The sequence below is a fragment of the Gavia stellata genome, chromosome 36 (genome assembly GCF_030936135.1).
Source record: "Gavia stellata isolate bGavSte3 chromosome 36, bGavSte3.hap2, whole genome shotgun sequence".
NCBI classification, from domain to species: domain Eukaryota; kingdom Metazoa; phylum Chordata; class Aves; order Gaviiformes; family Gaviidae; genus Gavia; species Gavia stellata.
This window is the reverse complement of record NC_082629.1, coordinates 1154888-1293934: the sequence shown is the minus strand read 5'-3', so window position 1 is coordinate 1293934 and position 139047 is coordinate 1154888. Positions and strand designations below refer to the sequence as shown.

At 52.2% G+C, this 139047-nt stretch overlaps 8 protein-coding genes across 12 annotated transcripts in view; 5 read left to right on the top strand and 3 right to left on the bottom strand.

Moving 5' to 3' along the window:
- ACVRL1 (activin A receptor like type 1) overlaps window positions 1-916 on the bottom strand; it is a 9211-nt gene extending 8295 nt beyond the window's left edge. The window contains exon 1 of the mRNA XM_059832884.1: window positions 883-916. The gene's annotated coding sequence lies outside the window, so the exon portion shown is untranslated. The remainder of the gene's footprint in view (window positions 1-882) is intronic.
- A 3954-nt stretch (window positions 917-4870) lies between these two features.
- Window positions 4871-7388, bottom strand: ANKRD33 (ankyrin repeat domain 33). Its single transcript, XM_059832752.1, has 4 exons — window positions 7083-7388; window positions 6675-6804; window positions 5786-5926; window positions 4871-5646 (listed from the first exon to the last, which is right to left on the bottom strand). Exons 1-4 carry the CDS (start codon window positions 7386-7388, stop codon window positions 4871-4873), a joined length of 1353 nt encoding a protein of 450 aa, XP_059688735.1.
- A 41234-nt stretch (window positions 7389-48622) lies between these two features.
- FIGNL2 (fidgetin like 2) lies at window positions 48623-50830 on the top strand. Its single transcript, XM_059832879.1, has one exon. It carries the CDS (start codon window positions 48629-48631, stop codon window positions 50828-50830), a length of 2202 nt encoding a protein of 733 aa, XP_059688862.1. The 5' UTR covers window positions 48623-48628.
- A 7008-nt stretch (window positions 50831-57838) lies between these two features.
- TMDD1 (transmembrane and death domain 1) lies at window positions 57839-58522 on the top strand. The gene has a single exon (XM_059832751.1). It carries the CDS (start codon window positions 57839-57841, stop codon window positions 58520-58522), a length of 684 nt encoding a protein of 227 aa, XP_059688734.1.
- A 7185-nt stretch (window positions 58523-65707) lies between these two features.
- Window positions 65708-110965, bottom strand: SCN8A (sodium voltage-gated channel alpha subunit 8). 5 transcript variants are annotated; one of them, XM_059832855.1, is made up of 26 exons: window positions 110690-110965; window positions 102869-102987; window positions 101301-101390; window positions 100956-101084; window positions 98847-98938; window positions 94435-94656; window positions 93614-93677; window positions 92833-92974; window positions 91929-92135; window positions 91068-91355; window positions 90312-90671; window positions 88371-88506; window positions 86179-86417; window positions 85574-85747; window positions 84273-84629; window positions 82647-83117; window positions 82148-82265; window positions 81310-81464; window positions 80214-80387; window positions 76019-76141; window positions 72434-72718; window positions 71146-71199; window positions 69994-70131; window positions 69186-69290; window positions 68111-68381; window positions 65708-67174 (listed from the first exon to the last, which is right to left on the bottom strand). In XM_059832855.1, exons 1-26 carry the CDS (start codon window positions 110963-110965, stop codon window positions 66027-66029), a joined length of 5937 nt encoding a protein of 1978 aa, XP_059688838.1. In that variant the 3' UTR covers window positions 65708-66026. The 5 variants fall into 5 exon arrangements, with proteins under 5 accessions (XP_059688838.1, XP_059688836.1, XP_059688837.1 ...); XM_059832853.1 differs by lacking the exon at window positions 98847-98938 and adding an exon at window positions 98618-98709 and having other exon boundaries at window positions 90279-90671; XM_059832854.1 differs by lacking the exon at window positions 98847-98938 and adding an exon at window positions 98618-98709.
- A 14232-nt stretch (window positions 110966-125197) lies between these two features.
- On the top strand, window positions 125198-128370 carry LOC104250453 (N6-adenosine-methyltransferase TMT1A). The gene is made up of 2 exons (XM_009812369.2): window positions 125198-125967; window positions 127622-128370. The coding sequence occupies exons 1-2, from the start codon at window positions 125416-125418 to the stop codon at window positions 127856-127858; spliced, it is 789 nt and encodes a 262-aa protein (XP_009810671.2). The 5' UTR covers window positions 125198-125415; the 3' UTR covers window positions 127859-128370.
- Window positions 128371-130086: 1716 nt separating this feature from the next.
- On the top strand, window positions 130087-132036 carry LOC104250576 (N6-adenosine-methyltransferase TMT1A). Its single transcript, XM_009812368.2, has 2 exons — window positions 130087-130667; window positions 131606-132036. Exons 1-2 carry the CDS (start codon window positions 130164-130166, stop codon window positions 131840-131842), a joined length of 741 nt encoding a protein of 246 aa, XP_009810670.1. The 5' UTR covers window positions 130087-130163; the 3' UTR covers window positions 131843-132036.
- Window positions 132037-132664: 628 nt separating this feature from the next.
- TMPRSS12 (transmembrane serine protease 12) lies at window positions 132665-138671 on the top strand. The gene is made up of 5 exons (XM_059832750.1): window positions 132665-132764; window positions 134144-134342; window positions 135853-136124; window positions 136921-137063; window positions 138435-138671. Exons 1-5 carry the CDS (start codon window positions 132665-132667, stop codon window positions 138669-138671), a joined length of 951 nt encoding a protein of 316 aa, XP_059688733.1.
- The last annotated feature ends 376 nt before the right edge of the window (window positions 138672-139047 follow it).

Genomic DNA, 139047 nt, shown 5'->3' with positions numbered 1-139047 from the left:
ATAGCCGCGGGGTGGTCACGCACACAGCAACGGTGTTGCATCCTCCGGACCCTCCGGTGCAGCCAGTGTGGGAGGGTTGGATGCAATACTCAGCTCAGGGACCCGCAACGGGTGGGCTGCGGCGCCCCAGCCCCGTCTCGCACCGACGGGCATCGCTGTGCCATAAACGAGAGATGCAAAGAGAGCAGCAAACCCGGCTCACGTTCACCTCTTCGCGGGGCCGGCGTCGCACGCGGCTCCTCGCGCAGAGCGGGGAGGAAGGGAGCGTTCCTGCCCCAACCTTGCGGCAGGGTTCAAACACCGGCGGCGGGGCAGAGCTCCCACGGCACGGCTCACACCAGCTTCGCTTTAGGCACTTCGCTCTGCAAACGGAGCCTCTGTAGTGGCCGTTTGGCTCTTCCTCGCCCACCCCTCCTCAGAGGGACCCGGGGCTTGGCTTTGCAGACGGGGTGCTTCAAGGCGGTGCGTCCTGCGGCGTTGCTGCCGTCGGGGCTCCGCCGCCCTCGCTCTGGCCCCTGGTTAGTGGAGCTGCCAACTTTCCCTCATTTTTCCCCGTGCCTTTTCAAAATACACCCAAATTCCCCATTTCCCCTGTCAGCTCCAAGCTTTCGGTAGCAGCTGTGTATTATTTCAGCTCTTTAGCAAGGACCTGGGGACTGATCCTGCTACTACTGCACTGGTGTAAATCCAGATTTATGCTCCCGGCTCTGCCAGAGCCCCGATTCCAGCCTCTGCTATACCGACAACAACCCCGGCGTCCCACTGAACGCAAAGGAAATGGGGCCAAATCCTGATTTCAGCTGCACTGGGGTAAATCACGAGGGAAGCGCTGAGATCGATGCAGCCCCCGACCCCGCGAGCATGTGGCGCTTCCCCACTCACCTACAGCATCCACGTCCCGTGGGTGCCCACGGCACTGCCCGGCCCCGGTGAGACTCTCCCGGCCACGGTCCCGAGCTCGGAGGCGGCGCGCAGGGCTCAGCCGGGGCAGCTCTGCTCCGTGCCGTGCGCCCCGGCTTGGAGGAGCTTCATGGGTCTGCTCCCCTCCCGCCGCCCGTCCCGGCACCGCAGGGGCTCCCGCGGCCACAGCGTCACCCGTCCCGCCGGGGAAATGTCTCCGTCCCCGTCCCGGCCCCGGGGGCTCGGCTCGGCGGCCCCGTTGTCCGAACGCAGCCGCTTGGCAAGCGCTCTGTGGTCTGGATGTGGGAGAAGTCAAAAAAATGTTTCTTATTACTGCCTCTTCCTGCCTGGCTTCTCTCCACCACTCCCAGCTAATAAAGCATTTCCTATTGCTGAGCACACATCCACGGCCAGCCTCCCTTCCTCCCGCACACCGGGCCCCAGCTCCATCCTGGTTGCTCTCCCTCGGCCCGTTCCTCCCGCCCCGTCCTTCGCCAGGCGCTTTCCCTCCCCGCTTTCCCGGCTTTCAAGTCAATCCCAAGCCCTTGGGCTGCAGCCGGCGGGGGAACATCCATCACGTCTCCTTCCCTGAGCATCTAAAGGCCTTTGGCAGAACCGCAGCCGGCTGCTCTGATGGTGCCGGGGGTGGGAACGGTCCAGAGAGATGCTGCAGGAATGACCTTGACGTGCTTGGCCATCCTTCCCGCTCCAGCATCCAACCCTCACGGGGATGGGAGCATCATGGCGGAGCCAAGGGGCTCCCCGGTTATTGGGTGCTGGCCACAACACTTCTGGGGTGCTGCGCTGGAGCGCAGGGGAGGTTTCTCCCCCAGGGCGCAAGGCGGCATTGGGGGGTGCTGCCGAATGGTCGCCCCATCAGGGATGCTCTTCCCCGGCTGTGGGCATGGAGCAGGGCTGGGGTGTGCCGAGGGGGTTTGCTCGGTGCCTCCTGCCCCACCGTGGCCCTCGGGACGCCGTGGCAGCAGGCGCTGGGACACGGGCGGCGGGGCCGTTCCCACGGGGGGAGGCTGGGCGCTTCCCGCTCCCCCGGGACACGTGGGGCTGCCGGGGCTGCGGGCAGAGGAAGCGCCGCTTCCCCTTTTGCTGCTTTGGGGTCATTTTTTTTTGAGCCACCCCGCTCTCAAGCAGCTCCGTGCTCCTCCCGTCCCCCTCCTCTCCCTCCAGCACCTTTCCAAGCCCCATCCCTGCCTTTTTCCCAGCTGCTCCCCCCGGCACGGTGACCGTCTCCTGCGGGCAGTCGGAGGCAGCCGGCAACGCACGGGCTGGCGTCGCAGCCTCTTTGCTAACGAAGTTACGGGGCCTGATTTACCTCTCAGTTCCCCTTTGCATCACCAACCCCAATTGCACCATGAGCCTGACCGGCACCCGGAGCCTCCCCGTGCCGGGGGAGTGGAGCGCGGCTGCGAAGCTTTGAGGTCTTGCCGGCCGCCTCTCCCCTGCTATCGCCCATGATCTAGGAAGTTTAAACAAACAAAAGCACAAAACCAGGATAAAACACGAGGGACCTTCACGCGTGACCTTGCCCGCGTCGGGGCCAGGAGCTTTGCGGAGCCGGCGCAGGGGAAACGGGCAGTTTCCATCAGATAGAGCCGCCCGGGAGGAAGCCAGTGCCTGCAGACGCCTTATCGCCGTGACCATCTTTGCTCTGGCGCAGGTCTCGGTGATCTGACCGGCGATCGGCCGCTCCCAGGGTTATTCCTGGATGGCTCCTGTGTCCCCGCCGCCTTCCACGGGTGCAGGCACACGGTGGGTGCTGGCACCCCACTTTCATGGCTGCAGGCAGGAGTTTGGCCCGGGCAGCCAAGCGTGCCGACTCTCCGGCGAGGGCTGGTGCCGGCTGTTTTGGTTCCTGAACTTTCATCTTCCAAATGAGGCAGCTCCATATTTTTAACAATAATCATCACTGGGGGGGATAAATACTTGCTTAAAAACTTCTAAAAGTTACCAAGTCCTAATCCCGGGCAACTCCAAGGGCAGGGATGGGTGGGAGCCCCAGGCTGGGCTGCGGCTCCGGCACTGCCACCGTGGGAAAGCAAATTCACCCGGAGCTGGGGCTGATGGTGGAGGTACGTTAACGAACATACCAAACCCACCCCAGGCTCCCTCAGCCGCAGGCAGGGCGATCCCTGTCCCGCTCCGGTGCCAGCCCCCGGCTGGGGCAGCCTGGGTGAATCAGTGGGGATGGGCGCCCGCCTCGGCGCTAGGCTGAGCACTGGCACGCCGGCAGCACCGCGACTCGCCGGACCTGCCCGCCATGGCGCAACCTCCCGCCGCCCCCTCGAAGCCAAAGCGAGACTTTCCGTCATCATTTGGGTGCTCATCGCCGTGCGCTGTGACTTCATCCTGCAGAAGGGTGCGGGCGTCCCTGGACCGTGGTTGAGCCCCACCGTGGGCGCATCCAGCCGTCCCTCGGGGTTTCACTGAGCCGTCCCCGCAGCGGTGGAAGGGGACGAGGGGCCGGCGGGAGCCCGGCTCTCCCTTCCCCCTGCGCGGTGGGAGCCAGGCTGGCGCGGCGCGTGCGATGGCTGCTCCATGTGCCGTCCGCCCCCGGCTCATCTGCGAGCCGCCGCCGGGAGCTGGCGAAGGAGGGCAGCCACGTGCCGGGGAGCTCGACGCGAGCCAAAGGCTGGAGGGGAACAGACGGGGAGGTTGCAGCTCCTTCCCGCCTGCCCGTGACTGAGCCCAAATCTCCCGGTGCCCCCCGAAAGGCAGAGCCTCAGCCTAAAAGTGGGGGGCAGGAGGGGAGCGGGGGCTTTTGTCCCCCTAAACAAGGGTGTGGCAAAGGGAGGGGGCTCCGTCCTGGGCTGTGTGCCTTGCCCTGGGGAAGGGTGATTTATTACCTGGGTAACTCGTGCTTCGAGCAGCCCTCGCTGCCAGTCGCTCTCCCTGCAGGTCAAACCCGGGGTGCTCAGGGTGCCCAGCACCCCAGTTTCACCTTCCCATGGCCCAGGATGGAGCCAGGTTTAAGAGGAGCTTGAAATACGGGGAGCATGGGCTCGCTGCCGCTGCAGGACATCACATACCTGCGTGCGTGGGCATCTGACAAAAAAGCAGCTGCACGGCTCCCCTGGGGGAGCGGGTTCCGGGGGCTGCGTGGGTGCAGGTGAGGGGTCCCAGGGCTCCGCATGGGTGCGGGCTGGAGCTCCTGGAGGGTAGTTTTCTTGGGAACAGGGATCACTGGGTCCTGTCCGGGGTAACATTGGAGCACAAGCTGCCTCCTCTCTGACCGTCCCCGCTCCGGAGGGCAGCCGGGATGGAGCCCATGAGCACCCCAGGTTTGGTTTCCAGCCTGCGCCTGGCACCCAGAGCTCCTGTTAACCCTCCTGCAGCATGGAGATGCTTCCCCGTGCTAAACCTCAGTTTGTCCATCTGCAAACTGGGAATATGCAGGAGTGGGGAAGTTAATGTCACCGAGGGGGTGACGGCATGGACAGGGGACACTGGCAGCAAGGGGAAGCATTCCTGCCAGCCCAACAAGCAGCCCTGAGCTTTATTCATTAAATCAATCCTGTTAACATGGCAACCACTTCCTTTTTAATTTGCAGGGCCGCGTTCCACCACGTGCTGCAAGATCAAGATCTCAGGAAGATCAAAGAGGCAAAAAAAAAAAAAAAAAAGAAAAACAAGAAAAGAGCCGCTTCTGCCACAGCCCTGCTCCCTGGCAGACCCAGAGCCCGCCCCAGGACAGGGTCTCAGCACATCGGAGCCCAGCACGGCCAGAGCCGGGCCAGGGTGGCCACCCTTGAGATGGGAGAGGACGAGGGGCCGGGCAGGGGACGGGGGACCTGGGACCACAGGGGCTGGGGGCATCTCAGCTGGGAACGTCCACAGCATCCTCCTCCCTCGGGCATCGCCATCCCGCCGGGGAAGGAAATCACCCCTGCGCCAAAAACGCGAGCAGGTCCAAGGGGACCGCTGGGACCTCGTGCACACCCCAACACCTCCTGCCTTAGCATCTCTTCTTCCCTTTCTTTTTCTCCTTGGTCTTCTCCTCCTTGGCCGCTCTTTTCTCCTCCTTCAGCTCCTTGTACCTCCACTTGGGCGGCTGCAGCAGGTCCTTGTTCCCCCCACGCTGCCTCCGCTCCCTGGAGCCGGCAGGCGAGCCGGAGGCTTTGCTCACTTTGATTTTTGGGATGGGCTCTCCGGGGAAGATGCTGTTCCGGCGCCGCAGCCACAGGGGCAGGAAGCTCAGGAGGCCGCCGGCCAGCCAGCGCGGCGGCAGGAGCCGGATCTCCGACACGGCTTGGCCATTGCAAGAGGATGCACCGGTGCCGGGGCACAAGGTGGGTTCTGGCTCGGCGTCCGGATCTGGCACGTGCTGCCCGAGGATCTCCGGCACAGACAGCCTGCGCTTGCCCACCTCAGGGGGGCTGTTGGGGCAGATGGTTTGGCAAGCGGTGGCCACGAAGGGGCTGGCGAGGGAGGTGGTCATCCTCACCATGTGGTCCATCACTCCGTCCTCCTCAGGGTCATGGGGGAAGCTGAAGGTGAACATGGATCGGATCTTCTCCGACAGCCTCTTGCCCCTGGATTTGGGGCTCAGGGCCTTGGCCACCAGCTCGGCCAGGGCTGGCCACTCGGGCCGGTACTGGCTGCCGAACTGCTCCGCCTGCGGACGCCGCAGGAGGCTCCGGATCCGCACGGTCGTCTCGAAGCGGCCGGTGAAGGCTGCCCACTCCCTGGCCGTCTTCCCTTTGATGGGATCCACCGCTTGCAGGTCTGCTCCTGGAGACACCAGGATGCAAATAGCATCAGCACAGCGTCCCACCCTGTCCCGCCCCAGAGCGCAGGGCGCAAGCGCAGGGTGAGCAGCAATGCCACCCCTCCCCGAAAAATCCTGGAAAGCCCCTGGGGAGACGCTCACCGGCCAGGAGCAGGGCGGCCACGCAGTCCTGCCGCCCCTGCACCGCAGCCTTCATCAGCGCCGTCAGGCCCCGGGGGTCTCGCTTGTCCATCTCGAGCGCGGGGTAGTAGTTGAGGAGGTAGTTGACGATGGTGATGTGTCCTTAACAGCCAGAGAGAAGCTGCCTTAGAGTTTCAATGGTTAACGAGCAAAAACTGCTGATGCCCATTGGAGAAAGAGTATTTAGCAACTGCATCTCGTGAGGACAAAGATGCAGAAACTTGGAGGGATCAGGACTGGAAGGGTTTGGATTTATTTTGTTTTGGGGTTGGCTGTGCAGGGAACAGCGCTGGCGCACCAGCTGCTTCAGCAGAGAATGCAGGAAGGCGTCCAAAACCACAACAAAATCATCAATTCCAGGAAGGATAAAGTGGGAATAAAGGGTGATCCCCACTTCGAGACCCTCCTCCTGTCCCCTGTGGTTAATCAGGGTGGAGGGAGCCGCACTCTTCTGCCGCAATGAGGAAAACCATTGCGACCAGAGATTTGGTCCCTCACGTGGCATTTGCCAGCTCGGTCCTTGTGTGCAGGTAAATCACTGCGGCTCATGGGGCTTTTCCGGAGAGCGTGGGATGGCTCCGGCTCAGCTCTGCTGCTCGACACGACTGCTCGGGCGGGACGTGTTGTAAGACAACGTTGCTGTAGGAATCTCCATTTTTGCATCATCTACCCAGTTTTAAAACAGTGCTAAGATGAACCATAAACTTAGATGGGGAGGGTCGCATCCCTCGGGACCCTCGGCTTTCCCAATGGCTCATTTTAGGGTTTTTGAGGGGAAGCACAGGGGGTCACCTCACTTGGAGGGGTCTCACAGGGGCTGCGCCGTGCCGAGGCCGAGCGCGGTGCCTACCTGCCTGGGCTGCCATCATGAGGGCCGTGTTCCCGTCCTTGTCCTGCTGGTTGACGTTTATGTAGGGGCACTTATGCAGCAGGGCCACGATGTCCACGAAGCCCTTGTAGCAGGCGACCATCAGCCCGTTCTGGGGAGGGGGCACGCTCAGCGCCGGGGCCAGCGCCGCACCTCCCCACGCCCCCCCCTGCTTCCCCCCACCCCAAACCAGATGGGCTCAGGATGGGAGGATGGAGGAGATTCCGCTCCAAGGATTGGATCAATCCCAGGAGACCCATCCCTTGTCAAAGCCATCCCACCCAGGACTCCCTCCTCCTCCGCCTGCTTTAGCAACCACCATCCTTCAGGATTTGCTTGTTCGCAGGAAATCCTCTTTCTGCTCCCCAGGGCGCCCACGCAGCCACTCACCCTCCCGTTGACGTCTAGCTCCGTGGCCTCGCTCCGGGTCACCCCATGCTCCAGCCTCTCCTGCACCAGCTTGGCATCGTTCCTGGCACAGCACTGGTAGAGGCTGAGGTCCCCGGCACCACCGGTTCCCAGGGAGAGCTCGTAGCAAGGGTAGACAGAGTCGTCAGAGAAGATGCTGCTGGTGTCCGAGGGTTCCGACTCCTCCTCCTCCTCCTCCTCCTCCTCGTAGTGCAGCTCTGGGTCGGAGGCATCCAGGCTGGAAGCGGGGGCTGCAGCATGTTCTCCTCCACCGCAGGCATCTGTCATCCGGCCCGGCCAGGGGGAGCGAGCCCAGCGTGGCCCTGAGCCCTGCCTGGAGCCAGGAGCCTCTCCCGGGGGACGAGGGGACACTCCGGACTGTTCACTCCCCCCTGCGCGGACACAGAGTGGGCGTGAGAACCGTGTGGGCTCCGGCATCCCTCGTTCCACCGGGAAGCCTCGGCTGGCTCCCAGCCGCCGGCACAGCCCGTGGGTCCAGTTTCCATCCTCTCGCAGCGGGGGCTTGGGTGCTGCGAAACCCCAGGTGGGGAGCAGCTCCCCACAGCCCCGTCTGCAGCGCGGAGAGGGGAAAACGGGGGGGACATCTTGGGAGTTTGAAGGGTGGATAGATGTCCCATGGTCTCGGCGTTGCAACCAGGGGGTGGGGAGATTGGGAATGTCTCTGGTGTGGTAGGGATGCTGATCAGGGCACCGAACGCAGCCGGGCTGTCGTGCCAAGTGCCAGCAGGAAGGGCACATCTCCATCCCTCCCCATGCCGCACGGCCGGGGTCTGAGCCCTCCCCACGGCGCCCTCCCCGCTTAACTGCTGCACATCAAAGCAGCTGCGAAGACCTTTCCCAGCAGCAGAACCAGAGCAGCATACAGAGAGGAGGGTTAAATCCGGCTCCCTACGGCCAAGCAGCAGGAGAGCAGAGGCCGGAGCAGCTGCCGGCTTCCCAAGGAGCCCCTTAAACCGCGCGGCACAGGGCAACCCGCAGCCCTGGTACAGGAGCTCTGGGGCAGGGACAGACCGGCTGCAGCCTGGCAGCAGGAATGAAACTGTTTTGCTTTTAAGTAGAAGCCAACCATTAATTGATTGGTGCTGTGAAAGGAAGAAAGCCTTTGCAATTCCATTAAAGTCTCCCACCCCTCTTAGAAATCCCAAAGCAGGCTCTGGGGATGAGGGATGCTCTTCTCACCGTACCCTGATCTTACCTGGGGCTGCTCAGACCTTCGCCACGGGTCCCTCTTGGGCTGGGCAGCATCACGGCTCCATCCAGGAAAAAAAAGCTTTGCAAGAGGCAGTGGAAAATCCCCCCACCCTTCGCAGTGAGAAAGAGGTTTCTGCTCCAGGTCTGAGGTGGCCTTTGGGCACCAAAGCTGTGACAACCTGCACGTTGACGTGGGCTCAGCCAGCCAAGATATCTTAATTTAAACTGTTGCTTAAAATGGCTCCATCCATCCTGAGCAGGATCAGGGCTGCTAGGACAGGATTTAGCATCTTTAGCCGAGGAGCTGCTGGGAGTCCGGGGCTGTATTTTTATACCTGTCTCACCTCGGTAAGATGCTGCTGCCTGAGCAACCCCCAGCAGCTCAGCTGAAAGCCCCTAAGCCCCCTTCCAGCGCCCTTTATGTGCAGGTGAATTTGCTGAGCAGATAAACCTGGGGAACTGCTGCTTCGGCCAAGGGCATGGACACCTGTAACCATGCAGGTGCATTAAGGAGACTCTGCAGTCCCCCTTGAGAGGTGCCTTGGAGCCTCCAGCCCACCTCCTCCTCCTCCTCCTCCTCCTCTTCCTCCTCCTCTGGGCATCGCAGTGCCAAAGCCTCAGGGCACCGGCCAGCTCAGGGCAGCGTTAGCTGAGGAGCTGCAAAAACTGGTTTCCTAAATTCCATGTGAAATCTGACTGTTCCCTTATCTTCATCTTTAAGGGTTTTTTTGTGGTTGGTTGGTTTTTATATGTTTTCCGAGACACAGGGGCCAGCTGGCCTGTGGGATCTGGGAAAGGGCACTTTCAGTCCCCGGATCAGCTATTTTCATGGCGAAAAGAGATGAGTTTCGTCCCAAAGCAGATCGTGGGAGGCCATGTCCTCCATTTAAAGCAACCATTAAGGCAGAGTCCCAAAGGTCACTTTGCTTGCATCCTTAAACATGAAAATACGGAGCAGATGAAGGATCCCAGCTGTTTCCTCTGTGCTGGGCGCATCCTGCCGGGAAGCGCGAGCTGAGGATCCCGATGCTGAACGTCACGATCCCAGTGCCGAACATGAGGATCCCCATGCTGAACGCTGCGGAGCTGGAGCTGGGCTCTGCGCCTGCGGTGTCCTCCCAACCCCGGTGCCACCCCGGCCACGTCCATCCCTGCCAGGGGTCAGGACCCACTCCGAGCCCCTCGGCACCGCGTGTAGCCGGGCTGCCAGCCCCCTCCGGGCCGCCCTGCCTGGCAAAGCCCCCAAAGCCGGCCAACGCCACGGGGGAGCCTCCGCAGTGCCGGATCCCCTATGGCAGCACCGAAAACCAACCCTCGCCCTTTGCTTCGGGGCTGAGCCCTCTGCTCCCGCCGCGTCGGCGGGGTGGCGTGGCCAGCACGGTGTCACCCCGGTGTGACGCCTCCCGCCCCATAGCCACCCTCCCGCGCTGCCTTATCTCGGGAGAGGAGCGGGAGCAGATTTAGGGTTCAGGGAGTCATCCGAGGAGCTCCGTGCCCTCATCTGCCGCCCGCCACAAGCAGGAGGCCCTGAGCCGGTCGTTAAGGACGAGGTCTGGGGTGCCCCGGTCTCGGGGGGGGTCCCCCGGCGCGGTGCGCTCCCGCACGCTGTCCCGCAGCCCTGGGGCGGCCGGGCCGCCGAGGGGACAGGCGGGCGGCCCCGGGGCCGCTCCTGGCAGAGCCGGTGGTGCCGGCGGGGCTTTGCAAAGCCCCCGGCTGCCACAAGGGGATGCCGGAGGCCGCGGGAGGCGGCTGCGCCCGCCCGGCCCCGCCCGCTCCACCGGGCACGGCCCCGCCGCCAGCCCCGGCCCGGGCGGGAGCCTCCGGGCACCTCTCCGGGGGCCGCGGGCGGGCCGGGCTTAGGCCGGGCTTTCTTTTTATTGCTAGTACTTATTTTTTTAAGAACTTTGTATGCAGACGTCACGGCATCCTCTCAGATGTCCTAGAGTCCTTCCAGATGTGACGGCATCCTCCCAGATCTCATAGCGTCTTCCCAGACGTGATGCCATCCTCCCAGACGTCATAGCGTCCTCCCAGATCTCATAGCGTCTTCCCAGACGTGATGCCATCCTCCCAGACGTCATAGCGTCCTCCCAGATCTCATAGCGTCTTCCCAGACGTGATGCCATCCTCCCAGACGTCACAGCATCCTCCCAGATCTCATAGCGTCTTCCCAGATGTGATGCCATCCTCCCAGACGTCACAGCATCCTCCCAGATCTCATAGCGTCTTCCCAGATGTGATGCCATCCTCCCAGACGTCACAGCATCCTCCCAGATCTCATAGCGTCTTCCCAGACATGATGCCATCCTCCCAGACGTCATAGCGTCCTCCCAGATCTCATAGCATCTTCCTAGATGTGATGCCATCCTCCCAGATGTCACAGCATCCTCCCAGATCTCATAGCATCTTCCCAGATGTGATGCCATCCTCCCAGACGTCATAGCGTCCTCCCAGATGTCCTAGCATCCTTCCAGTTGTGACGGCACCCTCCCAGATGTGACAGCACTCTCCCAGATGTGACAGCGTCCTCACAGATCTCATAGCATCTTCCCAGATGTGATGGCATCCTCCCAGACGTCATAGCATCCTCCCAGATGTCCTAGCATCCTTCCAGTTGTGACGGCATCCTCCCAGATGTCACAGCATCCTCCCAGATGTGATGATATCCTCCCAGATGTGATGGCATCCTCCCAGACATCACAGTGTCCTCCCAGATCTCATAGCGTCTTCCCAGATGTGACGGCGTCCTCCCAGACATTGTAGCATCCTGCCACATGTCATGGCATCCCCCCAGATGTCATAGCATCCCCCCCAGACATCATAGCATCCTCCCAGATGTCCTAGCATCCTCCCAGGTAGGATGGCATCCTCCCAGATGTCACAGCGTCCTCCCAGATCTCATAGCATTTTCACAGATGTGACGGCATCCTCCCAGATGTCACAGCGTCCTGCCATATGTCATGGCATCCCCCCAGATGTGATGGCACCCTCTCAGGCTTCATCGTACATGCCTGAGCCTCACTGCCTGGGAACCTGTTCCTTAAGGACATCCTGGACGGAGGGAGGGAGGGAAGGAAGTGCAGCTCAGAGATGAATAACCCAGCTGGCATGTGGAAATGGTGGTGGGGAGAAGGACCCTCTGCCCAGAACGCCAGAGCCGGCTGCTTCGCTGTGGGGATGCGCTGCTGAGAGCGGCTCCTCCGGCGGCAGAGCATCACCCGCTCTCCCGGTGAACCCGCACGCACTAAATCACAGCTGACGCTCAGGAGCATCCACGCAGGTGGGGGGGCCAGGAAGGGGCTGGAGGGCAGCCCTGATCTTTCACCCCTTGCCCAGGGTCCGGCTTGGAGCGCCGAGCCTGGTGGTCTGGCCCAGGTCACTCATCGCTCACTGCCTGGTCATCTCCATCACAAAACCAGGGTGCAATAACTCAGCATGGAAGGGAAGTGGAGGGCGTTGATTTAAACCCGCGGCTGGGCTCTCCTAACCCTGGCTCTCCTCGCCGCGGTCAGGGCTGGGTCACGTCCGAGTGCAGCTCCTGCCCCGTGCGCAGGAGAGGGCTGCGACACGGTGACGAGCTTCACTGCACGGCCGCATTCAGCCCCACAGCCTCCGTACTTGGGTGATGCCTGGAGAAGGAGCGGAGTGGCAGGGAAAGGGCCGGGTGCTGCCGCGGCCGTCTGCTGGAGGGTGAGGAGGTGTCTGGTGTGTCACAGCCCTGCTCCCAACCCGGTCGTAAATCGGTTGCGGGTGTCACCGTACGAGATGACAAGGCCAACCCTTCGCAGAGGGCCGGCAGCCGGTGCAAACCTGGGGTCAAGCCATGATTTACATCACCGCGGCTGCATGAGCGCGGCGGTGGTGCTGGCAGGCGGCTGTTACCGCTGCGGTGCCCGCAGAGGCAGCAAAACCTGGTGCAAGCAGGAGTTTGCTGGGGCTTGGCGGGGACAGCAGCAGGGTTTGCACGTGAAGCGTGACCTGAGGGTTTCTATACCATGGTGCAAAATCCCATCCTCTGCCTTTCCCACCGGCCGCGTGGCCGGAGACCAAACCATCCGCCTTCACTGCTGCCTGCATCCCTTTTCCTTACCCAAAGCCCTGTGGAGGGGGGATTCCCTCCCGCAGCGGTTCCTGCCGTGCCGAGGAATGTCACCCCCTGCCACAGACGAGGACAAAGCAGTCCCTGCGTCCGTCACGCTCGGCCGACCACCTTGGGGAGCTGCCGCCCGCGGGGCTCGGGGCGGTGGGACAATAACCCCTTGTCTTGTGCCTGCCTGGTAGCGTGCCAGGACATCCCCGGAGGTGACACACGTTGAGCGCGGAAGCAGCACGCCTGCCCGCTCCAGCACGTGCTCGAAACCGGGGGATTTCACCGGGATTTACCTCGAATGCACGGTAAAGCCATAAACCGCCTTATCCGAGGCTGTGGGCAGGCGCTCTGGCAGGGATGTTATCTCTCCTGGTCCAAAGCGAGCAGGCAGCACTAGAGCATGCAGGCTAACAGGGGCTGCAAGGAAAAGTTGACTTTGGCAGTAAAAAAAATACAAAATACAATAGAAATCTGGATTTTGTTCCCGTATTTAACACAGAGTTTCACAAAGCCCGTGCAGGCAGAGGGGGATCCAGCCCTGGCACAGCCCGGCTTTGCTGCCTGAAAAGGCAATTAAGCATTTGGGTGCGTTTGTAATAAGCGATTTCTTTCTCATTTCTGCTCCCGTAACAGCAGCATCGGGTCAGGGTGTTTTTATGAGGCTTTTGTATTACAGTTCTGCAATTTGCCTTTGTTTTTGGAAGTCTGACTTGAGGCCAGCACGAGTAACAGCCCCGAGCCCAAACCAGAGAAGAGCCGCTGGATCGAGGGTGTCTGCGGGGAGCGGTGTGCAGGATCGGGCCCTGGGGACCAGGTTATCAAACCAGCCCCGCGTGCGCCCGGGCATGGCTCCTCGGTGCTGCCGGTCACCGGTTGGCAAAGCCCGAGTGAGTGTCCAGGCGCAGGGGCTGGCGAGATGCTTCGGCAACCGCCGCGGCTCCCCGAAACCGCAGCCGAGGCTCTGGCCGCTCCCATTCCCACCCCGCCACTGTCCTTTTTAATTTAGGACCTTGGGGTTAAAAAAAATAAATAAATGCCAAGAGTGAGGCTTTTCTGATTAAATTACAGCTGGCCAGCACCGGAGCCGGAGATCAATTTCAATTTTTTTTTTGTGGAGGGGGGAAGCGCCGGGGACGGCACAGAAGAGGGGGGAGAAAATCAGACTTGCTAATTCCCTGGCTGTAATTATACCTAAAGAGAAACGATGCCGCATGAGGTCCCTGGTGTGCGAGGGGTAATTTAGGGTTGCTTTGCGAGGCCTCTATGAAATTTGGAAGGAGAGGGGCTCCCCCCGCCCCCGGTAATTGTATTTCTGGTGCCGCAGATGGTGCTGGCTCCGGATACTTGCTATAAAGAAGATGGATCGCGGCACACGGAGGGAGGCGAGGTGACAGCATCGCTCTCTCGCCTTCATGATGAGCATTATCCATCAGGCCCTTTACAAGGCAGCGGGAGCCGGGACAATAAGGAATTGTCCAGCAGGTAAAGGCCACCACACCCAGCGTCCGGTGTCCCTGTCCCCAGCCAGTGTCCCTGCCTCTGCCCGGGTTTATTTCCAGCTCATCTTCTTGGTTGTCGCTGTATCCCTCAGCCTTCCCAAATCTCCATAAAAACGGCTCGTACCCTGGAGCCCAGGTCCGGGTAAGGGCGATGCAGCACCGCGGTGGCCGCACGGTCAGACGTGTCTCTGTGCAGGAGCGGAGATGCCCAGTATTGGCCTGATATTCAGGCGATCTCTTGAACCCGTGATCTTGGAAGAGCCGTTAGGTCACGGGCGCCTGGAAGGGGGCTGAGGAAGAGCCTGGCCATCAGGGCTGCTCAGAAAAGCTGGAAATGAGCCCGAGCGCAGCAGCGAAGGTCCCATGGGCTGGTGGTGACCACGAAGGAAGTAATTGATTTTTTTTAATGCGTGTGGCAGGGAAAATGGCTGTGTCATTTGCAGGTATTTCCCCATATTTATAAAACATTGTGTCTTGAGCAGCTGTCTGGATATCACCTAGCAGCCCCTGCATGCACAGCCGTGCACGCACACCCATCCTCTACCTCGCGCCGGGTCCCTCCCCGCCAAACGCAGCTGCTGCGGCTCACGAAGGGTTTTTCAGCAGCTCCGCGTGATCCTCGAGGAAAAGCAGATTCTGGGGCTGAGAAAAAGCCTCAAAACCTCCCCCACCTCCAAGGTGCGTAACCCAGCCGTGCCGAGGTCTCCTGCCTTTGGAGCCCGGGGAGAAACAGGGGCCAGAGGAAACCTAATAACTGCCCCGGGGCGGCCGAGCGCAGAGAGCTAAAAGAGGAGCCGGGTCCCTGGCTGTGTAAATAAATGTCAAGTTATCTGATCACGCAGGCAATAAATAGAAACAGGAGAGCAGCGATGGGAGCCGCATCCGCCCGGAGCGTCACTGTGTGGACGGGAAGGGTGGGATGCCCCGAGCCCAGGGAAGGGACGCGCAGGAGGGACCGGGGATGGAGTGGGGTTTGGTGATTTACAAGATGTGACAAGGCCAGCGGAAAATGATGGATAGGAGGTGGGTAATGCCGCTCCCCAGCTGGGCTCCCTTGGTGTTAGCGGAGGGGAGAGGACGTCCCCAGCTATTTATCATCTCTCCCCAGGCCCCTCCAGGACTGTGAACACCCAGTGTCCAGCGCACGCTGGGTGGGTTAACCCTTTCCAAGGATGCCTGGGGGTAAGTCTCTGCCGCCCGTATCCTGGCTACAGCACGAGGAGGCGGTTTTTGCTCTTGGTCTCTGTTTCTGCCCCAAAGCACCCGCAGATGGGTGGGATGCTGCTGCTCCGGAGGAAGCAGGCACGGGCTGGGCGGGCTGGTTCCCGGATGGAAAACAGAGTCTTTCCCTTTTTCCAGTTTTTTTTTGAGCTTGGGGTGATGCGGGGGGAGCGCCTGCCGGCAGGGAGGGCTGTGCGGGGTGGGCAGCAGCGGGCGGGCTGAGGTCGGCAGCTCATCACAGGAGTGAAGATGATGAGCCCCAGCATTGCCCGTGCGAGGAGGGGAGGTAATGGGGGGCAGCAGAAAGCTGCAAACGGCAGCTGGAGCCAGAGGGAACCCCCCGGACCCCAGGCGTTGCCGCTCCCTCCCGCAGCTCCTCGGCCAGCGCTGCCTTATTAGATTTGGCAAAATATTATGGGGGTGTTTGGAAGGTTAATTAACACAAGGCACTGCGGCATGGGAACCCGGCGTCGCCGGTGGGTTAGCCCTCGGCCAGCCGAGTTCAGGCTGTCGAGCTGAAATAAAACCTGCCCCAGCACGATGCGCCCAGGACCACCCGGTGCCTTTTTACAGCCGCGCGGTCTCCTCCGGGCAGGATTAGACCTGGCACCGTCCAGTCCTTCCCGCTGCTGACCGTGCAGCGTCGGAGCACGCAGCCCTCAGAGCATCCCCTGTGCAATGCTTCCCGGTTATCCCGGCCCTATAGGTACCAGGCGTATAGGGGACCTGCTTCATCAGTGGGGAAACTGAGGAATGAAGCTGCGAGGGGAGCTGGCTGCGTTGCGCAGGAGAGCTGGGCTGGGGCTCTGCCCATGCTGCTGCTCACCAGCAAGAAGCCACCTCGTCCCCCTGCCCGGGCGCTGCTTCTCAACCCATGTGAGCCCCAGGGATTAAATAAACCCAGGAACATCTCCTTATGGTGCACTTTGGGCAGGGCAAAGGCTTTTCCTTCACCATAAACTGCATTTAGAGGAAAACCCAGCGCCCGGCAGCTCGGCGGTGGCAGGGTCTCCTTCAGCATCACCGTGCAGGAGCAGTGGTGGTGGGAGATTCTGGGTGCCGTCCCCAGCCCGGGATGGAGGAAGCGAGGGGCAAACGAAGCTGAACTGGGGCCGTTTGGGGCTGCGATACCGAAAAGCCACGGCTATTTATCCCCTCCTGCTGCCTCTGCAAGCCGTGTGTGTGTCGGGGTGCAGCCGCTCAGCCGGTAACCCGACGCTCCCATTCCTGTCATGTTTTACATGGCCGGGCATGTGGTTATATTTTGTTTTGCCAACCTTTGCTTTCCCCAAAGGAGGGAATGAAAGGGCCAGTGTGCCGCCAATTTATTGTGCCTCCCGAGAGCCCCATGGCGGCCGAAAAAGCAGATGCCTTCTGCTTAATCTGGCCTGTTGCTATGTAAACCTCCTTCCTGCTTTGATGTCCCCTATAAATACTCCATGTGTTTCCAATAAACCGGCATTTTTATCACTGGAGCTGTTAAAGGCAGATCTGTGTCAGATTTGTCCCTGGGCTCGGCCGGGGGTTCGCTGGGGATAACCTCCCTGCCCTCGTAAAGGGGCTCATTGTATCTGGGAACGGGGGTCCGGGGCTGGGAGGGGACACGGCTGCCACAGCGACGGCACCTCTCCCGGCTCGGGCACGATGCTCCCAGCGCGAAGGGATGCTGCCTGGGTGCGGATCCTGCATCAGCCGGGGCTGAACCCTGCACTGGGACCACCGCGGCCCCAGGGCCCCTCAGGGCTTTGCCTGCCCGGGGCTCCTCCTCGCAGCCCGGCCTCTCCAGAAGTGCCACTCGCCCATGGTTCCTCCAAGTGCCTCTCGCAGGGAGCCCGGGCTCCTTGGGGGTGATCGCAGGCATCTCTTTTTTGTTTGTTTTTTTTCCCCCAGCCCCTAATTTTGTAGCTTGAATGACACGAGGGCCAAAGGGTGCGCAGGGGATGCAATCCAGCATCCTTCCCTGAGGAGCAGCGTGGAAGCACGGACCTCCCTTCTTTTTGTTAATGTTATTTCCCTGAGATGTTAGGATGACACCCACCTCACCTGCTCACAAACACCTTCTTAATAATCTCCCTGGAGTTCCCCCCTGCCCTTTCACAGAGATAAATCTCTGATTATCATTGTCGCCCAAGGACAGAGCACAAACCCCCCCGGTCCAGGGCACCTCCTCCGTCATGTTCACGGGTCAGTCCCTGTGCCCGGCAGCGGGTGCTGCTGCTGGCGGTGATGCTGGCAGCACGCGAGGCTTTGGGGTGCTCAGCCCTGACAAGGGCTCAGCCCCTGTGACAAGGACGCTCGTGCGACAGAGCTGAGATGGACGTGTGTGATATTTCAGAAGGGTGTTGGATACCGGCAAGGTTACTGCGGGTCTGGGTCTTCCCAAAAGCTCTGCGTGTCGGGTGGGAGTGTCACCGTACATTGTCACTGTGCAAAATTCGCCCTAAGAGACCCCGGTGGGGTGGGGGGCTCCGTTTTAAACCTTCCCAGCCTCGGACGCTACTGCAGGGATGGGAACCCCCACGGCAGCTGCCTGCGGGACGGCACCTCCGTCTCGTCCCCTCCGGGGCTGCAGCATCCTCCTCCTGCCACTGCATCCTCCCCGGGGGCTTCTGCCCCTTCCGCTGCCCGGCGGCGAAGGTCTGGTTGTGCTCCAGCAGCTCCAGCATCTCCAGCCCACCGCAGCCGGCGGGCGCCTGGGTGGCCCACGCTCCGGGCACGACCGGCACGCAGCTGAGCTCCCCAGCAAAGCCCAGCGGCAACTGGGTTACCAGCTGTGGGGCCGGGCAACCCACGGCTCTGCCCCGATGGACAACAGGGGGAGGGGTTGTGGTGGGGGGTTTTTTAATCCCCGTTTTGGCCTGAAATGTGGTGTCAGAAGCCTGGCTGATATATGCTGCAAAAAAAGGGGTCGGCAGCGCCGGTATTCTTTATTTTGACAGGGCAATGAAAGTGTTATGTAGTCGTGACGCCTCCCCGCTGCTCCACCCCCCTCGGCCTTTATCAACCTGAAAGAGCCCAGGATCCTATTTATAACCTAACCTGAATTGGGCAATGCATGGGGAAGGGGCCACAAAGAGCAGTGATTTATGAAGGTGGAAAAAACAATGCAGACCCTCCACGCTCTCCCCCGGTCCGGAGGGGAGACCCCTTCACCCAGCCCCAGCGCCGCAGGGACAAACCCGGGGGGGTTCGAGATGCCCCTGCTTGGTTTGCAGAAGGTGAAAGCAGCCCCTGTGCTTCCTTTGGGCTCTGAGATGGGAAGCCAGAGCTTCCCGGGCACCTGATCGCCCCTCCCAGGCACTATAGCTGCTATATGGACCGAGCCATCTGCCCTGCCCTGTTAGGGCTTGCAGCCTTCGCGGCAGGTTGTGTTGAACATCCCGAGGGTCTTTGTACCCCAGGTTAGCTCCTGGTGCTCGTCTGCAATGCTGCTCACCTCGAGATGTCCACAAGCGTCTTTCTAAAATTATTTAATAGGTTTTAAATGAATTACTTTGACAAAAAGTGCTTTCTGCTCGCACGTCAGGAGCGCTGACAGATTGCAAAGCCCCTCGTTACAGCGCAGGGGGAAGGGGAGGGATGACAGCGAAGCTTGTCTCTCCAAGGTCAAACCACTTCCATTCCTCACCCGCGCCTTTCTAATAACGTTGTCAATGAGCGCTGGCATCAGCGGCTTCAGGGGGAAAGGAAACCGGCCGTCAGGCTTGGCTCCGGGCAGAGGCATGCGTGGACATCCACGGCAGTGTCTCCGGGATGGGTCTGGGGTGGCTGTGTGCTTCCCTGGCCCTGGTTAAATGCCCAATACCTGCCATCTTCATGGCAATTAAGTTTTTCAATCTCTTTTTCTGGCTGAGAGTAGTTGGGAGGAGAGCATCTGGGCTGTCCCTTGCTGGGCTGGGTCTGCGGGGGTTCCCTGTGCCGCCTGCCCTCCCGTACCCCAGCACTCTGCTCGCATTTCCCCTTTTTCCCCTTTTTCAGAGAGAAACCGGGGAGCAGCCAGGGCAGGGGAGGTGACGCCGGTGCCATCGGTGGGCCTCTTGCCCCCGGTATGTATATCAGGTTATTGCTGATGACATCTGAATTTGGCATTTGGAATACCTCCCTTCTGAGTTGTGACACATTGATGGTTGAAGCAACCCAGCAGGGTTTTGACTTTCCCTGCCTAATTACTGCCAGATTGCTCGGCCCCGTCCCCACGCTCCCCAGGGACATGGCTGCACGCGTGGGGAACAGGACAGGGGCAGGCTGGGCTGCCGGGGCTCTCCTGGGCTTGGGAAAACTCACCCTCGTCCCAGCTTCACCGTGACCAGGCTCTGCTGAGAAAGATGCAGCACCAGAATTAGCTTATTAGCAATTTCCAGCGCAAAAGTGTGTGGAAGTCGAGCTGAGCGGCGCTGAGTGTTGCATTTAGGATGCTCTACCTGCTGGTGGAGATCTCCTCCATCTCCCCATCTCTGGACCATCAGCCGGGGGTTGATGTACTGGGTACCACCATCCGCCGGTGTCGGTCCACGAGCTCTCCGCTCCTGGCACAGCCCCCGGGCTGCAGTTTCACGCTGAAGAGCTTAACGAGGGTGTTTCTTCTATCTTAACTAATTTATTCTCGTATACATTGAGGTCAGCCAGGGTGCAGGGCACTGCAACCAGAGTGAGAAAAGCTCTTGACAAAGGAGATCTTGCTCTGCTTTCTGTCAAGCGTCAGCCCCGCTGCCATCAGCGTTTCCCTTTGGTATCAGAGCCGAGCTGCCGGCTGGGGACGTGGCACCTCCCCTCCGCTGGCGTGGATTCACCGGGGAAAGATGCTGGGGACCGGCTGCCTGCATGTGCCGCGGCCACGTTACGGTGAAGTTTGGTCTTGCCTGTCTGAGCAGAGCCACGGGAGCGGGCAGGACACGGCTCTGCATGCCCGTCCGGTGCCGTGGCTGCTCGAGGTGCCGGCTCCTGGGCTGCGGTGAGCCACGGCACCGGCAGGACTGCCCAGAGCTGTGGGGGGAAATAATAGTAAAGAGATTTTTACGAGGCAGCTGCTTGCAGGGGCTTGTTGTGGGAAAAGCAGATCCAGGTGCTGCACTCAACCAAGCATGAAAACTAGCAGAGGGGAAGGGCTGCGGGGAAGGGAGAGAGCTGCTGCGGTCGCCCGGCTTTTGCTGCATAGGGGAGACCGAGAAGCTCATCTCGTGTCCCCCAGATACTGGGGACAGGAGGAGTCGAACTGGCAGGAGAGGCGGGATGTGGCTGGATGGACGGGAGACCCTGGGGATGCGAGGAAGCGATGGAGCTGCTGGGGCGCGTCTGCTCCACACCAGCCGAGCTGCCCCGGCACATTCCTCCCTCCCCCTTCGCACGTTCGTATGAACGGGCTTTTGACCCCACTCGCCCTCGTTGCCCTGCGGAGGGAAGAGAGGCTTGAGGTCCTGCATCTGCCTTCTGAAATATACCCACTGGTGTTCCCGCTGTGTGGGGCGGGCGTGCGGCTTCTCCTCCCTCTGACCCCTTTGGTTTGAGGAGCTGGTATCGAACTGCATTGGATGGTAAATGCCGCTGTGCCACGTGTTGAACCAGCAGTCGCCTCCTCAGCCCTCTTCTGCCTCCGCCATAGCCTCAATTCAGAAGAAAAGCTTCATCTCGGTGGGTTCCTGAGGAAGAAGGACCAAATCTGGACTTGCATAAGCCTTGAAATATCCATACAATTGGTGCTTTGTCCTAAACTGAAGCGACGTCGGCAGTGGTACAAATCCACCCTAGACCCATGGTTTTCTTCTTCCAAAACTGAACCAATTTTGAGGCCCAGAGCTGTAGAATCTTCAGATTTAGGACTTTCTTCATCAAAATACTGTTCCTCTTTCCTGGTTTCTGGAGGTCAGTAGGCACATCCACAATGTGTTTGAAGTCCTGCTACCTCACCAAAAGTCTTGCAGAAAGTCAAGATGTTCCTCGATGGAGACGTTCAAAATGTCTGTACCAATGCCCGCCCAGAGTTCATGTTTCATTGCGTGTTGATTTATCATCCCTTGAGTTAATTATTGACCTTAGCTTTGCCTTGGTCAATATTTACCTCCCCAGGTCAATAAATCTTGATGTTCACCTCAACAGAAGTCAATATCTCCTTAGTGTTTATCTATTCCTTCTGTTGCTAATTTTGCTGAAAGCTTTTATTTATTCTTATAAAGTGTGCTCGCTTGGCGCAAGGCCCTCTTGGAGAGGAGCAACCTTTGTTTACCCACTATGGACAAAGCCTTTGCTTCTCTACAATGGCTCGCGTGGGACATCATGGACACAAAGGGTGGGTGGCATCACTCCAGCCGAGGCAGGACACTGCTTTCTTTCATCCGGCTGATGAGATCCAGCCAATTTTCAATCATCAGCAACGCTGGATTTTATGATGGGGCTGACTGCGCTGCTGGGACCACAGCCTGGCTGCTGAGGAGACCATGTGTTCCTGCCAGGCAGGCTTGGAGCTGGTCAAATATTGGGGCAGGAGGAAGAAGAATCACCCCTTATCCTCAAATATTTATGGAAAGAGAGACCAGCGCTTGAGGATGTCATCCCTGCTTTGCTGCTTGGTCCTTGAGCTTCGCAGGCAGCTCGTGGGTGCCGTTCTCATGACCCCATTCCTAACGGAGGAGACCTGTCTGTGATAGGAATGGACAAGGGAGTCAGGTTTTAAAGATGCTGCTTCCGTGGTCTGAATAAACCTCTCCCCCGAGTCCAGCAGCAGTGGGGTCTAAATCATTCCCCACTCCTGTCCGCAGAGGCAGGAGCACGCCGTCGTGCCCTCAGCCTTGGCCACCGCGGGGGTCCGGGGGTCCTCCCAGGCAATGCCTCTGCCCCCAGAGCCTGCCCTTCCCTTCTTTCCATTAAACGGAATTAGATTAATTGCTGACGCGTCTATATGCCCCTGTCCCCTCTCCTTTTGATTACCCCCATGACAAAGATTAATTGGAGTTGCTGTAGGAGGCTGTGGGCGTGGGGAGGGGGCGAGAAGCACTTTCGATGCGGGTGTGAGTGGGTTACGCACAGCACCGGGAGCCTGAACGCCTCCTGTGTGCTCCGGCATTGCTGTGGCCGAGCGTCCTGGCCACCATCGGCAGACAGGCCCCGAAACCCATGGAGGCACAAAACACGACCCGTAGTTCCTGAGAATCCTCCCGCCGGACACCGGCGGAGGTGGGTACAGCCGCTCTCCAGCCGATGCTGATCCACGGCGGTGCCGTGTGGGCAGCGCTGGCCCTTCGGTTCGGAAGCAGAACCGCATCCCCATCACCTTCTGCAGCGATTTTCTGCCAGCCCAGCCCAAGTCCCAGCCCTCTTTTAGCTGGAGCGGGTACCGAGGAGGACCCTGGCCGGGATGAGATTTCTGTTTCTTCAACAGCGCTGAGCAGCGGTAGGGATGGGAGTGGGGTCTTCCCATCCCGGGGGCTGGTGGTGGGACACGTCGGCTGGAGGTGGCCGCTGCCTCCCAGCAGCACAAGGCTGAGGGCACACGGTTTCCTGGATTCCCCTCTCTTATCCCTAATGCTGCCTACAGAGTCTGGGCTCCTGGGTCCGGGGCAAGCTCTGATAAACGCTGGATTCTGTACCCTTGGTTATGGCCAGAGATTTTGTCTTACAATCATCCAATTTGGGAATAAATCTCTGCTCCTTGTCTCTCGTGGCATGTCCCCTTGCCCACCAGGACCCCCCGACGTAATCCCTAATCTCTCTCCCCCTGTGAGGAGGAGAGGGGAATAACCTCCATCTCTGTGCTCCTGCCTCGAACTTTTAATATTTTAATTGAGTGAATTGACCTGGAGTAGTCTATTGAACTCTTCCTGACCTTTTAAATAACAGGTCAAGGATTTAGCTTTGCAGCGCTGACCTCTTCCCTTATCTGCTAATACTGCTCCTCTCTCAATTAGCTGCCGTCCCCCCGACCCCGTGAAGTTGGGACCACTTTGCAGGCGTCAGCGTGGCTTCCTCCACGCACGAGTGGGTAACGCTGCGCGGCGCCCGCCTCCGTGGCTCTGAAACGGAGATCATTGATGCTCCCTTAGGGTTTGCTGTCACTGTCCTACAGCAGCCTTCTGCAGGGACGGGCCTCCAGGCAGGGACGTCCACCAGCGCACCAGCACCCAGAGAAAGCTTCATCCTCGTCTTCCGCTGATGGGGAGACCTGAGGCATGGCAGAGGGAAAAGCAAAGCTGAAGCTGCTGTGAGGGTCCTGTAGCAGCTCCAGCCTCGTCAACCACACTGAGGGGACTGCAAGGGCACTTTCCTCATTTCCCGGGACGTTATAGGTCATCGAGAGGAAGAGCTTGAGATCCCACCTGCCCTGGTGAACCAAAGGGAGGTGAGCCCTTGGGACCAGCTCGAGCTGCGACTGTGGCCCAGCTGGAAGGTCCTTCCAAAGGACGACAGTGGAAAACGCTTGCTAGGAGAGTCGTGTCATGCTGGGGGTTGGAAAAGAGATTTTTTTGGTGTTGCAGAGGACCTGGGGCATGGGACCCTCCACCATCACATCAGCTCCAGCAAGAGGTCCTGTGTCATGAGCTAAAACAGCCTCTGCAGGTCCCTCGTGCCCTGCACGCCTGGGCAGCGCTCTCCTGCGTCCAGAGGATGGACGCACGTCCAGATGAACCATTGGGGGTTTTGCACCGCTCTATACGGCCCCTCATTAGAGGTAGGAGCCTGTCCCTCGGGCTGTGGCCATGCCACCCTCTCCCATCCAACGCAGCTGGCTTGTCCATCTGCTCAGCGAGGTGGCCGGTGCCTTCACAGGGAGCATCGTTTAACTTTTACGGGGATCCGAGGGGGCTTGGCGAACAAATGCAAAGATTTGTAAACCCATAAAACTCTGCCTGGTCCAATTTTATCTCTGCGCGAGCCCGGTTTGGAGAGCAGCCCTGGGTTACCCAGCCCTGTTAAATTAGCACTGGGCTCTGCATTCCAGAGTATAAATATCTGCCATTGTAGTGCTGAGGAATGCAAGCGCGTTGGAGTCTAAAATTAAAGAGCTGGGACGAAGGCATCTCGGGTTACCAGAAACAAGACTCCATTGTGCTCCCGTTGGGGCTTCGCCTTGGTGCGGGGAAGTGGACTGTGAGTGTTTAGAAACCGCCTGGGTTAAATGCGAGGGGCAAACTAGCCTTTAATTACAAAATTTTGATACATATCTTAAGTTGAACCCCCCCCTTGACTGCTGCTCCGGAGGGTGGGGTGCCCCACCAGGCGCTGGGTGCAGAGGATGCTCCGGGGTTTTGCAGCATTTTCCAGGGGCTTTTCTATCACCCGTGTGGGATGCTCTGGTGTCCCGTCTCCTCCTGCCTCGGCTCTCCACATCTTTAAGCACATGCTTAAATTATGCCCCTCGGAGACTCAGTGTTAACTCACACCCCGTGCCCGTGTCGCAGGGAGGAACGTGCTGCGAGCCCCCATCCCTGTGCTTGGCCCCGTCTGCGCCCACCCCTAAACGCAGCCGTTGCTCACGTCGCTCCGCTCTGTTTAACACGCGGAGCCGGAGATGCTCGGCTGGTGTTTACTGGCAATGAGGCCACTCGTGCAGAGGAATTTCTGGCCCCTGGAAAGAACTGGTGCAGGGGAAATGAGCGTCTTTTTTTTTTTTTAACGATTCTCTATCTTCTGCAAAGGAGTGGAAAATGGGTCAGGGTGGGATTGTGCTGACATTGCACCGGGGATGCACGGCTGTCGTTTGACCTGCCGGGGTTCCCTGGGCTATGGCAGTCCGGAGGGAAGCCCTGTCCTGGCACGGCTGCCTCCAGTCCTGCCCGGCAGCTGCAGGGAACCAAATCCTTCAGGAGAAACTCTCCCTGTTTCTCACTTCAGATGCAAATGCCTCGTTGGCTGAAAATAAGGAACAGCGTTAGAAAGAAGACAGGAGTCCGATGGATGAAAGGAGCAGAAAAAGTCAGATTTTCTTGCTATTTGCTGTTTTGCTCCACTATTTTTGGTGAGGATGCCGATCTTCACAAGGGGGGTGACTCCGAGTGCTACGTCCCCGCGCCTGGTGCAGCTTTGCTGCATCTCGGTTCTGCACTCCCGGTTCCCACTTCCAAGCACCCAGTGCCGGTGCAGTAGCGGCCGTGGGACACGCAGCTCGCCGGCATGCTGGAAGGGGTCCTGGGGCGCAGCAAGCTGCAGGGAGAGCCGCGATCTTCCCCGCCTTTGAAGAGGGTTTCATTTCACGTCTTGCCCCGAAACTCTGGCGGTTGTTGGCAGCGTGGATGGGGGCTGCCGCGGCCACGGGGATGTTGGATCCCCCTTTGCACAGGGTCCAGCTGCCTCCTTTTAATCCCACCCCGCGAACATGGGCTTCGATTGCGGTTTCAGACCCGTACGCCTGCTTGGCGAGCGCGCAGTTTGTGATGCAGAAAAAACACAGAAACCTCAGTAAATATGGAGCTGTTTCCTGTTGCCGTCGCGGTGTCCCCTGAGCAATCAATTTATGGCCCCTAAAGCTCCTCTAAGTGGATTTAGCCTCTCAAGATAAATCTTTTCCCTTTGTGCGTGCAGAGCGCGGCCCCGGTTCTGCAGCCACTGTTGCTAAATCGGGCGTTCGGGGGGATTAAACCCCGCGGCTGGACCCCCGGCCGAAGCCGGCATCGGTGGCAACGCCGAGCCCGGTGGCAGCGGCTGCTCCGCTGGGTCTGTGCCGGCGGCTCATCCCCAAATCGTTCTCGTAGTCATGGGACTTTTTTTTTTTTTTTTAATTAAGGGGACCTGTTTGCCCTGGGGTGAGATCTTAGGGCTGAATTACGATTTTCCTTACACAAATGGACTAAACAAAGAGCTCCTGGAAGGCCTGTCCCTGCTCCCCTCCGCTGCCTCGCAGCAGAGATAAGCCCACGAGGACCCTCCTCGGGATGGACTGGGATCCTTGAGCCATCGTGTTTATCCCCGGGGGCCGCTTTAAGTAAATAAAGCTGCTAATGGACCCTCTGCCTTCTCCGTCTTTGCACGGTTTGGTGTGGAGGGGGTCCCCGGGCTGGGGGTGATGCTCCGGGGCTCGTGGCTCGCCCGTCGTGCTGCTCCCCTTCTGCAAAGTGGGGACCGGAGATCTTGAACCTCTGCGGGAGCAAAGCAGCCGGCCCGTGGTTGTTTCTTCCCCTCCGTGGAGAAAGAGAAGGGAACTGAGGCAGCTTCAGCTCTCGCCGGAGAGGAGGAGCTGGTTTAATTGCAAACGGGAGCGGGGATGCTCGGGACGGGGGACGCTCCCCAGCGCCAGCAGCGCAGCCCCCGGCTCCAGCCTTCTGCTTGCGCTGGGCTGGAAAAAGCCCTATTAGCTACACGAATTTTAAGCACAACCAGATGTGGGAGATCAAGCTGTTAAACTCCTTTTGTGCTCTCGGCGGAGGCCAGGGGGGGTCCTGGGCCCCTGCACCGCCCTGCGCCCCCTCCACTGCGGTTACTGAAACCAGAGGCTTCGCTCGGGCCGGGGAGGGGACGGTGCAGCTCAGATATTTCACATGTGACAATTCGGGGAGTCTCTCATTGCTAAAACCAAGACTAAGGCGTGTGCCACCAGCTCCTTCCCCAATTTCTGCTTATTTACAAGCGTCATCTCCTCCAGAAATTCAGTGCAAGCTCTTTGTAGACAGGAGACCCATTCCCAAGAGGCAAACTGCAATTTCTGGCGGTTGAAGGACTTTGCTTTCCAAAAGCACGTGAGGGCTCAGCAGAGATTGTCCCTCTCAGGAGTTGGCGCACTTTTGGTCTTGTCACCAGGAGCAGGTATCCCCGAATCCCGGGAGAGAGCATGAGCAGCGACGATCCAGCAGCCCCGCTGCTAATAAATCAGCAGCTCTCTGTAATTTTATGTAACGTTAATAAATCAGACAAATGAAAATAGCTCGAGCCTTGTAAGGCATAAATCAACCTTCCGCTCTGGCATGGTGCTTTAAAATAATTTGTAGATTGATGGTTGTCTGGCTGAATGAGGGAGTTGGGGGCCTGGGAAGATTTTTAATGACCGCTGCGCTGCAACGTCTCCCCAGGCAGAGTCCCAGCTCCTCCCCCCTTCCCAGTTTGCCAGAAGCAGCTCGGAGGGAACTGGGGCATGGCTGCAGCACGGGGAGCAGGGGGAGATGTCCAAGCCGGCCGCCCCGGCACCGTCGGACACGCAGCCCGTGGGTCCTGGGTGCCCCTCACCCTAGGTGCCCTTCGCTGGGATCGGCGGCTTTTCTGGTGCCATGAAGCTGAGGTGCCCGGGATATGAACTTGGTGAGACCCGGTCACCTTCCTCCTGCCCATCTGGGGATGGCATCGCCACCGGCACAGGATCCGTGCCCACATCCCGGCGGGCTTCGAGGGTTTTGGAAGAGGAAAAAGCAGCAGGAGATGCGCAGCTTGGCAGAGTGTCTCATGCATCCTCCAAAAGCGTCGCTGGCCGGAATGCCAGGGACCCACCAGCCCTGCTTCCAAAAAACCCACCCCCTCGCCCTTCCCTGCCCTCCCCTGCAGCTCCCGCAGGCTCACCGCGCCGTGGACGCACCGGCACTGCCATGCTGCTGGCTGCTGCCACCGCGGGCTTGGTGCCAGCTCTGGCAAACGGTCTCTGCATGGTGTGAAGCACCGTGATGTCTCTGGGGACATTTTCAGAGCAGGTTGGGCACAAAGCGTCCCAGGAGTGAGGACCTTGCTCTTGCTTAGTGGCAATCCCAGGACGATGTTGGCATCAATCCCAGGGGAAAAGATTCCTTTTGCTGGTTTGTTTCTGTTATTCATTTCTATCCTGGTTGCAATTTCTGGGCTCTGCATTGCTGCGCTCCCCGCCCCGGCAGGTCCCCCGGGGTTTCGGGGTCGGTGCCATGGGTGTTAGCGTGGGGACAGGGCTCCCAGGTCTGTCCCCGTCCTTACCACTTGCTGGTGGGCAACCGTTTAACACTTCTTGGCCTCATTCTCCTCATCTGCGCACCGAAAATAATATTCCTTCCGAAGGGCACCGACTCTATTAACTGCATTTGCAATAGACCTGACCTATACCCAGATTCCGTAACTGGTTATACTGGCACAACTGGTATCCTTCACCTGCATTTGCAGTCTTGATGCTCACCACCGGACCAAGCTGGATGTCACGGGTGAACGTCTCAAACCTGCCTGAACCCGTGCCGGTACCCAACCGTGCTCAGGCCCCTTGGCAGCTGGTTTTTGCCGGCACCAGGTCGGTGCCGCGCAGAAAGCCGCTCTCCCCACCACGGAGCCCTCGGCTCTTGCCCATCCAGCCGCCTCTGCCCCCAGAGAGATCGAGTGCGGGGTTTGTGCGAGTTTTTTTGCGGTGCTGCGTGTTTTACTGCTTTTGGAGGTGTGAAGAGTTAAGCGCTCGGCCGGAGGGCAGCGGATCAGGGTAATTGCTCCCTGACACGAAGGCAGCGTGTTCCAGCAGGATAATCCTCTCCGCCTGCGGGTTTTATTCTTGTGCGTGGGGCTTCCAGCGGGATCCCCCGAAAGCAGCGGTGCATTTCCCAGCCGTCCCGGCGAGGGGTCCTCTTTGCTGAAGAGCGGCCGGTTTCTCGGGGTCCCCACGCTTTTGACCAGACCCCAGCCCCGAGCACAACGCAGAGTCTCCGGCACCGCAGGGCGATGCTCTGCCTGCGAACAGGGCTGGGATTGCAGCCTCTACCACACTCTTCGTCCCGATGTGATGATTCACAGGGATGCGGCCGCCTGCCACGTTGCTGCCAGCGCCGCGAGGCTGTAAGCTGTCGGTCTGCTCGTTTTTAAGAGCTGAAATGAGCTGCTCCCCGAAACGGAGCACTGAGGCAGGTCCTGGTCTGGCATCCCATCTCCGGCATCTCCCTTCCAGCCAAAGCGGATCTAAACCCTGTCCCACCATCCGGGATGAGCCATGAGCATTTCAGCTCCCCCTCTCACGGATTCGTGGCCAGATTTTAAACCCTTTGTAGTGGGAATTCATAGCTCTTCCCAATCCCTCGGGAACGAGGACATTAAATAATTAGAGGCCTCTTCAATTAATGCCTCTGGCTCGGCGTTGGGCACTTTGAGTGCCTCAGCCCCGCTCTCGGCACAGCTGCTCCCGCCGAGGGAAGTGCGAGCCGAGGCAGGGAGATGTCACCCCTCCGTGAACCGGCAGAAAATATCAGGCATCACATGTCCAAAACCCGCGGCCCTCGGATTATCATATTTTGTCGTTAAACCCTAATGTGAGCTGTGGAATGCCAGCTTCCCTGTGGGAGAAGAGAAACCCCAGTGTTTTTAAGAAGAAGGTGTCAGCACGGATTTTTGCTGATGGTTTCTATTGCTGATCAAACAGAGAAATAATTAACGAATTTGGACTTTTGATTAGGAGTTTATTTTTTAAAGGAATCATGGGGAGTGATTAGTGAAAATAAATTGCGTGACCCCGCAGTTCCCATCCAGCGTTTCCTTGGCTAATGAGGTGAGTTTGAACTCTGCAAGCAGGGCTAGAAATCCGGCTTCCCAGTTTAATAAAAGGCAGCTTATACCTAGTGAAACCGGAACCACAGTAAATGTCAGGCTCATTTTATAGCTTGCTAGGATTAGTATCATTAGATACTGTTCTCAGGACAGCAGCACCCAGATGCACACAGCCAAAGTCAGGGTGCTGCGGTGCTGGAAGGTCCCGGCCCCGGAGGACCCGCTGTTGGCGCCTCATGGGTGACCACGGGCAAATTAACCGTCGTGGTCGAGAGAGGTAGATGGTTGGCATCACCTCGACAAGCTGCTTCCCAGCAGCACCCTCGTGGGATCCTGGCTACTCTGAGGTCGTACCGGAATGAGCCAAGCTTGATCCCGTCGGCAAATATCCAGCCCTGCTTTGCATCTCCCTACCTCTATCCAGTAACGGCTCTGACCGTCCAACCGCGCATCGCACCAGCCCATGCTGGCTCCGAGCCGCGTGCCTTTACCCGAGCACTCATCTCCCGGAGGGTTTCAGGGCTACGATAACGTGGCGGTGAAATGATGTGCGTGGTCTCCGCTCCCCGGGGCCCCAAGCTTGCGGTGAGCACCGCAGCATCCCGCTGTGTCGCAGGGAGGGGTGCGGGTGAGATCTGGGCAGGGAGTGGGGAAGGCGGTGATTTCGTTCCAGCAGCCACTCCCCAGACCCGCGCTGAGCTTCATCAGGTGCCAAACTGGGATGGTAAAGCCCCGCAAGCGCTGGGACGGGGAGGCTCAGCTGGAGCCAGAGCTGCCCTCGGGTGAGCTGGCCCGGGGCATCGGGTGCGTGCTGCGGGTCCCGCTGCGTCCGGCAGCCCCACGGCCGCGGCTGAGCTCACGCATTTGCAGGTTTTAGGTCTCTTACCGCAATCACACACAAAAAATTCATTCCTGGTGCAGCCATTTGGGCTGCTCCCTCCGCTGGTGGGTGAAGATAAGGGACTCATCCCGGCACCCCCCCGGGACGCAGCAAGAAGCCGAGTTCGTTCCTTTTCCTGCTGACTGCAGAAGAGCCCTGGGTGTCCCTCCCGGAGCACCGGGTTTCCAGGAAAAACCAGCGGTGGGTGCAGGGGTGGGCGGTGGTCCGGGGCGGGAGGGGGGCAGGTTTTAGGCATTTTCCCCTGATAAAAAATTTAGTGGTGGAGATAAAATGGGAACCTCCAGCGCCCGGCGGTCTTCTGCCAACATGGGAAGAGTGGGAAGCCCCTGCCGGGTCGCTGAGCGGCTTCTGCGGGAAGCCGCGACACATAATCCCTCTCCCAAAGCTAAGCTGGAGAAGAACTGAGCCTCCAGTGTTTAAATGCCACGTCCACGCGTGCTCCCAGCACTGAGCGGGGCTCTGCGCCTGTTAAATAACGGCTTCTTCTTTGTCGCCAAATTAAAAAGCACAATGGTGCATTGTCGCAGCTGCGGGGAGAAAAAAACAGGAATTTTTTTTTTTTTTTTGCACATAAATAAGCCGCACTAAAAGAATTCAAGGTGGGAGCAAAACGTGCTCGCAGATGGGGCGATGCTTGGAAGCGGCAGCCGGGAAAGGACTGACAAACTGCCCAAGTTCGTCTCCCCAGTTAGGGAAAGTGCATCAAATCGCTCAGGCCAAGACAACGCCCTTTCTGGAACTGTCCCTGCAAATGTCCCGCTTTGTGCGCCGAGCCAGCGGTGCCTGGAAATGCTCCCGTCACAGGACTGGGGCGAGGACGGCTGCCACGGGACACCGGGGCAGGGACCCCTGCCCGCCCCGTCCCCTCGCCGTGCTCTGCCCGAGGAGGGCTGCCCGGCTCTCAGCTTAAAATCGGGTTAATTTGTCCTTTCCAGGCTTCTCGCAGGCCAGCCGGAGGAGCGGTATTCCCGTGCCTGGGTTGCAGCCGGGTTAAAACAAACAGCGCACCAGCTCCGCACCGGCGTTTGGGTTTCGGTGCTGAGCTGCATCGGCCATGGATCCGGGCGGCTGCCGGCAAAGGCTGCCGGCAGCTCCAATATCTGCCCAAGAACAGGCAACGCTCGCCTGCTCCTGAAAAGAAAAATGTGTCATAATCCCTGAGGGATATGACACAACATTCGTGTGAGGGAAATAACGCCGTAATGTGATTACATCAGGGAAGAGCCTGCGCTGGTTAAATAAAATGAAGCGGGGGTTCGGAGAGCAAAGGCGAGGTGGCTGCGGGGCGCTCCTGGTGCAAACCGACCCGAAGAAGGGGAATTTTTGGGCCCGGAGAAGGGAGCGCGTCGCTCACCGCCCCAGCCCAGCTGACCGGGCTGAGCGAAGACTCTGCGGGTCCGGAGAGTTTTCGGTGGGGTGGATAACACCTTAATAAATGGGTTGTCCTGTGGACACCTCCCATTGACACAATATCCTTGGGGCAACTGTTTTATTTTTGCACGGTAAACTAATAGTAGGAAAGTATTCCAGGTATTTGGGATTCCTCTGAGCGTGGTTCAGCAGCTGAGGACCCAGCCCACGGCTCCCCAGCTGGGTCCTCGGGGGTACGGGCAGGGCCGGAGCCGGGGTGCAGGGGTCAGGGTGCTGGGGAGCCGGAGGCCAGGGTGCAGGGGTATTGGAGGCTGGTGTAGAGGTGGGCAGGGGTACAGGGTGCAAGGATGCTGGGGTGGCAGGGTGCCAGGTGCTGGAGTGCACAGGTGCTAAGATGTAGGAGGCTGGAGCGCATGGGTGCTGGGGTGCAGGAAGGCAGGGTGCATGGGTGCTGGGACGCTGGGGTGCAGGAGGTTGGGGTGCATGGGTGCTGGGATGCAGGAGGATGAAATGCATGGGGTCAGGGTGCATGGGGGCTAGGATGCTGTGGTGCATGGAGGCTGGGAAGCTAGGATGCATGGGTGCATGGGCACTGGGATGCTGGGGTGCAGGAAGGCAGGGTGCATGGGTGCTGGGATGCTGGGGTGCAGAAGGATGAAATGTGTGAGGGCTGGGGGTATATGTGTGCATGGGCGCTGGGATGCTGCGGTGCAGGGGGTCGGGGTGCATGGGCGCTGGGGTGCAGGGGGTCAGGGTGCATGGGTGCTGGGGCGCTGGGGTGCAGGGGGTCAGGGTGCATGGGCGCTGGGGTGCTGAAGGTGCAGGGGGTTGGGGTGCATGGGCACTGTGATGCTGGGGTGCAGGGGGTCGGGGTGCATGGGCGCTGGGGTGCTGGGGTGCAGGGGGTCGGGGTGCATGGGCACTGTGATGCTGGGGTGCAGGGGGTCGGGGTGCATGGGCGCTGGGGTGCAGCGGATCATGGTGCATGGGTGCTGGGATGCTGAAGGTGCAGGGGGTTGGGGTGCATGGGCACTGTGATGCTGGGGTGCAGGGGGTCGGGGTGCATGGGCGCTGGGGTGCCGGGGTGCAGGGGGTGGGGGTGCATGGGCGCTGGGGTGCCGGGGTGCAGGGGACAGGGTGCATGGGCGCTGGGGTGCCGGGGTGCAGGGGGTCGGGGTGCATGGGCGCTGGGGTGCCGGGGTGCAGGGGACAGGGTGCATGGGCGCTGGGGTGCCGGGGTGCAGGGGGTCGGGGTGCATGGGCGCTGGGGTGCCGGGGTGCAGGGGGTCGGGGTGCATGGGTGCCGGGATGCCGGGGTGCAGGGGACAGGGTGCATGGGCGCTGGGGTGCCGCGGTGCCGGGCTCTCGGCTCCCCGCCCCTCCGCTCTGCCTTTGTGCCGGGCCGGCCCCGGCCGGGCAGCGGGGCCGCAGCGCAGCCCTCGCCGGCCCCGGCCCCGCGCTCGCAGCGGCGCCGCCCCCGCCTCCTCCCGCCCCCGCTGCGGCCGAGGGGCCGCTCCGCTCCGCCGCGCTCCGCTCCGCTCCGCCCCGCCGCGCCGCGGGGGCGGGCCGTGGGCGGCGGGCGGGGGCCGGCCCCGGCCCCGGCCCCGGCCCCGGCCCCAGCCCCAGCGCCGGCCCCAGCCCCCGCCGCCCGCGGGCCGCCGCGCCGCCCCGCATTGTCCGGGCGGCAGCGGCAGGATGCGGCGCCCCGCACGGCCGCCCGCCGCCGGGCTGCGCTAGGGCCCGCCGGCATGAGGAGGTGAGTGCGCCCGCGGCGGCGCGGCGGGGCCGCGGGGCGGGCGGGGGGGGCCGCGCTGCCGGCGGAGCATCCCCCGCGCTGCCGGGAGGACCCCGCTCCGGGCGGGGGCGGCTCCCGCCGCCGGCCCGCGCCGAGCCCGGGTCTTGGGGCGCGAACGGCCGCGTTGGGGGCCGCGGGGCGGGGGGGGTGGTGCTGCCGGTACCCCAACCCCTCCCGGGGACGGGGCATCCCCCGCCGCCTGGGCCTGCGCCCGTCCCCGCCCTCCTTTCCCCAGAAAGGGTGCAGGGAGCCCCGGGCGAACGCGCTCATGACATGAGCCGGCTCGGCCGGGAGACACCCCCCCGGCGGGGGGAGCCCCGGGGGTGCCCGGCCCCGGCCGGAGGGCTCCCACCCCCGGAGGGGTGCGCACGGCGGGGGGGAGCGTCCAGCCGTCCGTCCACCCACCCACCCGTCGGTCCATCCACCCGTCCGTCCATCCATCCATCCACCCGTCTGTCCGTCCATCCACCCGTCCATCCATCCACCCGTCCATCCACCCGTCGGTCCATCCACCCGTCCATCCACCCGTCTGTCCATCCATCCATCCACCCATCTGTCCATCCACCCACCCGTCCATCCATCCACCCACCCACCCGTCCGTCCACTCACCCGTCCGTCCACCCACCTGTCCCTCCATCCGTCCACCCATCCTTCCGTCCAACCACCCACCCACTCACACATCCAACCACCCGTCCGTCCATCCATCCATCCATCCGCCCATCCGCCGCCCAGGAACAATGCGCGTTCCCCTCGGCCGCTGTCGCACGTCAAGCGCACGCTGGAGCGCTCGCCTTCAAAACAGTCGTGGCGTTGAGGAGCCGATGGCGATTTCTAATTAGAGCCTTTGCCTCAAAGGTCCTTTTCTTTTTTTGGTTTTTTTTTTTTTTCAAGTGGCCTTTTTCCACTTGGGGGACAAAAGGCGCTTGGGAAAAAAAAACAGAACGCTTTTAAAATTGCTTTATACTGTGTCTTCCCGTGTAAATTCTCCTGGCTTTGGAGGCACCGTGTGCTGGTTTACATCGTCCCCAGTTTCACTCTGGGATCACCAAAATGGACGTTGGCATTAATTGGATCCCGGTTTTGTGACAAACAGATTTCAGGGGTGCGAATGCGCTGAGTCGAATTCCTGGGAGAAGCTGGGTGCGCATGGTGGCGAATTTGGGTGCCTGGCCTCTGCGGAGGGTGCGTGAATACAGAGATAACGGCTCAGAAGTGATTTACTGATTCCGTGCGTGGGAATTGCCGAGTTTTTTCCCTGGTTTCCTTCCAACGCGCTCCCCCCCGGCGCTGACGGCCGGGAGCTGGCTGGGCCGCTGCTCCGGCGTGTGGCCGGTGGTGACAGGGCGCCGGGTTTGCCGTTCCTGGATGCCAGCGTGCGGCTCCAGCGCCTGTTTGCTCTTGGAGGTGGTTCTGAATTAAACATTTCGGCGGGGGCTGAGGTTTATCACATTAAACATTTGTTTTAGCTCTCTTCAGCAGAAGTGTGTTGACATTTTCTCTTGGGGGACTGCCGGGGATAATGAATGGCACGTACTGTATTGTGTTCCTCGGAAAGCCGCGGGATCCTGCAATAACATAAACACCCGGGGCTGAATTCATCCCAGATCTGAGAGGAATGGGCTCGGTGTTTACATCAGTGCTGGTCCTGAGCCGCAGCTCACGTTTAAAGTTTGTTATTGATTATGAAAACGTCCCTGTTAATACTTGTCAGATACTTTTTTTTTTTCCCTTTTATTGCTGACAGCTGCCGTTTCGCTCCGTGCTCCCCGTGTAAAGCTTTCCCGGAGGAGAGGGAACGAGCCGGTGGGTGTCGGGGCGGCTGGCTGGGGAGGAGCGGCCGCCGGCTCTCCCCGCTCACAATCCGTTTTCTCTGGAGCGGGGACGGGTTTCGCAGCCGCCTTTGTTCTCCCGCGGAGCCCCCGCCGCATTCTTCCCTTTTGCCATTATCGTTTTGGTTAAACAGAAAGGCAAGTTGTGTACCATATGGATCATGTTAACAATTGCTTATCTGGAGCCGGTGTTTTCTCCTCCCTCCCTTTCCCCGGCCCTTTTCTCCCTCCCGAGGTCCCGGTTGGGGCTTGAACAGCATCTTGGGTTTGGGGCTGGCTCGACGCGGTCCCGGAACCCCAACCTCTCCTCTTGCGTCCCATCAGAGTTAATTCCCCAAGGTAAAAAGGGGGATAAACGCTGAGAAATCGCCAAAGCGGGTTTCCCCGGATGCTCTGAAAGACAGAAGACGGTTGTTGAAGAAGCCAGCGCGTCTGCCTTCATGGCCTCACGCCTCTGGGCGGCCATGGGCTTCTCCCCCGGTGCAGCCGAGGCTCCCCTTGCCTTTATTTGGGGGGAGGTCGGCAGCCGGGGGATGATCCCGACGCTGCTTTGCGTCCGTGTACACAAGCAGGGCCATGGGTTCCCCAAATCCCTCCTTCAGGCTGCTCCCGGACCGGTATCGAGGGCTGAAAGTTTTGAGCCCGCAGCCGTCCTCCGCTCCCGGCCGTTCCGGTAGCTGCTGGGAAAAAAAAAAAGGAGGTGGTTATTTTGGGTGCCCACATACAGATGCGGGGGCCTAACCTTAGGCCAAGGGAGTGGCCATCGGGTCACTTCATTCACCTCCTCCTTCCCCCGCGGAATAAAGTAAACACAAAAGCCTCCGGGAGCATTCGCCTCCAAAGCCGGCGTCGCATCCCGCAGCAGCGCCGGCGGATTAGAAGGAATCAAACGATTCTGCACGGCACGTCGTCACCTCCGTAACGACGGCGTCTCCAGCGTCATTCAAAAAATTCCTGGAAGGAGTCTGGAAGCGCGTGCCGTATGCAGATGCTGCAGAGCTCGTTGGCATTCATTATTTTTGCATCCTGTGGGTAGAAATGCCACCTCCAGGTTTTCCTGCGAGTGGCCAGATAGTCTCGGTCCTCCCCTCCGTCCCTGAGGGTCTGGGGCTTCTGCACCTCCCCGCTGTCCTCCCTGCAGCTGGGTCGCGCGGAGGGAAGGAGAAATCCCTCAAGCCGCTTTACGGCAGCAGACGCGGGAGCGCCGGATTTGAGCGAGGATTCCTAAAGGGAATTTCCCCGCAGATGACATTAATGCATCTAGAGAAGCGATAGTGACCCTTGCGCCACGCTGACCCTTGCGTTTATGCCATTGTAAACACTTTTCAGCTGTATTTTTTGAGCCTCAGCGGTTATACGGCTGGAAGCGGAGCTTTGCCGTTTGACAGGGCCGTCAGGGAGGCTCCTTTTGTCGTCCCGTGGCAGATCCCGTCGCATCTGGCCAAATGTCAGCTGGAATTCTGCAGCGTGCAGGAAAGCTCGAGGCCGGCGGCTCCCAGCATCTCATTTGCTCGGCGCGCTGCCTTCCTCCGCTCCAGCAGTCAGCCCCAGCGCGGGGGCCGGCGAGGCGGCTCCTTCTCTGGCAGCTTTTGGGCGAAATAAAGATGTTTTTCTTCCTTTCGGGGCGTGGAGGGGCGTGCTGGTTAATGCACGGGTTTAGCAGCTCTGTGGTGCTCTGGCTCCGGAGAGCTCGTCCCCGCTGCTGCCGGTGCTCGGTCACTCGCATGTGTCACCGGGCGTCCGGCACTCTCGTCCCAGGGGACACACGTGCCGGCGGTGGCACCCAGCTCCCGATCGAGGGGAGCCCTTTGGGCTCAACCAGACTTCTTCAGCATTAAGCAGGAAAATTCCCATTGCTGGCTCAGCAGCCGGGCAGGGAATAAACCAGTTCTTCCCAGTGCCAGCCCTGGCAGTTCCCAGTCCTGAGAAATGGTTTATCCCCACACGAGGTCCTGCCGCCGTGAGTTCGTTGCCGTGATTGCTTCTGGAATATTTTCCTGCTGGTTTTTCCTTTGGACTCGGCTTGTTTGCGTGCTCCGGGACGGCGGGAAGGGCTCTCCCCCCACGTGCTCCCTCGCGCCACTGAGCCCTGAGCGGGACCGCGGTGCTTTTTCCGCTCCCCGAACCCCAGTCCCGATTTGCAGAGGACGCTGCTGCACGCGCGGGCGCTGCCCGGGGACGGGGGTGCCTCTGGGCTCGGGTCTGCTCTTGATGGGAGCAAGAGTTGAAAGTCAGCACCGGCTCTCCGCAGCAGAGTTTATTTTGCTGTGTAACGAGGGTGTTGTAAAATCTCTCTCCTGGCCTTGTGGCCTGTCGTCAGCTGAAGCTGATGTTGGTTAAATTGTACAGATCGCCAGCACCATTTTTCCCTCAGCGGTGCATGCCTCGGGTCGCTTATCAGCAACCCCTGATCTTTATGGGGGCCCTAATAAAGCCAGCCAAGGCCTCGCAGATGCTGCTGGCTTAGAGCGGAGAGCAGGGAGGGCGCAAATGAAAGGTTTTCTTCCCGGCTCCTTTCTCCCGAGGACGGACAACTCAATCGTGGAAAAATCGGGCATGTTTGTTTGATTACGGTGGTGCCATCACGGCCCGCGTTGTGGTGGTGCCCGGGGCCCCTCGCCCCGGGGCGGGGTGCTGGGGTGTGCTCCCCCAGGGTGGGATGCTGGGCTGTGCTCCCCCAGGGTGGGATGCTGGGGTGCACTCCCCCAAGGAGGGATGCTGGGGTGCACTCCCCCAGAGCAGGGTGCTGGGATGTGCTCCCTGGGGCAGGATGCTGGGGTGCGGTCCCAGGTGGGATGCTGGGATGTGCTCCCTGGGGCAGGGTGCTGGGGTGCGGTCCCAGGGTGGGATGCTGGGGTGCGGTCCCAGGTGGGATGCTGGGATGTGCTCCCTGGGACAGGGTGCTGGGGTGCACTCCTGGGGCGGGATGCTGGGGTGCGGTCCCAGGGCGGGATGCTGGGGTGCGGTCCCAGGTGGGGTGCTGGGGTGCTCTCCCCCCCGGCGGGGTGCTGGGGAGCGGTCCCAGGTAGGATGCTGGGGTGCGCTCCCCCAAAGCGGGGTACTAGGGTGTGCTCCCCCAAAGCGGGATGCTGGGCTGCCTCCCCAGGGCAGGGTGCTGGGGTGCTCTCCCCCACGGCGGGGTGCTGGGGAGCGGTCCCAGATAGGATGCTGGGGTGCGCTCCCCCAAAGCGGGGTACTGGGGTGCGCTCCCCCAAAGCGGGATGCTGGGCTGCCTCCCCAGGGCAGGGTGCTGGGGTGCACTCCCCTGGGGCGGGGTGCTGGGGTGCGCTCCCAGGTGGGATGCTGGGCTGGCGGAGGTGTGGTACCCAGGCGAGTGTTTTCCCTCAAAAGAGACAAGAGCCACTTTTTTTTTTCTTTTTTCCCCCAAGAAAGTGAAAACTAATGTCAAGACAAATTGCACTTTAACCCGCACTTGTCTTCCCTACAAAAAAAAAGCTGAATAATAGCTGAATAAGTACCCCTGTCCTGCCCCGGCCGCACTCAGAAGAGGAGCCCGCTCCTCACAAAGACTTTGCTGTGTAAATAGATGAGAGGTGCGGCGGCGGCACCGAGCTGGAGAGGACTCGTGGCATCGGGGGACGCTGGAGCCCGGGTCCTCTCCCTGTGATTAATCTTCCTCGGCGTTGCTTTAGGCCTCGGAAGAGCAGCGGGACCGGCTGCCGGGCTGCTTTGTCTGCCGCGGCGAAGGGACCTTCCCGTCGGAGGCTGTTTCCTTCCTTTGGGAAGAGTCCGCGAAGCACTTGACTCTGCTCCCCGCATCCCACTGCCTCCCGGAGCGGAGTAATGTGGGTGTAATTGATGGCGAGAGGACTAATGGCTGCAGAAATGTGTAATTAAAGGCCAGGGGTGACGTGCGGCGCGGCTGGGCTGTGCGCGGGAGGTTAGGGAGGTTGAGTGTGTTTTGAAGGGCTTGTCCTGCACGTCCCGCCTTGGGAGGGCAGGTCGCCCTGCGCGGGGTGTCCCACGTGCCTGGCACCCTGCGTCATCGGTGGGGGACACCGGGCTCCCCGCACCGTGAGGCAGCAGAGCGCTTTGCGTGCGGCAGCACTCCCGCTGTGGATGTAACCGGGAAGGGTTTAGGTGTGGGGGGTTTCTTACCCGTTCTGGCATCGCTGTAGCTGTCTTCCCATAGTTTGGCTGGATCTGGAATTGCCAAATCCCCGGGACCGGCCCCGTCCCGCCTCCCGTCCCCCCTGCTACGTCCCCGTCCCAGCCCTCCGCTCCGGCCCGTTCCCAGAGCATCGCCGCCTCCTCCCTCCAAACGCTGAATCAGGCCACGCGTTGCAAACATAAATCTGCTAAAACGCCGACGTGCCGCGAGCAGGTTGGACTTCGCTAGACCTGGCAGCCCTCGGCTGTGCCGCCGGGCCGGGGCGGTCGCTCTGAGCCCTCCTGGGTACCCCCTGGGGCTGCACCCCGATCCCCCGGGTGAATCAGTAACGGCGATGGGCAGGACCTTGTGCCCAGGATGGGTTTATGGCAACCTGAGAGCACGCCGCGGTGCCGCGGTCCCGGCTCTGCGTGTGCCGCTGGTGGGGACACGGTGACACTTCTTTATGTTACGCTTTGCGGCTTCAACACTCTTAGAAAAACAGGTTTTAGCAGCTGCAGTGAAGTCCCAGCGACGTAAAAATAAATGGGGAGCTGGAGATTTGGAGATTTATTGTGGATGCCACCAAATAATGAGATTTAAAAGACACCTCCTGAGGCGTTGTTCCTCTTTTCCACCTTAGGTGTTGCGGGTGCTTGGGGTCAATGAGAGCAACAGCCGTACAGCCCCATCTGGGTGCTTGGCCACGGACGCTGGCGGGCAGCGCTCGCAGGAGTGAATAGCTGCTAGTATAAAGATATTTCCACTTCCATCTTAATGGCCACCAAGCCGAGCAGCGAGGCAGGGCCCCGCCGTGGGGCCGAAGCTGCCGGCTCCGTGCGGGCAGGGCTGGGCTCGCAGCGTGGCCGCGGCTCAGCACGAGCCAGGTACGTGCTCCAGAAATAACGTCATTACGGATCTGACCTTGGGCTGTTCATATCCTCCTCCTACAAGGTGATTACTTTTTAATGAGTGGCTGCTGAAAAGGGAGGAAAATGAATTATTTCTGCCGTAGGATTAGCTCTAGGAGACAGGAGCAGCGCTGCCCAGATCGATAGGCTCTCGCACGGAGCCAGCCCGGCACCGAACTTCTCCCCGATTTCCCGGCGATGCCTTTGCCCGGACGCTGCTGCCACCTTATTATTCCTTAACCTTTTTTTTTTTGAGCAGCAACCCTGCAGTGGCGGTTTGGACATTTGCACCCTGTGCTATATGATGATACGTAATTATAATTGGCTCGTAATAGCCACGTAGCTGTGCAAACTCCCAGGGCGCAGAAGGTGGGAGCCGTAGGGGCGGCTGCTCCAAGTGTGGCACACGGCTCCCCGAAGTCAGAGTCTGTCCGTCCATGCAAGCGCAGGCAGATGGACGGCAGAGGGGATCCACAGCCTCGGGCGTGGGTGAGGGCGGCAGTGTCAGCGAAGAAAGAAGCCAAAAAAAGGGAACTTCTGGAAAATCCATTAGTGAATGGAGTGCAGGAGGGAGCTCGGCTTTTCAGGCTGCTGAGGCGGTGTTTAAAAAAGAATCCGTGAGTCAAAAGGCTTGTGAAAACAAAAGCCACGGAGAGAGGCCTCCCCCAGCCCAGCTCCGGCGGGGCTGGCCGGGAGACGGAGAAGCTGCGGGTGCCGAGCACGGGGAAGGTGGTCCGCAGGGGGTGGGGACGGGCTCCGTCATCCTGCAGGGTGTGCGACGGGGACACGCGGGGACCGCGAGAAAGGAGACGCAGAAATGATGGAAAAGAGGGGGTTTCGCTCAATTCCCTGTGGAGCACGCTGCCCGGCAGGGCGCCGAGGCGGAAAATACAGCCGCGTTGTGCGGCGCTGGCTAGGGCTGGGAGGCTCCCCAGAATTAGAGTTAATTAAGATTGATTCGTTCCGTGGAGGAGATGAGCTGGAGCGTTGCTGCTACTGCTGCGGACAGGCTCCAGTGCACGGGGGACATTATCTCCCTGCTGCAGCCCGGTTCCCGCGTCCACCGCAGCCCCCGGCACTGACCCCGACCCAAGGCCAGATGTTGGAGAAGATAGTCCAGGGGCTGGTGGCTCCTGCCTTGGCTTTTGCCTCCGGGGGAGTTCGTTATTGGAGCTTTGTTGGGAAAAACAGCCGGGGAGGAGAGGGTTTGGGCAGGGGTGGGGGGTGCCCGGTCCCTGGGCCCCTTCCTGAGCTGCAGAGCATCTCCTGCGTCTAATGACCTTCATCCAAGTGCTTGTGGGAAGATGAAATGTAACGGCAATGCTTTCTTCTTGGAAAAATAAGTAATTTAAAATTGTTTTCAGCCTTCTGGGGTTTATGTACGTATCAGGGTTCGTAGACCCCCCCACCCTCAGGGTCTGGCCCAGGCGTGCACAGCGCTGGGTGCGCATCAGACCGTGTTTTCCCCGGGGTGCAGCAGCGGTCCGGCAGCTGGGCTCGGCGTCCGGCCCTGTAACGCGTTAGTTTTGCTTCTTCTCACGCTGTTGTAGTGGAGATTCCAGGGGCCGTGTCCTGCAGGCGTCCCGCCACCACCGGCATCGCATTTAAACTGCACATCACGGGTCGTCCGGCCGCCGGCGGGGCCATCAGGAGAGCATGGCCCCCCAGATTCCCCTTCTGCGGGTGCAGGTGGGGTCAGACAGTCCCTCTCGGGGGGATGTGGTGAGTCCTGGTGGGTTTCAACAAGTGGTTTTGAAGGGAGCGAGGTCAGGACAAGAAGTTTTTCAGAGCAGCTTCCGTCTGTTTGCTGACAGCCACGGCTAAGTGGCTTCTGTGGGAGCAGAGATGGAGACGGTATGAAGATGCCTTCGAACGATTTCTCTCCATCCTCCTGTAGACCACGTGAATACGCATATGCACAACCGAAATCTCCGCAGGTGGTTTCATGTGGCACGTTTCTAGACGGGCTTGAGGAGGAGATGGCCGTGGTCACGTCTGTGCCAAGCCCAAATGGGAGAAGCTCCGTCCTCACCTTGCCGCGTCCTCCAGCCTCCCCACGGAAGCAGGAGGCAAAGTCCCGTGTGAGACCGGGTGGTGGGACCGGGAGCTTTGGGTACGCTCACCACCCTCGCTGGCTCGGGCGTTGTTATGCAGATTGCATGCAAATTGGGTCCGTTTGACCTCCTGACCTTTTTATGGGGCCGCGTCTGTTTGGGGAAATGGTTCTGCTGATTAGAAATGGATTTTCCTCTCTCATGTAATCCTCCGAAAATGGGCTGGGTCCAAGCCCAGGCCCCGGGGAGCTCGTCCGGCGTCAAGGAATGAAATTCTGGTGAAGGGCTTCAGTCCCGACAGGGATCTGAGCAGCACCCGTGGGCCGCAACACCCTTTTCCAGGGCAAGCTGAGGTTTCTCCTGCACCTTGAGCATCTGCCCTGAGTTGACCTTGAGGGGCGATGGGCTTCAATGACCTGAACGCTCAGTAACGCTTTTGCTAAAAGCCTCCTTCCTACCCGAGAACCATCCTTCAAGCCGCGGTCTGGTGGAGATCACAGCTGAAGTGTCGCCCCAGGGAACGTCCTACAGCGGACGAGGTGGGTCAGGGCAGGAGAGCGTCTGCTGGAGGAGAAGCGATGGCGTGGCCGGGAGTGGGAGCGCTGTTGGAAGGAGCCACATCTTGCACATGCTGAGGCGCACCCATGGCAGGGAATGGGCAAGACAGTGATGGATTAATGCGATAATTAATCTTTCAGGATTGATGTTGGTCTTCGAAGCGCTGGAGGGAGTGTGCCGGTGGTGCGGCAGGAGCAGGGAGGCTTGGGGCAGTCCCACCTTTTGGTGGTTTCTAGACCCAAACAAATAGTACAGCAGGTTTGTCCCGTGTTCCTGGGGGTGGGCGCAAGGCCGGAGCTCAGATCTCAGCAGGTCTGAGCGCTCCGTGAGACCTGGGGACGAGCGACGTTAAGAAAAATATAAATAGCAAGAAAGATGCTGATTTTTTTTCCACTTTTTTTTTAGGTCCCTTTTATTGCTTCTTTTTCTCCCATCCATCTTACATGGAAAGGTGGAGCAAGATTCCTCAAATCTAGTAATTGCGTCAGCTCGTCATTCATAATAATCTGGATTTTACTGCCATATCCCCTCGATCTGGGGATTCCCGGGCCACGTGCTGTGTACAGTTCCCTCCCGGTGCCGTTTAGCTGCGGGTTTCTCCTCTCGCCGTGACAGATGGGTGATGCTCAGCTGCTGCCAGGCTGAGCGGATCCGTATTAATTTTTCATTTGCTGGCCGGGTGCTGGAGCAGCACAGATGGGCGACGGCCCGTTGGTCACTCCCGGTTCGTGCTGGTGTCCAGCTGCTCTGCACTTGATATATGAGTGGACAGAGCGGAGCTGGAGCCTTCGGCTCGCGCCGGCCGGGGCTGAGGCCGTTTCTCCTGGGGGTGGGGAGAGGCCGTGGGGGGAGTTAGCCTAAATCCTTTTACCATATGTACATTGACCCTGCTCTGATTGCAATACCATCCTTCGCTTTGCCGGCACCGGTTAGGAGGGGACGGGGAATGTGGAGGACAAAGAAATGCAGCTCCCCGGCGGATTTGCCGAACAACCCAAATTTGCCTTGGAAAACTTGAGGTTTGCGCCCCGGCAGCGTGCCAAGAAGTCGGCTGCCTGGCCTCCGTCTGCCGGGGAGGGCTGGGGGATTTAAACGTCTCAGCCTTTGCAAATGCTGCCGGGCATTGCGCTTGCCTTATAGCACGCCTGAGTGCGGCTTTATGCTCTCCTGGCCCCGGTCCTGGCTTTGGGACCAGCTCTGCCACCAGTGTAGATCGCTGCCGGGCTGTTTTGCCTATTCTGGACCCGCCGTGGAGGGATTCGCTAGAGATGACCGGCATCTAGCTTAAATGTGTGTATCAACACACAGAAACATTGCCATCCTCTACAGCACTAATGCTAAAGCATTTCAGAAACATTGCCACAAGCCTCAGGTCCACAGTGGGTGTAAATGGAGTATCTGCACGGGTTATAATTCTGATTTATAGCTGTGATTTGACTCGTGGTAATGCCACTGCACTTTGCTTACGCTGCTCTTAGGACACAGGGATGAACCCCAGCCCAGGACAAGCTCCTGGCAGCAGAAGCTGAGAAGATCATCAGGAAATGCCTCATTTAAAAAAAAGAAAAAGTCATTCCCCTGTCTCCCGTTTGCTGGGCAGTCTTGGGCAAGTCTGTTCTCTCCTCCTGCATTTTTTTCCCAGCTTGTCTTTAGCCCTGAAGACATCGCTGCGGCTGCTGCAAGACCTGCAGCATCTCTGCATGGGTGCAAAAACCTCTTGATGCCATGAATCCCGCTGCAGCGGCAAAGCTGTCGGTGCGCAAGTTGCATTGATGTGAGGCTGCATTCCTGCTGTGGGTGCTTGGTCCAGGGTCTCGCCTGGACCCACCTTCAGGTGCTGGTAGCAAAATCCAGCACGGAAGATCCATCGTGCACAACATCCCTGATGTGAGAAGTCTCGGTGACGGCCGGGCTGTGAAACGGGACTCCCGGCATCCAGGTTTGCTCCTTCTGCGCCCAAAGTTTGCACGTCAGAGAATCAAAAAGCTGGGAGTCCGGGCAAACCCTGGAACCAGGACGGGCTCTCCCTGCCCGGGAAGCCGATCGCATCGGGCCACGCTGCTGCGGGTAATTGCCGGGATAATGAAACTGCTCAACGTCTTTTGAAAAAGGCATAAATCATCCAAGCGGGCAGCTCTGCAGAAAAAGGAGCTGTCAGCGTTTAAACCAGCAAGACAGCGGCAGGACGAGCAAAGCGTCGCGGCGGCGGCTCACCGGCTCGTTGCTGCACCGGGAGCCGAAGGGCGGCAGCGCCTGCTCCCTCCCAAGGGCTGCGATGCTTCTGCAGAGCTGCCCAAGGGGACGTCGGGACACATCCAGCGCTGGCACTGCGGGGCTGCAGATCGCTCCCTCCGGGGTGACCTCCTGCGGGGCCGGGCCCTCTTCCCGGGGCGCGGGTGCTCGGGGGGTTTGGCCGGATTTAAACCCTGGCTTTAGTGCATCCTCACCTCGAGCGTGTTTGCTCTTGTGCGCTCCCTCTCCTTCTTCGCCCTCCAAATCCATTCCCACCCTCTCCCGATCGCCCGAGGGATGCTGGATTGCCGCAGCCATCAGCATATGCTGCCTGTGGGTCATCTCTCTATTCGCCGGCGTAGGTTTTGCCGTGAGTTTTTATGCACCGGCATTAGCCATGGGCGCGTGTACGTGGGACCTGAGCACAGAAAATACGTGTCCGTGCGTGCGTACGTGGCGTGCTCTGCTTACGAGGGCCGTGGATGAGAAACCTGCGCTCCAACAAAGGCGGCCCGCGGCGGGATGCTGCTCGGGGCAGCCCTGCGTCCCCGCAGCCTCGTGGCTGCGCCTGAAATCCCCCCGGCCAGAGCTTTTCCCGGGGGGGCGGCGGCGGCGGCGGGAGGGAGCGCACCCCATCCCCACGGCCGAGCCGTTGGACACCCTCGGCGGTGCGCCCCGCTAAAGAGCCCCCGAACAAAAGCCCAGTTCAGAGTCGCTGCTGAATAGATTAACAAGATTTCCATAATTAGGGCGGGCGGGAACAATAGGATTCTCCCCTGCCCAGCCCCCCCTGGCCGCCTTTGTCTTGCGCTGGGGATAATGGGCAGCAGCGAGGGTGGGAACCGGCCCGGCCATTTGGTCACTGGACAGTAATTTTCTCACACTGCCAAGGGGAGCATTGAAACATCTGTCCCGCTCCGCCGCCTCATTCACCTCCCATTTCAACCCCTGACAACTTCTCCCTGCCCGCCCGCCCTCCCCCTCCGCCCGGTTTTCCAGGGTGCGACCGGCCTTTCCGGGGCTTTCGGCTTTTCTTCTCCCGAACGCAGCTCGGCTTTAAAGGGGGCGGATGGAGGCGGGTTCGCTTCTCCGTGCCTTCGCGCTCGGGTTTGCTTTGGTGGCGGCCGTGCTCGTGCAAACCCGTGCCCGTGCGTCCCCCTCCCTGCCCCTTTGCTCGCCGCGGCGTCGATGGTTTTACACAGGGACAGGGCTGGAGGAGCACCCCCGGCCCGCGCCGCGATGGCGGGTGTCCAGCCGCACGCCGTGGCGTTGGCCACACTCTTGCAGGCTCCTAGAAAAGCAGTTCCCATCACCGTGCTGCTTTGTAGACGCCAGTTTCTAGCTGGCGTCGGAGCAGCGGGCTTCGGGCGCTGCTGTGGGGAATTGCTGGGCGCTCCTCGGCGAAACGACCGCTGTCGTCGGGGTTTGTGCCCGTCCTCGGGCTGTGTTGCCCTCGGAAATCAAGCTGCCGTATCGCAGGAGACAACGGACGCAGAGTTGCCTGGGCTGTGGGCTGCCAGGTCCTCCCTTCTCCAGGAGCGGTGGGTGAGGGTGAGGGTGTCCGTGCTGCCGTCGAGCGCGGCTGCTCCCCGCCTTCAGAAGAAACAGCCTGGAAATGCTGCCGGGATTTGCCGGTCGTGGTGGCAGCACTTTGTTCTTGCCGTGCTGCTCCACACCGAGCCCCGTGCCACGGCGGCCACCTCCCGGGCGCCTCCCAAACCCTTTTCCTCCTCCCTGAGCCCCAGGCATTTGCGGTCTGTATTTTTGGGGGGGCAGAAGCAGCTGTGGTCAGCACCCGCAGCACACCGTGCACCACCGCACAGCGGTCTGAGCAAGGATGGAAACTCCTGGTGCTCTAGTTCCGTCAAAAAAAAAAAAGGAAAATTGAAGTCTTATTCCTCAGGGGGTCACCCAAACCCTCACTTCTCCCTTCAGCAGCGCCTTCTGCTCGCAGGCAGAGGGAAGGGCCCCCTCCGTCCCCCTGCGCCCAGCCGGGCCCTGCGTACGGCTCGGGGACAAGCTGCTGCGGAGCGCAGGCTGGCCGGGCAGCGGTCTCCTTTGTGTCATTAAAAAGGGCCCTTTCCCGCAGGCTGTCGTGGCTGGCTCTGCCTGAATGTTTATCTATCGGGAGCACTTTAATAATGGCCAGTAAATGCAGGGAGGATGCCGGATAAAGCCATGCAAAGCCGCCATTTAAATCCTCTTGTGTAAGTTTGATATCCAAAGTGGAAGTACAAATGCCATATAAGTCAATTAAAGCATTAAGTAATCTAATTGTGCTGTGGTCACAAAGTGGCTTAAAGGCTGAGAGAGGCGAGTGAATGGTGCACGAGGTCCCCCCCCGGCCCCTACTTTAGCCGTCCCCCGGGGCTTGGGGCATAAGGGCAGGGGGGACGGGGGGGACGCGCACCGGGGGTGGGGACGGGGGCACTGCCACCGCCCTCTGCGGGCGCTCGGGGGCCACCCGGTATTCGGGGGCTGGAGCAAGAAAGGGTGACGCCGACATCGGCATCCCCATGATGCGGAGCCGTGGGGTGACAGGGACGTGGGGGGCACGGTGATGCCGGGTCAGTGGGGGGAGCGGGGACCCCCGGCAGGGTCCTGCGGAGCCCCCCGGGATGCGTCTCCCACCCGCTGCCATTGCAGCCCCGGTGCAGGGGTGGGTCCGGACACGGCCGTGGTGTTTCTGTCTTCCCCTTTGCCGGAGAAATTGTTTTGGTGGGGCCATGCGCAGCCCGTCGGTACTGGCACCGATGCCGGCGGTGAGCAGAGGGATGCCGGCAAAGGCTGGCGCTCGGCCCGGGGTGAGCCACGTGCAGGCGTGCGTGTGTGTGTGCAATGCAGCCCCTATTTCCCAGCCACCTGGCTACACGCTATTAATATGCTGTTAATATTATACGCACTGTAATTATAATACTATAATTATACTCTGCTCCAGGTGGAGCATCTCAGGGCAGGGTCATCCTCTGGCTATGTGTGCCGATGCTCGGTACCGCGGTGCTGCCGACAGCGCTGCGGGCTACACCATTTGTATCGCCTTGGCTTGCCGTGGTTTGATAACCTGAGTATTTTATTCTGTTGGACGCTGTGACCGTCCAACCTTGAGTGGGCTGGCTTCTCTGAACTGCTCGTGGTTGCTGTTCCTGCGGGATATTTGCACCGGTGGTGGTCAAGGGGATTTCCGCGTGGAGAAATGTAGAGCGTGAGCGTAGTTTGCAGTCAGGAGGTGCAGTGTGGGCCAGAAGGACGGGGCGGTACGGCGGTTTTTGGAGATACTCAATGCAGAGAGGTGCTCGTCCCTGTTTCGCTGCCCTCACCCTGCACTGTCCTGTGCCCCCCCAGGTCTGTCGAAGATGCACTGGTCACCAGAGCATGCCCAGTCCCTGAACCAGTGGCCGGAGCAGCACCTCGATGTCTCCTCCACCACCTCCTCTCCAGCCCACAAGTCCGACCTCTACCCCAGCACCCGCCAGCGCTTCAACTACGCCTGGGCCAACGACGACATCTCCGCGCTCACCGCCTCCAACCTCCTCAAGAGGTACGCCGAGAAGTACTCGGGGGTGCTGGATGCGCCCTACGAGCGCCCGGCGCTGAGCGGCTACGGGGATGGAGCCTTCGGGCCGGTTAACGGGCAGAAGGGGGACGGGGAGCCCTGGCCGGTGGCGCACGGCTCTGACGGCGCCTACCCCCTGACCCCCATCCACGATGGCCTCCCCGGCGCCAAGGGGGTGGTGCCGCCCGCCGTCCCCCCCAGCGGCGGGGCCATCGGGCTGGGCGGCTCGCCCGTGGTCTCTGCCAACCTCACCGATCCCATGTACCCCGGTAACTCCTGCGGAGGAGCCGCCGCCGGCTCCGGTGGGCTCGGGTCATCTCAAGAATACCCCTCAGGCTACGGTGGCACCTACTTGCCCTCTGGCTACTGCACCCAGCCGGCGGCAGCGCTTCCCCCCCCCCACCCCCCAGCCCTCCATGGCTCGGGGCTCCTGCAGCCCCCGCACCCCTCGCCCGCCCTGGTGCCAGGCTACGGCTCCTCCGGCCCCATGTACAACTATGCCGCCGGCAGCTACCCGCCGCAGCCGGGCTACGGGACCATCCACCCGCCCCATCCGTCCGCCTCCTACCTGCCCTCCGGCATCGCGGCACCCACCCCCATCCCGGCCCCGCCACCCGCCGCCCGCCCGCCCGGGGTCCCCGGCTACGGCTACCAGGGTGCCGGCTTGGCCCCCCTGGCCGTGCCGCCTCTCGGCACCGAGGCGGCGGGCGCCCTGAAGAGGAAGGCTTTCGACATCTCCGGCGGGGAGGATGAGGGGGAGGGCAGGTATAGGAAATACAGCTACGAGCAGCCAAAGTCCCCGTATCCCATGTCGGACAACGGCGAGTGCCGGGGCAATGGGTTCAGCGGCAGCGCCGAGTCCCCCCAGGTGGCCTTCAAGCCCGGGAAGCGGCCGGCGGGAGCCGGGAACGCAGAGGAGCATGCCAACAAGTATGGCGGGCAGCCGATGAAGAGTATGGTCTCACCGCCCTACGGCGCCGGGGATGCTCCGCTGCGGCCGGCAGAGCCCTTCGAGAAGTTCAGCCCCCCCCTCGCCAATGGGGAGCGGGCGGCCGAGCCGGGACCCCCCTTCCCGCTGCGACTGCCCCCCAAAGCGCCGGTCTTCGGCAGCCCGCCGGTGGAGGAGCAGCCCAAGAACGTTGACCCCCTGGTCTTGGAGCTGGTGAACACCAAGATCGTGGAGCGGGGGCCGCCCGTGCAGTGGACGGACATCGCCGGGCAGGTCTCCGTGAAGGCCACCATCGAGGAGGAGCTGGTGTGGCCCATCCTGCGTCCCGGCGCCTACACCGGGGCGAGCCGGCCGCCCCGAACCATCCTGCTGTTCGGTCCCCGCGGCACGGGGAAGACCCTGCTGAGCCGGTGCATCTCCACCCAGCTGGGTTCCACCTTGCTGAAGCTCAGCGGGACAACCCTGCTCTCCACCTGGAAAGCCGAAGCCGAGAAGATCCTGCAGACCGTCTTCTTCGTGGCCAGCTGCCGGCAGCCCGCGGTGGTGCTCATCACCGAGGCCGAGTCCTTGCTGGTGGCCCGGGCTGGCGAGGATGGCAGCCAGCTGAGCAACCTCAAGTCCCAGCTCCTCTCCTACCTGGACAACGTGGCTACCTCATCCGAGCAGAACGTGGTCATCATCGGGACCACCTCCCGGCCTGGCAGCATGGACGAAGCTTCCCACCGGCGCTTCGCCAAGCGGTTCTACATCTCCCCGCCGGACAGCATCGCCCGGCGGCAGATCCTCCATCACGCCCTGGCTCAGCAGAGCTCCTGCCTGAGCGAGCGGGAGATGGCCTCCCTGGTGCAGCACACGGAGAGCTTCTCGGGCAGCGAGCTGGTCCAGCTCTGCCAGCACGCCGGGGCCACCACGCTGCACGGTTTGCCGGGCCAGATCCAGCCCACCTCCTACCAGGACTTCGAGAAGGCGTTCTGCAAGGTCCGCCCCGCCGCCTCCCAGAAGGAGCTGGACTTGTTCCTGGAGTGGGATAAAATGTACGGCACCAGGCACTGACGGCGCGGCGTTGGGGTGACGGGGGCACGGGGATGGACCCTTCGCCCCAGCCCGAGGCTCCGGTTTTGGGACTTGGCCGATGAACGTGGGGTTGGAGGGGCCGGGTTGGGGTCTGCGGGGGCTCCGGTTCTCCCCCAGAGCCGCGCCGGGGCCGGACCCCCTCCTCCCGAAGTGCAAGAGACCCCGGCAGCCCCGACGGCAGCACGACGTACCTCTTCTTTACCATTTCGGACTCGGTCGGGCTTTTCCTCTCCTCGGTTTTTCGGAAGCCGTCGCCCACTGAACTCAGGACAACCTATTTATTATTTTCCCGTTCATCCGTCCCTGGACCAGCGACGCAGCGAGCGGGGCCGGAGGCGCCTCGGGATCCGGCTTTCCGGCGTCGGATGCACGAGCTCCCCCGTCTAGCCAGAGGCTCGGTTATTATTTTTTGGTTTTGATTGCTTTTATTGTTCCTAACAGAAATACCTCGGGCGTCTTTCCAGCAAAGCGGCCCCCTCGCACGTGGCACGAGCAGCCCGGCAGCGATGTCCTGATGGGGGTTTGGGGGGGTGGGGGGGGCACACGAAACCAGGGGGGGTTGGAGTAAAATGCTGTAGATGGTTTAATATACTAGACTTGGGTTTTTATTTTTGTAAGGTATGTAGTATTTTTTTGTTTTTTTTTCTTTTTAACTACTCAGGAAAAGAATTACCTCAGAAAAAAAAAGAAAGAATGTGTTTTTAAAAACTCTTTTTATCTTCTCAGAAAAGGAAAAAGAGATTTTTAAGAGTTTTCAGACCTGGGACAAAGCTGCCTCGCGCGTTTGCTTCCAAAAAGGGTGTCAGAAAGAAGGAAGAAAGAAAAGAAAAAAAACTTGAAGCTGTTACAAAGATGAAAGTTGAATGTATTTTGGGTGCTTTTCACGTATATTATGCCATAATTTTATTTTAATTTTTTTTTTTAACATTGTTATTGTAGCGTTTGGTGGAGTAACGTGTCTTCAACGGAAAGAGTGTTAGTGCCGTAGGTCGGAAGCCGTCGCTAGCACCACTTTTTGGATCAGGCTGGGTCCGTCATCCCCCAGCATCTCCCGCCGCACCGCGGGGCTCGCGGCTGGGGACCGGGGGCGCGGGGGCATCCTCCGTGTCAGGTTTGCACTGGGGATGGGGCCGCGGGGGCCGTCCAGGCTTTGCCGGGGAGGACGCCGGTGACGATGCGGCTGCGAGGGCGTGGCGCTCCCTTTTCCCCCGAAAGAGGGGAATTTTGGCTTCCCACCGCCGTCGCCACCTCCGAGCGCTGAGAAGCCCCAGCAGAGGCTGGCGGTGGCTGCAAAGTTTGGAAAAATCACTTTTCCCCCCCAAAAAGAAGTCTAGCGGGGCTGAGCGGGGGCCGCGGGTTCTGCCCTGGGTGCTCTTTGCCCCCGCGCCGTCCCGGGGGGCCCGGGCTGCGGCGGGTGCTGGGGTCAGGGTAGAGCCCAGCTCCCCCCCCTTGCTGAGCCCCCTCGGACGCACAGCTGCCTACGGCACGTCCGCCTGCCCCCCCGCCTCGCACCGCCAGCGGGGTTGGGGGGGTTTCCCCCCAATTAAAAAACATAATTAATTTTTTTTTTTTTTTTAGAGCTTTCTGTTGTACTGGGGGAGGCAGTTGCTGCGGGGTCACCCACCGGCACCGGCCGCAGCTCAGAGCAGCCCCCCCATAACCTCAGGGCCTGCGTGCGCCGAGGCACACCCCTCCTGGGGCCCCCCCTCGCAGGGGCGAGGTGTCTGCCAGCTTTGGGGTGTTTTCCCAGGTTTTTTGTGCTTTCCCGGCTCCGGGTGCGCGGGAGCGTGCAGGCAGCTGCCTGCAAAGGGCATTACCGGGGCAGACGCCTCCCCCCGTCCTCCAAAAAGTGGTACTGGGTTCCTGAAGACTTTTAATTATTATTATTATCATATTTGACTTTGTACACTCTCTGTAACCATTTCTACCTCATTTTGCAACATATTGTACATGAAAGTATTTAATTCATGTCTTATTAATGTCGGAAAAAGAAATGCTTTTGCGCTGTAATGGTCTACCTCAAGAAATGCTGTATTTTAAAAAGAAAAGTATTACACAGTATTAAAGAGATTACCTGAACGCCCGGCTGCGCGCCTCCAGCGCCGCCCCCCGCCCCGTCAGCCCTGGGGGGTGCTGCTACATGGGGGGGCTCGGGGAGGGGGGGTGCAGGGGCAGGAGGGACATAGGGGGGATTGGGGGGGGCATTTCGGGGAGGGAGGGGTGCATTGCAGCCAGGGGAAGGGCAGCACCTCAGCACCCCCCCTTAGGGATAGTTGGGGGTCCAGGAGTGCCCCGTCGCGCCATTAGGGGTATTGGGGAGTCCGGGTGTGCCCCGTCGCCCCATTAGGGGTGTTGGGGGGTCCAGGTGTGCCCCGTTGACCCATTATGGTGTTGGGGGGTCCGGGTGTGCCCCATCGCCCCATTATGGTGTGGGGGGGTCCGGGTGTGCCCCATCGCCCCATTATGGTGTTGGGGGGTCCAGGTGTGCCCCATCGCCCCATTAGGGTGTTGGGAGGGTCCAGGTGTGCCCCATCGCCCCACTATGGTGTTGGGGGGTCCAGGTGTGCCCCATCGCCCCATTAGGGTGTTGAGGGGGTCCAGGTGTGCCCCATCGCCCCAATAGGGTGTTGGGAGGGTCCAGGTGTGCCCCATTGCCCCATTAGGGCGGAGGTGCGGAGGTGCTGCCTGGGGGCAGCCGGCACCGAGGTCTGGCTGAGGAGGGGTCCCTGCCCAGGCCCGGGGGGCTCAGGGGGGGCTCAGGCAGGTTCAGCTGCTGCCGGCGAGGGCCCGTCCAGCGCCTGCAGGTACGTGGGGCGCCCGGGGGGCTGCAGGGGGGACCGGGGGATGCGGCGGGGGGGTGTCTGGGCTGGCTCGGTTTGGTGCTGGGTTAATTTTCTCTTTGTCAGTCGGGGTGAATTTTTAGCTTTTTTAAGCTGAATTAGTTGCATTGAGCACTGCCGCTCCCCCGCCGTTTATTTCTCAACATTTCATATAATTAATGAATTACGGAGCATTCATTTATCTGGAGGCTTGTGACATCCTCGTCCTGGTTTCTTTTTTTTGTGTGTTAAGTGATATGCTTGGACAATTTTGTACCCTGAAATCAGTTAATTCAGTTAATCAGTTCCCCCGTCTCCGGGGCAGCTTCCGAGTCGTAGGAGCGATGCCGAGTGAGCGGGGCGGCACTTCGCTCCGGTCGGGAGCAGCGTGGCTGTGGTGGGAGCTGCGGCGAAGGCTGCGATGTCGGCGTCACTGTGAGCGTGCAATGGGGGATCCGTGCAGATGCCCCCCGATGCCGGCACTGCCCCGCCGGTCTCCACGGGGAGGGTTTCCCCCACCCGTGGTCCCGTGCGTTCTCAGCAATCCGAGCGCGCTCGCGTCCCCTCCAGCTCTGCGTGGATCCGAGCGCCCGCTCGATGGCCGGAATCTGCGTGTCGATAACCGGAGACACTTCGCCACGAGCTCCGGCCGGCGGCACGGCTCCATGAATGCCAGCCGTGGAAAGCCAGCAGCCCTGACTGGAGCCCAGTGCTCCATCCCCGTCCCCCAGCGTCACTGTGACCCCAAAGGAGGGGACGCTCATCCCTGGTGACCGCGTGGGACCGGACCCGGCTCCCTCCATCCTCACGGGACCCCGGCCATGCCACAGGGATGGGTTTTCGCCCTTTGCTGCTCTTATTAATGAAAGAAAGGGGAAAAGCGGCTCCCAGCCCACGGCTGCTTGTGTGTTTGATTTGTCAAGCGCCTCGGCCAGGGTGATAAACGTACCCCCCCCGTCCCCCCGCGTTCTGTCCCTGCACCCCGCCCGGGAGCGAAGCTCATTAGCAATAGCGGGCGAGCAGCCTGCTGGAGAGCAGCCCCGCAGCCCAGAGCGGAAATAACTGTGGCCATTGGTGCGGCGGCTTCAGGGTGTTCTGGGGGTGGGAGGGCGAGGAACTGGGTGCCGCACCCCCCGGTCCGGGAGGGGACACGGTGGCATCTCTGGCCGGTGGCTGGGAGGTGCCCGGAGCCTTTGTGCTGGCGCTGGTGCCTCCCGAACAATGCGGCAGCTCCGGCCTTTTATCGGGACCCCTGAGGTTACTGTGCTATGAATAAATTACTTGGTGGATGGGCTGCGGAGTCACGAGCCGGGAAAATGGGAGGAAGGCTTCCTCCTCCTCCTCCTCCTCCTCCTCCAGCAAAGGGGTTCTCGGCTCCTCTCCACCTGCTGCGAGCGACGCTGTGCCCGTCCCCGCTCCCAAACCTCACAGATGCTGTTCGCACTTTGCGCCTTTGCTTTGCCCGGCCCCGTGGTGCCGGAGCGAGGTTTGGGGTTCGCCTCGGCCGGTGATCGCGGGCAGCACCGGGCCAGTCTTGGCTTCGAGGGGCGTCCCGGCTCGGCCGCGGCCGGTGGTGTTTGCTTTTGTTGCCGATCGCGGCGGTAGCCGGCACAGGGTCTCCCTCCGTGAGCAAAGGCCCATGGCAGTGCGACGGGGAGGTGGGGATGGGGAGCCCCTCGCTGGGGCTGCGCTGCAGCGTCCAAGCCAGTTATCCCGCCTGGGATAACGGTGTCCAGCCACGCTCTGCCCACGCCAGCCAGGGAAAACGCCAGGCTTGGCCACGGGCTGGTCCTAGCTGGGATGTGCCGGCACAGGGAGGCGAGGCGGACGCTTCCCGGCATCTCTGGTTATTAAAATGAATTTGCAGCTGGACTCTGACTTTTTGGAGACTTGATTCCACAAAACTCGTGAAACCTGCCTGCTCTTCCCAAACCCAGGCCAAGTCCCGTGCGGGACATGCCGGGCTCAGGGCGCCGGCATTCCTGGCATTCCTCCCCGGCCCGGCCACGTGTGCTGCTCGCCCGCTGTCCTCTTCGCCGGGACGGTGGCTCACGCACAAGCGTTTTCCCCTGCCCCGTGGGCCTGGTGCATCTGCCCCGGCTGCGTTTTCCTCCCAGGGAGACCCGGGGAATGGTCCCGGCTCCTCCACGGACCCTCCCGGCACAGCGGGGCGATGCCGCCCGGCCGTCCCCAAGGGATGCTCCCAAATCCTTTGCCAGAAGGGGCGGTGAGGACTGGGAGGAGCCTTTCCAGGAGCGGCAGTGGCAAGATGATGGTGGCAATGGTGTTTGTTAATCCTGAAATCTGGCATCCTTAGAGAAAAATCTTCCTGTCATCAGGGCAAAATTGAACATTACAGGGTTGGGGTTGGCAAAGACCACCCGGCACCGCGTGCTCGTCGCTGCGTCTCCCATCAGGGTGCCGGAGGAGGAACCCACCTTGGCGTGGCGGCAGGAGCGGAGCAGCGAGCAGGGTTTGCTTGTTGGAGAGTTACCTTCTGTAGCACGAGTCAGTAAGGGCATGGAGGAAAAAGCGGTCGCGTCGGAGACGCCCGTGTGACGGCCACTGTCCCCGGCTGGGTTTGGTGTTTTCATGCAGAATTAGTTCATTTTTAGGTTTGGTGCTGGACTTGTAGCCAGGGGATTTACGTGGGAACCTGGGGGGCTCTGAGCCCATTTGATGCCATGGTTCAGCTCTCCTCAAGGCAGAAACTCCTGGAAAACCTTCCTGCGAGTCCCCATGGAGTGGGGTCAGAGCTGAGGCTGAGACCCTGGTGTTGGGGAGAAGGACCCGTCCTCACCCCAAACCCACGCCGGCAAGGGGCGGCTGCAGCGGGAGCTGTTTGCTCGGCGGGTTCGGGGCTCCGCAGCTGCGGTTTCCCATCTTCTCCTTATTTATGCTCCCAAAGGAGCTGCACGGGCCCCTTCCCTCCATCCCCATTAGCCATGCCGGGGAGATGGGACGCGTTTTGGGGCTGCGGTGCCGTGGCTCCCCGGCCCTGGAGCAGGGCTGGCTATTGCTGGTGTCCTAAAAATCCTTGTAGCAGGATGAGGCCCTCGGCACCAGCACGCCCAGCAGCTTTGCTGCTTGGAGGAAGCAAATGTCCCATGGAGCTGGAAGAGGCAACGTGGGAGGATGGAGCCCCATAGCGTGAGCCCGTGCCGACCTCCCGGCCGGGGAATTGCTCCTTCTCCTGCTCTTTGGTCCTGGCTGCTCCCTCCAGCCCGGGTACGGCCCCAGGTACCGACCACAGCCCCGGCACAGCCCCGCGGCCCGAGCCTCCGTGCTGGGGCTTTTTGGGGAGATCTGGGGAAGTCGCAGCTTTATTGCCACCCTGATTAAAAAGCGGGTGCGCTGGTGGCGCGTGGCCGGGGCTGCATTGCCACCTCGTGGTTACGGGGTCCTCGCCCGGTCCCCGAGCAAAACCGCTTTGGTTAACTCGACTCTGCTCCATCGATTTGGGGTGGGAGAGGGAGACGCAGGTTCCCAGCCCAGCGGGGTGTGTGGGGGCTCCGTACCCCCTCCTTGGGGAGGGAAAGAGGAGCTGCTGCTGTTGCCTCGGGGCCTTCAGGCAATGGAAGAGGGTGGTGGAGGTGTCCCAGCGGAGCAGCGGCCATTCCCCATCCCTGTTCTTGCAAATGTGCCGGCAGGGACGGGGGGATGGCGGCTGCAGAGCCCCAACAGACCCACCCGAGCTGCGTCCCGTACAGGCAGGATGCCCCGGGGCGAGGAGGGCATGGGAAGCAAAGGCTATTGTGCCTGGACGGATGGACAGACAGACAGACATCATTGCCAACAGTGAAGGTGCCCTGAAGCCCCTCACAGCCAGCATTAAATTTCCAGCCCTTTGGTTTGGCTCTGCTGGGAATCGAGGACCCATTTGGTGTGTCCCCGTGCTGCGAGCGTGTGGTACCCAAACGGACGGCTCAGAGGGGCTGAACTGGGGAGGGGAGGGATGCTGGGGGGATGCTGGACTTGGGGGGAGGGCCTGAGCTGGGCCACAGCGGTGCGGACAGGAGATGCTCAGCCCTGCGGGGGGACATGGGACGATGCGCAGAACATGCTGGGGACAGCAGAACACGTCCCTGGAACACACGGGCTTGTGAGGTCAGATGGGGGGGGGTGTCTGTGTTCCTGGGCCACCTCGATGCCGAGAGGCACCCGAGCGATGCTGGCGCTGGTGGGACTCATCCTGCTCTTGCTGGCGGTGGGCGGCCAGTGCGAGGACACGGTGGCGGCTAACGTGGGCCGTCACACCATGAGCCGCATCGCCGAGCTGCTGTCGCCCTCCGAGTGCCGCCAGCTCCAGGGGCGGCTGGCGGGGCCCGACGGGGACCTGGGGGAGCGGGAGCTGGAGCGGCTTTCTGAGGAGAACAACCCCATCCGTCCCCGCCGCCGGCGGGACCTCCGCGGCCCCACAGGATGCTCGGAGGCCCTGCGGGACTGGCTGGGGACGGCAGGAGAGGTGACAACCTGGGACCGGCTGGCCCGTGGCCTCCGCCAGATTGGGCGCCTCGACATCGCCCGGGAGCTGGGGAAAAACCTGAACCAGGACAGGAGCCTGGAGCTGCGGAGGAACGTGGAGGAGTACAGCCGCACCGTGCGGCACCTCACCTCCTCCCTGCTGCTGGAGGGCGAGCGGCACGGTGGGGTGCGAGGCAGGAGGGCCCCGGCCGGGGACCTGGGGGACCTGCGCTTCGAGAGGCGGCTGCCCCCCCCGTACACCCGCAGCCTCCTGGGCTGGGTCGGCCCCGTGGTCTCGGGCGTCCTCGGGGGCTTCCTCGCCTCCACCCTCTTCGCCGCGGCCGCCGTGTTCTCCTGCCGCTGGACGCTGGGCTTGGACGCCACCTGAAATTGGGATGTCACCCAAACTGGAGCATCTCCCAGCAGCTGCTGGAGGGAAAAAGAGACCCAGTAAAGCCTTGTGGAGGGGCTGAGGTCCAGCGACCGACCCTGTGTGTTCTCCTGGGCAGGGAGGGTCCCATCCTTGGCTCGGGTCCTGCTGGGGCATCCAGGGCGGGATGTCCACCAGCCATCCCCATCATCCCCGGTTGCGCTGGAGAGGTCCTCGGTCGTCACTGGGTGCCAGAGTGCCCTACGGCAGGGACGGAGCCGGGCAGAGCCCCCTTGGCCACATCCTCGCTGCAGCCCCACGCGCCCCAGGGTGGGGGTCCCCCAGCCTCCTGGTCTCCCCCCAAGCTGGGGGGAGAAAAACTCTGCTGTGTTATGATGCTAAGCCACAACCTGGGGTTAATTATTCATGGGAGAGAGGTTAATTATAATGCCAGTGACCTGATCTGGTGTTGCAGCAGAGATGTTTCGTGCTGCTCGGAGTCGTCCTGGATGACAGCCTTGGCTTTCCTGAAGCCGGGAGCTGGGTGCGAGGAGGATGATCCGCGGGCTTCGCTCCCTTCTTGGTCTGTCTCTTACTTCGGGCTGTTTTTTCTCGCCATTTCTTAGCTGAGGAACTCCCATGCAGTAACTAAAACCCACGGGCTGCGTGTGACAGCGAGGCTCGATGGGGTTCGTGTTGCGGAGGGGGCCGGGGAGGGCAGGATGTGACCTGCTGGGAAAAGTGGCCACGCAGGGGGAAACTGCAAATATCCGAACACTTGCACGTGGAGCTGAGACACCTCGCTGGCTTTTTGTGTGTGATAGTCCTAAAACCGGGAAAGCTGGAGGTCTCCAGGTGATGCTGCCAGGTCTGGCTGCGCCCGTCGGGGGTCCCCGGGCCCCCGCCGCAGCATCTCTGCTGTCCTGGGGTGTCCCCGGCCTCTCCCCGCCGCTGAAACCAAACCAGCACAATGAAAAGGGGTGTGTGGGGGGACCCAAAGTGCTTTGGATCCCATTATAGCCACCTGCATTGCTGTAATTAGAATTAATACCTGTATTTTGTATCAAGAAACAGCTTGCATCAATCTGACCAGCTGGCAGTGGCATGCAAGTAGTGGAGAAGAAAGAGAAGGACAAATAACCCCGAGGGCGGCTTTAAAAGATGAGCGAAACAGTTAACTATTTATGTAATACCCTTTTTTTTCCTAAATGAAATGGTACACTGCCCTGGCAGAGTGCTGGTTCCTGAAGCACCAGCGCAGCCAGTTCCTGGCACAGAGATGCTCCTCTCGGGGCGGCTCCTGACCGTCAGTGAAGGTCGGGGCTCAGCGGCCGCCCCACTTGTGCCGCTGCCGGCCCCGGCATGGGAATCGCAGCTCGGGGGGGTGAAAGGCTGTTTTGCCATCTACCGTGCCGTCCTTCTGCGCTGCGGTGCGTCTGCCTCGGTAGCAGGGAGCCCGATGAGTGGCTCAGCCCAGTGCTGGTGGGATGGTGGGGACCGGAGCTTGGAGGATGCTGTGTGTCTGATGGCATTAGAGCTGAGAGGCATGAGGGCGTTTACTCTGGAGCGGAAGGAGGGGTGGCCCCCTGATAGCCAAAGCTGCTGCTCAGGGGTTGCAGATCTCCCTGGAGCGGCATTTGCAGGGATAGGGGCTACCGCAAGGGAGCACGCGCAGGGTGGTTGTGGCAGAATACGTCCCCTAACGCAATCTAGCACTCAGCCTCCCTAAAGCATGAAAAGCCTGACTGTGTCCTGCTCGGGCTGGCACAAGCTTTGCGTCGAGACTGTGGGGCTTTCGAAGCCGTGACCTGTCCCCCAGGTGAGGAGCCCGGGTGCTTCTGCAGGGCAGGGGCTGGATCTGGACGGCCACGCTTCAGATCGGCCCGACTTGGTAAAGCCACGGCAGGCGTCCTGCCTCCGCCGCTGCTTCCTACTCCTCCAGAAGCGAGGACCTGGCTGAGCCGAGGGCGGTGGACTTTCGGGGACGCAGAGCGGGTGGCTGCCGCTGCGCGAAGGTAACAGAACGACAGGGCAGCCAGGAGGAGTCGTTAAAACAAGACGGATGTACCTCTTTATTGCAAATTCCAAAGTAAAAAGATGTACAGTACAAAGGAACTCCAAGTTCAGGCACTGACCTCCCACCCCCTGTTCTACCACGTTCCTCCCTCCCCCGGCCAGCTTCATCCTCCTCCTCCTCTCTTCGTGTAAACCCCAACAGAGGATAAAACCTGGGAGCGAAAGGGGGGAGCAAGTACAGCACGGGGAAAAAAACAGTGTCATCAACAGGCGATGTGAGCAAAGTGGGAAGACAGCTCTGGCCCCGATGGGAAGGTGGGCGGCAGGAGCCGTGCGGCTTCGGGACGTTTGTGGCAGCGTTTTTGTCACCCCCCCGGTGCCCACTCCGGCTGCGCACCCCCAGTGCCTGTGACTCTCGAGGCGTTACACTCGGTCGCTGAAGACGCCTCACAACACCCCTGTGAGGTAGGGAATGAGCCGCCCGACTTACAGGCGGGCAGAAGCGGGACAGTCCTCCCTCCCCGCGCCCTGCGCCGAGCACGCGCTGCGCTTGTACTGTAGGAGACACCCTCATGCACACACACGTCGCTATAAAATTACAACATGCAGCAAAATGGCAAAGGGGAAATGATTTTTGTTTAACTTTAGTCGTTTTGTAAAAGATCAAACCAGTGTTGTTGTCTGTGTGTGACGCATTGACCCGGCGCGCGCGGGACAGCGCAGCCCGCTGCCCGGGTTTGCTAAGCCAGCCGGCCTTAACCGAGCAGCAAAATTCACGTTTGGGGAATGAATTGGACCAAAACTCTAATAGGAAAAGTAACTTCAAGGTGCTCCCTCGGCCATTTGACTTGCAACAACTTCAGGTCAAGTCCTGCCCTCCGGCGAGGCCGAGGCGATGGCGGGAGCCGGGGCCCTGCTCAGCCCTTTGGGTCACAAAAGGGAGAAGGCGGCTGAGCCGAGGGGCTGACGGGGGGTGCGGGTGTACGGGTCACCAGCCGCTGGCTGCGGACCCCATTTGGGACCCTTCAGCACCACTGAGCAGCAGGACCCCGCACTTGCGCCCCAGGCACGGGTGGGGTCCCCCCGGACCAGTCCTTGTCACTGCATCCGCACCGGTTCTGGAGAACGCGAGCCGAGAACAGGGATGCCGAGTCGTGGTCCTGCAGCGACGTGGCCGAGCCGGGGGCCCCCAGCACTGGCCACGCACGGGAGCTGTTGGCTCCCGACCTGCTGCCATTGCATGGCCAAGGGCCAGCGGCTGCCAGAGAAGGGCTCGCCGGCGACTCCAGATCTGCTCTGGCTCATCGTAAGTGACTTTCAGTGCAAGCGAGAGGGGCTGCAGGGTTAAGCGCTGCGGCGTGAGGTTCCCCCCTCGCCAGAGCAGGTCCGACGTGGACGGCGGCAGCAGAGCTGTCCCCTGTGCGTGGAGCAAGGGACATCTCCGAGTCCAGCTCGACCTGCCGAAGGGCACCTGCCTGTCCCAGAGACAGGAGCCCTGCGCAGACGCTGACCCCCAACAGCATCAGTCCCCACGGACCCAGCGCGGGCAGTTCTGGCCGGAGAGCAAAGCTGAGCCGTGTCTGCCAGGCACCTGTGAGAGCCGACACCGAGCAACGCACCAAACTCCCTTCCAACAGCTCCTACGGCAACTTGCTCTGCTCTCTTCTGCGTGCTCCGGCTAAAACCACACTAAAAAAGCCCTCGAAGGAAGCATGGAGGAGGTGGAGGGGAAGGAGAATGCAACCAGTCAAATAATTGGGACACCAAGACAACCTTACCTTGTACAGTGAAAAGGGTAACATTTATTTTATTTTCTTTTGGCTTATAGTAACGTAATTGTTAGTCATGTTGGGTAAGATCATTATGAGCCACCATGCAGTTTCTAATACACTAATCTTCACTATTGATCTTTTACAGCTTTAACAGTTTTAAATTTTTTTTTTGCGGCGGAAAATTAAATAATTCAAACTCGGGTGTGGCCTCTATGTAACATCATGGTTTTATTTTAATTTGTTTTGTTCAACATTGGCTTCTATATTTTAAAAAAAGGTGAACAGGAAAAGTGAATAAAGCAGCTTGAATCGGTTTTTTCTTTATCGCCCTTCCCCTCTGCTCTTTGAAGAACACAGTCACAAATTAACCCAAAAGGGAGGACTTTGGAAGTGGGGCAGGGAAGAGAGCTACTTGTTGTAGTCTTGGTTTTTGGCTACGTCTTTTCAGTCGACACCACCACCACCCTCGCTTTGTTCCCACAACCCTGAACCGGGCTATAAATTCCGTGCACGCGTTTGAATTTGGAGATTTGCGTGTGCCACGAGCATCCCTACTGCTCTTTGACCACCGTTTCCTCTCTGTCCTTGGCTTCACCCCGTGAAGAGATGCAGAAACGCAGGCCCGTTGCTTCCAGCGCCCGTCACCCGCGGCAGCTGGAGACATCTGCCCTGGGAAGGAAACGGAGAGAGAAAACCGAAGCCGAAACCCCCCCGGAAGTTTTCGTTGAGCAGAAGGACCGACTCCAGCCAACAAACAGCTGAAGAAACTACCCATTCCTGTTCCTCCTCGGCAATGCGGACTGACGGTACCACTGGCCTCTTGCACCTCATACAGATCTAATGTTAAAAAAATAAATATATATACACAGTTTGAAGGGACTTTTTATTTAAAGTAACTGAGTAGCTTAATGAAACTGCCAGCACGAACGCTAAACGTACCAAGCTTCGCCTACGAGTCCATAGCCCAGCTTAAGAACAATTATGAAGTTTAGCCAAATCTTGCATAGAAGTGGTCAACTTATTGCACATTGGAACCCAAAAAATATATACTTTTGCTGTTGCAAAGATCATTTGCAATAAAGCTTTTTTTAAAATCTATTTTGAGGGGGGGGTAGGGTTTTGTTTGTCTTTTTTCTTTAGGGGATGTTTACTGGCTATCTAAAGTCTAAGGAAAACAGAAAAATATTAAAAAAATAAAAATAAACATGGACAATGGCATAAGCCAGAAGCCATTCTATTATTTTTGTAGTTCTCTGTATTTACAAAAAGGCATGCCGATAAAATAAAATGATATATTACAGTATTTATAATATTCTCTTAAAAAGTTCAACCACACTTCTCAGCTATTTTTTCTTTTTTTTTTTTGTGCTGTTTACAATGTAGCCTGTACATATGTATGTAGTTTTTCTTTGCTATCATACATCGTATCCTAGGAGCAACTGGGGCAAGAGCTGACGGGATAGAAAAGGTTCCTTGCTGCGCTCCCGGGCGCAGCAGAACTGCTCCACTGACCCGGCCCGGGCCGGGCTGCGCGCCGAGGCCGCCGGGCTCGGCACGGACGGCTGCTGGATGGCTTCCGGCTTGGTTTTGTTTTCTAAGTGACTCCTGTGATTTTCGGGGTTGTGAGATTACGCAAACCGAGATTCACCCTGCCATCAAGTTCTGTTGTCTTGGGTTTTGGTTTTTATTTTCCCCGCTGTTCTGGGCAGCCTTAATTTGGTCCGCGTTCCAACGCCCGCGCTCAACCTCAGCACCGCCCCGTTGAGGTGGGGGGCAGCGCTGACCCCTCGCTTCTCCTTCCAGCTGCCGGTGGAAAAGTGCCCGGGCTGCGGCGCTGCTGACCTACCCTGGCAAGGAGACCCACGCTGGCCCTGAAGAAAAACATCTCAACCGGAGCAGCGGCTGAGAGCTGGCTTAGTCATGAGGACACCACGAAACGGGATCTGGGGACGTCTGAGTCTGGTCATCGAGAAAAAGAAATGTTTGGACTTGGCTCGTGATGTTTGTGTGGCATTATTTACTGCTGCAGCGAGACTAGGCAAGAGGTAGCTCTGATTCCTACCCAACCTGCGCGGCCGTTTGAGTCTGAAAGCGTAAGAAATGGGAAGAAGGTGAAGGCGCCCGCCAGCCGCTCTCCACCCCGGGACGTGGCCGTCCCCGTGCTGCGTCTCGTTAAAAACCCTCCTGGCTACAGAAGTGAGAAAACCCACGCAGCAGCAAAGTGCAGAGCTGCAAGAACTGGTACCAAGGGAGGAAGGGTTCAGGGTTTCAGAAAGCCGCCTCAGCGTCCCACCCGGAGCAGGAATCCCGACGGCCGTGGGACAACTGGACACTGCGAGTCACGTCCCCGTCCCCCCGCCCCGCCAGCGGGAATGCTTTGGGGAAGCTCCCCAGATTTCTACCCGTAGAGGTAACATGCTACTTTTTTTAGCACTTATCTCTACCAAAAAAAAAAGTGTCTACGCTGCAGGATGGAGGCTGAATAATAATTAATATTAATGATAAATATTGCAGGATACAAATGAACTTACTGACTGGTATTTAAGCCCTAGATTTTGGTTTTACAGTGACATAGTATAACAAGCCGTTCTCAGTTTTTATCATCTCCCCTTGAATGAGGTCCAGAGCAGCATTTAGTTTTGTAATGTCTCAGTGTGCAAAAAGATGGCTGTATGGAAAAAAAAGACAAGTTGTTAAACAGACACACACAATTGTTTCATCTGCTTGTTTCTTTTTGTTGTTGGCTTTTTTTTTTAACTCCTACTGGCAGGTCTATGAAAGATCGCTAAGAACTGGGAGGTACCGGTGAAGGGCAGGATTATCGTTACAGTTTATCTCCAAATACAGTGTACGGTAGTCAGTGGAGTGCCTCAAATTTATGGCTTAACACACTGCTGTGGACAGATTATTGAGTGTCTTGTGGTTTAATGGTTCCTCATGCATGGTTCCTGGTCACGGCATGCCATCATGCAAATCGTTTCTATGCATTGAACGAGCACTTTTTGGGGGGAAATCAGCCTGAGCTGTCTCCAGGCTGAAGGTACCCGATTACCCCATCTCCCAAACCAAGTAAAGCCCATGTAGAAAGTAGAATGCAGATAATAAATATCAAATAAACTATGACAATTAAATGGCATGGGCTAAATGGGTGGTTTGTTTCTTTTTTCCTTTTTTTTGTTTTACTTGTTTTAACTTTTTTCTTTTTTTCTTTTTTTTTCCCCTTTTTTTTTGCTGCTTAACTAAATGCAAACCTAGTTTTGCATGAACAAACCCTTCAACATCGTGACTTCTGGGTTTTCTTTCAATAATAATCAACACAATGGGAAAATAAAATCCATTTTTGGCTGCTTTGGAAAATATATGAATCCCAGCAGCAGGGGGTGTGTGTGTGTGTGTGTGTGTATATGTGTGTGTGTGTGTGTGTGTTTTATTTTGCTTGTTTGTCCTAAGTTGCATTGACTGATGTGGAACATGCAGTATCCACCTGCCCAAACAATAGAAAATCCGTTTTTTTTCCTCTTTTGTGTTTAAATGTTTGTTTACAAGGGTCCTTTAAACAGGTGGTAGGTCACTGCTTTAGATGCAACGCTGTCACACAGTAAGCAGACTATGTTTGGTATAAGATCTTCAGGTAAGTGTCTCCACAGCTGTTCTGTATTGATATATTTCATGAAGTCTGTAAACAATCTTTTCACTTGCAAATATTTTAATTTGTACAATTCTATTATTTTGTCTCAACACTTGGATTCCCTGACGTCTTTTTGTCTTTTCGCTCTTTCTCGCCTTCCTTCCTCTGCCCGTTGCTGTTTCTCCTTCTCCGGTTTGGTAACGCTGTCATATGATGGGAGAGATGCAGTAGATGGGGTGCCTTCTTTTTTCTCCCTGTTTGCTCCTCCGTTTTCGAGTTTTGTGGAGACAGCCCTTCGGCTAATAAAGCCCCGCCTTGCTAAGCGAGCCCTGTAAGCCCTCTGGATAACCACTGCTGAAACTTCTTCCTGCTTACGCCGGAGCGTAGTTGTGATAGGCTCATAAGACACTTTGGAAGGGTTGGACGCCACAAATCGTTCCTCCATCTGTTGTCTCAGTATATCCAGCTCTCCACTGTCCCCCAGGACACGTTTGGTGAAGGCAAACAGGATGTCTAAACAGTGGATCCTGTCTCCACTTACCATAGGCAGGTCCATGGCAATGAGTTCAATGGTGTTGGGTTTTGGGACGCGGAGAGGATGTTCCAAAGCATCAGCAAAGTCTGCGAGCTTGCTGTACTCTATGAACTGCGTGGCATCGGGGTCGAACTTTTCCCAGATCTCGTAGAAGGTCTCAAAGTCGTCCTCACTCAGTGGGTCTGCACTCTCCTCTGTCGCCACACTGAAGTTCTCCAGGATGATGGCAATGTACATGTTGACCACGATCAGGAAGGAGATGATGATGTAACTCACAAAGAAAAATATCCCCACCGAAGGGTTCCCACAATCCCCCTTAAAACCACTCCCGGGGTGCTCCTTGTCTAGGTCGCAGTCTGGAGGCCGGTTTAGGATTGGCAGCAGCAGGCCATCCCAACCAGCTGACGTGGTGATCTGGAACAAGCAGATCATGCTGTTGCCAAAGGTCTCAAAGTTGAACATATCATCTATGCCAGCCTCATGCTTGACGTAGGCAAAGTTCGACATGCCAAAAATGGAGAAGATGAACATGACCAAGAACAGCAAGAGGCCAATGTTGAACAAGGCAGGCAAGGACATCATTAAGGCAAAAAGCAAGGTGCGGATTCCTTTGGCTCCTTTGATCAAACGCAGGATACGTCCAATGCGAGCCAGTCGGATGACTCGGAAGAGAGTGGGCGAAACAAAATACTTCTCAATGATTTCAGCCAGGAACATTCCTAAAGAAGAAGAGAAGGGACAAGTGTGACAATGGGGACGTGCAGTCTGCTGCTTCTTCTGCACCTAGTCAAGGGATTGGGCACACAGAACACCTTGGTCAGATTTTCAAAGGGGGTCTGGGATTAAGAGGCCTCACCGTCAGGCAGCTAAGTCTTAGCTAGCTGCTCCGGCTCCCTAAATAGTTCTCCTAAATGGAGAGGGAGAGAGGCGCAGCTTCAGAGTGATTCGTTCCACCTGGATAAGGATGGATGAGTTGTTTCTTGGAGGTGTCTCGCTCTTGGTGTCTAACTCTGCCATGGGAGTCAGGCTATGGACTCTATTTTGAAGGTGTTAAAAGTATGTAAGATAAACCTTATTTCTAGCAGCAGACAAACCTGGATCTGAGTTTTGTACTGCAGGACTGTCTCTAAATGTTCTTTTGTCAGTATGCCTGGGCAGAGCTGCATCCAGCCAAGCTTCCTCAGCGACCCTGTTGTATTTGTGAGGTTATGCATATTTTACAGATTAAAAACAAAAACTAAAAGCCAAAAACCTGTTGGAGGAAACTGGTTGATTCAACATTCAACCAAACTGAAAACAAGAGTGCAAATCACATGCTGATGTAGGAAGCACTGCAATGCTATTTTCAGTGATTAGTAAGCATTATAACATTCTGATGAGGTGAGTAAAATTTCTGTTTTTAAAGACAGGGAGAGTAATTGTCAAGTGTTTTACTCCATACAACTGGAAATGAATGCCAGAACAGAGGGAGGAGAGCGCATTAGTCAGGACTTCAAGCTGCCAAATTCTGCCACAGTCTCTTCACAAGGCTAAAAAGAGAACCTAGAAGTCCTGATACCTATATATCCCCCTCAAAACCAAGAACATGCTCTGCTCTGCAAACACCAAGACAGCCTAGCACTCACAGACCTCTATCTAATTGGTGTTGCACTTACCCACGATGGACAGAATCACAACCACGAAGTCAAAAATGTTCCACCCGATGGTGAAATAATAGTGCCGCAAGGCGAACATCTTCAGCACACACTCACAGGTGAAGAAGATGACAAACACCAGGTTGATCCAGTAAAGGATGTCCTCCATCTGCTTGCTTTGTGTGTCCGTCTCCACCATCATGGTCACCATGTTGAGGCAAATGAGCATCATGATGACTATATCAAATGCTTGCTGAGTGACAAAGTCAAAGACAGCTCCTTGAATGCGGTTCTGTGCAAAGGAGAGAGACAATGAACCAAACACGTCTGAATAAAAATCTATCATTAGTCAACAAATTATTTTATTGTTGGTGGACACATGGGTGAGGACATCGTTTTTCAGTATCTTATGAAGCTTTCAAGGCAAACTCTAGCCACAATTCAATGTTTGTGGGAAAGGTAGGAAAATGCTATTATTTATATGCCAAACATGCTACCACAACCCTATTACCAGCCTATGTTCCTCTCCGTTGAGACCAAAGGCAGGGTGATGTCCTTCCAATCACAACTGGAGAATGCAGCCAGGTCTACCTTGCAGTGGTGACTGGCTGCAGAGTACCTGAACTAGATTTCAACCGCCTCCCTTGCATCATGGTAGCAGCCTAGTTCCAGCAGCAGGCAGAGCAGTGGGATGCCTTATCCACAGCAGCATCTGAAGGACTCACCCAGTATCACACCCGAAGCCTTTCAGAAAGCAGGGAAGTGTGCTTAGGGCTCGATCAATGCAACCCACAAGGCTGCCTAATTGTCCAAGATCCCACTCGCTAATGCCAGGAGGCCTCCTACTCTCCATCTACAGCCTCTCAGCCAGAGAGGGTTTTCAGTTGTTTTGTCGACTCAAATGAGCCAACGCATTAACATCAACCACAGCTGCAGCATTTTAACCTTTCTCAGATCATACCTGAATTACAATGACAAGAACGTGCCGATGTTGAGTCCAGCATCAGTTAGGACAAAGGATGCTTTTGGAGCCAAAGCTCCTTTGAAAGTCTACTCTGCAGGTTTTTTCCTTCAGTTCCCTTTATAACATACTCACCAGAGGTCGGGGAATAGGTTTTTGAGGCTTCTTCGAGCCCAGTTTTTTCATGGCATTATAGTACTTCTTTTGTTCTTCTGTCATGAAAATATCTTGACCTCCAAAGTAAAGGGGCAAAAGGAAAACTGGTTACAATCAGCTCATACACCAGAAGGGAAAGGAATAACATCCTAGCTAAGTCATGAGGATACCTGCCATATGGGAAGTTGGTGGCAGCTATTTTAGACAGAAATAACTTATACTAATACCCAAGGCGTACTGATTTTCCTTTAAAGAAAATTGAGTTTTTTTCCTATGAATAACCTGTTTTACTGCACTATGTCCTTCCCCATCTCCTCTATCTCATTTGTGATAAACAGGTAGCAGAGGTGTCAGGCCATTTAGCAGGTACTGCATACGGGCAAATCCTCAGCTTGATTTACAGAGAAGAAAAGCAGTGTATGAGAGAGGGAGGGAGGGGCAACGAAGACATCTTACTTCCAGCCTGTATAGTTTAGTCAAGGTGAAAAAAAACAGAAACGCATGAAAGCGTAGTCTAGGGAAAATGTCTAATCTGGCTAGAGTTTCACAGGAAGGTTTGGGCTGCCTCTTGTACTCCCCAAGCCTGTTCTGCCAGTCTCAGTGGGGCTGGCTGAGGCACTAAGGGTCACAGCGGTTCTGCAGCCCACAGCTCTACGTGGGGAGGTTTGTGCCCCAGCCTGAAGGTCCTCGGCCTTCATTTTGCAGAAAAACCCCATCAGCCTGAAGACTCAACGTTCCTCTAACAGGTCTCAGCTCCCCTACTCATCAGCAAACACAGATCACTTATCTTTTTCTTTTGTTGATTGAAGTTGTCAATGATGACACCAATGAACAAGTTCAGGGTGAAAAAGGAGCCGAAGATAATGAAGATAACAAAGTATATGTACATGTAAATGTTGTCCTCATACTTGGGTTGCTCTTCTTGCTGAATGGGAGATGAGAAGAGAAATAAATGACATTTCAAAGACCTCATACAAATACAGTCAAAATGAGACTGGTCATGTTTCCAAGTATTCCCATGTAAGGCTGTCATGCTTTATAAAGCTGCAGTTAGGTATGGAAAACTATGTTCTCACACTGTTTAAAGTAAAGCAGAAGTATATGCATGTATATTGTATGTATATAGCAGGAGGATGGTGATCTAATTTTCAGAAATATGCTACAGTTGTTTAAACTGACTTTCACTGTAAATGAGTGAAATGCCCAGTGTCAGTGCCTATAAAATATATAGTAATTTGCAGCTCACAAAGGAAATAATCATTTTACTGACAAGCACAGTCAAAGTGAAGACATTAATCTTTCTTTTGAAACGGGACGTGTGAGACCATCAGCTGATCAAAAAGAGAAGAACATTTTTTACACTGTCCTGACATAGTCATGCTAGTTGTTTCCAGCCCTGCATTCAGCGTAGGACAAGAAAATCCATTTAAAAATCTTTTCATATAAAACCAAGAGAAGAGAAGAGAAGGAAAGAAAATTAGAAAGCAAAAAGGAAGTAATGGTATTTGCATGATTCCAGCATGCAAGAACAAGAAAAGTGCCTGAAGAAAGAGCTCCAACCCAGACATAATTTCAAAATTGGATTCAAAACGACACTTGGGCTCCCATGCAGATGCAAGGCTCACGGAGGACCTTCTGGCTAATTCCTCCCCATAATTTATTCTGATGATGACATATATAACTTCACTGTATTCCTTTCTTCACTGTATTTCTACTCCAGCAGGAGTTTCCCTGCCCCTAAAGCAACCAGAAGAACCCTGCCCTTTTCGGGATTTTCTTAAGCACCTTTTAACTTACCACACTAACAGAGCAAATGAAACAATCACAGCATTAAATACATAACCTAAGCATAGTTCTACAATTTTTACCAAACTGATTTTGCCAAAGCAAAATAGCAGAGTGAAATACTGGGGGGTGAGTTTGTAGTCATGCACTTTACCTTTCTGGAATCTACTGCTGCATACATGATGTCCATCCAGCCCTTGAAAGTAGCCTAGCAAAGAAAAAACAGGTTCTCTTAGACAGAATTCACCCAAAGTAAAAGAACAAGTCTGATTTGTGGCAGCTATGTCAAGGATTCCCTGGCACTCCTGATCGCGCTGCATACTGAAGTTTAACATTACTTAAATATTTCTCTTTGCATTTAATCTTAATGAAATGAATCAAGCTCGAGAAGCGGGCCCGTGTGAACCTCACGAAGTTCAACAAGGGCGAGTGCCAGGTCCTGCACCCAGGTCGGGGCAACCCCCGGTATCCATGCAGGCTGGGGGATGAAGGGGTTGCGAGCAGCCCTGCCGAGAAGGACTTGGGGGTACTGGTGGATGAAAAGCTGGACACGAGCCGACAATGTGCGCTCACAGCCCAGAAAGCCAACCGTATCCTGGGCTGCAGCCGACCCAGCGTGGCCAGCAGGTCAAGGGAGGGGATTCCGCCCCTCTGCTCCGCTCCGGTGAGACCCCCCTGGAGCACTGCATCCAGCTCTGGGGTCCCTAGCACAGGAAAGACATGGACCTGTTGGAGCGGGGCCAGAGGAGGCCACAGAAATGGTCAGAGGGCTGGAACAGCTCTGCTGTGAGGACAGGCTGGGAGAGTTGGGGGTGTTCAGCCTGGAGAAGAGAAGGCTCCGGGAGACCTTATTGCTTTCAGTATTTAAAGGGGGCTTATAAGAAAGACGGGGACAAACTTTTTAGCAGGGCCTTTTGATAGAACAAAGGGTAACAGTTTTAAACTCAAAGAGGGTAGATTTAGACTAGCCATAAGGAAGACTTTTTTCACACTGAGGGTGGCGAGGCGCTGGCACAGGTTGCCCAGAGAGGTGGTAGATGCCCCATCCCTGGAAACACTCAAGGTCAGGTTGGACGGGGCCCTGGGCAGCCGGATCTAGTTGGGGATGTCCCTGCTCATTGCAGGGGGGCTGGACTGGATGACCCTTGAAGGTCCCTTTCAACCCAAACTATTCTATGATTCTGTGATAAATGAATCTAAACAGGTTTACTGTTGTCTCATGGAAGGTTTGGTAGACTCTTTGAAGAGTAAAGTTGGGGCCACTCGCTGTGCTGGGAGACCAATACTAGGCAAAGGGATGAAAGATAAACCAGCAATTTTATTCCAGACCCAAACCCGAGTGGGATTAATGGGATGCTGTATTTCATGGAGAGAGGGGAGCCGTCGAAATGCATGAAGCTTTTATTTACCACTACTAGGGCGATGGTGAAAGCAAAACTTACAACTTGCAGAAGAGCCAGATATCCTGCCCCAACGTTGTCAAAGTTAATTTTCACATTCTTCCATCGGATCTCAGTGGAGTTGGGCGGCATCAGTGCTTCGCAGTCTGTCTTGTTGTTAACAATATCTATTTCAAAGCGCTCCTCAGCTGTTTCGTTAAAGCAGTAATGATATTTCCCGGCAAACAGGTTAACCCCCATAATGCTGAAAATCAGCCAGAAGATAAGGCAGACCAACAACACATTCATAATGGAAGGGATAGCGCCAACCAAGGCGTTGACAACCACCTGTGTTGGAAGGGGTGGGAAAAAGTTTCAGTATAAAACAGAAGGCAGGAAACAGCAAGCATCAATACAGCTGTTTTTGGGGGGGGAATAGGAGGTAAGGCCACTGACAGATCTGTGGCGTTTACTCCACGCAGAAGTTGGCAGTGAACTTATTCCAAGTGGTAAAAGATTCTGCTTAAAAGCCATCTACTGAAGCTCTGTTTTTAAACCAAAACAGGCCAGGTTGTTACATTTACTGGGTTTCATTTTGGATCGTTACTTCTTGAGTTAAACAACAATTACCTTAAATAATTTTAGTTGCCAAAAGGGAGCGGGGGGCATTACTGAGTGAGGCTCAGACTCTCTTCTTAGGAACAAACAGGCTCCTAGCTAAAATTTTCACAGAGCCAAGTTTGAGGACACTTTTGCTCATGGATTGGATGGGTCTTATCAGCCAGTGGCCCTTACGGCCATTCCCCACTTTCAAACAAGGCTGTTATCACTTCAAAGCCTGCCTCCTGCTCCCACCGAGGTCACCAGCAAACTGCGTGGCACCGACTTCGGTGGGGACAGGACCAAGCCCGGCATTGCTCTGTTAAGACTAAGCAGCGAGTCGCTGTAAACATCAAGATCATATTTGTGACTAAGCAAGGCCAATCATGTTGTCTCAGGCAGACAGCTGAGCATGCAGCTATGCAGGCTCAAGAAGACAGAAAAGCCATGTTCCTTCCTCCAAACCGCAGCAAACACAGCGGGAAGCGATAATGGGTTTCGTCAGAGCTCCTATCTTCCACCATCTCCTAATTTTAGCCTTTCAGAGTTTGGGAGCACCATGTCCCTAAGCATCCCTGGCCAACACGTGACAAAATGTAAGCTATCAGGCTTTTAATAGAGTTAGGTCAGCAGGGTATTAAATCTTTTATTATGCTCACCTAATTTAGATCCCTTTAATAGATGAACAGAATCTAAACTGTTTTTACCCCTTTGCCTTAGTTTTGAAAGACTTCTCAATACACGGTGGTTTGGGAGTCCTCAAGTAGTAGCACCTGAGTCACAACTGCTCCCGGCCACCATCAAGTGTCCCCTCTCCTCCTACAACATCCGTTTGCTGGATGCAGCCACCACGCGCATGATAAGCTCTGCAGCAAGTACCTGTCCTCCACCGTAGTAAGCATGAAGGAAAATCGAAGAAAACAGTGATGTAGCATTATAAGAACTGTTAAATGATGTCATGAATTCATCACTGTACACCCAGCAAGGTGCACAGACACAGGTTAGAGTCAGGCCCTCCAGACGGGCTCTGTACAGAATGCTTTTGCTTTCGCTCTCCCTTCATCCAAAGAGGATGCTCTGCTGCTGGACACCAGCACAACAGCAGTACGCCCGCTTGGTTTAAGATCCTTCGGATATCAATACGCTGCTTTATTCCAGTTCATCACGGGAAGCGAAAAAAGCGTCATAGCCTCCTGAAATACTGTCACTTACAAGTACATTAAATTTATACAGCATTCAAAAAGATCTGAGAGAAGGAACATGGCTTTTGTGTGCAGACTGACAAAAACGCATGCACGTTTCATAGCATTACTGTCAAACTTCCTGAATAATTTAAGAGCAGAGCAAGCTCTTGAAAATGCAGATTACTATGGAGTAGAGAAAAGCAAAGAACTACATTTTAGGTTTCCTTTGCAAAGGCATTTCAAATCTCTATTCTCTGGCTCAGAAGAATTGTTCTGGTCGTACGGGGCAGCAACACTTGTCTTCAAGTCAAAACAAAGGAAAAATAATTGGGTTTAGGTAGCTAATGGGGCCGCAGTCGTAACTCTATCCCCCCACTTTAAGCATGAGACTTTCCTGATTGCGCATTAGAAATCACAGCTTCTCTCCAGCACGGCTTAAACCCAGCTTTTAACATCTACAGGTTTAGCGCTAGGTCTTTTCCTTCGTGATCATACGCTCAGGCGGGACCTGAACCCCGCCCAGCAAAAGCTCTGGCTTTGTGCTGATGGAAAAGTTTTCATCCTTTGTGCCTCTATTACAGAATAAAGTTTAGAATTAGGCTAACTGACACAGGGTAACATACTAGGGAAGAAACAACCCTCTTTGGGTCTGTTATGGTACCACTGACTTCTATCACTTCCTACGGAATTTGAGGATTCCTGATCATCGCCTCTCTTGTGCTGTATTTTGTGCTCAGTTACACTACAGCAAATTCCAAGGCGATCAGAAGGATCCAGGCGGAATCTCTCCAGTCAGACCCTGAAGTAAAACTGTGCGACTGCTATTCCCTTCCCTTTTTTTAAAATATATAATTTCATCGCTTGTAGTATCTCTAATTGTGAGCAAACTGGGATTTTGCACAGAGGACCTACATTATTGTTCTAAGAGCAACTGGGAAACCCGTTAATACAACATACCCTTCACTTAACAGAAACATACAGTTTCTTTGCATGTTCTTGTAAGACTATTTCAATCCCAAATGGGAAAAAAGCACCAAAATACAGAATATTAGTGGCAAAGTAACGAGACACTGCAGTAATTTCCAATCCCCAAGACAGTGGTGCTGTCTAACAATTTGAGGAAAGCTTGTTAAGTTCAATGCTTTGCTTGTGCTTCGTTGCTAGTTCCACAGTGACAGGACAGGGGACCATAAAGCGTGGTAAAAGGGAGGGAGTGGAAAGGAAAAGCTTCGCTATCAGACAAGGCTGCCAGTCACCACCAGACTGGACCGAGAACAACAAGGTGCAACAAGAGGAATTAAACCAAAGCCTTTTTTTCAAACAGCTGAGCTCCCCGCCAGTCCCTTCCTGAAGGCCTGAGCGATCTGAGAAAGGAAGCAGCTTTTTACCCCCTTGCAGGCGGATTGTATTTTTAAAAACCCCTCCGATATAGTCTTTCAATCCAATTCCACCAGCGGCCAACACCTACAGGGGCTGGAGACATGCGGTGGTTCAAATTCTGCTTCTTTGCACCTGGTGATTCTCCCTAGATAAAAAAAGTTACAGCTGAGAAGCCCCCTCGGATGCTAGAGGTAAAAGCCAGGCTAAATGAGAACAGCCAAGTGTTAACATCGTCTACAAATGGCATGTGGTTTGGGCCAGTAATTAATGTAATGAGGCAGCTTAATGCATCTCCCTTTCTTAAGAGGGAAGGGTGCAGCGGTGGGCAGGGTGAGGGGACATCCACGGTAGAGGTGATCGAGTCAGCAGCTGCATCATGATTCTGTTTGGAATTTTCTTTCCACCAGTTTTGATCAGTTCTAGCATGCTTAAAAAAAACCGCTCCACAGGCATGCAGAAGGATCAGCTGCTAATGGCATCTTACCCTCATCCCCTCAAATCGGGACAACGCTCTTAAAGGCCTCAAAGCTCTTAGTGTCCTAAGGGACTTTATGGCACCTAGTTCCGAGTAGCCCAGGGCATTAGCTATAAGGCTGACTAAAGAGACCTACACAGAAAATAGAAAGAAAAAAAAAAGAAAGAAAAAAAGAAAAAGAAAAAGAAAAAAAAGGTTCCAGACTGTTAGAATGAATCCCCTAGCACTGATTGCCCAGCCCAGACTGCCAGCCTGGGCGGCCCCCATAATAAATACCGAAGACATGACACCAGCTGCCTACTTCACTTGACTGAAACGACCTGGAAGGAAATAATGCGGTTGAGAAAGGCATAAGAAAAGAACATAGGGGAAAGATAAGTGAGAGAGAGGCAGAGACACACAGACGGAGAAGGGGTCTGTCGGAAGGAAGAGCCCAAACGATGACAAAAACCTTACCCTCGCCCTTTACTGTCTGCAGGATCCCAGCAGCTCCCATTAAATTTAAGCCAGACAAATTTTAAAGGTACCTATGAGAAAGAATACAGATAAATACACACACTGCACAAACTGCGCTCAACTCGTATAGCAAGCCACCGTGCTCACGCTGAGTGGTGGTGCTTCAGCCGTGGCAATGGCCTCAGGGACGGGACGTGTGCCTGAGCTTGCTTCTGCCAAAGTAATTCTGAAAAACGTGACCGCTGACCCCGCCACACACGGTGCTGAGGCAGCCGATTCCACCTTTTACTGCCTGAAAAGCCAAGGATGGGTGTGGTTTTTCTGCTTGCAACACTGAGCAACTCTCGCGCGCTTTTTTTGCCTGCCTCAAGCTGCAGTGACATTTGCGAGCGTCTCTGAGGGAGGATGAGGATGGGTAAGCCCATCTCACAGCTGGGCAAACCGAGGTGCACAGCGACGGCGTGGCTGCTCGGGCTCAGGCACTGACGCTGTGACACAGCTGGGGACAGCTTGCATACAGCCATTTTTCAACACCACAACCACAAAGACAACCTATTTTCTTTAGCAGCCTGCAATCAGATTTAGGCTCTACACTTGCGTGTTACTGAATCTCCTTAACCAACCGGTCCCGAGGGCAGCTCAGGGTCCCGCAGGATTAAGCCCTGTATTACCAAAAGCCTGAAAACGTGGGGCCATCTACTTTTTGACCTGGCACGTGCGTTTAGGGCAGCAGTCCATTTCCCACGCGAGCCAAGGGAAAACTCTTTAGATTAGATCAGACGTGACTTGGCCGTGTGTAAAGAGTATCTACAGACACCATTTCATCGGCATCCCACTATCTTCCATTTTTGGCTAGTATCACATTACAGACACAGATAAGAACAGATATGTCAACCTTTTTTAAGGAAAAAAAGAAAGACATCAATATACAGTAACAAATAATGGAAAAACACGAGACCTCCTCCTATAACAGGCGGTGTTTTTTAGCTTCATTCTCAGAACAGGATACCTCCTATTTATCGTTCTTTGTTAAAAAAGGGATATTAAGATAATAATGTGAAATTAATTACAAGGACGATCCTTATTCCACACACATTCCAAGGAAATCTCAGGACCGGATTTCAAATGCATGAACATGCAGGAAAACTTAGAGATTTCATCTTAGTTTACTGTTTGTGCACGTGCTTCACGCTTTTTCTGTCTTCCTTATCTGCCTCAAAATAAGTGGCCACAATATATGGCAACGTGGCTCTTTGGTTTTTCAATGTGGTTTTCTGATTTTAAAATTACCCTGATTAAAAACATGCCGGGGTGTCCCAAAGGTTTACAACAAAGCCTTTGTGAAGCAAAACCAGCCTACTCGGGACAGGACCAAGCCCACAGCAACACCGGTACATTAAAGTCCTGGCCCCAAATTTCAAAACAGGCATGGGATTTGGAGGTATGGGCTATAAGGTCCATATACAGTGAACGACAGCATTTTACCCCATAAATATAATACAGGGCACAGGCTTCACTGAATCCTCACTTTTAGAGCTTCTTCCCCTTGGGATAATGCCTCACTCCCGAGCGGGGAACTAACGCAACGGCAGTAAAATGTCTACAGGCTGTTTTAGCTTTCATGGGGTCTTTTCAGTATTATTCTCTCGGGACACTCCGACAGAAGACACAGCAGGCACCGATGTCAGACAAAAGGCATTCCAGATTGACTGAAAAGCAGAAGCCTTCATTATTACCCAGAAAAAGACTCTGTCTTCACAAATACACCCAGCAAGCTTTGGGAATCAGAGGAGGAGGGTTATTTGACAATGCTATCAAACCTGAAAAATAACATTCAAGAGCGTTGTTATGATGCAAAGGCTTATTCTCTATTATTTACGGCTGCCATCCTGACTTCACTCGAACCCCGTCTACGTCACATTAGAAAATTTGGGGAAAAAAAAAAGTGATTTAACAGATACAGGACACGATGCATAGCTGAGATTTTGTCGAGTCATATTTTGGCATCTCGAATTCACATTTCAGATTTTTTGCAGACAAAAATGTGCAACTCTCCTGTCTATGATACCACGTGAAAAGAGAAATTTCTCCTGAAGCACTGTGAATTCAGGTTCCTTGTACAAAGGCACTTGTTCACTCCCTGTAAATGTGTTACCTGACTGGGAAGTTCCTTATCTTTCCTGCACCAGCAGCCAGATACTTGGGAAGCAACTGAAACTTGTAACACATCTGGCAATTAAACTGCACTTTGCAGCAGCTGGAATTCAACCCACAACATGAAGCACAAGGACTGTGAATGCTATTTTTGTGCTCAGCTGCTGGTCGTCTTTTTAATACAGTACCCCTGTAATTTAATACAGAATTTCATTTGCTGAAACACCCTCCTCAAAGCAGTGCAGAAGAATAGATGGGATCTCGCATTAGTTTCCATGTTAGCACTCGTACTTCATCTTCAGGCAGCGGAAGAGATACAGGGTTATTTTCAGAAAAGAAGAGTTGCTACCTCAAGATGTGTGTTAAAAGGAAAGGTGTTAAGGGGATCAGAAAGGACTTTTTAAAAAAAAAAAAAAAAAATTAAAAAATTCCGTTTTCCACAGGAAACGTAGACATCTTGAGTCACTTCTGCCCCTGAATTCCAAGCATAGTTCCTCCACCTACTCAGAAATATTTCCAGAGTGATAATGTCACTGAACAGCAACTTGGCATAACTGAATCATATTCAAAATGTTCCAAATGAGAAGCTTGGAGAAATTTTTAATTTTTTTTCTTATACTTGCTCTTGGGGTATTCACTAAGGACATTGATTCACAACTGGATGTGATGAAACTTTTTAAAAGAATCCAAGCACTTGGGGTTCTAAAGTTCCTTTTTTTGTGATTCTTTGGAATTCAAGTCCTATTGAATTCCGTAATTTTCTGCCACTTTTGACAGCATAAATTCAATTTATTTTAAATGCCCTTGCTGTGCTTCAGAGCCAAACTTATTGCTAACGCTTCTCTCTATTGTCTGTCTTCTTTTAATTCTCAAATTTGTTCTCCCAACCGAGAAGTTCAGCAGGGGAATTCCAGGGCGATCATGTGCTGAACTGTCCAGACCAACCATTGCCCTTGTTCATGCTACAATCTCTTATCAGCAAGATGTCTTTGTTGTTTGATACGGTCCTGCTTTTTCTCTCCTGGGCATTAGATCTTTTTAAGAGAAGAAGGATGACGTTGAACTTCATTTTGCATAATAAAGCTTTCAAAGTACTCAGATTCTCACAAATGTATGCGCCCAACGTTCAGAGCCACAGACCTCGGTAGGATGGGAAGATTTTGCCTGCCTCACCATCCCCCCGTCATTAATAACGCAAACAAATGATTACAGAAGGAGGGTGTCACCAAGGAATACCACGTCTGCACAAGTTCTCCCACTGTTAACACCTTCCAGTAGCTCAACATGCAGGCAGGCCTCTTAGAAACAGTATTTTCAGCGGAGCAAAAGAGCCAAGGGCTGGAAAACCCTCCTTTGTCTCTGCAGGCTCATTAGGACCTGCAGGGCAGAAATTCCACAGTTGCACAGGAAACACTAGCAATACTCAAAGGGCTCAAGGGTTTTATCCCTGCTTTGGAAACTTACGGCTATCGGGGATTGAATCCTCATTAAATATATGATTCAGTTAGGACACTTCTCAGGAGAAAACATCACCCCAGCATTCTTCTACCTAACATTTTTTTCCAACCAGAAATAAGGAGGGGAGGATACATACAGCCACAATGAGGAAATCCAGCCAGCACCAGGCGTTAGTGAAGAACTTGACGAATCCGTAAGCACACCATTTCAGCAACATCTCCAGGATGAAAATGTAAGTGAAGACCTTGTCTGCATACTCCAGGATGGTCCGGATGGTTTTTCTCTGTTCTATGTAAATATCCTCAAAAGCCTGGGAAATAAGCAGGTACTCGTGTCATTATATCAGATTTATTCCATAGTTCAATGTCGTTATCCAGAAGCTTATTCAAGCGATAGTGAGATGAGCAGTGGAATTGCATTTCTTATACAGTGCACCTTATCTGCTCTAGTAGTTCCAACACTGCAATGCCAAACCAAAAAAAAACCAAAAAAAAAAAACCAAAAAAGGGAAGTCCTGAATAAGTAACACAAGAACTTCTCTACCTTTTAGGGATCTGAGCACAAGCCTTTATATCTAAATGTTCGGCAGCTGGTATCACTACAGTAACACACAGAGGCAGGTTTTCTCTGCAGCTCAGCGCATCCCAAAGGGCTGAGTTCACTGGCAATCAGACTGTTAATGACTGCGAAAGCTGTGCACATAAAGAAAACCAGGCTACCACTGTGGGAGACGAATTGTTGTGGGCTTCCGTCCTAAAACTCGTGAGTAACGCATGCCTGAAGTTGTTTGTTGTATAACCCTATCTACTAAATAGTGTACTGTGTGAAAACAGACAAACATAGTGATTATTTCTATCTATGTAACCCCACGAGGTCAAGAAGCTCTGCAAACATGGGAAAGTGAAGAAAAGGAAATATAAATATTCATGTTCAGTAATGTGAAAACGAGACATAGATACAGGCTGACTTTGCCCCAAATCCTCACGTTTCCAGTCAAGCTATGATCAGAACCCAGATTTGCAGGCTTTCAGTCTTCATTCTTAATTTAAACTAAACCAAAATCATTAATAAAGGCTTTTGTACAGTACCTACCACAATGGAGCTGTGCTGCTTTCCAGGTAGGAATCACCACAGCTTGCTTTTTCACCAGATTTCCTACATAGTGCTTTCCCAATTAAATGTCCCCTAGCTTAACACAACTGAGCCCCCACGTATTTCTGTATTTTACTCACCAGAGCACCACTGCTCAGCAGGATCATAAAGATGATGAAAGTCTCAAACCAGTTATGTTCCACAATCAGAAAACAAGTCTTCCTCAAGGTCCACCAAGACTTCCCCAGCCCTTCCTCAATATTGACCTGACAACATTTACAGCGCTGCATACAACCTGGAATGGGGATAGTGCACACAGGAGTATGAGCCCCAATTTTGTCAGGTAACAGATGATTTCATGTAAGAACATAAAACTGTCATTGTCTAGAAGCAGTTTTGATGCCAACAATATTAAACACGCTAAGTTTCAGTTAAAACTCTGGCCTTCTTGAGGATTTTATGATTACTTTCACCACTTCTGTATCTGGGCAACTGAATTAACATCAATTTGTGAACAGATTAAGCTCGTTATATTTGGTGAGGTATCCATGCACTTGACAGAAGAGGAATGGAAAACTTGCTGATAAAATAACCTTGAACCATTTAAAATATCTTTGCCATGGGAATACCTGTAATGGATCAGTTACTGAAAGACATTGAGGCCAGCGACAGAAGGGAAAAATACTCGACCAGAAGCCAGATTCTTTTACTTCTAAGTACTCAAGGCATCAGTTGTACAAAAGATCAACTTGCCCTACCTATAGGTCATCCAGCTCCTTGCAATGGCAACTACATCTCCAAGGCCTCCACTTTGCAAATTCTTCATACCTGGTTCACCTGTGATGCAGGGTCCAAGAAGGGTCTCAAAGCTGACAGCCAGCCCTGATCCAGACTGAGACCTAACCTTAAGGTAAGCTTACAGTAGACAGGTCTCTGAAACAGCTCGGAGGCTTCTTTCTACACTCATGGTCAGCTTACCTTCTGTGAAGCATGCGTCTGGGTCCAGATACTCCTCTGGTGCCTCCACAGGGACTTCTTCTACTTCAGGCTTTATATCAATGGTGCTACCTTCAGAGGAGCTGGTATCATCAAGTTTCTTGAACACAAAATAAAACCCAATCCAATCTATAATTAGTTCCCAACAAATATCAAACTTTATGATGATTCAGCAATTTGTTCGCCAAATGTACTGTAACAGAAGTTGTTTCCTCAGTTCACCTCATTAAGATCCTGACCCAGCTTACATCTCTGGTTAACAGGACAGACAGTATTAAGTATTTATATTATATATATTTATATGTATTTGTGGCTCTCCATAGAGCTACGAGCACAAGAAACTTGTCTTGAGTGCAAAGACAACACCTTAATATAAACAGAAGTTTTGTGCTGGAACTATGTAGTTCTCTCTCCCAAGATGCTTCCAGGCACTCACACGAGGGTCAAATGACTAGAATGAATTTTTAGCATTTCATCCTACCTCTTTGCTGCCATCAGGATCTGTATCACTGCTGAAATCTTCTGTGTTGAGATTTTCAAAATCTGATTCACCTACAGCAATAGGCACCCGGACGGTGAGATTGGGGTTATTGATGAAGGACATGTGATCTTCATCTATTATGTACTTCTCCACACTGCTCCCAATTCCGCTCGTTGTCCCATTGCCATTCTTCTGATAATCAATGTCTCTGTTGATATCAGCCCCTGTATGGTTAGCGATGCAGTTCACCTTCTTGTCGTACAATTCATCCAAGGGTTTGACCTCATCTGCCTCTCTCTGCTTGAAATGAGCCTGCATGAACTCACGCACTTTTGCTTTGGTCCAGGCAATGCCCTTCTTGATGCGAATAACAGAAATCTGCAGGTTGTTCATCTCCCCGTCATCATCTGTGGCTGCTAAGTTGTCTGCGCTGAAGGAGCTCAGTAGCAAGGCTAAGAACAGGTTCAGCACCTGAAAGAGAAGAGGTCACGCTTGGCAGAGCTGACACACAAGGGCTGTATTCCCAAAGCTGAACGTGAGTGTTTAGCCACCGAAGTCTTGCTGATGTTAACAGGGCCTGCAGAGTTAAGTCTCCCAACACCACACTGAGAAACAGCTCTGGTGTCCCACAGACCTACTGAGGACTCAAGGAACAAGACACTGATCCTGCAACGCGTTCCATGAACAGGGGAGCCCTGTGCAGCACACGACTCCGCTGGGGTCCCAGGGGGTCGGCGCAGGTAAAAGGGTCCCTGCCATAGAGCCCCTTGCAGGATCCAGACTGCAGACGATAAAGAGAGGGATTCAAGCAGCAGCCATCCAAGGGATCTAAATTCAGCGTTACTGAGTTAGTCCCACCTCTGGCTCAAAGGAAACGGGCCAAATCTAGGCATTTTGAGTGATGACTCCCAGCTCTATTTCCTTGCCCTCACCTAGTGATAGTCCCCAAGACTTATTTTGTCAAAATCCCTTGGCGAGACAAGTCCTTTTGAACGTTACTGAATGAGAGTCACAACACTACTTTGGAGACATGCAACTGTTCACACTACTTCATTCTTGCTTACATTTTCCTCCATAGACTTTTCTTCGTAAAATTTGAGACCAGAAGGAAACATCACGATCTAGTCTAACCTCCCACACAACAGGCCGTGCAACTTCACCAGCCGATTCTTGCACACAACTATACCTCATGATTGAGCTAGTGGGCAGATTTTAGAAGAAACTTCCAACCTGATTTTAACACTTCAGGACCTTCTCCTGCATACCAGATTATTTCCTCTCCTGGCATTTGAAAAGCCATGTTTTGCTTCTTTTAAGCTTCTTTTACTCCCCCAGGCAAGGTGTGGGTCTGTCACCTTTGACTGAGGGTTTTGTACCTCCAGCTTTTATTGCAAAGTGCCTGCATGCTTTATTTGTGGGCAGCTGTTTAAGGCCCTAATCAAGCAAAGCACATCCTTAATATTGTGCTACCAAAGTCAACAGGACTGTTCATATGTCAAAGGCCATGAAGGACCCCAGTAGAGCTGGAACAGACTCACAAATCATTACTCCCTAGTCCTATGGTCTCCCCATGTTCTACCCCACCCAGAGGCAACCAATAAAGACCATCAGTAACCATTTACTGACCACTAAATTTCCGATGACCATGACCATCATGAAGACAATCAAGCACATGGCCTGTCCTGCTACTTCCATACAATCCCACATGGTCTCAATCCATTCCCCACACAACACACGGAAGACAATAAGGAAGGAGTGGAAGAAATCGTGCATGTGCCAGCGGGGTAGCTCACACTCCGGATTGATCTTGCAGACACACTCCTTGTAGCTTTTGCCGAAGAGCTGCATGCCCACCACAGCAAAGATGAACACGATGATGGCTAGCACCAAGGTCAAGTTCCCCAAAGCACCCACTGAGTTACCGATGATTTTTATCAGCATGTTCAGAGTGGGCCAGGACTTGGCCAGTTTGAAGACTCTCAGCTACAGAAAAAAACAACCAAAAAACAAAACAGACAAATGACGCTTAATTTAATTTCATCTTAAACAAAGAGAAAAATCAGGCAGAACTTTCTAAACAGCAATCATCTTGTATTTTACGTAAATATAAGCCCATGCTTCTGCTGCTGAAGTCAGCGGGAGTAGGGAATGCTTAACTTCTCTTTGAATTTGGCCTCCTGTATTCTGTACTTAGTTGTCCCCCACATGGTGATCTCCCTTTACGAAGGAAAAGTATGGAGCTGCCGTTTTGCTTTGCAAACTTTGCAACATTAAGGAAGTCAGGAGACTTATCTGAAGGGTGCGTGTCACAAAAAATTACTTTTTTCTTTCCTGAATGCTTCTCATCTTCCCCTGGAAAAATGGACTTGTTTTCCTGGCATATCCAGAACACGCAATCAAAGTTTATTTTCCAGAGAATCTCATTTGGAGACAGACTTTCTGAAGCTGGATGTAAGCAGGAGCTTCTGAGTACTGTGCTCCTTGGAAAATCCAACCTCAATTGTGGTTCTCTGCGCCCAAAAATCTACCCTTGAGGTTTTCATAATTTAATTTTCAAAAGCTTAACCACTGACGGCACAAGTTAAAGCACATGAAGGCTGTAGGTATTCAGCGCTTTAATTATACTGTAACATACAACCTACCAAATTTGAAATAAGAGGTGCCTTCTAACATGGTCCAGCTCCCTCCATATTAGGTACCCTACATCAAGATACCTCCCAAGTCATCCTTCACTGCCTAAATGCAATGAGCTGTTGCTCAGCTCTCGCAAGCAGCAGTTGTGAAGTAGGAAGAGACCACAAAAATGACACTACTCCATCTCTGTCCTATCCAAAACCAGAAAAAAGTGGGGTTTGCCTTTTCTTACGTAAAAAGCTTTCTAGTACTCCAAGACAGTAACATTCAAAAAGAACTGGAATATGGAATACCAATCGGAAAGATCGCAGCACAGAAAGTCCTTCCACATCTGCTAGACCCAGTTCCATTAAACTGAGGGAGACAATAAATCCATCAAAGATGTTCCAGCCTTCTTGGAAATAATAGTAGGGATCCATGGCAATGAGCTTCAGGAACATTTCTGCTGTGAAAATTCCAGTGAAAACCTGGAGTGGCGAGGAGAGAGACAGGGAAAAGAAAGAACAGGCACAGATTCACTTTTGTTCATTTTCTGATCTTCAGGCTAAATAGCAAACAATGCAATTTGTCACGCCAATTCAAACATGCAGCCTATGCAACGGCATGTACTCGTCTGCAGTACTCTTTTCTCCTCCAACGCAGCACAAATACCATTGACCTACTCAGGCATACCAGGAATTAATGGATGGATTTTTAAGTAGTAACAAATTCTGACCAGAGAAGTGCTCACTTAGCAAACATCTCTGAGTTGCCACAGACTGCAGTGAGAGCAAGCTCACGCCGCTCAGTGTCCTCTAGAGTCTGGAATAAGCAGTTCTTTCAGTCTAAGTCTACATTAACAAGCAATGTATCCCAGCAGGAGCAGATCTCTAAGGCATATTTACCAATACCATCTTACCAGATTTCCTACGGAGAGCACATGTTCAAACTCTGGGGTCATAGGATGGTGCTCCATTGCCATGAACAAAGTGTTCAGCACAATACAGATGGTGATGGCCAAGTCAACAAAAGGATCCATGACAATTAAGTTCACTATCTCCTTCAGCTTGATCCAGTATGGGTGGCATTCCCAGATCAAGAACGTGTTGGCAAATTTGTACCAGCAAGGGGGACATTTCCTCTGGGATTCTTCCAGCTCTACAGTTACAAAACAAAACAGCAACAGAGTTCAGTCTTCGCCTCTAAGGCTGCTGGATCTGGCTGACGCTGAGCACGGCTGAAATACTGTCTGATCTCGCCTGTCATGAACGCCTCGTGTCTCCCTGCTTGCGCAATTCAATATTCTTGGGCCAAAGACACGTTTTGCCATATGTACATACAACACTCAAAACAACAGAACTCCAGGATGCTTGGCAATAGCTTAAGAGACAAAGAGTTAATGAGGCATGGACCTTACGACCGCGGCCCATCATGCAGATCACCACGACAGAAGAGTTAGGGCAAGTCTCTGTACTGAGCTTCTCCTTTGTCCCTACGCAAGCGCTACATCACATCTGCACGAGGTTACCGGGAAGCACAGTTCTAAACCTGTGCAACAGCCCCGCGCGGATCTTGTGATTCAATCCAAATTATTTTAAATTAAGGGATATATTTAACTCCGAACTGATCAAGGTAAAACGGTTGAAATCAAAGTTACAGATTCTAAACTGCCTTTGGTGCCAGTTTTTAAATAACTTAAATGAATTCTGTGCTGAATGCAGACATGGTCTAAAAGAGGAAATACATGACATAATGCTGCAAAGGATTTTAAACAGGAATAACCTGATTAAGACTAACCACATCCATTTACAGAAATCAAACATGACGCTGTGTCCATTTTTTTTTACACTGGCTTATTTCAAATGCTTAGGAGAACAAAAAAAAACCAACACAGGAGTTCCCCCCTCTGGTCTTTGACTTGTAACGGTTCCGTTCAGGCTATACAGCTGTTCAGGCTGAAGTTTTATTTTTTATGGGTAGGGAAAGGACCACTGCGCTCTCCTTCTCATTGGTTCTCTGGTTGCTTAGTATTTAGTTGCCTTGGAATTTCTAAAGTTAAAAAAGAGGACCGTAGCTCCGTAGCCTGTAGGCGTTTGCGCAGGAGGGAAGCAGCAGCAGAACCTTGCTCTGTTTCTAAGTATATTTAGTTTTCATACAGTTTTATTGCAGGAGACAGCAGGAATTTGAGATCATCAACCTCATATGGCTGCTGTTCATAAATTCTTGCTGGCTCCTGCATAACATATTTGGAAATCTCATCTCCGCATGCTGTCCATTTCAGAATTTCCGTCATGCAGAAGTCCCTTTCTCTTTTGACAGCTGTCACGTTCCAGCTCTTAGTGTAGTTCAGATCTTTTCCTCCTGTGGACTGTAAGCAAAGGAGGGTCTCTCCAGTCTTTGGGAGATGGCAGAAGACAGAATGCCTGTATCAGACATTGTCTTACTCTTATAATCTCCACACTGCATATTCATTATTGTAAAATTACAACTCTTTGTTGTCTTTACTTCCGTATCTGTATAATTCAGAGGCAAACCCAAGTAAAATAAAGTCTAATAAATACTTCTGTATCAATCATGACTCAAAAGAAGCAGGTTTAGGCAAAACCAATGCATGAATACGTACTACTCGAAAGCAGGGATAGCTGAATTCTGTATCTCTGAAGGGCACGCATGTCCTCTGTCAGGTACCCAAGGCTCAAAACTGATCTCTGCTGTGCAGCACTTGCCCGAACAGACGGGCCCTGACCGGAGCCGGTACTCCCCACCCTGCACCCCTCGCCCTGCTGCCTTACAGACCAGCTACCTCCCTAATCCCCTAAGCCACCACGAAGCCACTCAGGAAGTTTAATGTTACCATTCGGCATCCTCTTGGACAAACTGAGCGGACACGTGTGTCCATACCCGTATCTTGTGACCGGTCACACCTCTGGCCGTGCCGAGGGACAGCCAGCACGGCTCCAGCACAGGGAACCCAGGGCAGACGTGGTGTGAGAAACCATCCTACGACTGCCGGGTGGATGGGTCCTCTGCCTTCCTACAACACACCACGAGAGGGCAATCGATACCTACATACTGAAAAATACCAAGGGCACACCTTCCAGCCATACCTACCCTCAACAAGGGTATTTGTCAACCCGGTCATTACACTGTTGGTTCGATCCTTTCTTCCATAGGATGCGTTCACCTGATCCATCGAGACCAAGAGAGACCCACCAGGTTTCTTTCTAATTTCGATTTCAGTAGTACCCTGCAAAATTAACATGATGATTAACACAAACTCTTAGTCTTCCCGCTATTTTACATACTCTCAGCCTAGAAATACAGCACGTATGCCCAAGAGAGAAAACCATCTTTGTTCCTGCTATCCTTCTCACTTTCCTACATTATGTAAGTGGTCAAACCAAAACTCAAGCCCTCATTTCTGCTAGCACCAGTACTTTGCAGCCTTAGACAAATTAAGGACTATATTTCAAAGAACATTTCTAATGAAGACGGCTGTAGTACAAAGGAGTTCATGCTCTGTACTACCACCAAACAGCACAGAGAGGCAGTGACTCTTTTCACCGGTCCACTTTACAACCCGTCTGGTCAGAGTGTGAACTATGCCCCAGCCTCATTTGAGCCACCCAAATTAATAAGGTTTAGGCACCAAGCACTTGGCAGTGTCAACATTTATTTCAAATCTGAAAATTAGGCCAAAAGAAGCTCGGCCACATCACTGTCCGAGAACTAGCAGGGATTTCTCCCACTCTAGCCCACTATGAAGCTGATTCTCTAACACAACAGGGACATGAAACCATGTCCCGATTTCACCCTTGTGAAGGATCACCTTGCTCCCCTCAAGTCAAAGAGCTTGCACTGCTAAAGGCACCTCACAGTCTTCCTCCTAAGATTGTTCCAGAAATGCCAGTCCCCGTTTAGGCACAGACAATCTCGTGTGCTAACAGGTAACTGGCTTTTTTTTCCTCATTACAGGAATGTGCCGCTGTCTGCTTGTGAGCCAAGGTCTCTGCACAGCCCATGCAGCTCTCCCACCATGACAGTTAATTGCTTGTTGCATGTTGAACTCCCTCTACATACAGAGTCGGCAAAATAACTGCTAAGTAACACTTTCTCATTTACACATGCATCATGCAGATTACTATTCCTACCACATTCATGCTGTGTTAGAAAGAATTAAATACTGAAGCAAAACATTGTATTAACCTGCTAACTAGGGGAGAAAAAAAAAATCAGGTAGCAACTGATGCTTAACATAACTAATTAAGGTCAAATAGGTTGCAAGAATTGAAATAACTAAAAAAAATAGCTTGGAATTTATAGGCACGGTAACCAGACTTTTCTTAGAAACAACTGATTTAGGTATCTCTCAAATTATGTTGTTTCAATCTTATCCAGATTCTTTTACGCCCCACTAACTAATATTTTTTTTTTAACTTTGTTTCTCTCCTGCATTCTGAAATACTGGTCCACTAAAAAGGTTACTCTCAATAGCAATTCAATCAACTAATTACAAAATGTCACAGTCAAGGAAAATTCAAAAATTAAATTTTAAAAATCCTTATTTTACTAACAGGTTCCCCTGCAAAATTTAGAGAGGGCTAAAAGATTGTGTGTATTTCCCTTTAAATCCCCAAATATTTTATCTTCTTGTGGAGAAGATTTGCAACAAACTTTGGCTGGTTTCCCCATTCCCATGCTTTAAATAGCTCCTTATGAATTGCCCCAACATACACCAGGGGTTCCTACTACTATCAGCCCTTTAATTAAGGACTCAATTCCAAGCCTTTTTTTCCTAGGAAGCCAGGGGGAGCAGGAGGTGGGTCACTGAGTTTAAGAAGGAAAGAAAGGGGAAGTTAAAGCACAGGGTGTTTAATCCCATACAGACTTTATCGTCTGCGGTCCGACAGACCGACTCTCATTCCGCCAGGGCGTCTGGTTCACTCGAAGGGCGGCATACGGGAGAGGAGAAGAGGACAGACCGCCATGCCTACGCTATCTACTCATTGACTTCCTTACACTGTCATCGGTAGCTGCCTTATCTATTTTCACCTCAGGCAGAAGGCGTCCCCCAGGCATGCTGGAAGGTGGGCCACCGATGAGGGACACCACGCCGTTACAATCCACCGTGCTGTTCCTCTTCACGTTTCGGCGGAGGTTGGGGAAAATCCGCGAGGACCGGCTGCCTTGGCTGTAGCCGCTGTAGCCACTGTAGCTGCTCCTTCGATCGCGACCGCGGATGGGGATGAAGAGGGAGTCTCTCCTGCCTTCGCTTTCCTCCACTGTGCTGTGCTCGTCATCGGCAAACTCGTTCTCTGAACCCGGGTCACGAAATCGCCCTTTGTAGCTGAAGATGCTGCTCTTGCTATTGTGTCGGGAGAGAAAAGGGGAGCCTGGGATACTGAGGAGAGACTAGGAGGGAGAAAAGAAAGAACGACAACAGCGTGAATAGCGTGGAAACAAAGCGCTGCAGTGCCGTCAAGTGCTGCTGAAGTGGTTGCGCTCCCTCTCCAGGTCTACACAAACCATCACCACTTAGTCGTCGGCTATACTTCAAGAGTTGTTCGCTCCTGGCTGGCTGAGCTATGTCAGCGAAGAAGTTATCTGGTTAGATTCACTACTCTAGGAACAATTTATGCCAGGGTAAGTGTGTGCAAGGGCTGTAAAATTGGGCCGTAAGTCTCCTCCTGATCCGCTGCAAGTTTAAGACGGTGGGCAGATTCCTTTGACATGCTAATCAGGACCTAAACGAGAATATTATCCTGACTACAGGCAAGCGTAAACATTAGTGATGGAAATGAAAACTACCTGGTTCATGATGGAAAACTTCCTTCCTAGCCTGTTATCTGGTAGCCTGAATGCTTTCCTCCTCATGCCATCCTCCGATTCGGACTTGAACACCTTTTCATTGTCACACTTCTCATCTCCTTCTGACAGTTCCTTGTCCTTTCGTTTTTTCCTCCTGTTTCGACGCTCCTTGGCACTCTTGGAACTGAGTTTGGAAATCTCTGAAGAGCTCCGAGACATCCTCCCCCCACCATCATCTTCCACAGCATCTTCAGAGACTGTCCCTGCCGAAGTGACCATAGCAGCAGCCTGAGGGTGAAGGCAAGAGAATGGAAAAATAAATCAGATCTTACCACGATTAATACCCCATTTTCTGCTTTAAGAAAGAGTGTTGCTTAATGCATTCAAGTACAAGTCTTTGGGGCAGGATTGAGATGCTTATTCTTTCTCTTAGAAGAAACCTGCAGCCAGGACTTGTAAAAATTTTTACAGTCTACTTTTGCAGGTAGTAAAATCTCTTGGTCCCTCAGCTTTGTTTATAAGCATTTGATAAAGGACCAACAAAGACGTACTTGTCTGTCTTGGAAAGATATTCCCACACTTAACTAGGAACTCTGGGAACATTTAAGAATTCCTTAATGGAAGGCAGTTTTCCAATACAAAATAAACATAGCAAGCTTGCATGTAATTCAGGAAAAATCAGCAGCAGCAGGGAAGAGACAATGCGCAATGTCAATCCCCGTCAACAGAGGACGTGACGCCAGGGCACGCCAGCCATAGCACTGCTGCATTTTTTTATTATACACCACTGCTCTGTAATAACAGGCAAATAAATCTTAAAATATGTAATAGCATCCAAAAATACACAATCAAAGCACTCACCTGTGCTTCTTCCTGCTGCTTTTTCAATTGTTCTAACATGGCCTTAAATTCTGCCTCCTTCTGCTCTGCCTCCTCCAGCGTGGCCTGGTTCTGCTCTTCATAAGCCATAGCTACCACAGCCAAAATTAGATTAACCAGATAGAACGATCCCACAAAGATCACCAAGACAAAGAAGATCATGTAGGTTTTTCCTGCTGCTCGTAAGGTCTGGAAGTAGAAGAGCGTGGTAGAGGGAAGAGAAAAGGAAAGGGGAAAGCAATTTCAGAGTGACACCTGATACGTGAACTGATCCCAAGTTTCTTGACCTGGAAGCTTCTAAGAAAATATAGCGGTGCTGAATATTTAACATCTCAGCACTTCCACTGCAAAGCGCTAAGACACTGCACATTCATTAGCCATAAATACAAAAGGTGACATCCCTCTTCTCTTAAGGGAACATCCAGCGGATGCAAACTGAAAAGGATTCAGAAGTACAGTGTGAAACTCAATGCTTAGGCTCCTTTAAAACAAAACAAAATAGAAGAAAAGCCATTTCAGCAAGGTCCCCAAACCATCCTCAGGTTACAAGGAAACACTCTGCCCTCCAAAGCGCCTGAGCACCTTCTGCGAGCAGAGCTGAACTGCTCGCAATCTTCTGCAGCATGCGGTCAGGTTCTTCTGGAATTAATTCACAGTTCAGCTGTACGCACACTGGGGACCTACCATCCCTTCTGGACTTAAAAGTCCAACACCCGCTTACAGGTAATCTCCCCTTCCTCCTCAACACACAGCATCTTATTGCGTAGCTTTACCTATAGTTACTCTTTCAGATAGGAGGAATAAAATAAAGCTTGTCACGTTTTCCTTTCCTGTATTGCCCCCAAATTCTCATCTTGTATAACACTGAAGCGAAGTGTTTACTTACTAACTGATACAAGTTTTCCCAAAAGTCCTGAGTCATAAGGCGAAATAAAGCCAGAAAAGCCCAGCTGAAAGTGTCAAAGCTTGTGTAACCATAGTTCGGGTTCCGTCCCGCTTTCATGCACGTGTAACCCTCCGGACATTGACTGTGAAGAAGACAATAGCCATTTCAGGGCATCAAGGCAGTAGAAGGGATAGAGCAAGTCGACACACATTATCCATGCCTACGGAGATTTTCACAACCCTCATAACAAACGGCATGCATTTTGCTTTCCGCGGCAAGTAAGAATAGCAGACATGGAGACTGACAGACAGGATTTCAGAAAAGCCCTGTTATCACTGTCCTGTGGAAACACGATGCGGCAACGTGAGGCTTTTCACCCAACGTGAGCCGAAAGCACTAGCTTTTGCTGTAAGTGTCTTTAGAGCTGAAGGACTGGGTGAAAAACCAATTGGAGGCAATAGCACATGAAAAGTTTCTATTTCTGGACCTCCATCCCCTACTTCTCTGATGATTCTTATGATTGGATTCAGAGGGAAGTAATGCCACTAGTAATCATCATTAGACGTACCTGCCTCCTGAGATGACATGAAAAATGTCAGCTTACATTATATTAGTCAAACAAATAATAACAATGGATTAATAATTAGATTAAGAAACGTGTAACCTTTTACATGCGAAATAACACCAGAACCACCAAAGGAAGTAACAGGAGATATTCCAACAGTTTTGCCAACATCAATGGTAATTAGAGTCTCTACTTTTAATAAAGCTCAACACTCACCCTGCATCTGAGCTGTTACCACAGAGCAAAGGATCAGGGGCACCAGGAATTATGTAAAAATTTGCTGAAGAAGATGAAAAAGAAAAGATTACATGCACACACATGTGGAGTTAGAGAATGCGACATACTATAAAACTATAAAAACCTTCCCTGAAGAGCCCTCCAGATCCCCCACTGGTAAATTTATCAGTAAACTAACTCAGCTTTAAATAACATTGGCCCCACTAACTGTGCCTGAGTTTAAACACCTTTCTGGAAGTCAGTACAGCATTTAGAATAAAGATTTAAAACTAGCTGACTGCATAGAAGCTCAAAGTGAGAAGGGAGGAAGAAGTTCAGTTACAAAAACTTGGAGGCTGGTTCTGTGATCATCCGCAGCATCATTTACAGCTCTGAAATCCTGCCAGCGTGGAAGGATGCTGCAAAGCAGAAACAGGTACCAACAACTTCATGTGCATCCTCTGAAGAACTCGGCAAAACTAAGTGAAGGACCTAACATTCAGCCCAGGGATTTAAATGGGCAGTTACTTCCCTTTTACCATATTTAAACAGTTTTTAAATCGGAAACAAAACAGAAAAAAAAAAGCATTTTTTACAAAATACTTAGCTAAAAGAGAACAGCCAAGACCTTCTAAAGGACAAACCCAACTAGAAACAACTTAACAAGGCCAGGTTTCTCAAAACTGAAAAATATCTGAGCAAGGGTTTTTTACTGCGCAAAGCTGGATACACCACATTATAAGCCATGTCAGAAATCCCGGTCAGCAGCGTTAAGCCAAAAAAAGAAGGTTTTTAGGGAGTATCACTGCAGAAATACCTACACATATTGTTGGTGTATTCCTCCCAGTCAAAGCCCCTAGAGCCGTTATCCAGGAAAGTCTCATTCACATTAATTGGCCATATCACACACTTGTTCCTTAAATTGCCCATAAACAGCTGCAACCCGATCAGAGCAAAGACACTGAGACAAAATACTGTCAAGATCATTACATCCGACAGCTTCTTCACAGACTGAATTAGGGCACCCACAATGGTCTTCAAGCCTGCAGAGAAGAAAACAAGACTAGAAATCACTCCTGTAGAATGAAAAGACATTGAAAATTCAAATACGTACAGTACCTTACAACTGCTCTATGGTGGCAAAAGATTGGTGCTATAAAATGGCCGGGTTCCTGGGAACCACCACTCGCATTCAGGTTTTTCCACACAGTACAACAAAGGCGATGAATGAGCCAAGCTCACCCGTTTCGATGGTGAACTAGCAATGGTTAGAACAAAACAAAATACCAACGTTCATCCCCAAGAATATCTGAGCCTTGCAGCCGAGGATGCAAAGCGTACTCGGGAGTCATTGCCATGAAAGCAGGGTTTGTCTAAACAGAGATGTTAAATTAAGATGCGCTGCTACAAACCTCTCCATGGACACATTTAGTTGTGTTTAAGCCTGGCTTATTGGCACCAACTACAACAACTTACAAAGATCAAATACCTTTCGAACTGTCTACATCTTAAGTTTCTACTGCTTAACTGAAGTGTTTCAGCACTTCCCCTTTCCTTGTGGGAGCTGAATCCTTCATTTAGATCATGGGTTTTGTTACGGCTAGGGCAGGATTTCATCCAGAGTGCTGGCTCTTCAGGTTTTACCAAGGCCGTCAGGATCATTAATAGGCAAGGGCCAATAATAAAAGTAAGCTCAGGCATAAGCCAAGAATCCTGCCGGTTCTCCAAACCAGTCTGGTCTGTAAGAGGAACCACCATGAACCGGGGGAAGAACGCAGCACTAACGCTTTCAGGAGACAGATCTAAACAAGCAAGAATTTGGGATGCAGGAACGATGCAGTATTAGGGCCCTTTAATCAGCCTTTCTGATGTTAGGTAGGATGATCTTGCATTTATAAATGAGTAGTGAAGGAGGCTGAAGGGAGGAAGGAGGGAAAAAAAAGATAAAAACCACAGATCCAGCTGAATTCGGGGCTAATCAGATCCAAGTCTCTGGCTGAGGCCACATGAGCATTCTGCAATAAACCTTTGACAAGAAACCTTTCTATACCAACAGAGGTTTGAGCCGTATCATGAAGATAAAGATTCAAAAATACATAAATAAGAAGGAATTCTTATGGAGGAATAATTTTTTTAAAGTGTCTTTTACGTCAATCTTCAAAGCTTTTAATCAATGCCAAAGCCCTACTCCAACACAAAGCAGTTTTTTGCGGTTAGTTCTGGCAGACAAATAACTGTTGCAACACCCGCTGGCATGCTCATCTCCATTGCTCAAATATGCACCCCTCGGCACATGCAGCCATTTACACCCGCGTTTGTGTTTCTGGTTTGTATGCTGCTCTCTCACAGGCACATACGGAGAAGGGGGTTTTGAACCAAGGCGATAAACTGGCAGCAGGAGTGTTCCCAGCCCAGTCGCAGGACAAACACAACTTCAACAACTTCCAGCTGAAGGAATCGCCTTCACGCACTGCGGATCCAGATCAGCCCTGCGTCCCGCTTAATGCAGGCGTGTCACAGGCTGGCAACGCATGGAGGCTGATGGCATTAGTCAATTAAAATATCGACAACTCAAGTGCCAATAAAAAAATAGCTTCCGACCACCACAGAGTTTAACGCGGTCTACGAAGCCGTAAGATGAAAGCAGTATTTTGATGTTTTAGCTCATAGGTGCCACAGTCTATTCCTGTCACACGAATCTATACAGACCCTCTACCTGCATGGAATTTTGTCCAGTGGCAAGTAATATTCTGGCAACATTTCCCATTTTTATCTTGCCTAAAAAACACACTGAGGACAATTCCAGTTGTTGATAGAAGATGTAGTTAGCACTCGTCATAACGCTAAGGTGAGTTTCTCATTAGCTCAGCACAATGCGAAAATTCCCATGCCATTCGTGCTGAAGCAGAAGGGGAACCCCTTTATATTTTAATATTAAGTGTGTTCTAAAAATAACTTCTTCCCCGAGACATGATATGTTAATGCATTATATTAAAGGAAATAATCCCTAGATTTGGGATTCCTGAAGGGCTATCTTCTGACAATGGGCCTCATTTCATTCTCGGGGAAGAATGAAGAGCACTCTATGCCTAAGTTCATATCAAATAAGCCAAAAGGCTAATTGCACAAATGCGTTACATTCCTCGTGTTGGTAGTCACAAAATCAAGAGGGGAGCAAGGATTGTGCTTTACCTACGTGCTGCAGACTTGCAGCGGGGGCAATCCTATCCCAGAGCCTAACTGAGACCAACACCCAAAGTTCTGCCATTTACAGTTCCAGCCACGGATGTGTTCCGAGTGCCCAACACTCAAACAGGCTCCCCTCGGCTGCGTGCAGCAAATCGACCCTTTAGTAAAAAGTACAGCTGCACTGAACTTAGGAGGGCTCAGATCCACCCCCCTTGCTGTCATGTGCAATGTAAGGAAAACTCCATTAGTTTTGAGGAGTATGGAGAGAATGATACCAAACTGAACTGTTTTGCTCCTTTCCATAGGAAGACAAGGCATGCTGCCACACATTTAGTAACCAGCTCATTAAAGTTGCATCATCTTCACTCTGCTGTGATTATGAAAGCAAAACACACACGAAACTTATTTTCACATCGATGCTTTTCTTTGAGCAAGCCAGTTAATACCTGTAGCAGGCTGACAGAATCGCAACTGCACTTCAGATCCGTCTAGTGCACTGCAACCAGCAATTACCAAATATCTTTTGCTCTTTGTATATGCACTGCCAAACATTAAGGAAGGCTAAGTAAGAACATTATTCTAGCATACTCTCATTCTGTGCAAGGAAAGCAGGTGCCACTTAAGAACATCATGCACAACAGCCATGTACATCTGATGGGTTTAGCAGTCTGGAATGGGGACAAAAGTGATGGGCCCCTACAATTCCATAGTCTCTTTTCTGGCAAATGTATACGCAAGTGTAGCCTGAGAAAGCAAAAGAATCATTATCAGTTAATGCATTAGGAAACAAAACACAAAGATACAGAAGACCCAAACTCATCAAGTGATTATTTAGGGTGCTGACCTTGAGACAGGTCAAGCACCTGAGAACAGGAAAGCTACAGATGCTTCAGTGCCTGTGAAAATTGAGTCTTGAGCTTGACCTTAAGATTAGGGACACATCTGCACGAGAGTTTTCTATACAAGAAATCAGGATCAGAATCATATTCTCAGTCATAATGCCTCCACGGTCTCTTACAATAAAGGAAGGGCCATTGCTTACCCTGTGACACCCAGACTGAGTTTAAAGTCTAGCAGTAGCTTTGTGAGTGACGGTCTTGCAAAGTCCAGCTCTGGGGGTGGCACGTGAAAGGGGCAGGTCTATGAATTAGGACTTCTGGCTTACTGAAAGCTCGGTCAGTACTGTGGGCCACACACTGTTGCATTAATAGCTGACAACCGGTTCCGCTGTAACACACCAATGCAAAAGCTGGTAGTGCCAATGCTCCATTTAGCTTAGTCTATCTCAAACCGGCAGCATCGACCCTTTCTGAAGACGAGGAGGCAAGCTTATTGTCATTACCTAGAAGACAGCCTGCCCCAGATCCCATCTGACTCCAGGTAGCTGAAGTAGCCTCAGGCAGAAAGGCTTTAATCTTGGCTGGGTTTTGCTCGCTTCCTTTACAAACTTAGTCCTAAAACAACCCTAGAAACACTGACGATAATGGGATGAGTCGCTGAGCAAGAAACGGTTCAGCCTGAGGAGCAAGGGAGTGCCTGATCCTTTATTCATCTGGGACTAAACGTGAGGCCTGGCTTTCATTTCAGAGATCGGATAGCCACACGCGTACGCAGGGATAAAGAAGTACGGAACAGCGGACTGTTCATCCCATAATTTGATGGCCCAGAAGCCTTAATTTCAAACTATTTATACAGACTGCAAAGCCCATCAAAAATATCCCCGTGCTATTTCTGAGAAATAAGCAATGCAGGACGAGGGGGGATATGGAAAAGAGATACACGCAAGACCAGCCTTTAATGCTTAATGGTTCTCACCTGGAATAACAGAGATAGTTTTCAAAGCTCGGAGAACTCTGAAAGTTCTCAATGCTGAGACATTCCCAAGGTCCACAAACTCTGTGACATATCTGCAATGAGGGAGGTCACACACAAAAAACACAATGACAATACACACACCAAAAGAAAACAACAACTACAGACAAAGCAATACATCACTCACAGGGGCCTGCACCCAACAGCTAACACCAACCGGAGGCCGCCTTACCTGGAATTACAGAAATAGTTTTCAAAGCTCTCAGAACCCTGAAAGTGCGCAGAGCTGAAACATTGCCTAGGTTTACAAACTCTGTTATATACCTGCAGAATTAAACCAGAGTTAATGGCACCGTTGGGGTCACCTTCCTTTTCATATAGTTGTCTGTTTGTAGGAAACAGCTTGTAGTTTAAAATGCTTTAGAATTGGCATTTAAAAGAGAGAGAGACAGAAAATGTCAGAGCCAAAACACAGTTTAAGTCTCTCCAGGCTGCAACCAGCTTGCCCAGGCGCACGGTTAGATACGTGCATTCTCGCCTATATAGGACTTGAAAATTTAATGCTATCTCTACAGGAGGAGGTAATTGTAAAACCGTCAAGTATGTGAGGAGACTTGGTGACATCGCCTCACTTCAGTGGTTTCTGGTATATTTGCTTCACTTCATGTTTTTAGTAAAGCACGATCATCTCTTGCTTTGATTAGCATCCTTCATTTTAATCCTTTATGCTTTACTACCTGTTGTGAGCCACAGGTAGGTATGGCTGTCCCCATTTTGCAAGGGGATAAACCCGAGATACACAGAGGATAAGAGGCTTAGTGCAAGGTTAACAGTCATATTTTAGCACAACTCAGAACAGAGTATTTCCTCTGTGCTGTCTGGGGAGAAACATGGTCGGAGAAAGCAAAGAAATGCACAATATTCAAGACTCTTCCTGGTGCAGAAAGGCCGAAAGGCCTGAAGGGCTTCATAAAACTTAGACCCTCTCAGTGGGATTTAAATAACGCACAGGCTTGCTCTAGCCCTTGACACAAAAAAGGATTGTATTTGAAGTCTACAGGCAACCTCCCTGGAAATGAGGAGGTTACAGAGTTAGATCAGCTAGAGATCAGCATGTTAGATCAGCATGTTTATTTAAGACCAACGCAGTGGGCTTTTTAAAGCCGGCATGCTGTTACTTGTTAATTTATCGAGAAACAAAGGAAATAACCAATTCACGGGTCAAATTCGGTCTGTGTGCACGGAACTGGGAGCCTCCAGCGCACAGAATAGCCTCCCCGTCTATTCTGAAGTAAAACTAAAGTGTCAGTGAGCTACCGGTTATTTGCCTTTTGTGTACAATGTCCAACTCTTTGCACATAATTTAAATACACAACTAAAAGGCAAGTAGAAAAAGAACAGAAATACAGGAAAATCAACAACCTTGGGTGCAGAATCCAGCCAAAAAAAGGCATTTTATACAGTTCAAGCATTTTACTGCAATTACATTCAAGTGCTCTGAAACTTTGAAAATTAGGCTGCTGAGCCTTTCTACGTGATCCCTCAGTTTTCATCGGCCGTTGTTGACTAAGGGAGCCCAAACATGCACACATGCAATATTCCAAAAATTAATGTAAAAGGGAAAAAAACCATAAATTTCTTCCACCAGTGACTCAGACTACCAGTGACATACACCTGGTTTTCATCAGCGGTACTAAGCCTAAGCAACCATCAACGCAGGCCAGTAAGGAAAAAACCAGAAATCTAGCGTGCATCTCCTGGTTCAGCTGCGAATTCAGACATCCCCATGAATCCTCATTATCAGACCAAGAAAGCTGATCTGGCACAAGAGAAAAGAACGAGGAAGGAAAATAAAGTGTCTCCTTTGCGGACACTGCACCTTCATCAGAAATGGGTTAATAACTGTTAATATCTGTTCAACCTTCAGTCGCAGCCCGGGAAGTTTGAACATGCAAGCCCAAGGAGGGAAGGAGTGGTAGAGACTAGAACTTAAAGATGTTTGGCTCCTAGTCCTATGCTTAACAGAAGACACTGCCGCTCTGGCACGTGAGCAATCTAAAATGCTAGGCACTATTATGAAGTCTTATACTAATAAATGCAGCTTTCAGAAAATCGTATTTTTTGCAGCAGCAACTCCACTGACTCCATGGAGTTGCATTTTAGATCTGTGACTCCGTGTCAGGCTAAAGCTTTCTTCTGAAAAAATCAAGAAAGAAATCTTTTGGGGATTCACTTCAGTTTTCCTTGATTTATTTTTTCCTTACACGCCCACCCTCTTCCTAAGGTCTCATCCCCTCCCGTACGCCACAAATACCTGAAATAATCTGAAAACACAACTTACGCCATCATGATCACACTGAAATCTAGCCAGTTCCATGGATCACGTAGGAAAGTAAAGCCATCTATACAGAAACCTCTTGCAATAATTTTCACAAGTGATTCAAATGTATAAATACCAGTGAATGTATACCTGTTACGAGGAAGAAAGAGAGCCGCACTGAGAAGTTTGTAGAAATGTCATTTTAGTCATGAAAAAAGATGAATTGCAAACACTTTTGTCTAAACAAAGCGGATATAAAAGACGACTTGTATTCATGCTAACTTAAACGCGAGGAGGAACAGATTTCTCAGTAGAAGAACAACAACATTCTGTGAGATTCTTAAAAACACAAGAAGCGTTACTTACTCCACATTCTTCGACCATTCAGGTGGGTTACTAAAAGTCATGAACACACAGTTGGTCAAAATAGTGCACATAATGATCATGCTAAATACTGTAGAACAAAGTCAAGGATCAAAGGGACACTAGCGTGGCTCTCTACATCAGCCTACAGCTCCCTAAAGATCACTGTGCTGCAATAAAATTCAACAACAATTTCCAGTCTATTCTCTGTGGACTACAAATAAGAGCCAAGATGCTTCCTGCAGTCATGGGAAATAAGACTGGGGTGACTATATATAAATAGTATTTTTACGGCACCATTCAATTTATTTTACATTTTCTGGTATGTCTTAGCAATTCAAAAAAATCACATGCCTTAATGAAAATGTCTCCCCAAGTAATTCCATATAGTCAGTAACATCAAAATATATTGCCTGCTAATATATCCAACAGGAAAGCAGCGTTGCAGTCCATGGGCACCTAGGATTTAGCTTGGAGAAAACCTTACGAATCCTTCCAAGCATCTCTGCTCCCTCTGTGTGTTCAGGACCTTGTGTGTCACGTTTGCGGACGGAAGGTGCTGGACTAACTGATCCGAGGAGCGCTGCAGGGACAGCACAACTTCAGAATTAGAAATCTGAGTGGATTTTAACTAGTGAATTATTAGCAGAATGGCGAAATCCAAAGGTGTTTGACTTCCAGAACTGTTCAAGCAGACTCAAACGGATCTTAGCTCAAGGCCCAAGCTCCACTGCCAGCATCTCGGTCTCCACCTGAGAGACCGCACCTCTCAGCTGCGTCCCAGCACATCCAGAGGGGAGGAGAGGCTACGAGAAGTAACACACAAGCCAAAGAAAACGTTCCCAGCCTCAGATCCCAAGTCAACTTTGAAAAGATGGAAAAGCTTTTTCTTCATAGGAGATGCAGGAAGTAAGGACATCGAAGCCTCTACAACAACAAATGAATGTGTTTCCGTTTTAGAGTCGCTTTCTAAAAATAAATAAATAAACAGGGCAAAGCAGCTCATCCAATATAGTACTATTTTTTTTCTCTCCTAATAACACATGCAGATGATGCTTCTGAAGCCATCAGAGCCGTCTGAAGCCCTGCAGTGGAACATTTTGGAATAGCCTTGCCGTTAGAAGGAAGTTTGAGAGATGCCAAAAGAGCAAGAAATTAGTCAGCGTCTAATTACATATGAGGTATCTTTGGCTCCTTCTCCAGCTACTAATTCTATTTAACCATTTTAGCAGCTAGTTAAAGCTCAACTCCTCTGCATGTGAAGCACAACCTTAAATCACATCTGTTCCAAGACTTATCAATGCCTGTGCGCTGATGGGAGAACGGACACAGACAGGTATAATTTAGCAGGGAAAATAACCAAAAAGTTTACTTGACTGGGTATGCCCAAAGGACCAGGCTTTTTCACTCAAAAAACCCACATTTTTGCGCATGCTCTGAGGCCAATCCAACTTCAGCAGGTGTAGAACTGTAATTCATAGACACTATTTGAATTGAGCAATAAGACAATAGGTACAAGATTTTTCAATGACTATACAAAGGCAAAAATAACTCAGTAATAAAAAGGATATGAATGTATCAAAATTTTAATAGCTATTCTTCTAAACAGATTAAAAGGACTTAAAATGTACAAGGCAGGTGTGGCACTAAATCGGAAGAGTGTTTTCCCTCTGTTTAGTACTACAAAGGTCTGTAGAGAAACAAAGAAAGAAAGAAAAAGAGAGAGAGAGAGTTAATGCATGAAAATCAAAGCATGAATTGTACAAAAATGACGAACAACTTCCACAGTAAAACCCAGCATTTTCTGCTTTTTTAAAGAATAATCTCCTTTATGAAGTTCCCATTAGGGTAAAACATACCTACCAGAACATCACGAACAATTCTACTCCAAACCACCCATTTTACTAGACACCTCGGACAGAGCAGAGCAAAATCTCCCATCCAAGAGCGCACATTTTCATCACGTGAGGGTGGAAGCACTATCATCCCTATCTAATAGATAAGAACCGAGGCCCAAAGCAACTAAGGACCACAACTTCAGGCGCAGAATTAGCAGCTGAACCCAGACTTCACGCCTTTGCCTGGTGCACGAGACCATCTTTACGGCACCGTGCTCGTGTCGCCCGTGCCTCCTTCCCAAACCTCGCTAACAGCTACCACAACCAACCGTGTTTTTACACGACAGCACACCTCACCTGCAAAGAGAGATTGACACGTCAGCAGAAAGAAAGTGTCATGGTAGAGTCCCCCACCCCAGCAGACACAACAAGTCAGATGCCCACCGTCCCCACTCGCTGGCAATTTTGAGCACATTCCACGTTGGTGCATCAACTCCAGGCAGAGTCATGTGCTCTCATTGCCTTTAATTAGCGAGACATTAAGGTTCGCTACTTTGTACAGAACCTGTGGAACGAATCATGTAAACGTGAAGCAGAATCGATCTCATCTCTCCATCACCAGCCCTAAAATACAGACCCGCTATTTCATCTCCCCGCTAGCGAACATGCATATCAAAAAGCACCGGGAGAATCACACGCAGCCATCTGGAGAGGCAAAATTAGATCTGTGGTTGCTTAATACCAGCACTCTCAATGCACCTACCACTCGACTTGGAGGAAAAAAAGCAATTTGCGTGCGCTCAAAAGCCAAAGCCCTTTCCCCGGCACCATTTTCCCATTTTACATTCCCTCCGGGATGCTGCAGCATCAGCGAGGAGGGATGAGCCCCAGACCACTGCAGGGGAATGGGGCAAAGCCGGACTCACGGGCTCGCTCCCCGGCACCAGCCCACCGTTTGGCACAGCCCTGAGCCTCCCGGAGTCCAACACGAGGGAATCCACGAGGGCTTTCTGCCAACGCAGTCACTGTGCTTCCCCAGGAGACTCACTCTTAGGAAATTTGTCATTTCCCTCCTAGTAAGTGAAACAACGTATTTTAGCTCATTTGGCTAAATTAGACCACTGAGCAGTAAATTATTTGAAAAGGAAATCAAAATCAGATTGTGGTTCAGCACTGAGTGAGAAAGATTAGTTAGCATAACCACTAATGCATCTCCCAAGAAAAGCACTTTAAAGACAACCCTGGACAGCTCTTAAATTGCAGCATCAAGAATTAATGAACAGATTACCTTGGCATGTAACAATATTCTAAAAGGCCGTAAGTTTTTCAAAATTGCGGATTACAGAGTGGTCAAGGGACACCCAGTTTTAAGAACCAGCTGCCTCTCTTTCCCTGACACCACAAACTTTTCAAGACTCACATACTGTTCATCTTTAAATCTTCTTTCACTGTCCCCTGCAGAGGCTTCGGAGCAGGATACCCATCAAACTGGGATGCTCACGGGCTTCAGTTGTGTCCCTAGCACAGCACTGAGCTCTCAACTCTACCGCATCTTTTAAGCGACGAAATCCCCGACGTGACTGTGGTGAACATTACGTGGGCACAAGGTGAGCTGGACAAAGACAGAAATGCCCAAAAAACCCGTGCAGTGGTTCTGTAAGGTGGCTCAGTTTCATTATGCCTCCATTTCTACATGGGAAAAAAAAAAATCACCGTGCAGGAGCCCGATGGTTTGCTCAGAAACAGCTCAGCAAGCCAGAAGTAAAACCTTTCTTCACATGGAGACACAGGCATGTGCGTGCTGCTTCACACATGTAAACCAACCTAAAGACTTTAGACCTCTGCTAGAAGAGCAAGCCAGACTCAGTCGGGGAACGCAGATGTAAACTGCTCTATACGGAGGGTCAGACTGTTTGCCTTGGCACGCTGGAGCGATTACATGGAAACATACATTTTCAATAGCTGTTTCACAAGGATCAACCCAGAAAATTTGGCATTCCCTGTTGTAATATAAGCCGTTCCATCCAATGATCAGGGCAATCGCCTACCAAACATGAACTCCACGTTCTGCTTGCCAGCTTAGCCCTTCATCTATTACATGACCTTACATAAGGCAGCTCCTTGTCTTCTCTTCCATGCTCTGCCCAGCTGTCTCTTTTTAGACCGTAACGCTTGTTGAACTTACTCCTGTCTATAAAGCCCATCGTAACTGGGCCTCTCAGTACAACCATAACACAAATGAGGTGCCGTACGTTCCAGCCTGCTCATCGATTCCGACGGTTCCAAGCCGCACTGCTCCAGCTCCCCCGTGTATCTTCTAAAAACCTGGGTAAATCTCGGCTTGGCCTTGTCAATAGAAAGAAGAGCTCAAAAGCCAAAAAGTGTTTGGCGATTTAAAACCTTATCTTAGCTTTCCTTTATGCTGCTGACATATTAAAACGCAATTTCAAAATGGCTGCATGCTCTTAAAATGTTTGCTCGTTCAGGTCCAAGAGCATCCTTAAGCCCTTTCAAGCTCTGCTGAGGCAAAGCTCAAAACTCAGAGAAAGGTGATACCTGGAGAAAGGCATTTTGCATCTTCTTCTAAGAGATGAAGTCTGGTTGAACTTTCAAAAGTCTCAGTTTGTTGTTAAAGAGTTGTGAAAAAGGCTCTGTCCACTTTAGTTTTCTTGAAGTTGGCTGGGAATCTACGCTTTGCAGAAGCCTTAGAAATAGTTCTCACATAAAAAGAAGTAAGACCACAAAAGATAAGTCTTCCCTAAATCAATTTGCAAAATAATGCATTAAAGAAGCTATGCTGGAGGGCGTGACAGAATTGATCGAGTGATGGCAAAAACCATTCCAGTTACATGAAGACTTAAAATACTCTTGCTTCATGCAGGTTTTACATTAAGCATTTCTGTAACGGCTGAAAAGTGAGGAGGAGTGGGCAGAAGATTTAAGAAGAAAACAGCTTTATGAACAGCCTAAGAACATATGGAACCACATTCCTACGGTGGTAACTGATGACTGCCTTACTCTCGGTGTTAAGCAAGAAAGAGCGACGACTTTCTGACGACACCCTGAGCAAGTGCCTTTAACAGAGCTATTTTCAAAATTAATTTACAGGGAACTCTGGCACCCTGTAGGCTGAAGAAGTATATACAGAATTAAACGTCAATGCAAAATACTCTTCAAGTCTGTTTTGGCTCATAGAGGTGTACTTCCCAATACAGAGAACACATTATTTAATATTTATTTTTCCATTCCCCCCTCCAAAAGGGGACAAATTTATTCTTCCTTAGTAACTTACTATTCACCACTGAAAAGCTTATGGGGAAAAAAGTATCTGCCACATTTTGCTCTTGCTTTAATCTCTTGTTTCAAGCCCAACATAGGAAAAACCCTTGACATTTTTTGAAATTTATGAAATAAAACATTCCTGAAAGATCTATTTTTAAAAATAAATATTGTTCAACAGGCAATTTTGAGAAACTGATCTGGATTTAAGTTTTAATGACATCACGATCTGCCTATGTAAGGAAATTCATTCTGCCTCAGAAGCGGAAATGATTCTCCTTCCTTCCACTCATCACCAGTGGGCTGCAGCTATTTAGGTGATTACAGCAGGGATTCTCTCGCCTCCCAGTCCGTGCCACGCTCGGCATGCCCTGATCAAAGCTCTACTTGCTACGGCAACGCTTAGGACGGGATGCAAGCAGTACCATTATCTGTCGTCTCATGAAAAGCTGTACAACAGCAAACAGCTCCGTTACACTTTGTCTTCCATCCAACACCCAGGAAGGACTGGAGAAGACGCCCGAGAGGGATTACTCTCCCGTATTCATTCTACCATGACAGCAGGGAGGATAGCTAGGAAGGGCACGCTGACTGTTCCTGCTCCTTTTAAGCCTACTGCAGAGATGGAGCGGAAGAAAAAATAACATGGAACACGCAAGACCAGGAAAAGGTAATTAGCTTTTGGAAATAAGGATAAAAGGCTGATTTTTGAGATGGTCCCGATTCTTCCCTCTGTTTCAGTGACTCCAGTGAAATGCAAAACCCATTAATGGTATCGTGACCTTGCAGGGCCATTACCTTGCCCTACAGAAGTCATAAACGAAGGCTCCTTGAAGCACATGCTAGAGCCAGACAAGCCTCCCCCAAGCTGGTCTCCCACATCCCTGTAATTTTCCCAGGTCCACGCAGCCAAGGTGACATTCTGGACCGGAGGGCCCATTTCCAAGCCGTGCATGTGACTTGATGAAGTTGCAAGTCACTCCATTGGCACATACACACTAGAAAGATCCTCAGGTGCTCATCTGCAAGCTATAGGTGACCTCAGACAGTCCCACTCTAGCCTCAGATGTTCACGGATGTAGAGACACTCTTCTACAACTGCAGGGTGGATTTTTCCATTGAAATCAACCCACTTAAGCTTATATATGCTCTCAGTTCCCAGAATATTCAGGGACCTTCTACTGCCTCGTAAATGGAGCCACTGCAGGAGCATTAGCACCTTTACCTCGTTCTGTAGCAAGTATGAGATTCATACTGAGTGAAACGGAGGTTACTTGAGGAAAACGACCACAACCTGGCAAAAGTCACGTTCAATGAGAAAGAACAGGGTGAGGAGTTGCTCAGTAGGAGTGATAGCGTAGGCCATAAATGGAAGAGAAGGAAAGAGAGGTCTAAAAGATGGAAAAACATTAAAAAAAAAAGAAGTCCTAATAAGGTTGAGGAAATAAGAGAGGGTGATGGTCTGTACCTCTTGCTTAAGCAAACACTGAAGGAAGACTAGACTATGAGGCAATCGGCTGCTTTGCTTTCATTGCTAGGGATGCTCACATAGGTAGCTTTCCTGAATTTTGTCTGCACATGTAAACGAGGAAGTTCATGTACCTGCCTTTTGGGTTTTTTAATTGAAATATTTCAGGTTTCCACAACAAGTACCATGGGCAAGTATTGCTTCTATCATGTGCTTCAGGCCAGGAACTGGAAGGTGATTACTATTAGCAAAACAAAGAATCATGACAAAATTCTCCCTGGTACTTATGTAAAGACAAAAAGGACCTAAATAAGCTCCAAAATCTGCTACCTGTGAGCAAAGGGACTTTCCTGATTCTCCTAGAAGTCACTACTCCCATTTTGGAAAAATGAAACTGAGCAAAGAGAAGTAGCTCGGACAAAACCATCGCTTGCAGGGCTGGGCTCCGAACCCAGGAGTTTTGACTCCCTGTGCCATGGGTTCCGTTTCTAGGTCACACTGTTTCTCCTTTAAATATCAGTTAACAGGCCACTGGAAAGTTCAGCTTCTCAGTTAAAATGCAGTTTCAGTTTCCTTAGATAAACCAAGATCACTGTGTCCTACTGCAAGGAAAAGCAACCAGCTGATTTGTTCCTATGCATGCTGTACATCTAGCTTTAAAAGAAAAGACCTATGATGCAAAGCCTTCTGGCAAATGCTGGAGAGGGGAAAAAAAAATCTTGGAAGACTTCCCATGATTCAAGCAGATTCACAATTCCTGATGATTCAGAGAAGGGCCTTTTTTAATGGCCTTAAAAAAAATCCTTTGTGGGAAGTCACCAACTACGTGAAGCGGCAAAGAAGTAGCGCACACCTAAGCTATCGCCGTACTGAAGCGGATGCAAAAGAAACAGAGCCAGTAAGATGTTAATCCAGTGCTTATGGGAAGAGCAAGGCTTTTTTCACAGAGCAGCAAGTACGAGGTTGGCAGGGCTGTGCGCGTTTGTCTCCCATCTCCAGAACCTTCCCCTCCATCTGCAGCTGCTCCAGCTCCGCGGAGAGCTCGCGTCTCCGCAGGGCAGGCACACCGAGCGAGCAGAAACTCTGCAAGCCGCTACATGCAGAAATGCACGGCACTCTTCTGGAGACATGACAGATGCCTTCAAAGTTGGGAACGTGGCTTATTTTTCTCTAAAAATGAAGGATTTATTAATAGCATTGTGTTGGGAGGCAAATACAGAGACTGATAAAGCGTCAGGGCTAATGGGGTTCCCCTCTGCCTCCTACTTCTGGTGGAACATTGAGACAACCAAGAAGCCTTTGCCCAACGCTCCAGGACGTGGCAGCGCCCGCTGCCCTTTCAGCACTGCTCTCCTATTTTAGCTAGGAAGAACACAGCCCAGTTCTCCCACATACACTGTCCGTTCAACTACACGGACACAAAGAGGGCACAAAACACTCCTGCATGGATTTGCAGCGGCATTTCCCAACACCTGCTTTGGCTGAGCGCAAGTGGCCACACACAGCCAAAGCAATCCTCTCTGCTCTTCAGCTACGTGTCTCTCTCTCACAGCCTGCCCCCACCAAAACCAGGTAACACCAGATCTGTTTAATAAGGAGAAAATATTTGTTTAATACAGAGAAAATATTTCTGAGGGGTAACATAAGCTACCTTCTTAGCAGCAACAGCAGCTGTCAATACATTTCCTGAAGTACAACATCCACCGGAACACCAGTCTGCCTGGTATTCAACACACGCACAAATCACCGTATTTCGAAGCCCTGTTCTGAGTTGGTACCTCTTCTCCTAGCACCACTGACGCAACAAATAAGCATTAAGCTCACTAGTGTAAAAGCACAGAAAAATGATCGGTTATACCCAACGTTAGCAGCAAAATCAGTTGATTTCATGTGAACAATGCCCTGACAGTCACACAATCGCTTCCGAGTGTGGCAAGAAATGTTGGCCCCAACACAAAGTCATAAAACATTTTGTTACCCGTGACAACTTGCTGATTTTACATGACAGCCATTGCACCCAAGTTCTGAACGGTCACATCACAACTGTTGTCACATATACGGTCAAACCTCCAGCTTCTCCAGCGGCACAGCTAAGCCTGAGTTATAGATGGTAATTATCTCTGCTTATTCAAATTAAATTTATATGAAAAAAAGCCATGAAATTAAACAGTAGAAAAGAACCTCAGTTTTAAGTCATCTAGCCTTCTAAGAAAATCAGTTGTCATGCTCTTCCTTATCTCATCAGCAGAAGATCCCTCCCCTCCGTTTCCAGCATGGTGTTGTGTTTGCTTACTCACCACTTCATTTCATAATACATCTCAGCACCCATAAATGCCTCCTGCCATATCACCTTAATTCCACAGACAAATATTTTAAAAATAAAAATCAGGAAGATGAAAGCAAGTTAATTGGTTTATCTCACTTCTTTTTTGTCATGATTCTATATCCCGCTGCTTCCTAACAAGCAAATTCAGACTGAATTCCATGCAAGTAATGAAATACACACTTAAAACCGTTACCGTCACCCCTCAATTAAATTCTTCTTATTGCCCTCATGGTTAAAATTGGCACATTAGCACAACTTTATCTATTTTTAGTTTCCAGACGTTGTTCTCCTAACTCCATCCAAGCAGGTGCTTAAAGATTGATCACATAATCTCTATTAAACCTCAAAGAAAAACAGGTAACAAACCGAACAAACAAGCCCCATTCAAAGACTCCATTCTTTGTCTTCTACTTCAACCATACCCAAACCTGCAATTTCCTAAGAAAAAGGCGGTTTAGCGACTTCTTTCTTGCAGACTCACTTTCTGGGTCATATAATAAGGGTCAAAGTCCTCCAGTGGTACGGCAACCAGGCCTTTTGGGATGTCCCCGTAGATGAAAGGCAAATTCTTCCCCGCCTCAAGGTCACTGTTTGGTTTTGGTTTGCTGTCCTCATCGTCATCCCGGTGGCTGCTGTCTTGCTTTGGACGCTGCTTCTTTTTTAATTCTGCAATGTGTTTCTCAATGTTAGCCAGAGACTCCGGAGTGAAGGGTTTAAAACTATCAGGGCCTGGTGGTGCGAGCAGCCGTGCTGCCATCTTTTCATCCTGCAGCAGCTTCTTTAGTTATGTCGCACCCCGGACAGGTCAGCTCTGCAGGGGAGCAAACAGCACAGGCAGAACAAAGTCAGTCACGGCAAAAGCAGACAGACAAGCATACAGCATTGAAGATCCGAAGGCAACGCTGGTCTTCAAGCCCCCACAGAGTGAGGCAAGCAGACCTGCTGCTTTCCAGTCCCAGCACACGCTACGGGCAGGTGCCCGTCAGGCGCGGGACGCCGGGCGAACCTGCCCGTCCCTGCCCGCCGCGCCGCTTCACCCAGGTTTTACAGCGCAAGCAGAAGCGGCACGCAGACCAGGAGCTCCAGCCACCACGCTGACGGCTATCCCGATTTGGGCGTCTCCTGAACGCAAACCCTATTCTAGACTACAGAAACCGTTCTGAAAAGCAACTTTATCAAAACCATTATTTTCCTGCAAAAATGATTCATTGCTCTCTAGCAAACTGATGATGAGATAAAAACTCCCAGTCAGCTCTACTCCCAGGGTCGGGACAAGGTGTTCAGCCTTGCCTAAAAAGGGCTGGGTATTAGCACATTCCTTACCCGGCTAACAAGGCATGCAGCGAAGCGCTCCCCTCAATACAACACAAAGGAGTAACTCGGGGATGGGTTTATGAGAGCGCCGTAGCCAACATGCACGGAATACGCTGAGCTCTTCTGAAAAAAATGCTCCTTCGTGTCTGATCGGATACTATTGCAGTTAAGGAGAAGCTTCCTTAATGACTCTGGCATGCACTGGAATAGGGGTGCCAGGGAGCACTCTGAAGGCTTCTCTAGGTAGGACCAAGACCTCCACGGGCTCACCTCTTCCTACTCCGGAGCACGCCACGTCTCTACTACGGGAAGTCAAATCTCACCCTTTCATTTTACATACATGTAATTATCAGGGTTTCTGTTCATTTCAGGCCCCAAGAATGAAATAATTTTAAAAGACTTTCGCCAAGTACAATAGTAATTTCTGAAAATTAAATTTCTATAACACGCGGGTTAGACACAGAGTCTTCTTGGCATCAGATGCAACGCAAAGGAGCACTTTTCCGTGATAAAATGTAAAGGGAAGAGGACGAGGGACAGAAGCACAGCTGAGGAAGACCTCGCAGAGTTTCCAGCCTGTAAAGGAGCACGGACCTCTGACAGGATTTTACACTGTCCCTGCAAAGAGCACCTTGCTCTCTCCCCCCCACTCCTACAAAAGAGAAGAGCTGCGAGGAAGTTCGTTTATCGGAATCCAGCCGCCTACAAACCCTCTGCAGCTTTGCACCTTTTGGCAAGCTCTCATTCGAGAACCAGCAACAAGAATATATTGCATTTCTGAGCTACTGGTACCTCTTCAAGCTTTTCACACTCCAGGAGGAGGCCAAGAGAGGAGAGGAATTACAGAAACCCTGCACTGATGCAACAGCACTGCAGTACTGCAGGCTGGACTACAACCCAGCCCTGACATGGCTTGGCACTTCTGGGAGCAACCCAAACACCAAAGTGGCAATGAATTCAAGAGGAAAGGCAAAATATCCACGAGCATACAGCACGGAAAGACTCCAAAAGCTATGCGGGATAAGGTCCCTTAAGTAAGGAAAAACGATCACCAGTAAGGTCAGATCTTTTAAACTAACACGCACACAGCATCAAAAAATATATTAAGGATTTGGAATCTCTGAAAGAAGAATGACTTTTGAATTCCTTGAAAACTATGATAGAGGACCGAATCGTTAAAATTCAGCTATTTTAGCACGATGTTAGCCACCAACGGTCTTTATTCACGTGTCCTGTGTTCACGTGGGAAGAGTTGACAGAAGCCAGAGACATGACCAAACCGGAGGCACGCTCCCATCCGTAAGGATGAGCCGGGACACGTTGGCCCAGCATCCGCAACAGGCACGCTCTGAAACCGAGAATCACAGCTTTCTATGGATTGCAGTGGACTTCGTGAATAAACACAGCATAGAAATAACGGGGCCCTTTTTTTAAGAATACCTGGAGATCCCAGCCTTTAAGATAGTAGCTGGGGTATTTCCAGAAGCCGGAACATCTAGCACAAAGTATCCTTCCAAGTGATTTCAGGCTATTCCTTGCAACTGCCTCACTCCAGCTGCGACACTGCCATTCAGACACTTTCTGAAGGCTCGGATTCCCGTGCAAATCCAAAGCTGCACCACACGTGTGGAACTTAAACACTGTTTCCAGCTCAGGTTTTATTTGGAGAGCCAAAAACCTTACGTATAGATCTCCCTCCTTACGTAACCACACAGCATAGCCTGGGCTGGGATTGTTTTCATAGAAACTGGACCAGGTATTTCTAGAGTAATAACAATAAAGACTCAAAAAAGATGGCAAGAAGGGGAGAGAAAGTTAGTATCTTGGTCACATTATCTCTAGAAACATCACAGAATAACCTGCTGATATTAAGGAAAAATTAATTTATTCTATTCTTGCAGCATTTGCATGCATTTAATTACGAAATTTCCCACATACTGTGAAACTATATAGCAGCATTGGGGATGTGGTCTAATTGAATGGCACAGATAAATATGTAAGGCCTGAATTTAGAAACCAAAGTAGCTCAGGGACACAGCATAAAAAAGGGAAAAAATGAAGGCACAAATGAATGCCTGATTTGTATGCACAATTACACAACGGGCAACTGGAAGCAACCAACTAATCTGCTAAGTGGCCATTAAAAAAAAACAACAAAAAAACAAAACCAAAAAAAAACCCCAAACCAACCAAAAAACTAACACCACCACCCCCCGCCCCGCAAATCCGGTACACAATTGCACATCACAGCGGGTTTGCAAAGATCCTATTCATTAATAAATCAAGAGACACTCTGATGCTATACCGATAAATCAGGTTACAAGTTTGCCTCGTGCTACTTGTTCTCATCGTGTTCACACACGGCGCAGACTGTTCTGCTGCTGCAGCCACACGAAGCGACTGCTTTTCTTTCGGCCTTTGGAACTTACTCGTAGGGCTGTTGCTTGCTTGGTATCAATACGTAATGGGGACCTGGGGCTTTCATTTCTGGGGAAGCTCTTGCCTGTCCTGACTTCATTTGTTTTCCCAGTAAATTATCCCATATTAAGATGGATGTAAACTGAAAGGATGGGAATGGAATGTTTATTTAATTCCTGAAATCAGACCCATATAGCTGTTTTTAAATCTTTGCTAGCACAGCATTACACCTTCTCACAACGGCGAGCCACGCTTTGCAGCTCCAACAGCCAACCCCTAACCTTTACCTTACTCAGCGTATGGAGACATAACTACCCAGGATATTTCAGAGAGCTAGTTTCACCAAAAACCATACAGACAAACAGTGAGGAATGCCAGTGTTACACAGCCCCACCAAGTTCCCCAGGCTCAGGTGCAGAGCAGTCATGCAACCAACACACCTGCAGCCCCTTCTGCCAGCAAGGAGCAGTGGTTAGAACTGGACGTGTGGAGCAATCCAGTTGTTACTGAAGCAAAGAATGGTGAGAGTATCAAGGATTTCCACTTCCAAGATCTACCAGCTTTCTCAGCAGGAAGAAAAGAAAACCTCAATAACAACAAAAATTTTTCACGTGAGGATACAATAATATTTCTTAAGCACTGTCAGCATTCACCAAGGAGGGTTTTTCAGTATTCACTGGAAGAACAGAATGCGTTTAGAGTGCATGAACCTCTGCTAAAGAACCCAAAAATTCCCCCCCAAACCAACCACAGAGAATGAGGGTGTCGGCAGATCTGCTTCTGGGGTGCGTTCAGGCTCCAGTCTGCCTACTTCGGTCAAACTTTCTGCCTACTTCGGTAAAACGTCCTGCTGCAGGGGCCTGTGTGGGAAGCACAACCAAGAGGGCGAGCTGGTTTACACTCCTTTCCCTTTTTTGTGTATTTAAATTAGTTACTAGAGGGTATTAAAAAACATCACGCATTATCTAATGATTTGATTTTTTAAAATGAAACTACTACTTAAAGACCTTTACTAAAATTAGTCCTTATCCACATGTTGACTGAATGAACAGATATTAAACCATCTTCATCCTGAAGGTCTCAGGATTTAAGTAGAAAAGTTTGTCTGCAGAGAGAGAGAGACATAGAAAGGGAAAATAGTTTGTCCAAGGTCACCTGGAAATCAGTGGTAGAACTGGAAGCTGATCACAAGCGCTGGGACTCTCCAACCCTGTTAATAATGGGCCATAGGGAACAGCCTCTCCTTTAATCCTGTTTCCAGCCATCAGAAGCCTCCCTACACCCAGCGCCGCCAGCTTCGCGCCCGAGAGTGAGACAACCCCTTTGTCTCACAAGTACCTGTTCTAGAAGAGCTGGGCGGCTCATCCTCATCCTCATCAATCAAGACATTTCCATAATGGCACACCTGGTCTGCCGAAGCCCAGCCTGGGCTGTTCTGCACGGCAAACTTCTTTAGACTAAAAAGCCGGTAAATTTTATTTCACAACCAAGTATGGTCTTGCTGGGATATACAGAAATCGGTAAGAATAAACCCTAGAATTTACCTCAGCACTTTCCACATTTGATTCTTCAACCTCCCACAAGAGAAACATTTTGAAAACTGTGACACAGACTCACCATCCAGGTAGTCGGAGAGGAGGGTATGTGTTTTACGGAGCTACGGATAACTGCATCGGGAATGACACTGGGCTGCTGGGGCTCAGCAGTGCTGCTCCCAGTGACTTCAGGGGACTTGGGAATTTGTCCTGGGCACCAGGATTTGGGTGCCCAGAACTCCCTGGGGTCAGATTGCATCTTTACACACACATTTTTCAAAGATTTTACACCAGAAAAAATGCTGTACTAAGGTGCCCAGTTGCTAAGACTTAATTATTATTTCTAAATGTTCCCAGCAGTCCATTTACTGGTACATTATGAAATATTCTAATAAATTATTCAGGCTGATTGTCAAAATAAATTAAAAAACACTTTTGAGGCAATATCTTTGCTTTAATACATTTCTTCATTTATTAATTTGCAAGATTCAGTCATTCACAGTACGTCTTTCAGTTCCTTCGAGAGAGAGCCCTTCTATATGAATTTTTATATAAGCCACACAGACAGACGTGGCTCTTGATTTGAACACGCAGGGTTGGGGCAGAAAGGAAAACACAGTGTAGATGAACAGCCCTCTGAAATTCTACTGCACGAGAGCCTAAAAAGCTTCAAGCCAAACCAAAATATCCAGGCATGAGAAAATCCGTGGCTGGAAATGGCCTTCAGAAGAACTTGCCCATCTCCTCCATCTGCAGTAAATTCTGCGTGTCTGGAACAGGCCGATTTTATCAATGAAAAGGTACAGCAATACAACCCCCTGAGGTGCGGGAGGAACCTTTCCCTTGGAAAAACTCTCATGTCACATTTCCCACTATAAAGCGGAAGGAAAAGGAAATATTTTCACTTTCAAGCAGTATTTATTGTTCTGTTGCTGGTCATTCTCCCCACCCTACGTAAAACATTGCAGAAGTTTGCTGGGCACTCGTCTCTCAGCAGAGCTCAAGGGCAGACTCCGGACAGGGCATGAAAGGGGCTGTGCTCTTGAAACAGCAGTGGCAGAACTGAACTTGAACACACACCTCTAAAGGTAAAAAAATGCACAGAAACATAGGGAGGAGAGAGAAGCACAAAAGCAACCAAAAGCAACAGAAAAATATTAGAAAACACATTAATATTTAAAGATGCTCTAATAAAAACCTGAGAAACCAAAGATCTAGTAATGTGGGCTTTTTCAATCCTTACCAGGAGCAGTATGACTTCTGTAATGTCACTCAGTAAGTTACAAGAACTAAAAATAGCTAACCCCAGCTCTCCAGGTCCCTATGTTAGCCATGACTCAAAGCTGACTTGCGTTTATCACCAATCTCACATCGGAACTTGGCGATTCATACAGACTACGCGAGCCGAAGGACAGCACTTCAACTTCCCCTTTTTAAAGCCTAACTTCTGAACAAAGAATTGTTCAGAATAATTATTGTGTAATAGTTAAGACACTAACCCAAATTTAATTTCTTCTTCAATTCATTCAGCCTATCAGTGACCCATAAAATAGGAGCAAGGTAACAGTTATTCTATACAGTAATTTTGGAGGAATTCATTTAATGTTGCAGAGCACTCAAAGGATATGATTACAAATGGTACAAAAATGAAAGGGAGGAGAATAAATAACCCCCCTTCTAGTTCTCTGCTCTTACACAACATAGATCCCAGAATTTCTGCAGTGTTCTGGAATACAATCCATGCAGGCTTGGCGTTTCCTTACGGCTGCCTGAGTTATGCTGTCTTCATCTTTTCTTACCACCCCATGCATATCTCATCTGATTAGACAAAAATCACCCTCCCCTGATGTCAGCTACTCCTAGTTGTCTTAACGCCATCACCCTGCTGCTGATTTCGCTAGACAGTCAACCAAAAGTTCATCTCCCGCTGGAAACGCCATTGGAATATCCACATTTGTTGTTCAACCTCGTTTCTAGAGTGCTTTCCCACGCAGGTGAAATGCGTCTCACACTGAAGGGCCTATGCATCACTTAAGGCACGTTAAATCACTAAGGTTGATTAAATCCACAAATGGCCTAAGGATCGGGTATCCGGCTCTGCACCTTCGCAACTGTAACGCCAGGCTGCTTTAGTTAAGAGCTAGGCTCCATAGAAGTGCTCTGATTTTTAACGATACCGAGCATTGACACCTCTTAGATTTCCACAGAACTGCTGGGAATTCAACATGCCTGGAAATAAAGATAACTTTTTATTACCCTTGTCTTCAGAATAACAATATTCTTGCCTAGCATTACTTAAAGAAACAATTCTGTGTATGCCTGGGCATGCCCTTAGCCACGAAAAGAAAATTAGGGAAGTTGAAGCACTGGGGACAGATACGTAAGCAATTTGTGATGAGCTTCAACTGCTCCGTTTTTCAAGCATCCTTCCTCAAAACCCAATGCCAGAAATACCACCTCAACGGCCAAAGAGAGCTAGATATTGCTGAGTCTGCCCCGACAAGCTGCAGGAGCTCCCGACCCCAAGCGAGCACCACCTCCTCCCCCGGGAGTCAACTGAATGGTTCCCAAGCGTGCCCAAACATACAGACATGAATAACTGCCTGCATGTCTGTTTTATTTGGTTTTTAAATTCCTATAGGGAGTTCTAGTAAAAATAAGTAACAGTGGATACAGATCAAGAGAAAAAGAGAGAAAGGAGATGGCTTTTAGTCATTTTCAGTATTTTCTGCTCCCTACTTCTCTAGCAACGACAGGTTTATTTATGTAACTTTTAAGACCACTACCTGTGAAGTTCACAATGCGTTACATGCTATTCAACAATGAAAAACATAACTGCTTTTTTTTTCTTCTTTTTTTTTTTTTTTAAATCCTCCTGGAATTAACTGCTCAGAATACTTTATTTATAAACTCCTCATACCTTTCTGCTAGCACAGGAACAGCATGAGTAACATGGAATGGGACTTTGAGGTCTTAGATAGCAAGATTTTTGCATTTTGAAATGGCTGTTTTCAGAAAGGAGGAATTGCACCGTTTTGCTACAGTCCAGTCCCGGCTGGCTACGCTTTCTACTTAAAAATATCCTGTATGCTGATGTGCTCCATTAGGCAGGAATAATACCTTGTTACAGGACAAGACCCAGGGACGAGAAGGCAGAAGTTACTCTAACTTTGGAACAGTATTTGAAGACAATCTTGCACAAGACAAAAGATAAAGCAAAGTGTTAAAAGCCAGTCTTGAATCTGAGCTAACATCAGGGAGGATTTTTAACGCGCTTCTGCAGCAGTAAGGCACCTCTTCCTTACCCGTATTCTCCAGCCTAGCGACTGTCCACTCCACACAGAGGCTGAATAATGGGCATAAGGGGGAAGTCCGAGCATTTAGTTATTTCTGCTAGATCCAAGCCAATAAATACTCCAAGGATGACAAGTTCTCTACCCTGCTACCACCAACATAAGCCATCACTTGCCATTCCCTCCCTGTGGTTTCCCAGACTATTCTCCCCATGCTCGTTCTCAACTCTAGCGCTTTTGTTTTGTTATTTTACCGCACCTTCTGTAATCCAAACCATTTCTTTGAACGCAACGATAAATTATTGATTCCAGTGTATTTGTTGATGTCAATGGCAGTTGCAGCCGCCTCGGGAGGAAGGCAATCGATAGTGAATGGAAATCATGTGACGATGTGAACACGGCATGCCCCCGAGTCACATACAGCCTCTGCTGCCAATCGCCTCTCCAGTCATTGAAAAATAGGAAGGACCAATTGATATGTAAAGCCGTATCAAATCATTTTAATGAAGCATCATGCTAAACAAGCCAAGCAAAGCCACAAATGAATGCAGACATAACAACAAAAAGGAGGAAGATGATACCATGACTTAGATTTTCAAGCTACTTCATTTTCGCTCAGTGCTGACTTTGTTTCTGTTTTATTTCACCTCCTTTAACTGAGAATGAAAGTATGTCCATGCTCAATTTCTTGCAACATGCAAGCACTCTTCTGTTTATTAGGAACCTAGCTTTCCACCTCTGTTCACAAAATATTCACACAATTATACTTGTTCCACTGAGCAGTACAGTATCTATAGCATGATCTAGATAGAAGCCACACGTATGAGCTTATATAACTGGTTAAATTATTTGTAATAGGCGCGGGTCCTTTCACCCAGGATGAATGACACTGTAGAAGCGTTGAAACATGTAGAAAAGGATTGAGTAGCCCTTCAGTCACATTGTTGGTCATTTTATTTAAACATCCCCGAAGCTAAGAACAGGGACTTTCTAAACACACAGCAGATGGAACACCCCACTAGCCGAGGTCTGAGAGGCCCTGCCTTCTACTTCTACGGAAAACTGCATTCTGGAGCGCTGCTACGAGCACTGGCCAGTTGTTTATTACTCCAAGACGCATTAAATCCTCTCCTGTCGCTTTACAGCACCAGAGGCTATTTATAGATGACGAACAGATTCACCAACTTTACGTAACAGCCCCCCAGAAATGACGAGATCCAAGGGGTGGCGATGAACCCCAGCCGGAGCCGTCCGCCTCGGCACCCCCCAAGCCCCGGCCCCGCCGGAGCGGGTTCTATCTACCGGCACCTCCAGCATGGCATACAACCTTCTTACAGGAAAACACGGGGCCACGGCAAGAGGAACTCGCCGCCCCGCGGAAGGAAGGGCTCCGAGGCAGCCCCCGTTGGGGCTACCTCCCCACACCGCCCGTCCTGCACCGGGATTTTTTAGAAGAGCGTCCGTCATGAGCGCTGAAAAATAAGCATTCCTATGCAAGAGTATTTCCAGGCCCCCTCCCTCCAAAACAGGATTGCCAGCCATCACCCATGGGAAAACAACTGATGCAATGCTTTCTCCCTTTTTGCCCCTAAAGATACCAGGAGGAGGGGACCATCAGGCGCCTGCAAACACCCTCCTTCCTCGTAATTAAATCTTCCCCGGTGTGAAATGAGGACATAGGGGTCATGGGTTCCCGTTGGGGGTGGAATGCTGCAGCGTTACAAGGACCAGGCTGCACATCTACGCACAGCAGAAATGCAACCGGCGCCCCAGAAACCCACCGCACCTGCCCGGCTCCTCAAGGACCTCGCGCCGACGCCCTGCAGCACCGCACACGTGGCCAGGCAGCGGTGGAGGGACCCACCACCCCTGGGATCCCTCTCCAAATTCCGCTCAGGCCCCTGGCAGAAGGCTAGCTCCAGCCGTGCCGGCCCTCGCGCGCAGGCTTTCCGCTCACACGCGCTGCCCTCCCCGTCGGACTTTTAGACTTTACCTCGGATCATCTGCAGCTACTGCGTGGAGCATCTCTTCCAGCCTCCCCACCCCCACGTCAGCTGGGTATAATGTGCACCAGAAAGGGGGGGGAGGTGAAGAAGACACCCAGATTTTTAACAGAACAAAGCTTGTGAATGTGCAATTCCCTCTCCCCAGGAAGGAAAAAAATAAATCTGCCCTCACCATTCCCCCAAAATCTGTCTGGCGGAAGGAAGCGGGAGCGCAAACCACGATGCCAACATCTGGGTCAGGCTGCAACCTCAAAGCCGCCCCATTCACACCACACACCCCCCCAAAAAACTCCGTCCTGCGACTTCTCCCCCTCCCCGGGCAGCGGGAGCTCGGGATGCCGAACAGGGGGAGGGAAGGGGGGGCGGAGGGAGGTACCAGCTCTGCAGCGAGGGCTGGGGGGAAGGGATAGCGAGGAGAACTCCAGTTATCCCTCCTCTCTGCCCCCCCACTGCAGACAAAGAGCACAGCCCCGAATGCAGGGCCCCGGGAGAGGAGCGGGCGGCCCAAAGGGAGCCCCCGCTGCCTGCGGCGAGGGTGGGTGTGGAGCGAGGGGGCCCCCTCCCAGCCGGGGACGCTGACCCCCAGGCCGGAGGGCGGGCAGCCCCCCCTTCCCCTCCGCGCCCGGGGGCCTCGGGCTGCAGCGGAGAGCGGGGGGCAAGAGGGCCTGCGCGGGGCAGGGGCTGCGCCGGGAGCCCAGGGACCCGCGCCGCTGCTGGGGCGCGGAGGCCGGTGTTGGACGGGGAGAGAAGCGGGGGCCCCCGGCACCCCCTCCCCGAGCGGTGAGCGGGCAGCCATCGGGGCGAACTCTCCTGCAGCGGAGGGGGGAAAGGCTCCCAGGGCCCCCCCCGCTGCGGCCCGTCGCCGCTGAAAGAGGCGGATTTGGGGCGGGGGGCTACCGCTGCCCCCCAGCCGGCTCCCGTCTGCACAGCGACCGCTCCCCAGGCAAGCCAAGAGCCGCCGGGAAACCGCTCTGCGGCAAAGCCCCCGCCCGGGGGGGGGGGCGTGAATTTAAAAAAAAAATAAAAAAATCCGGGGGAGCAAAGGCTGGGAGACCCCGGGCACCGCCCGCACAGGCCCGCGGGGTCCCCGCGCCGGGGCTGCAACTTACTGTGGCCGCTGCACTAGCGCGTCTCCCGCAAGGCGTTGCTGGACTGCGGAGGTGGGGGAGCTGCAGGAGGAACTGCGGTTGTCGCCATCTTGGTGCGCTGCCTGCGCTGCCCCCCCCCCCCCCCCCCGCGCGGCGTGCCGGCCCCCTGCCCCGCCGCCGCCCGCCGCCAGGGGGCGTGGGGAGCGCGGCGAAGCTCCCTGCGCCGCGCGGGGAACCCCGCCTCGGCTGAGGGGAGGCGGGAGGAGCCCCCGCCCCGAGGGGGGAGCGCTTCCCCCAGTGCCGGCGGAGCTGAGCCCTACCTGGGGGGCGAGGCGGGCCCGCGCCCGCGGCGCTAGGCCGGGTTAAGCCGAGCTTCGGCGAACCGCCGGCGCTCACGCCCGCCCAGGGCCCAGCGGGGCCTGCCCGGCCGGTACCGCTACCGAGGGAGCACGGGCGCGGCGCCCGGCATCGGCCCCGCCGCGATCGCCCGCGGTAGCGGGAACCTTGGCGGTTCCGGTGGGAAACCCCAGGCCCCAGGCTCCCGCAGGGGCGGGCGAAGAGCCCGGCGGTGGCCGCGGCTCGGGATTTCCAGCCCTCGGAGCCGAACTTCGCGCAGGCCGACATTTCACCTCAGCCTCGTTCACCATCCGTGCAGCACAGACTTCAGAAAGAGGTGCGGGAGCCCTGGCACGAGCGCGCAGGGGGTGCGAGCCGCGAGAGGTGTCATCAGCCGAGCAAAAGGAAAAGTTTCTATCAGCCAAACGCTCTTTCTTCCTTCTCCTTCTTCTTTTTCTACAGTTTAAAACTTCAAATGGCCACGCACATCACAGATTGCATCAGCAAGAAGAGCTCCGTGACCTCATCCCTGGACTATCTGGAAACAGTAAGATTTTACAAAAGAAATAAAGTGCCAAAATGACATTTATGTACATGCAGTGGCTCTGTGTCCAGTAGATCTCGGCACTGTATTGGCTTTTTCCTTCCGATTGCCACCTGGGCTATTAGATCCTTCTCAAAGGGCCTTCCTCAGGAGCCGGCAGGTTTCTCCGGGAGCTGTGGGGCTCCCCACTGCCCGGCAGCTCTCCAAAGAGGAGGAGGTCTGCTGCGGAACGCTGTCCTCAGCTACAGCCCCATCATACATGCAGACTTCTGCTTTTTCCAGTAAAACAGTGAATAAGAGAGTGCTAATAACTGACCCAAGTTACCCCTCTTCATTTAAGACAGACAACTCCTCCTCCCTTATACATAGAATTTATGCCTACAATGTTATGCCTATAATATATGACTGCGATCTTAGGATCAATTTTTATTGTTATGTAGTTCTTGTTCTCGGTAAGACTGTGCCTGTGTTGCTGAAAGAACAACCTGAAACACTGTATTAGGTTGCTGGTTTAGGGGAAAAAAAAAAAATCCACCTTGCAGAAATGTCCTCTTCACATAATTTTAAATCTTTGTCCTCTGAGCAGAGCTTTAGGAGTTGCGTGCTGAGTAGACAAGCTAGCAGGACGCAGCGCTGTGCTGGAGAACTCATTTATCTTGCTTTAGAAATGACACAGGAACTGAATCTGCCCCCACTTTACATTGCTGACTTTTATGGGACTACCCTACTGTAACAGAAGGGCAGACGCCACCTAAAAAATGTAGGTATCTCGAGCCGTAACTAATCAAAAGCACTTACATACACATTAAATAAGCTGCTACAGAAAGCTACGGATTCTGAGAAATTTTCAGTCCACACTGGACCTTCTGTAGCTTGGTTCTCACTAAGGCTTAAATTCCAGCAGATGTGAAATAAGTGGAAATAAAAACACGGAAATAAAAACAGGAAAAAAATCCAGTGATTACAAACTGCTGAGAAACAGGATAGCATCTCCCAAATACAGAGTGTTTAAGTGTCCAAACGTGAAAGTTAAGTCACATAACTTAGGAAAAAATACTTTTTCTACAGAGCTAATGGTGCCAGCAGCTTGAAGCACCCAGTGCTGCAGCCAGGCAAAGCAAAGGGACCAGGCAGGCGGCGAGGCAAGCGGATCCCCGGGTGGAAATGCGGGAGCACACCCTGGCTTCCAATTAGGGCACCCCCAGAGCTGCCGGGAGCGGTGGGCACACGGGTCCCTTCGGGGCGGGCCACGCACCAGAAATACTTCAAGGACACTCCGGGGCCCCAAGGGTGTTAGTACAGTTTGTGTAAGATATCTTTAAGCAAGGCGCTTAAAGAAATAAATAGGTCAATGCACTCAGAGGTTGAACAGTGGTAACAAAACAAAAAAAAAAATTCCTAATTGACCTAAGCGATCCTGGCACAGCCTCGGAGAGATTCCATCCCAGATACGAGGCATGAAGTTCAGCATAATCCCTATCGCGAATTATACTTCTGCAGACTGCCCCATCCAGCCTTCCGATCAGCTGTCAGAGCCATCTAGTTGATTATCCCCATCCAGGTCGAAAGGGAATCCTCAGAAAACGCGCATACTCGGGGTCTGAAAGTCTTTCCAAAATAATGCTGCCTTGTAAAGCAGAGAAATATTACAACTCCAGCTAGTGGTTTTGCTTGCCTGTTATCAGAACAGTAAAGCTAATAAAAACTATAAACCCCCTCCTTGAGTTAAAAGGGAACAAAACTACCCAGAACTTAGGCAACAGAACTGAGATAGTTCCATAACTGTCGATCTGGACAGTAACTACCTGCGCTGTGCTGTCTCTTTAAGGAGCACACAGCTGCTCAGTACAAAAAAAAAAAAGCTTGATAAGGATACTGCCTTTTCCTTATTTCATCATTACAGCCCTCACTTCTCCCTTCACCTTCGGTGTAGTGACCTCGGAATCGCCTCATCAGTTCCTAGGCTTTGCGGACAGGGAAATGTCATACACACGCCTCCGCAAAGCACCCAGGGTGTCTCTGCTTCTGTAACAATAACCAGATGACCGCGTATCATTGCTATAACAGACACCATGCATGCCGACTGAAGCTAAACAAAGTTTAGCAGCTGGAATGACTACGTAATTTAAACAGGTTGTTAATGCGGATAGCCAGAGAGATTGCTTTAGTCTTTTAGACTTCTATATTACAGGTGCAATCCTTCAGTTACACAAGCGTACGGTGTTCTTCAGCAAGCGCTGTATTGCCTAGAAGACGAGCTAGTACCTAAACCTGCAAGTTGCTGGGGGAGGCGAGAGGTACGGTGAGTGTGCACTGCACACCGTACTGCAGCGGCTCAGGGGACGGTCAGAGGTGTGATGACGATACAGCAGGCAAAAAAATGATAAGCAAAATACTCTGGAGTTTGGAACGGTTGTTTCTCCCAGATAACAGGCTCAAAGGAGGCAGGAGCTGAGCTTTCAGATTCAAGCCAGTTAAACACTTACCCACAGGCAATAAACTCAAAGCAACTTACACCTTCATAAGGAAGTCCAGCCTTGCCCACTCACCATGTGAGGCCGGGCCACTCTCGCCTCCCCGTGCCGGTTTTCCCGGCGGCTCTGCACAACCGCAGCACCCGCAGCGCTGCCACTTTGAGAGGACGCTTGGTGCCCGGCCAGCCAGACAGGACGGATGGACAGACATACACGTCCAGTTCAGAGGTGGCCCTGGCAGCAGCCGCCTGCAGGGATGGCGCTCCTCTCCTTCCTCCGGCGATGCGTTCAGCTCCTCGTCTTGCCCATCCACATACTGGCCTGCCTGGGCTTATGGGACTCCTTCTATAAGAAAGTCTTCCCATATCTCATGGCCAAGATGGCGCCCATCTACAACCATAAGGTCTACAAGCAGAAACAAGAGCTGTTCGGCAACTTAAGAAAATCTGCAGGTCCTTCGGGCCAGCTCACGTTGCTGGAAATCGGCACGGGCACCGGCACCAATTTCCAGTTCTACCCGCCAGGCTGCCGGCTGGTGTGCACCGACCCTAACCCCAATTTCAGGAAGTTCCTCCTCAAGAGCCTCTCAGAGAACCGGCACCTTAAGCTTGAACGTTCGGTGGTTGCTTCTGGCGAGGATCTGCATCAAATACCAGACAGCAGCATGGATGTGGTGGTGTGCACCTTAGTGCTGTGCTCCGTGACCAACATGGAGAAAGTCCTGACGGAGGTTTTGCGGGTGCTCAGGCCGGTAAGCTGGGGCAGCGTGAGGGAGATCAGGGATGCCAATTTGTGTCATGATAAGCCAAGATGTGTGTACTGACCTACATTTAGGATAAATGCATTCACCTGCACCAGGCCAGGAAAGAGTTTACAATCAATTATCATACCCACTTAGCCACTCACGAGTAATTTTCTTTTGCGCTGCTTCACCTGCAGATGAAAGAACCAGCTCAGCCTGCTTCTCCTCTCCCTCCTCAGCACGCCGGGCACGCAGGTCTGGAGTACCTGCACAGTGGTGCCGATTGCCCAGGGCAAATGAGAGACACGGCTGCTCAATCCCAGCAGCCTGGCTCCTGCACTTGCAGCTGGGCAACCTGCAAAAACTCCAAAGCTGTTTTGGAAAGAAAAGAAGAAAAAAAAAAAATCAACAACCCCAAAACCAACCCAGGAGGTGCTAGGAGGAGGAGGAGCAGCAGAGCAGTACTGGACACACAGGATTACTGCAGTACGATGGTGGAATATGGGGAGGGAAGCAGGAAGGGATGTACATTGTAACACCGGTAAATGATTAACAACAATTTCAGTTCATAGTTGCCATGTGTATTCTCTAGCCATTCTGTCTCTTATCTTTAAAACTTGTCCACCTAAAGCAGGTATTTTCGTTATAATCTAAGGTGACACTTGTAAAATGTCACATTCACATACCACTCTTCCAATACTTTTTTTCTCCAGTTAGAGTAACTGGGGAAGAGTTTAAATTAAACTTAACACAAATCCTATCCACACCAGTGAGCTAAATCTGTGTAACTGGTCAGAGCCTCCATGTGTAAATGAGACTTCAGCCCTGCGTGTAGCTGAAAACCTAATTAATTCCTCAAGGCTATCTTGTACACTCTTATAACGCAAAACCAGGGAAGAGGGAATAAGATCATACCCAACATGCTCCATTAAGAAGAGGAAAGGCAACATCAGCTCCGACCCCTTGACTTCTCTCTTTGGCTCCACTGAACAAGTTTTGCAGGAAAGGTTTGCTCACAATACTAGATTTGCTTTTTATCTGTTATTTATAAACACAGAAAGACATTGAACAGATGTGGTCAAAGACACAATTAAACGTTGATAGGGTTCACAAGACGGATGATGACAAAACTTACGCACTACGTATACTGACTGTAGCCTGGGACGCTAGATTTCTGCTTGCTAAAGCTATCTCATGTTTTATAAACACTAAGAAATAAACTCTTTTCCTTGCTGGTATGTAGGGTAAGCAAATTCTTTATTCATGTTTCTCAGACAAGAAAAACTGAAACGCAAGGAAGGTAAAGTGGTTTGTCCAAGATCATCCAAGGCAGAGACAAAAACCCGGTGGCAGCAGTTCCTGCCATCAGACTGTACTGCCTCTTGCACAATCCTAAGCTGCACCTATCAGTAAATGTGTCGTCATCCAGTAATAACCACCACCTTCCACGAAAACCAAATAGGAGGCACTTTTAGAGGCTTCACAGCTCAAAACAAACAGGACTCTAGCACGCATAACATCCAGGAAAGGAAGCTGGTCTTCAGAGAGGTGATAAAAGGCAGCGTGTTGACCAATATGCAAAAGAGAAAATTCTGCATACAGAGGTGAACAGCCCTAAGTCCTTTTGAGTATTTATTTTTTTTTTCATGGCACTGTTTTCCAGGGTGGAGCCTTCTACTTCTTGGAGCATGTGGCTGCAGATCATTCCAGCTGGACCTACTTTTGGCAAAAGGTCTGTGACCCAGCCTGGAAGTATTTTGGAGATGGATGTTCCTTGAGCAGAGAGACACAGAAGGAGCTGGAGAAAACTAATTTCTCAGAACTGAATTTGAGGCGCATTCATGTCACACCTTACTGGATGCCTACTAGTCCTCATATCATTGGGTATGCAGTAAAATAAATGACCATGAGCACGGCGGGACACAGGACCTCCCTTCAGTCCTCTGTTCATGCTTTATAGAAGGTTTTTCACCCTTACGGTCAGCCCATATACAGCAGCTGGCTACCCAGAATAAGAGTGTGGAAAACTTCCTGAGCATCCATAGCTCATTCAAACTGGGAATCACATTCTTTGATTTGTTAGATAGGTTTTTCTGGATACAGCTCTGAAATAGAGCTGCTGCCCAGGGACCCAGCAAACGGGAAAGAAGTCTAGACAACATGTTTCAGGCCAATACAAAATAAAGGAGGAGTCAGCACCTTAGAGAGCTGAGAAGGGGGAGACGGAGGAAAGGGAACAGAAGATACACTCAAGCAAGTACAGAGGGCTAACATTTTCCTAAGGGCAGAGAATAATGCCCAACCTCTAACATTTCCAATACAGGACACATGCATAATAGATACAGCATCACTACGAGCATTTTCATTTCAGTCTTCCCATTATGAAACATATTTACGAGCAGGCGTTCGTTCGCTCGTGCCAGTACAGTCCTCCCTGACAGGACTTGGGTTTATTCAGGGAAGTGCTCATTACACCACCAGTTCCCTAGGCACAGTTCTCACCGGCCATGAGGTGCTAATGCTATAGGCGCAGATTTAACTTGGAACAGCCACCTACAAAGCAAAAAATGGAACTTCTCTGTACACTGGGAGAAAATGGGTATTTGTTAAATCAGATGGCAGAAATCTCATCTCCACTGTAAAATGCTGTTACTAGATCAGCCACGTCCTCAGAGCCTTTTTGTCGTGCTCTACCAACATGTTTTACCTGTGCTTAAACTCTTCGTTTTCTACTCTCCCTCCAATCTAGACCACACCTTAAAGAGCTCTCTTTTAAAAGCCAGGAGTTTCATTAGAAATGTTTCCCAGCTAAACTCCCCAAGGACACCAAGAGAAGGTGCTGCTCTCTTGGCCACTGTTTAACCTTTTCTATGATTTCCCACAGTATAGCAGCAAGGAATTAAAACCTGGTACAGATTGTAGGAAAATAATGCATTAGTGTCTCTTTTGTGCTCCATACACATCCAACTAGTCTACACAGAAAGTCATTCCCACTGTTCAAATTTGTTTCTCTAATGTAGTTGCCACACAGTGGAGGTATGAAGGTATGACAACAGAGTTCGTTAATAAAGCAGTCTAGTAACGATGCCGCCGCGTGCTGGATTTTATGTTTGCTTTATTACCACTAGAGGGAGGAGGTAACTCATCGGACAACGGGATTACCTATCACCCAACAGAAAAACCAAATTCTCCAATGCAATTCACTATAGAACTGCCTTTATTAGGGACCTGAAGGCCTCTCCTTGCCCGGTACCAGGCTCACCTGGAGCAGAGCAATTAAATGCCACTGGCTAATCTACACTGCTGCCAAGTCCTCTGAAAAAGCGCTGGCCACTGCAAAGCTGAAAAAGGTTTACAGAATGCATTTAGCATAGAACGGACCATTCATTGTTGACTCAAGCTTATAAAGTTAATAAACCCAAGCCATATGATTTCCAGAGGTCCCTTCCAACCCCTATCATTCTGTGATTCTGTGATATACTGTATGCAGTGACTCCTGAATTAATAAATTGTTTTATCTCTGTTCCATGATTCCCATCAAAGGTCTGAAAGATAACTAAGAAAAGCAAGCTCATTCGCTGCAAAGGAGCCCATATGCGCAAACCAAAATATTTAGGTGTCCACAAAGTGGAAAGACTGGAAACGGCTGTTGTAGAGAGAGCGCGAAGCAAGTAGCTGACTAGCTCATCCAGCTACTTAACAATGGGGTTGTAAATTAACTCTTAAACAAATGAGTTTTAACTGAAACATTAATCAAACTCCTAATGAAACGCCTACAGCAAAGCCAGAGTTCAGATTAATTCCCTTCAGCTCACTAAAGGCAACATACGGTTGCTTTAAGAGATATGACCTGTAACCTGAAACAGCTGAATACCAAATTAGGGCATCTTAGGATATTTTGCCAGCAGTTACATACAAAGTTGCACTGCCCAGTTTATCCCAGTTACGTAACAGACTGGCAACTCCTTTCCTGCCAGAGCTGGGACGCTACGGTAACTGTTTGGTATGCAGTCCTCCTCTTCCTCGCCTGTGACCGGACTTAAAATCAGCTTTAGAGAAAAGTCTACCAGATCCATCCAAGGAGCTGAATATACTTCAAGAGGAACACGGCAAGTACATGAACGCAGCTCGGTCTGAATTTCAAGGGCTCTAATACACCGAAGAACGAGTTTTGCTCGGTACGGATCCTCTGCCGCACGCTGGAAATGACAGAGGCCAGCATTCTCTTCCTCCGTGCCTGCCTCGCGCTGCTTGCCATGCCCATCTACCTGCTATCGTTCCTGGGCATATGGGAGCCCTTCTGTAGGAAGATATTTTTCCCGTTCTTCTTAGAGAAGCTTTCTGCCATTCACGAGAAAAAAACAAAGAAGCAGAAGCAGGAGCTATTTCGTAATCTACCTGACTTCACAAGCCCCTCAGGAGAGCTGAAGCTGCTGGAGATCGGGACCGGCTGTGGTGCTAACTTCCAGTTCTACCCACCAGGCTGCAAAGTCACGTGCAGCGACATAAACCCCCACTTCCAGCAAGGCCTTTTGAGAAGCATGAACAAGAACCAGCACATCCAGTACGAGAGTTTCCTAGTAGCTGCAGGAGAAGACCTGCACCAGGTGCCCAGCGGTTCCGTGGACGCCGTCATCTGCACCTTGGTCCTCTGCTCCGTGCAGAGCGTGAACGGCACCCTGAAGGAGGTCCTGCGAGTGCTCAGACCAGTGAGTATCTGAATAGGAAGTTCTATTATTACCTTTATCATCTATTCCAGAGGCACTGCACCAAAAGAAAAGAAAAAAAAAGACAAAAAATGTTGTTCTTGAGCTTACAAACCAGACCCAGTTTATTTCCCTGCAACCACTCTGCGCTGCTAAATGGCACAAAGCAGTAGCAACATACTGGTCAGTCTGTCCTATTCTTAAAAGTCAAACCCTAAAAATAACATAGTCTGGTAACGAGAACTGCCACTAATTTTGTAAGTAATTACAGTACGTCGTTTAAAGCAGAACTGGTTCCTGTGGTGGAGTCCCTCCCCACGCACACCGGATTTTCTTTCGGTGAGAAGCCCTCTGATCAAGACTGAAAGTCTGCATTTTAAATAAGCTGCTCTAGCCTCTTAGAAGTGGGGCTGATCTACCTGTATGACTAAACCAGTCTAATTAAATGCTTTCATTCCCTGTAGTATAGTAATCAAGCTAAAGAGTAAAAAAAGCTGTTTTGTTAAGGTATTTTTGCAATAGACTTTCAGCTTTTAAAATGGCATTTTCAAGACAATCCTCTGGGTTGTCAAAAACTGATGAGTTTGAATAGGATTTATACATTTCTCTTAGTTTCCTTAGAAAAAAATGACATGCTAGCAACCGTAATTGAAACAAAAAGACAACAAACTATTGCTATAATAAAAGAGGGATCAAATAAGTACATCCTTTGTGCTTTTAGAATAGGCATTTTGAATCTGCAAGTTTCCCGCTGACATTAATTCCAAGTGACGCCACGAAAGCAGAAAGTGGGCAGGGAAGGGGTGGCAGAGTACCGATGAGCGAGCAAACCAAGCGGCACGCGCACCGGTCTCTATCTGAGAGGAGGTGGGATGGAGGGAGACGTTTGCCGTAACCCCAGCGCCTGCCGTGGCTCTGTGAGACGACTTTGTTTTCCCCAGGGAGGCGCCTTCTATTTCTTAGAGCACGTGGCCGCTGATCGTTCCAGCTGGAAGTATTTTTGGCAGCAGATCTGCTATCCCACTTGGAAACTCGTCTTTGCTGGATGCTGCCTAACGAGAGAGATATGGAAGAATCTCGAAGAGGCCAACTTCTCGCAGCTGAACTTGCAACACATCAGCGTAGCGCTGCCCTGGACGCCCATTCAGCCTCACATCATCGGGTACGCCGTGAAGTAACTCGCACCGCCGCACCGGGCCTTCTCCCCTGCCCCCACAGAAATTCCTTGGCATAATCAACGCCAACGCATAAACCAACGCATAAACGCGGCATAGGCTAATCCAGACATCCGACTCCAGGTAGCGCGGTGAAGGACTTTAATTAAGTTTCTGATTCAAGCATCGAATGAGGAGAGAGGGTCGGTTTTCTAACATCTCTGAGGCCCTCGTGCTGCGGACCGTGCCTCGCCGGACCCCAGCGCAGCCCAGGAGGCTGCGGGAGAACGCACAACAGCCCGGCACGCAGAAAAAAAGACGGATTAACTGCGGAGACCTCCTGCCTACGTCTGGTTAACTCTGGGGAGGGATTCCTTCAGGTGTTCCCCACGCCGGGAAGCGGCCGGCGGGCCCGGGCTCGGCGAGGCAGAGGGCTCAACCCGCTCCCCGTGCTCCGTCAGGTCCCGGCCTCGCGGAAGGCGCAGTCGGATGCAAACCCTTAACCCCAGCTTTCGCTCAGCTGCAAATGCTCGTTTACGAGCAGGGGGTGCGGGCAGGCGCACACCCTGTCCCCCCCCGAACGCTTACCCAGAGCCTCTCGGTCTGATCGGTTCTGACGGTTTCCTAACGATCGATTCTGCCCCATCACCCTGCGCGGTAACGGGTTCTAACGCTGTTCGCCGCCGGGCGCATTAAAAGACTCGTGTTTAACGTTACGCGCTCGGGAAGTTTCTCTGAGAGGCGCCGCGGCTCCGTCAGGCGGCGCCGCCACCGCCTCAGCGGCCCTTCGCGGCGCCCGCGCGCGCCGGCCCGGCCCCGCCGCCATTTTGTCGCCCTCGACGGAGGATGCGGCGGGGCCGGGCCGCTGCCGCCCTGCTGCTGCTGCTGCTGCCGCTCCTGGCGGGTGCCCTGCCCGGGCCGGCGGCCCCGCCGGCTCCCACCGAGGGTACGGTGGCTGTACCGGAGCAGCGGGTGTGGGAAGGGCCGGGGCGGGCAGTTGAAGGGCCTGAGAGGGCAGGCGGGGAGGAGGGGAAGGGGGACGGGCTGTGGTGTCCCCACAGCCGCGCGGGGAGGCTTCACCTACACCTAAATCTGGTGAATTCATGAAGCAGCAGCGGCGGGAACCCGCTTACCCTTAACGTACACAATAAATCCATACACAAAAAAGACGTATGTAACCAGATGAAATCCACACATTCCACACAACCGAAGAAAACAGCCCTGGGGTCTCCAGAAGCCGGGCCCCAGCAGCAAACATCAAAAAACCCCCAGGAAGCAACACCGTAGCTTAAAAAAACCCCAACCTGTGATAAATGACTCAACCCCAAATAGGATTGCAATCAAAGTTTACAATTTATTAAACGAATAAAGGCAAGCAAACAGCGCTGGGTGCGCCGGGAGTCTCTGCTCCACCAAGACGCACACCGTACAGTTCTTGTTTTCGGTTTATATTTCTCTTGCTGCTACATATTCATAGGAAAGGTTGGTCTTTGTAAATGAATTAGGTGTCATCCCCCCCCATATGTGACGTGTAGCATGATTTGGGTGGAGAGACGAGTGCTATAGTCATATATGTTTAGCATGACCTCTATAATCTTCATTAGCATATGCAGGGCTGTGAGTTGTAATATGCATTTCACAGGTAATGAAGCAAAGGTCAGTTATCGGACACGAAGCCTTTTCGAAGAACAAAGGACCTCTCACATTCCTGTTATTTTACTGTCTTTGCTGACCATAAGCAGGGCTATCCTGCCTCCACAGGGCCCCCTCCTTATCTGCACCCTGTGTTAGCCGGGTGAGTCTCCACTCCCCCGGGTCGCACAAGAGATAGCAAGGGCAGTCTTAACAGCTCTTTGTGCACAGGAATCCCACCTCATTATCCAAACTCCACATTATCCACCCCGTGACTATAGTCACTCGGATCGAAATCCAAATCACACTCGCATAAAAACGCTTTTGGGGGTATCCCTCACATTAGACTTCTTTTGCTTAATACTATGCGGTTAGCAACAAAACCAGTTTTGGAATATTTGTCAGGCAACCCTTGCAAGATACAAGAACTATATACATTAACCACTCTGTGTTTCTTAGGCTTATGGGAACTATATACATTAACCACTCTGTGTCTCTTAGGCTTATGGTTAACAAGGGTATGTAGGACAGAAAGTCACATTTCATCATGCGGCCCTAGCATTGTTCCATATCGACACGAATCAGATGAACACATTTCACACAACCCAACCCAAACCCAAACCTCCCAAATGCTGCCAGTGCACCAAAAGCTCTATTTTCCAGTTTGAACGATATAACCATTCTGTTTTGCAGAGTGCGGACGACGGCCGCTCTTAGACAGCGCCTCAGGATCCCGGGTTGTAGGTGGCCGCGACGCTCAAAGCGGAGCGTGGCCGTGGGCGGTCAGCCTCCAGATTCGCCACGCCGGCGTACAATTCGCACACGTTTGTGGGGGAGTCTTAGTTAATGAGAAGTCAGTACTCACGGCGGGCCACTGCGTTACGGGAAGGAAGTATGTATTCACGCTAATACCTCTTTTTATTAAGGGTGAGAGAGCGTGGTAGATCAGCAAAGCGTCACCTGCGGCATCTGAACAAAAGGCAGATCAATGGGACGTACAGGGACCGAGCTCTCGGTGGGCAGAACCAGTGTGCAGACCCAAACCACGCAGCTCCGGTTGACTGGCACGGCCCGGAGCGGCGGGTCGTGGCGCTAAGGACCAAGGACTGTCCCCTTTGTCACCTTTGCTGAAATGGCTGTGTGTGGTGATGGCCGCCAGCCCAGGATGCAAAGTTACTTCTTTAGAAGTCAACATCAGGAAGTCTTGGATGCGTACTTCTGGCTTGGCCCAAACAACCTTCGCTATTTTTAATAAGGGTCGTTTGTTTTTCATCTTGGTAATATTTTTGTTAGGTTGGGGGCTATTTTTTTCACAGAGCTCTGATTTTTCTGATTAATAGATTTTTCTAAACTAGTAAAGCTCACTGCAAAAAGAAAATGTTGCAATATTAAGATTAGAAACATTATGATTCATTAAACAATTCATTAGTTCTAACACTTTCCATTTTTCCCTGTTAAACAGAACCAACAATTTGGCACTTAACTACTTTTTGGGACAATATGGTAAAAACACTCCTTACAACAGGCCTTTTAGTTGTACTTACAGCAATTCTGCTGCATTTCAGCTCTCTGAGCACTGTTACCTTTTCTCTAGTCTTTACCATAGTTGCAAAATCTGCACGCTAGTTCATGGAAGTTCATATTGACTGTGCTGACATAACCATGACCTGAGGGAAACTGCACTGTAAAAATCTCCGAACTTTGGAATTTTATAATTTATCAGGACTTTGATAGATCAGCTCCTTGTTTCTTTAAATGCACTTTTACAAACATTAATTTAGAGAGGCATTATATCACAAATAATCAATTTAATTTTTATCTTACATTCTGGAGAATTTTGGAGGTTAATCTGAATTTTACAGCCTGCCCTTTGCTCATAACAGGTCAAATTCAATTCTTGCTTAATATCAGTGAAGATCTTTTTTCAACATACTCAAATAGAAATTAGGTCTGAATGACTCCGGCCCTATTTCTAAATTTAATAGTAAGTTGATATTCATTATTTGTAACTTCTAGTTAATGTGTTTCCCAAATCTAGGTAAATGCACAGCCTTTATAAGCATTGTGGGTATAAGACTACTTCCTTTCTGCAAAATAAATCCATGTCTTTATCTTTTTCAAAAGAATATCTCCCGGGTGGCCTCTGCTGAGATGAGGTGGGAAGCAAAATCTGAGTATCGGCTTAAATCACTCATCGGAATTTGCCTTAACAGCCATAACCAGCATTAGGCAGACAAAATGGTAGTTAGCCAAATTTGTTCCAGGAAATATTTACTACAGAATTTTCACTGTATATTCCTAAAGGTGCATAAGCCAACAGTAAAACAATCGGGTAAAACAATGCCATCAAGAAATGTATTTACTTCAACACAATTGTAAGAAACACATGAATTCTCTCTTAGGGACCCATATTCCTGGAGAGCTGTTCTGGGTGTGCATAACCTTCGGAAACATGGCGAACACGCAGCAAAAAGAACTATCAGAAGCATCGCTGTGCACCCGGAATTCCAGAGAGAAACATTTGAGAATGATATTGCGTTATTTGAACTTAATTCCGCAGTACGCTACAGTGACTACATTCAGCCCATCTGCCTACCTCCTGCACACCTTCACCCGCACCTCGACAATGCAACAGAATGCTTTATTAGTGGTTGGGGGCGTACAGCTGAAAAAGGTAAGAATTTGCTTGCGTTGTCGATCAAACTACATAACCAACATTGGGTTCCAGTCCCTCAAGCTCACTGAGAGTGAACTGAATTTGTTCAGGTTATAGTCTCATCACAGAACATCATTAAATCTTTCTGCGATTGAATATCTGCTTTCAGTGTCTTTTCCACTGAAAGCAGATTAGATCTACACAGATGTAACCAAAGGCATACATTTTCTAGTCTTTCTCCCAAGTACAACATGAAAAAAACAAAAATAAACTAGCCTGACTTTCAGATTCATGGCACAGTTACTCAATGTTGTCTGCTAGAAATAGCTTTTTTATTGAAAAACCACAGTTGTGATACCATGCATTGTGAACTGAGGGGTCCCCATCTATTTTACAAACGGCTGCACTCTCTCAAATTCTCCCTGTGATCACAATGAGCACAAAGTTGGTGTGATGTCAGCTGGCGGTGCGCATCTTTCTTGTGTGGAAATTTCAAGGACAGCTGGGGATCACATGCGCTTCTTCGCTAAGCCACCTCTGACGCTTCGAGTAAGGCTAGTGAGCAGTATTGTTGTCATTGATGTTTCTTCAGAATAAGAATTGCAAAAACGACATCAAATCCAAGTCTGCAAATCCTTAACCCATTTAAGTTTAAATCTGTTAGAAGTAGGCTCAAGCTCTGTATTACGTACATGTCTAAACACGTATAGAAACATGCTTAAGCTAGCCAAACAGGGAAAAAAGAGTACAGTAGGAATTGCTACACACAGCAGCGTGAATATTTTACCTTTCTATATGCTGTCTTCCATTAAAGGTAAAACTTCGGCTGTGTTAAAAGAGGCACGAGTGGAAATCATTCCTTCTAGCGTCTGCAACAGCTCTGATGCATACGGAGGTCTGGTTAACCACAACATGATTTGTGCTGGCTCCCGATCAGGAGGCATCGATACCTGTCAGGTAAGAACGAACACCGTGCCAGAGTCTCGGGGGCATCACGACGACCAGCAGTTGTAGCGTAATGAATTAAGATGGCACAAATACTAAAAAGAATACAGGTCAAACTGCAAAAGAAGCACCGTAAGTAGAGAGAGAGGTGAGGTGGTGATTCTGAAGAAAAAACACCTCTCAAAACCACACCGAGTTCAGTGATACTCAGAAGACGACGGAGTAAGTGAAAGGAGAAAAGACCACAAACATATTTATACAGCACTTGCCACAAAGAGGTCAATAAATGATACTACGTTACACAAACATACCTATGGATACACACACGCGTACCACTGTACGTATGTAGGGTGTGTGAAGCACCCACGTATGGTTACACACATGTACCACTGTACGTATGTAGGGTGTATGAAGCACCCACATATGGATACACACATGTACCACTGTACGTACGTAGTGTGTGAAGCACACATGTATGGATACACACATGTGCCACTGTATGTATGTAGTGTGTGAAGCACACATGTATGGATACACAGATGTACCACTGTACGTGTGTAGTGTGTGAAGCACACGTGTATAGATACACACATGTATCACTGTACGTAGGTAGTGTGTGAAGAACACATGTATGGATACACACATGTATCACTGTACGTAGGTAGTGTGTGAAGCACACATGTATGGATACACACACGTACCGCTGTATGTACATAGTGTGTGTAGCACACGAGCATCTTGCCCGGGTTTGTGCCTCGGAAAGAGCAGCAGCGTTGCAAAGCGACGCAGTTCAGTGTCAGGGCAAGATTTTGATTAAACGCTGAGCAATCAGCGTCTCTTTCTCTGAAGGAACAGTCCGGGTCCAAAGCCCTCGCAGGCAAAGCTGGGGCACCGGTTGTGATATGGAGACAGTTGTAATTAAAAGCCATAACGTATTTGTAAGTACGTTGTCTGATATACTTCCTGCTTTCCTCAGCAGTTTTCCTTTCAGTAGGGGATCTGGCAAAGGCTCAGGTTGTGTATTCATTACCGTTTCTTGGTACTGACACGTTGCATGGACAGTATCTTCTTGTGTTAACTGAGGAGTGAGAAAGCCTGGGGAGAGAGGCCTTGGGATGAAAAGGTGCGGAAAGAAAAACAGCAACAGAGCTGTAGCTGAAGGCACTGAAACTGATGCAGGCATGGAATTCTAGTTAAGGTAGTGTCACCCAACTTTACCTTCATTTGCCTGTGTACACAGCTATTACTGTCATTGTTACTGTCCAGTTAACTCAGCCGATGAAAAAACGTTAAACAAAAAAGCAGATGCGTTACTGACTTAATTCTACGTTGTTTCCTGGAAGGGAATACATGTTACTAGTTTTTTGTATCATTCATTTATAGGGAGATAGCGGTGGACCACTAGCATGCCATCACCCTGGCACTGACAAGTACTACCTGATAGGGATCACCAGTTTCGGAGTTGGCTGTGGCCGACCAAAATTTCCCGGGCTCTACGTCCGTTTGTCTCAGTACAGGGGATGGATAAAATCTGCACTTCTGTTGAGTAACAGGGCTGCGAATCGCCTGAGCATTACCCTCACCATCGCTCTGACTGCGACACGGGCGGTACTCGCGTAGACTTTCTGAAGGGACAAACCATTGCGTCGTCATCGCAGAGGTTTGGTCTGCCTGTTAAAACTTTGAAGAGAGAGCTAACTCCTGTTTTGGAATAAATCTAAGAACCAAAGGACAAATACTTGTTTTTCAGCGGTCATGTTTGCAATTGTGTTACCTTTTGTTTTCTGCCTTCCATATCCATACCCACAGTAGAGGAAATGGTAACAGCCTTGACCCCAACAATGAAACCGAATATGGAAATGTTACCAACTGAAAACGCTGCTTTCCTGCCCTATGTCGAGGCTTTCCCAGCTGTCGGAAGCTGAAGTCCTACTTAGGAATACTACCAGGACTTCGGAGACGGCAGAGACTCCCTCTGCCGGGTGACCACCAGCAG

Excerpts from the sequence above, each read along its gene's own strand:
- ANKRD33 (XM_059832752.1), bottom strand. The coding sequence starts at position 7,388 with ATGACAGATGCCTGCGGTGGAGGAGAACATGCTGCAGCCCCCGCTTCC. Across the intron at positions 5,927-6,674 it reads CATGATGGCAGCCCAGGCAG|GACACATCACCATCGTCAAC; the intron begins GTAGGCACCGCG and ends CTGGCTGTTAAG. Across the intron at positions 5,647-5,785 it reads GGCCGCCCTGCTCCTGGCCG|GAGCAGACCTGCAAGCGGTG; the intron begins GTGAGCGTCTCC and ends TGGTGTCTCCAG.
- FIGNL2 (XM_059832879.1), top strand. The coding sequence starts at position 48,629 with ATGCACTGGTCACCAGAGCATGCCCAGTCCCTGAACCAGTGGCCGGAG.
- TMDD1 (XM_059832751.1), top strand. The coding sequence starts at position 57,839 with ATGCTGGCGCTGGTGGGACTCATCCTGCTCTTGCTGGCGGTGGGCGGC.
- SCN8A (XM_059832853.1), bottom strand. The coding sequence starts at position 110,965 with ATGGCAGCACGGCTGCTCGCACCACCAGGCCCTGATAGTTTTAAACCC. Across the intron at positions 93,678-94,434 it reads GGAATACACCAACAATATGT|CAAATTTTTACATAATTCCT; the intron begins GTAGGTATTTCT and ends CATCTTCTTCAG. Across the intron at positions 86,418-88,370 it reads GACAAATACCCTTGTTGAGG|AGCTGGAAGAATCCCAGAGG; the intron begins GTAGGTATGGCT and ends TTGTAACTGTAG.
- LOC104250453 (XM_009812369.2), top strand. The coding sequence starts at position 125,416 with ATGGACAGACATACACGTCCAGTTCAGAGGTGGCCCTGGCAGCAGCCG. Across the intron at positions 125,968-127,621 it reads TTTTGCGGGTGCTCAGGCCG|GGTGGAGCCTTCTACTTCTT; the intron begins GTAAGCTGGGGC and ends ACTGTTTTCCAG.
- LOC104250576 (XM_009812368.2), top strand. The coding sequence starts at position 130,164 with ATGACAGAGGCCAGCATTCTCTTCCTCCGTGCCTGCCTCGCGCTGCTT. Across the intron at positions 130,668-131,605 it reads TCCTGCGAGTGCTCAGACCA|GGAGGCGCCTTCTATTTCTT; the intron begins GTGAGTATCTGA and ends TGTTTTCCCCAG.
- TMPRSS12 (XM_059832750.1), top strand. The coding sequence starts at position 132,665 with ATGCGGCGGGGCCGGGCCGCTGCCGCCCTGCTGCTGCTGCTGCTGCCG. Across the intron at positions 132,765-134,143 it reads CCCGCCGGCTCCCACCGAGG|AGTGCGGACGACGGCCGCTC; the intron begins GTACGGTGGCTG and ends TCTGTTTTGCAG. Across the intron at positions 134,343-135,852 it reads CACTGCGTTACGGGAAGGAA|GGACCCATATTCCTGGAGAG; the intron begins GTATGTATTCAC and ends ATTCTCTCTTAG.